The 144,179-nt window shown below is 38.6% G+C and overlaps 2 protein-coding genes and 2 long non-coding RNA genes across 17 annotated transcripts in view; 2 read left to right on the top strand and 2 right to left on the bottom strand.

Annotated features, from left to right (window-relative positions):
• Positions 1 to 27,093, bottom strand: part of LOC147755940 (uncharacterized) — a 175,264-nt gene extending 148,171 nt beyond the window's left edge. Inside the window, exons 1-6 of one of the 9 annotated variants that reach the window (XR_015325769.1) lie at positions 26,839 to 27,093; positions 25,654 to 25,989; positions 25,287 to 25,466; positions 24,203 to 24,326; positions 22,851 to 23,070; positions 17,596 to 18,637 (exon numbers count right to left, since the gene is read on the bottom strand). This is a non-coding gene — a long non-coding RNA (uncharacterized LOC147755940). Of the gene's footprint in view, positions 1 to 8,676; positions 12,988 to 17,591; positions 18,638 to 22,850; positions 23,071 to 24,202; positions 24,327 to 25,060; positions 25,619 to 25,653; positions 25,990 to 26,838 lie in introns of those variants that run through there. The other 8 variants (XR_015325768.1, XR_015325764.1, XR_015325765.1 and 5 more) reach the window with 8 other exon arrangements.
• Positions 27,094 to 43,056: 15,963 nt separating this feature from the next.
• On the top strand, positions 43,057 to 87,726 carry LOC111249560 (transmembrane ascorbate-dependent reductase CYB561-like). 5 transcript variants are annotated; one of them, XM_022803566.2, is made up of 7 exons: positions 43,057 to 43,358; positions 43,645 to 44,038; positions 79,332 to 79,437; positions 80,260 to 80,403; positions 84,957 to 85,163; positions 85,559 to 85,728; positions 85,860 to 87,726. In XM_022803566.2, the coding sequence occupies exons 2-7, from the start codon at positions 43,929 to 43,931 to the stop codon at positions 86,038 to 86,040; spliced, it is 918 nt and encodes a 305-aa protein (XP_022659301.1). In that variant the 5' UTR covers positions 43,057 to 43,358; positions 43,645 to 43,928; the 3' UTR covers positions 86,041 to 87,726. The 5 variants fall into 5 exon arrangements, with proteins under 5 accessions (XP_022659301.1, XP_022659302.1, XP_086842574.1 ...); XM_022803567.2 differs by having other exon boundaries at positions 43,628 to 44,038; XM_086986448.1 differs by lacking the exons at positions 43,057 to 43,358; positions 43,645 to 44,038 and adding an exon at positions 44,755 to 44,813.
• A 2,193-nt stretch (positions 87,727 to 89,919) lies between these two features.
• LOC111250090 (uncharacterized) lies at positions 89,920 to 104,679 on the top strand. Of its 2 annotated transcripts, none has more exons than XM_022804770.2 (21): positions 89,920 to 90,919; positions 91,854 to 92,075; positions 92,529 to 92,686; positions 93,128 to 93,291; positions 93,733 to 93,930; positions 94,279 to 94,444; positions 95,077 to 95,356; positions 95,860 to 96,221; positions 96,372 to 96,842; positions 97,005 to 97,939; positions 98,184 to 98,450; positions 98,643 to 98,814; positions 99,230 to 99,391; positions 99,506 to 99,895; positions 100,081 to 100,581; positions 100,986 to 101,135; positions 101,258 to 101,433; positions 101,911 to 101,980; positions 103,629 to 103,658; positions 104,132 to 104,233; positions 104,335 to 104,679. In XM_022804770.2, the coding sequence occupies exons 1-21, from the start codon at positions 90,690 to 90,692 to the stop codon at positions 104,394 to 104,396; spliced, it is 5,268 nt and encodes a 1,755-aa protein (XP_022660505.1). In that variant the 5' UTR covers positions 89,920 to 90,689; the 3' UTR covers positions 104,397 to 104,679. The 2 variants fall into 2 exon arrangements, with proteins under 2 accessions (XP_022660505.1, XP_086842573.1); XM_086986447.1 differs by having other exon boundaries at positions 89,924 to 90,919; positions 104,469 to 104,679.
• Positions 104,680 to 111,806: 7,127 nt separating this feature from the next.
• Positions 111,807 to 113,496, bottom strand: LOC147755939 (uncharacterized). Its single transcript, XR_015326583.1, has 2 exons — positions 113,175 to 113,496; positions 111,807 to 112,223 (listed from the first exon to the last, which is right to left on the bottom strand). It is a non-coding gene; the product is annotated as an uncharacterized LOC147755939 (long non-coding RNA).
• Between the last annotated feature and the right edge of the window lie 30,683 nt (positions 113,497 to 144,179).

Genomic DNA, 144,179 nt, shown 5'->3' with positions numbered 1-144,179 from the left:
TACTTCTTCCTGTTGAGGACTACCATTGCCACTATCCTCAAAGTGTGTCGAATCTCCTAATGCTCACGTTCCTCCATGTGACCGCTCCTTCGTAAGCTAGCTACATCCGCCCGGTCTCATTGCCGCTGCTACTGCTACTGCCACAGTCGCTCATGCGCTGATCTTTGATCCTAAACTCCTAAAGGTGCGGTCCATTCCCGTCTACCTCTGATCCTGAAGGTCCATCTGGAATCATCCATCATGTGGCTAGTAGGATGTCTGTCCTTCGAGAAATGAAACGGCAGCCGCCAACGCAATGAGCCCAACTTGCCATGAGAGTCGCAATGGAAAAGTGCCAAACGAACCGAAGATTTCCGCCATTTTTTCGGCTGCCTTTTGCTACTTCGTTTTCTTCAGCTTCTCTTTTATTTTCATCAAATATGGCTCTCGGCTGTTTAGCGCTACCGCTGCTGAGCTTCCACCATCACCAAGCACAGCTTCACGAACCTACAAGCAATAATGCTTTCTGCACGTAAATATGCACGTAAGCCGTTATGTAACTTGCAAGTTGCATGTTCTTGCAAGCTTTTACAAATATAACGTAGCTTACTCATATAGAAAATGATTACACAGAAAGTAGATCTGCTCGATGAAGATGTATTTTTCTGCATCTAGGCTTGGCAATTTTTTCAGATAATATTTGATAATAGGCATATATATATATATATATAGATAATCAAACAGAAATATGAAAAGCCCTTTCTGTCCATACGAAGCCTATGAATTCGCCTAGAGAGCACGATGAGGTTGCTGAGCTGGGTTCAATTCATGACAGAAAACACTTTTTATTTTGACTCAAACTGTCGTACAGTTTATGTTCAGAAAGCAAGATATTACTCTAGCAATTATTCGTTTACTAATGAATAATATAGTCCATTAATATATATATCCTTTTTGATTCAGAGGGACATTCTATTCTTAAATAACTGTTGACAATAAAATTACCAATCGATGTCTGTTCCTCTTAGACAGCATTCCAGTAGGTAGCTACATTTCCAGGCGAGGATAAAATTAATCGTTTATTTACAGTTTGTCATTGTGTTTCTTGGTTATTCATATTGGTGCAAGCGACAAGCTAAAAATATTAATGTTTTAAAAAAGAATGAATAAAGTTGTTGCATTTGAAATGTTTAATTTCTGCTCAATGCTAAATGATAGAAGAAGGATTATTTTCTATAGTCTGAGTTTGCTTTCGTGACAAGATAAATACCATAAATAAATATACCAATTATCTGCGCAAAAGACGAGGCTCTTAAGTAGGGCACCTCCTTGGACCGAAGCGATGAGCGTGATAGGTATTGAGCTGTGCGTGCCCCGGCAGAATAAATGACACGAGCAGCTCTTTTCTGATTATGTTCACTTTCGTTCAAGATGTACCGTGCAGATCAGCACACAAACTAGCTGCACCCCCTTTGGCAGATGGAGGTGTTAAGCTTCCTACAGCTATTGATAAGTATACCGATGACTCACGACTTTTGTTTGGCTGGAGCTTTTCATCTGAATCCTGCTTGTTTCCTGACTTTCCATGATGCCTCTTTCATCTCCTTCGGTTTTTACTCTCTGCATCTTGTGCACACTGACTGTACTGGCTAAACCCAATCAGACTTGTCAAGTATGGGTCTGGGCCACAAGAGCTTATTGATCCACAGCTGGACGAAGCTTTTCTATTCTCTCACTTATGAACATCGGCTTCCCGCTTCACAACCCAGCATTTCTTTTTCTCTTAGCACCTATGCGATCCACGTTCCACATTCTGGGCTTGTTTTGGAAGCACTACGCTGTTCCGTTAGTACGAGACCAAATGCTAAGGGACTACATGCTTGCCCTGAAAAATTGCGGAAGGAAACTTCAAATTTCATATCTGACCACCACTACGACGGCTGACGTCTCAGAGTTTTACCAGAGTTCGACTCCTTCGTCCTTCGTTCCCTTTTTCTTCTATTGTCCGTTCCCTCTTTCCCCGTTCCTGTTCGGATTCTATTGTTTGTCGTCTTCTATGAATGTTTCACTCTCAACTTTTCTTCACTGGGTCCCAGAGTTCCCCATATCGTAGTCCATCATCTTGTTGGGCTGGAGCCACCGCACTACTCTTTTTTAAACTTCCCATTCTTTCTGCTGGTCAGCAACGACAACACGAACAACAAACTTCAAGTCCTCGCTGCTTTCAGTACGATAAACATTCGCAATTCGCTCCGTCAAAATGTCTTTCGACGTGTGTAACTTCATATCAGAGCCCTCGAAGGACAACGAGTTGAATATCAAACAAGAGTGATAATTTAATTTTATTCGAACTTTATAAATTATTTAAAAAGCGTTTTAAAAAGGTTTGTTTTGTTTATAGCGTGTACTAAGCAAGCTGTTTGAAAGTTTAGTGAGACACACGTGCGGAAATAAGATAGCAGGACGTTCGATAGTTTTATGGTGATTTTGGTAGGACTCATGCATAACTGTCTCCGCAGTTCGTTCTTCACGTCAAAGCCTCTGGCAAGTAATGTGGCTTTAGGCCTAAATAACTTAGTGAACTTTATAATGAAAAAAATACCGCCAGTTGAGCGTCGATTGACTGCCTCACTGTGATGATCGACAAGGACGATTACACTTTTCAACATCGTCAAAGAAGAGATTAGCATGCTTACTAAATACGTATATTTAAAGTTTGAAGACTTAAAATATAAAAGCGAAAGCGAGCAAAACATCAATCGACCGCTCCCAGTGTATCTCAATATTTATTTAACTAACATCTGTGATGAACGACTCACAAGGTCCCAATAAGACGGTTTTAAAAGGGACAATAGCAAAGCCCTACTAAGGTGATTTCAACGAACGGTCAGGTCAAAGTAGAACACCTATACCTCACGCATTAGTCGTGATTGTGCAGGATGATTTGAGGAAGTTCAACATCAATCAGTAACTGTTAATGAAACGTGAGTGTATCACAGGAGTCTTGAAAGCAATCGACGCTAAACGAGTGAACCTGGTGAGATAAACCTACGAGGCAACGGTGACTTTCGTCAAGACCATCTTAGCCAGCCGAAATGACCTGATATAGGTTGGCCAACCAGAGGGATTTTCTGTCTGAAAAATCGAAATAAGTAAACTCGAAAGTGCTTGACCAACTACTATATTTAGTAGGCATACTTTTTGCCTGTAAACCTGTAACTATTTCCAGATTTTGGAGAAACGATTTGCAAGACAAGGAAATATCGGTGTCAATAATATGCTCGAAAATGGCAAAATTTGACTGACATTTTAGACTAAAACGAGGACAACAGCTAAGCTATCTAATAGTTTTAGATAGTCGTAAGCGAATCTAAATAAATTTCCAATTTTACGGTTTGTACTACTGTGAAGTTGGGTCTAGTATTATTTAACTATCGATGGAAGCAATGGAAGAATTGTTTGCGTTACAAGTTACGTCGGTCCCGTAAAGCCTGAGTCTAGCACTAGTTTTCGAAGATTTTTAGGTATTTTCGATGTTTTAAAATGCTGCAACCTGTTTCCGTAACGATGTACTCGTTCACTACGCTTAAGGGAATATTAAATGGTCTAGCTTCCTAAAAACGGCGTTCCGTGCTGAGAATTAGCTGCCTGAAGCAATGTTCAACGGCAATACCAGACGTAAAACTCAAAACATTTATTAGGTTTTGCGACCTCGTTAGATGCTTCTGATCAATAGTGTCGTACATCCCTAAGGTATATTAAGCAGATTGTTTCGTTTAATTCACATACTTAATTTAGAGTCTAGCTTGACTGACGCTTTGTGTAAAGTGATTGCTGAGAAGCTAAGGATTTAATTGCCACGTTAATCGGTCGTTGTTTTGACATGCGTTCTGCTAATCAATGTTGAAACTTATGACACCAATTTTCCATGAACAATTTTTTTCGATTTTTTCTTTTTACTACTTATTTAACAGATCAATATAAAAAATACTATTTCTATGAATTGAATCACTCGGGAACAGTAAGCAAAAAGTGAATTATTATATTGCAAAACAGCAAAAAAATGAATCTTTTACGTCATCGTCTAATGTGGCGGTCAGACGTAGTTATCACATACTCATTGTATATCTCTTATATCTTAAGTCTCTTACCGCATGTATCATCCCTCCCCTCGCCTATAGCTTATGCATAGCGTTCTATATGGGATTCATATGTACACGTCAAAGAATTGGATAGATCCTCTTGTCAGCACTAAATTATGATGAAAATGATAATAACCGGGTATATTCCGACACGATCAACATTGAGCCAACGGATTCAGTAGCATTCAAGTACCAAGGAGCCATTGTGTACCGTGGAGAAAAGCAAGAGCAACTGCAGCTGTCGAAGTCGTACTTGTGCCTGGTTTACATATGAAAAAAGTGCTCAGCCGGAACAGCGCAGCGAAGGCTGGCTCCTAGAATAATTATAATATTGCTTTTAATCGCTCTGTGAAAGCCACCGATGCTCTTGGCATTCATTAAAGAACGGAAGATCCAAATATTCAAAAAAAGGCTTGCCAAGCTTTGCTGAGCTTTGAGGGTTCAATATCTGCAATCTGCAACGCCTATCTAAATGTAGGTGAGCGGCCAGGATCGAACTTGTAATTTTGTACTACATTACGAAACTCAAATATCAATTTTTGAGGTACAACTAGCTTGGTTGCTAATCAGAATGCTATACCGTGTCATCGTTTGCTAACTTACGGAATAACAAGTTACTTTGGTTTTGTGTAACACTATGATAGCTACGTCGTATTTCTGTACGAACTAGCGAAGTTCGTTATACTATACCGCTGTCGATTTTATTAGCTGCAAACAATTAAATTGTACCGTAGGCCACTAAGTTTCGGCCAAAATTTTTGACAAAGGACAAGTGGAATACGCTTGTCTCTCAAATAATAGACTGATATCTCGTTATACGCGTATTTTCTATATCTGTAGCTTGTCTATATCATCTTAAACTCTCTAGTTAATTAGTTAATTTCTCGATTGCCCTAATAGAACTGCACAACCTATACAATTTACATCATCTCCCAGAATCCTTTAAAGATGGGTCAATTCAGTTATGACGAAGACCGATTTTACTGATTTCTGCATGCGTAATCCCTAATAATTGTATTGTACCCGCGTTGGACTAATTTTATATAATGACGAAAGCAATTAAAGTTATTTCAGCTGAATATTTGCTGGCTGTATATCGTTCTCTACGTTTAGCAGAAGAAACACATGCTTGCTAATAAATAACTTCAATGGATTATACGAAACGCAGGAAGGCTGCCTTACATGCCACTCTAATGTAAAGCAAAAAACTTTACATGAGCGACACATTATACAGTATATTTATATATTATAGAAAAAAATTCGTAACTGCAAATTTTGTATAACTGTGATAATATACATAAAAAAAAACGGCAAATGTTGTCAAAACGTGAATAAAATGAATGAGAGGAACGTTTATATGGAAGGGTCGCCCGTCGTCGCATCAAAACTAAGTACACAAGACGAATAGATTAGCATATATAGCGAAAGATTTTTTGAAAACCAGCCTTTAAAATGAACCCCGTTCTGTTGTCCTGTACTTAGGCCAAGATGGAGAAAATAGATGTGGCTGTCCAAAGAGCTAAGAGCTGGCAGGATCTAAAGAAAAACGAAAAGGATGACATGCAATAGAAGTGAGACTGAGTGGCTGCTGTCAGAAACGCGAGTTCAAAGACGTGAAACTCACAGCTGTCGGAGCAGTAGACGACGATAGGTCGACACCCCTACTTTCTATCCCTTCAAACGTGAAAAAGGACAGAGGCTGCGGGGTGGGCAGAGGAGTTAGGAAAAAATGTGCATTTCTCTCAACAAGGTAAATCAGCTGGAAAAGGAAAAGTCGTAAACAATAAGGAACGTGCATGTGGAGGCCTCCCCGAAGCTAGCATGATTAGCATTTTAATAAGGGGAAATATTAAGCCACTCGTCTACGGATATCTCGAACATGAACGCATAAACGTCGGGGTTGGGAAGTCGGGAACGACAGATGGATTCATGCGAGAAGTGAAAGGAAAAAATTCAGCTACTAAAAGAACGGAAATTTTTGTATACAATTGAAGTAGACCATTTAACACTAGGACACTAGTTGGGACCAAAGCACATCCTTGCCCTTGGGACAAGCGAATTTCTTTATGTTAGCTAGGTTAGGATGGATAACGTGTCGGTTCATGCACCGAACAAAAGTCCACTAAATATGCTATCTGTATATGAAAAAAAATTAATATAAAATTTCCAAAAAAAATTATTATGTTTTGGAGTTTAGCATATCTTTTTAATTTTTGAACGAATTCACACCCGGTGATCTGGGGCGATAAGCCATAGAGAGGTGCTGCAATATTCATGCTAAACAACTGAAGTCAGTGAGCTTAAAACAATATTTATACTTTGTTTTTTCTGCGACATCAAATGATTTTGGACTTTCTACGAGCACCATATAAACCGCAAAAATTATGTCTCACCTTAAAAAGTGTCAATAGGATTTTTGCATATGCACACCTTTACATATAACCTACTTGGTTGACTGAACCTATGACTGATTAGCGTCTTTTCTATTCACTAGAACCCCTAATTAACTTTTAAGAACAACAACATTTACCATCAGTAACAGCCATTACGGTTTATTCGCGTTGGTGGCAAGATCCAGCGACTACGATCTATCTATGACTCGCATTTAAAGTTAGAACAGAACAATCTTGTTTACGTTATCAACATTTTGACAGAATGCTTTTGACGGCATTGCAACCAGCTTCCAGATATGGTTATGTTGCGACAAAGCAATGAACATAGAATTCATGAGGCTGTTCCGAAACGGTATTTAAAATGTCTCTTGGATCTAGCATTAGGTCTCTTTTTTACTGTATAGCAGCACTTGTGCAATAAAAGTTCAAAAAAAGCGTAGAAGTTACGTAAAAATATAATAACAGTAAAGATAGGGTTAAGTCAAAGGAAAACAGCACTCATATGCTTCATGGTCACATTTTCATGACTCAATAAACTATCCTTATATAGGCTACGCACAACTTTTGTAGAAGCTGATTCTAGACATGTTGTGAGGCTCTCGAAGAAGTCGAAGCGCCCACTGGAATAATTGAGAAAATAATGTTATAAAGATACGATGAGATTCGTTTAAAGGGTCAAATTTATAGAAAAGATTATATACGAATGTGTGTTATGGAAAGGGGCCCTTTGCTTGACCTTATGTTCGAGTTATGTTCAAAGCCAGGCAAAGTCAACTGAATGCTCAATACGTCAGGGCAAATATTGTATGCTTCTTTGATGAGTTATGGAATCGGCAACAGAGTTATCCTAGGTAATGTCAATTTATTCTGTTCATTATTGAATAAAACAAAGATTGATGGTTCAAGCTCCTTTATAGACATCTAAAAGCTTATAACCCACCGCTACATTTTAGCGCCCACTGCCTATATGTAGATCCAAGTCATGAAACCTTACTACAAAGGCTCTCCAGGAGGAAGGTCACGGCAAAACTAGGCCCGCTTCAGTCTCCCATCGGCCTCCGCGAAGAGATGCCCTAGATTGCGGAGTGTCAGTCTTGACGTGAAGTACTATTATTTATGCTATGGTTGGACACCCAGGCCGTTGCATCAGTGGGGTATAGGCCCACAATGCTCCTCATAGACGAAAAGATACGCAGAATGTGTTGTTTTGGTGCAATGGTCACAGTTGCCTGTAGCACCATGCAGGTGAGAGTAGATACCCTTTGCACACGGTTTCGCTTGCCGCTGTTTTTTTTTGGAGAATTTTTTTATACAGAAAATTCTGTTGGCTTTCATCGTCGATTGAACTCACGCCCGCATTAAGCTGATAAAGCGCGCTGCTCACTAAGCTATTCCGCTAAGCAATCTTGCATAGCATGATATCAACATATGCCACATAAGGTCTGTGATCGTAAAAACTAAGTTTAAATGAACTCCTTTTCAATTTGAAGTGATCCTGGTGAAAACTAATCCTTGGAAGATTACTGATAACTTCTCTAAAGACCTTTACAAGTCTAGCATTACGGTGTTACAGTTTTCAAGCATTACAGCTATGTGGAACAGTCCCAAGAAATTTGAATGGTCTGAAGATGTGCTGGCGAAACCAGCCTTTAATAGGTTTTTATGGCTCGAGCTTTTTAATACAACTTATAAAATAAGACGTCATAGTTAGACACCTTAACTTTTCCAGCAAAATGTGCGACATAAGTCTACGTCCAGATCAGTGATCAAATTTTCATAATGCTACTACCTCAACAATCCGTAACTTTTTCAGGTACCCAAATTTATGCTTCTCCCCCTCTCACCCTTTAATAATAAGACTTGTTTTTTTCTTCGTACTCAGTTATGATCGTCGTGCTGCTGATATATGCATTTAAGATAAAAAGTATTCTCACTTTCCAGCCTGATTTAAGTAAGTTCAAGTTTTTCGATTGCAACCTCATCAAGCATTAGGTCTTTAACTGGTCTTTAACGAAGTAAATCGGTCCTCGGATAAATTCGAATATAGACTGCTCGTTACAATGGGTTGTTATTTTGTAGTATTTACCTGAGCGCACCATTTATGAAACCAATCACCATACGGATTCTATGTTGCTAATGGATAATATATGAACATAGGGCAGTCATATAGGTACACCATAAAGAAAGTAACGATGACACAAAGAAGCAATATACCGTGGGCAATAAGCCATAAAGGATAATCGCAACATCAAAAAAATTCTCAAACGCTTGAACAGATTACGCCCTAAACAACAACAACCTATTAAAGCAGAATTCCACCTGAACATCTCTGATACGGTGATGCTCATTGCATGTTTTTCACCAGTCTTAACATTGTTACTGGAATTCAAAAACTAACAAACACGAACTATGTCAGTGCTCGCTCGACTAACTTGTGAACTAAAATTTATAGCTAACTACGGTCGATTAGAATTGATCGCTGACAATCAGTACCTTACCGCCTTCAACATTCGTCCCCTTCATCCGTATGAGAATCTGGTTGTTTGGTTAAAACTAGAGTTGGTTATAATGCTCGGCAAACTGGTGGTGGTCGCTTATTGCTTTCAAAAAGACACGAATGCCACAGAAATATCACACTCCAAAGGTAGAAGGCGAGCCAAGAAGACACGGTCAAAGAATTTGGAGAATACACGAGTGAGCAAGCATATAAACATTTCGAGAAAGACATGCTCAGGAGAGAACTAATTCTTGGACCGCGTTTGCAAATGACCTAAGAGGCACTCCTCTATGAATAAGGTCATAAGAAATTGGCGATAATCTAGCTCACACGAGGTAGTCTGGGATCGAATCCAGGCGTAGACTCACTTAGTTTCATGCCGAAAGCCCGACGTCTGATGGCGGCACCACTCGCCTGGTAATATACATGCTAAAAATAGTTGAAGACAATAAGCATATACTATTGGTAATTGAACGCAAAAGTACGAAGAACAAGCCGTGCCAAGGGACAAGCGGACGATACCGTTGTGATACGCAAGAAAAGAAGGGCAATATCGTACAAAAAGCTGAAAGGTAAGGATTAGACCGCAAGGAAAGAAGTTTTGATTCTGGTTCATGGAATTCATTTCCTTTACACCGTTTGCAAAGATGCCTAGTTCTGGCACCTACGTGCATGCCAAAGCAGAAGTACAACGTATCAGAATACGACGGGTTTAAGTCGCCGAAAGGTGTTGTCGTTAGCCGGATAGACGATTAAATTGCCTCATTACCTGTCCCTTGTAACCACGTTCAGCTTATCCGATTTGGAAGTAGCTCCTATCGCGACGTTGGAATACACTTAATCTGAGTTAATCTTGTAGCGAAAAAACTTTAAGCAATTAAATGGCGTTAAAGCCTCCTTCCTCAAAAGAGCACAGGGATTTCACACGGTAACCCAGAATTGCCTCGCGTATGTATTAGCCGACCCATCACTGCTGGTTTTGGACCTATGTTATCGCTTTAAATTCTTGGTAACGAAACTTTTTAGGACCAATTTTAGGAACTGCAAATCTTTCTTCTTTCTTTAGGGGCTTTCTTTAGTTCAGGTGCGATGAGAAACAACAAGCGGAAAAAAACGAGCCGGGTAAACAGACATGTCGTCACGCGCTTTGCCGTGCGAAGTAGTTCACCACGAACTCTGTAAAAAAATCGGGTCTTCAGGAGCCCGACGATACATATAAGTGCCCTAGACGAGCGAGAGATTCTGATAGATATAATGTTTCTCGTAATATTCAGTTCATCTATCAGATGTTTTGATTCTGTAAGCTCCACAAAACTAGTATAAATCAAATGACGCTAAGTGTTGCCAATGGTGACTATGATATTGAAGTTTTTGATCACTCCCAACAAACGTGAATAAATGAGATTTTATTTACATACAAAAACCCATATCTGTACACTTCACACAGATGCAAGCGACTACAATTTTGGCGTTGTACTAATAGAGAACGAAAAGCCGATAGCTTATGTGTCTCACTTGTTCAGTGCAGCCGAACAGAACTAGGTGATCATTACAAAAAAGTATCCGTTATCTGCAAGAAGTTCGATAGATAATAATAAGTAATATAAGAGCCGTAATCACTCCAAGTGTCCGCCTCAGCGCACTCCCTGCCCAGTGATGTGCGTCACAGGGTCTTCTCTTAATCATCAACAGATCGATCGACTATTGTTTCATCGATACTAACATCGTCTTAAATGCTCTAGGAAGACACGTCGCAATCGCGGGCTCCCAAAGTTCAAATAACGTCGAGGTGGAAGTTGTGAACTGATAGGTAAATCAGCTAAAAATCTGTACTCTAACGGCAGTTACTTCTAGTTTTTTTTTTGGAAAGCGTTTCGTATCGTATCTTGTTTACGGTTCTGGACTCGAACAGGATACAAGAAAATAGTCTGTGCATGTGCCTCAACCAGTGCTAAATGCGTGTCAGATGTGGGGACCGTATACGTTCCCTGCGTTTAAAATATTCCAAAAACGTCAATCTATGTCAAGCATGCCCCGTAATACGATTGGCAGAAGTATTGAGATGATCCAAATGAATAAAATGATCCAACAGCATTAGCACATACCGTTGAGGTTGATATCTGTTTCCAATGGAACAAGGGTTGATAGTAAGAAAATGGCCAAGAGTGGACAACATAAGCTTGACCCGAAGTGATACACCAATGATGTAAATATTTTCGGAGACCTAGTGTCATTAGCAACAATCCGAAGACCCATGGAGCTATGTAACGTTTTACGCCGAGATTCGGGCATCAATATTAAAATAAGCGCTCTACCTATAATAAGGGAACCGTCCATAGGTCGTTCGTTGTTATATATTATCGAAATGATCGGCTTTGCAAGCAAACGCAGCGAGCCGGCCGCCTACTGAGTGCTCCACGCCCTCTACAACGTTAAGCGGAACAAGCGGAGAAAGATTAAAATAAAGGATTGCAAAACTACGATGAAAATTACAGCAGGTAACAAGAACGTTTCTATCCATCAATTGTTTAGGTATTAACTTGCCTATTCCCTATGTACAGCTTTTACATAATTAAAATATTGGTGAACCATTCATATCATTAGGTCAATGTAACCTGCAGCCTCCCCAAGCTCTGTTCGTTAGAACGCTGACAGTTTTCAGCCGCATCTCAATGATCGTAAAACTCTTCTACTTACGACTAATATAGTGCATCTGATTTGATGAGCAGCATTTTATATATTTTTCTACAGTCAGGCAAAAACTAATGACTACTTATACTTAGACTGGTGCCCATTGTTCAGTATTCGTCTTGTTAATTTTATTGGTTTGTCATTAAAGGCAGCAAAACTGTCGAGCGGAAGCGATGAACGCTACCGTGATCAGCAGTATGCGAAAACGTCGACTAAATTTCCTGAATACTACACGGCTCGAGGGAAATTTTCTGGATAATGCAAACTATGTTGAGGAACAAGATGGAGGCCATGAAAAGGTCTCCTAAATGCAACTGATATCCGTGCCTACTAGTGCGATCGCTTAATAGATTTCAATTTAGCTAACTCACAAGCATTTTAGGCGTTTGATATATATATATAGTAACGTATGTCTATATAAGCAAATGATAACTACGTGCCTTTTAATTGCATTTGCTTCTTGTCCGCCACATACAATTCTATATAAACCAACTAATAGCACAGTGATATCCATTGCCAATGATCAGATACCGGCTATCGCCAAACGTCTTGCGTCAACCTGTACTCGATCGATAATGACTCCCGTGGCAATATTTACTAATAGTCCGTATATTGAGCAACATGTATTCCCGGAGACCTTGAATGAGTCCAGAATTGTAGCCATTTTTAAAGAAGAGTCTGAACGATCTTGCGAAAATTGGAGACTTATTGACATATATGGTCCTCCTTTGAGTGCAAGTAATCTCAGTTGAAGGCAAAAAACTTCTTATGTATATTTAAATCTTAACCAGTACGAAGTAGTACAGCTTTTGCTATATCCTAGCTTTTTCATTCTGCATGCTAAACTACAGACATTTGCTTGCCGTCCTACCTGACTTCACGAAGCCTTACCATATTATAACAAAAGCTGCTATTTAAAATGATGATTGATAATACAGCGCAATATAAACTAGAACGACACGCATCTTTGTCGAAGCGTTTTTGCGTAAGTATGTCGTATCGTGCATAATGTCTTTATAGCGTTAGCTCTTTATATCTACAGGAGAGTACAAAGCTTCTTTCATGAAATTTGCCGGAGGAGTGAAAGCTTTTTTTACACAGGGAAATTCAACGCAACGCAATGGGCCTAATGGAGTTCAGTTCTGAGGACGCGAAACTGAAAGTTTGCGGGTAGGTTGTGATTAGCGTACGTCGATGGTTTTGCTCCACCCTGCCGCAGCTGTTCAGCAACTTTGACGCCACTCTGTGCAAGTTTTACTTAACTTCAATTCACTCTGAAAAGCAGCTACAACATATAGGTGCGATCCTGTTATTTTCGAATATAAGTACACGCCTTTTACTACTACTACGACTACTATTATTATGATTATTCACAGCTAGAAGTGTTATCTAAGTTTGTATCTATCTTCATGAACGGTATCAGAGGTCACGAACAAAAATCAATTCAAACTTCCACTGTTTTGGGGGCCTTTTGACTATGCTATTGTCCATCACCCGTTCGAAAAGGTCGTTCTCATCATCAGTAAGAGTACTGCGAAGAGCCATCACGGCTGTGGGGAGACGTGTATGGAAGACGCCTTTCTCGTGTTATTAAGATGTTGGGACAACGCGTGGCGTCTGCCAGAGATCGAGTGCATAATAAATAGATACCCATAATGGACTGCGGCCAATGCTATAATGTGCTACAAAAAAAAGCTAAGTAGCTTGAAAGGAAATGTTAGCTTAAATGGATACTGAAGTAATTCGTATAGCATGACATATACCTTCGTTTGGACCTCAACGACCGTCCTTATAGCTGATATGTAGGATAATAAATCTCTAGAAATTGACACATTTCCCATCTGTGCAAATGGTTCAAAAGTTAGTGATCAAAAGCCCAGCCAACTAAAATCCACTCTCCATCAGCCGTTTATGTAATATACCCAAACATCAATAATCAACTTAACTCCCCGTGCCACAAAATTGCAGAAAAAATCGATGACACATAGCGAAACTTGTGACATTTGCGAACACTACGACGACAGCTATTGGCTATCGCCTTCGTCGTCAACTTCCAATTTCACCGTGTCGGTTCGGTGTCACCAACGCCGCGTTCAAAGTGCAACGTTTCTGACTAATGAAAGGCCTACCGGTCCGTATCGACAATAAGTAAACACAACTGCATTAACCGAACGATAGACCAATGGCTACGTTAGTGTGGTTCGACTTTTATTGATGATATATCATATCGCCACCATTATCTGATCGTGATCAGATAATGGTGGCGATATGATCATAATCATGATTTAATTACATACATTTCAAGCCCAGTCAGATCTTCAGATCAGAAATAATCAGACGCGGTATTTTCACGTCTATCCGCTGTGCTAAACGTACGACCACCAACCTATCAGTTAAGCTCTGTGACTTTTGTTCGCATCACGCGTCTTCAGCACAGAAGTGTGAGGCACTCTGTTTGTTTTCAATAGAACTCGTGACAAGTAAACAGACTTGTGTTCGTTGACTTTTTAAGGCCAACTTTTTCCCAACCTTAGTAATGTAAACTACATCTATCTAGCTGCAGTCTGCTCATATTTCCTATATGCACCATTCGCAACACAAAATATAGGATATTTCTGAATCGAGTGGAGAATGAATTATTTTTTTTATTGAGCTATCTTCACTGGACATGACGATGGAAAGAAATCGGAACCCAGACCAGGCTAGGTATGTCAATTATAGAACACAATGCAAATACCTTCAGTTAAGGCCAACTACGCTAGCTGCAGTTTACCGTCTCAGCTTTCGAGAGCTCTCTTTTATAGTATATCGAGGTTTTCTTAGCGATCAGGGTGAAAACTGAAATCGATTTCACCGAAAAGCGGTAATAGTAACACAGACATATACTTAGTATGTATGTAACGATGTTTAGCTTCCGGAAGGCTTTATCGAACAACTTTAACAAGTCTCGTTTACTGTCATTGTGACTACAGGACGTCTCGAACAGGTAAATCTGCACATGATAAATGGTTTTTAATATTCCATTTATGGATTACAAATCAAGCTCATTTCTGCTTAACCTTACCCATAGCTCTTCTCGGTAGTGTTAACTTTTAGCCCTTTGGTTATCTTGTGTTTCGTATCAATACGGACTTAACTTGCAAGGAAAGGAAGACGTTGTGTGTGCTAGTTCTGTCGTGCAATATCATGATTTCGCCAGAATGAAGCTTTTAGTAGAAGATTCATCATAATGCTTCAGGATCCTAAGGTGATTGAATGCATGAAAGGCCCTCAACGGTTTTGTAAGCTTTTTCTGTTTTAGCATTAACATGCTACAAGCTTGACTGAGAATTGCGCCTTCGTCGCAACCGGCGGTAAGACTGCTCTTAAGTTTATTGAAAAAATGTTCTACTTCGTGAAATCATCATTGTTCATTATACTGTGACTTTGATTTTCATGTGCCACGCGTAATAGAGCCTGTCTAGTTATATCCATATTATGCTTTTGTTTACAGCGATGTCCCAGTAATACTAGAACACACGAAATAGATAGAATCGACACGAAAGTATGAAACAAATGATACTGTGAAGTACAGTAGACAGCTGATTCATTGTAATCGATAGATAGAGTAAGATTCCCTAGTGACGTTGACTTGCAAATGCGTATCCATTTTGTGCACGGCACAGCGTTTCGGTGCAAACGAAGGGGGTTGAGGTTGCAAAGCGGGATTGAGAGTGAGAGCGCTAGATGGCTGACGGCGAAGGGACTCGTTTCAGTAGATATCCATTCAATGAGGAGAAAGATGGCCTACTGGACGGATATGAGCCCGAATGGGCAAACCGAGGATCTCTCACTAACATGCGATGCTGCAAGCATGGTTTCCTTTTGCAAGCAGCACCGAAATATGCGTTGCAAGCCGGCGATTGCTTGGATGTCTGGGTGCGCGTATTCACACCACACGTGCTTGTCGTGTATGAGTTTCTGTGAGAAATCGAGGTATGCTAGCGACGGCGGCGAGAAGTTAGCGGGGTGCAGTATCACGCTCGCTCCCCGCAGTAGCCTACTAAAAGAGATGGAGTTAGAGAGAGATCCACGTTTGCTCTCTTTGTAAGGGGGCAGAACTGTGTGCAAAGAGGGACGTCGTGGCCGCCTGAATCGCCTGGTCTGTTGCCCAAAGAAGGAGGCGCAGGGAGATAGTTTTGCTGGCAATATTCGAAAGAATGTTGGGAATGCTACGCGTGTTCCTTCGTACCTCGTGCCGGCGAGGAAAGCAGCCGACGACACAGGCACCAACGGACTTATATATGGTGGCGGTGGCACACGGGTTTTCATCGCACCCTATCTTCCCTATTCTATGTTCCCTCTTTTTCCATGTCTATGTCTACTCTATCTTTAGCGCTGCGGCTGCAGAAAGAAAATGAGCGGGCGGTGTAAGTAGCGCCGCCAGCACTAGCAGAAATGCCGCGAACGCCTACGATGCGACGGCCGGCATTTAGCTGCTGCTGCTGCTGCTGCTGCTTCAGGCCAACCACCCGCAACTGCAGGCAGTGGAAAGAAGGCTTCTTTTTCGCATTCATCGCCCGCTGTGTGACTCCCAGACAGAAGGGCATTTCTCAGCATGTCGCTCTTCTACGTGCTCAGCGCCGTGCAACGTTCCACTAGATAGGCGTGCTCGTCTGTAGGCATGACATGCGGCAACTTAGGACCTCTTCAAGTATGTTTATACTTGGCGGATAGGGAGTAGAGGCAGACATAGAAGAAAATGGCGGGCGCTTTGCTTTCCTCTAGCCACTTCCCAATAAACCATGCTTCGCCTAAAGGAAAGCAGGGGCAAATAACGCGGGGGACAAGATGGGCAATTTTAAACAACTTTTCCTCTTCTTCATAAGGAGGTTATGTGCAAGATCTAGTGTGGAAACTCTGTCGAGGGTGTCAAGTTTAGGTCGCTTAGTGGACGTACGCCCAATTCACTTAGTGTTAATTTTGAGAATATTTGCTTAGGACCTTAGGGGTTGATCACATACTAAAACTGGTGAAATTTTAGGATGCGTTGATAAAACACAGTCAGTCCTTAGTTATGGCTTAGCACCCTAATACTGTATTAAGTCAATATCTACGGGTAACCATATTTAAGCTGTTCTACATGTTCGTCCCACATCCATGCAGATTGGGCGACCGATTGCAACTACTATAAATATTCTATTCTAAATAGGGAAAAAAGACAGGTAGGGTTGAGAGGCGATTGTGTTGAAGCTTTACATTCGTTTTACTCGCCTGCGAAATCATATTCTATGCTTGCGTACTGATAACCTATTGAGAAAATTCGCGAAAGATAGTCGCTTCTGACTAGCCTATTATTCAGCACTGATCTGCAACAGTGAATGATACTCTTGACACTCACGTCATACATAAGCGGCGTATGATTTTATGAATGATATTGTGCACAGACGCCACATACATTCAACCTTAACGTTTAACTTAATCTGGGCTTTCTACAGAAGCTACAAAATTGCATTGAGACACGGATGAGCCATGCGAACATCACAACTAGCTTAATTGTCTATAGCTATAGCATGACGCTGAATTGATATCGAGAACAGGTGGGGTTTACGATCAATTCAACTGGATACAAATGCATTGACATTTAGCTTAACAATCGCATCCTTTACTTTCGACATAATTTTTTTCTTCAACCAAAACTGTACCCATAGAAACTTTCCTACAATATACTTCAACAACAATAGTCAACGACGATCGGAAAAAGAATGACTACATACTGCTGTTAGATGATTGAACAATAAAAGTTTGGGCTACTTAAATAAAACTAACGCTCAGTTATTATTTAAGTTCTATTTACTCGAACTGCCGTTTTCTGCCGTATGGGAGTGTATTGCTCGCAAAATGTATCGCCTTGCTCGCTGATATCATTCACACCTTTTACATTCTGCACTTTTATAGTCTTTCTCCACGTCGGTAATATCGATATGGGCACATAAAACATGCAAAGCTCCCCTGTGAGAATATATTATCGTTTAATGGTAATGTTGTATAAATCCTTTTCGGAATAGGCCCTGGATAGGGAGTTTTATCCGGGATCTGTGTTCGCTATGCAAACTCGGAGAGGCGGTAAGTTAATCTTATCTGCCTGGTAACGTACACTTGAATCAATGCTTCTTAAAATGAACTTTATTTTGGTAACAGCAAGCCCAAAAATTTCAATCCAGGAACATACGTTATATATGCTTAAAAATTATGTCTCACCAGAGTTCGAATTAAGTACGCAAGCTTTTATTGAACATATCTTCAACACACCACCTTACTAGGCATTCATCTTTGGCTAATTTGCCAGCCGTTTCGTTGTCAAGTAAGCAATTTTTCGCTTCTCATCGTCAGCTGAGTCTGGTATTATGCAGAGATGTTAGAAAAGAATGGAATATCTCAAAGCGGCGATTTCTAAAACATTTTAATAAATCGTTCGCACATCTTCGCAGCATGGCTAACGTTGACCCGTTTGGAAAGCCCTCCTTGCCGGCTTTGCCTTGGGCGGCTAAAAAGAGGAAGTTTCATTTCAGCTATCAAAAGACAGAAATTTGCATAACAAAATGAAGAATCACTCGGAGCATGAGTCGATTGGCACGTCTACAAACCTCCTGGTACGAATAAATGACTTGCTTTGCACTCGGACCAGCCAATTTTCATAGGAATGGATTCTCGGGCTTTGCCTCGCGTCAATTTTGCCGTTGGTTTAATTAACTTGGTTTTTCAATATGACACCCATCCTAACGTAAACTATAAGTTATCAGTTAGCTCGTTAAAAGTACCCTGCCCCAGCTAACTCGCCAGAGTGCTCAGCCAGCTGTAGATTCCAGGACAACCAGCTGTAGTTGTAAGTCTCTCGTAATATGCTGACTTTTGGTACATTTGTGCAACACGGTTACGGGCCTTTTTAGTGCTGACTGAAATGAAATGGGTCAAACAGACGTACGTTAATCGAGCGAATTCTCGGGCCGATTTTTAATAGACGTTCAGATTGATAGAATTAGATGGTCTGTTAGTTCTCGTCCTAGAACGTTATCGGAATCTAGCGTTTTTTAAATCTTTTTTTTTATGAGAAATATTCACATATTCTATTTGAGGCTGAGAGTGACAATGTTTTTACGATGTCACAAAGGCTTAAACGTTATTTAATTAACTTTTCTTATTTATAGAAGGTAGCACTCTAAATGAAGATATGATAAATATTTACGAGGATTTTTTGTGTTTTGGTTGATGTGTTAACTCTGTTCCTTGGACGTCGCCAAAGCTTAATTTTTTTTTACCTTTTTTAATTTTTGGGAGTTTTTTTTTTAAATTATTTGGCGAATTTTCTGACGCAGAAATCTATATATATAAGCGAAATAGATTAGCTTCAATTTACTTCCAGTCTTCCACTTTAATCTTCCAACTACCACCTGTTAGTAATTTTCTTAAAAATCGTTCCAAAGCAGCTTAAAAAGCATTGTCACTTTACTGATACGAGCAAAGGGTTTTCACTACTTTCATTCAAAAATACGAGTTTAAGTATAAGGATATGTATTTTATTTCCATTCATTCCCTATATATTAGCGTTAAAAAAACGTATCGCATAAAACATCACGTTAAATTTTTTCAAACGACATTTTCGACCGAAAAATGAAGTTTAGGTATATGCATATATACTGCCCATTGAACATTTAGCCCATTGAGAGCTTTTGATTGATACCGAGAACGCTTTTCTTTACATAGAAGTTGTTCAACACAGTATCACATCCGCGGAAAAACTACCACATACTGGTTTGCAGAATTTTCCGCGCATTAATTTTAGCTATAGGAAGCATAGCTATAGCATCGCATTTCTGTTCAACTTGTCGAAATCTATCTATTGGTGGTATTAAATAATGGAAAAAATGTTTGATATTTATTTCTTCTTCCATAAAATCTTTTAGAGAATATTTTGGAAAAAAGTTATCTTACCAAAATATTCGCCATAGCAGCCGTTTTAATTTTCCTATCAACATGTATTAGAAATTTGCCAAAAAAAATTCAAAATTTTCAAGTAACAGAGTTTCTGATTGGCGAAGTAGATGGTGAAACAGGTGCCAAATTTGAGCTTTCATCATCTCCATGCCAAAATGCTTATTTTAACTATATAAATGTGTATTGCATTTTCGCCTAGTTCGTCGATTTATCTACTGATAGCAAAAAATTCCCGCTGCACAGAGTATCAAGTTAGGGTTTTGCCATTTAAACGGTATTTTTGGCTTGAAAACTGAAATTTGGGTGTAGGAACATATATATCATCCTGATTCAGTTTTCGGCAAAAGACTTTCATCAATAGACAAAAATCTCCCCTTGATAAACCTGCACGTAAGTATTTGACAGAAGATTTCTTTTTATATCTCGCCAAAATGTAACTTATATCAGCCTTTTCAATTATGGTTTAATTGCAGACTTACATTTTTATCGTTCTCCTGTTGTAATTAATTGAAGATTTTGGAGTACCAATCTAGCTATTTTGCTACATCTATTCTTTTACAGTAATTCTATTTTTTTGGCTCAGTCAATCCAATAGGCGATATTGATCCCGTTACAGCTGTCTTACTATGCATATTCCGTTCTCCTGTTAGAATGTTGTAAAAGTCCAGTTCCCACGCTACAATTACCTCATCAGCCAATTCTAATATTGAATGTTACACCATTAAGCTTCTTGTGTCTGCCCTATTTTATTATCCTACTAACCAAAAAAAGAAATTTTATACAATTGGAGAATATGGGATACACAGGCCGAGGTGGCTCAGATTTTATCAAGCATTTCACAAATCAACCACCGCTTTATGGAAGAAAAAAACTGCTGGTCGAAAAATTATTTGCATGAACGAAAAAAAATAAACTGATATCGTTATTATCATTCGAGAAAAGTCATTAATTTACCACTTAATAGTAAAATCTAAAAAGATGTCCTTTTTTCCATCTCCAATATTGTGTCCACTTTATAAAACTCACAAGACCGAATAATTATTTAATATAAATTTTTCAAGAATTTTGTAAAAAATAATGCAGAAAATAAGGAAGAAAATTACGAGTAACCAAATTAACGCGGCAGTTTATGGGAAAAATGCATACGTTGTATTTTAAGGGCAAGACTACTTGCCTAAATTAGTTCTATCTTCCTCGCAAACGTTTCCAGGACGGAATTCTAGTAAGCCACCATAAATCAGCCCAGTCGGTGCTCTCTGAGGAGTCGTCTTGTGTCGAATAAAGCCGCAGATTTTTATTTTCACTAGTGTAGATAAATGAACATTACTACCAACCCCAATTTATGTATAGTATATTGGTTTATGAATTTCTGCAAAACAGCGAACTCAGTTTATAGTATAGGAGAGATTAATCTAAAAGGTCAGACTTGCAAATTTTACACAGAAACAGAGAATATATTTATAAAAAAACATGAAATACAGCCCCAAAAAATACTCCATTGAAGCTTTTAATTATTGTCGAAATGGATATAGTTCGAACATACTATCTCGTCACTGAGATCCCTAAATTCCGCTCATAGATTGTATGGTTTTATATAAAAACTATATAGGAGTGATATTAGCTCCTTTAGCGCTCGAACCATCGCACTTAAAAAGTACTTGGAATTCAAGCTCTTCGAGAATTGTAATAAAATGAACAGATAGCTTCTTAATGGCTGCCAGACAAAAAATTATTTTTCCAGTCATTCTCCAACCCAGCTTGAAGCAGTTGATTGCTGATAAAATCAGCCTTCATGATCCATATAGATAAATATTATGACAACTAGCGCTGGTTTATGGATTGTAGGCAATTCCATTGATCAGCATACCGCTCTACAGGGGTTAGGAAACCGTTAATTTAAATTTCAGCCCAAAAGTGTTCTGAACACTTTACAAAAGTTCCAAAGCTACGAATTCCCTGCTGTAAGCAAAACGAAAACTGCGAATCTAGTAATAACGCCGAAAGTAAAGTATCAGCACGAGACGTCTGGTAGAAAACATAGAAAAAAAAAAACTCCTGTAAAAGTGAAACCCTTCGCGCTCGTCATGGAATTATCGATGATGAGAGTGAGCGATGTGCAGCGAGATCCAGACTAAGCCACTGTCTACGGACAGCACACCAACAACGGGCAAGACCTATCGGAGCATATGATCAAGCTGAACCGACTGCATTACGTCTCAATCTACCTGGCGCATTTGAAAGGTGCCAGAAACAAATCGAAGCTCGTAAACCTCATGCGGTCGTTTTGTTACCTCTTTATAGAGTCCGAGATCTTACAGTTTGAAGATGATATTTTCCTAGAACTGGATAGCTAGAACTGGAGAGTACCTGTATTCAAGTTCGAAGGTGGAATTCGGAAATTTTGTTTAACATTTCTCAACGGAAATTTAGAAAATCGAACACGTTTCCTGTACATTTTCTGTATGCGTTTATCCACATAGTGTAGCATAGCGCATAATAAAACGCGCAACCGATCTTCAAGCAAGTGCTTATAGCAAAAAAAAACAAAGAAAGACGTCGATTTTCGTCAGGTTACAAGATGCTAAAGGTTGCCAAGTAGTCCATTCATTAACATCCCTTGGTTAGTGATTGCATTTAGGAAGATTTAGGTTCCTTTTCCCTATATATTACCATTTTTCATGGAGATAATTTATGTGTATTCTTCTTCGAATGATTAACTTAGGCTAGCTAATGCTGCAGACATCGTGCAATTATACTAAACTAAGTGGCCCGATATTTGGGTTGCGTATTCCAAACAGGTCCGGGCCAGTTCTATAGCTATGTGCCTGAATGGAACCCGTTTGAGCGTGCGTTAGAATTTATTTTTTTAACGTGCAATGCTGTTTAAAAACTTCGGTGTTCAATGTGAATAAAAGCTTCCTAGCGATAGATGGGAGGTTGTATCAACATTGTAAATTCAACTGAATCTCTCAGTATCGTACAGACTACGCGTTACTCTCTTCAATCCAAAGCAGAGCTGATGATTTTTGTTCTAGATACTACAATGTTATCCTATCCTATTAATTTTTTTATGGGCTTCGTACTGCTTTTCCTTTTCCCGATCGTTGCCGAACCATGCGATTACAACCCTAATTCATTACACTGGTTGTTCCGATGAGTGCGCTTTTGGCTTACCAGAATTTGCCCCTGTCATTCCACAATCCGTTCGCTCTATATCCCAATCCCCATCTCCTGGTCTGGCAGAGTGGTAGTCTCCCTTCTGTTTTTTTTTCGTGCACCAAGGGAACAATTAACGCTGTGCACAGTAGCTTCCAGTCTCCAGTGCCATCATTAAGCACGAGCGAGTGAGCACAAATGTTTGTGCCCCTGACGCTCAAATGATTGTCAGCAGGAACTACGGCCAGAGTACACACATATATGAAAGAAAGGGAGACGACGGCACCCTGTAAGCTCTAAAGATTTTTGGGACAAGCTTCCAACTATAAATCTCTAATTAAACCACATCTGGCTGCTGACTATTGATAAGGGTCGCCATTTAACCAATACAACAAAACCCAAAATTAAATATTAATTACTAGAGAAGTTAACTTGACAATCTATACAAAATATTATCACAACAGTATACTTATATATTAGTGGTGAAAAAAATTAACAACAGGGGTTGCATAGCTGTTACGTAAATACTTTTATAATTTTTGAGATCTACTGGGGAATCGTCACTACATTTACAACGCACGCGTCTCTACGTAATTCGAGTCCACAATTTATTGGCACGCATTAAAAAATATTTTTTTTTTTTTTACTGAACTAATACGTAAATGGAAAATTATAAAAATGCCATATTTTCGAACACAGTTATAACGACCCTGTTCGAGAATTTATTTAATCATAAAGGTTTGGATGATCGAAAATAAATATTGCATGTTTCGTGGTCTAATAGTAGCTAAATATTAAAGATAAACAGGCAGGACAAAACAAATTTAAGAAAAAATTACTAAACAGCATATCAGATATCTTTTTAGTTATTTTTTACAAAGTGACGACATGTGAACGGATATATGTAGCAATAAACAAACTTTTATACGCTTAAAATAATTGTTTGTAATAACGAGGTTGTTGAAATAGATGGTAATCATATCTTAACGCAAACAGCTAAACACTGAAATGCTCGGCTGCGTACCTTTGTATTGGACTGAATCTGCTGTAATTGTGTTTCGAAGAGAGAAAATTACTTGAATAATATATTTTAAAATTCATTAATCTGGAAGAGTAAAAGGACGGCAAATGCACAAACGGACCACTAAATATTACTATATGTGTATATATATATATATATATATATATATATATATAGAGTTAATTTTGACTAGAATGGTGAAATCACAGGTCTGCTACTGTTACCGCCCTATTCGATTAGACAACTCATCTGGGCCTGTCAGGTAAAGCTTGCTACGGGTCATCATTATTGGCATATTCCTCTTGATCACCTTCAGTACTAAATTTTTACCTATAACCAATACACATACCTGAGAATTCAAGTGCACCGATTGAGATTCTATCCATAGTACAAAAACGTTTATTGTCTTCTTTGTCACACGGCTGAACACATTGTTGCCCCAGTTACCTGTGTAGGAACGCCGTTGTCATGATCTGTGAAGAAAATAAAGGAGATGACTCGATAATGATAACCCTGGCAGCTACTAAGAATGCTCTCATTGATGTAATACACATAACGTTATGGCACACTGGTATGAAGCTCCGCTTTTTGCGATAACAAAAAGCCAGTAAGTAAGAACGAAAAGTGTCGTTAAGCGCGTGCATAAGCAACCCAAAGGTTACCTAGATAATTACTCGACACATAAATAAATAGGCTGCCCACATATTTCCCACAGAGAACAATATGAATTAGCTAAATTTAATTAGGTATGCTTACTTTTGCTTTTTATCAGGATGTGTTGCTTAAACGTACGTATGAAATTGCTACATCGGTATTGCCCATATACACCAAACCTTTCACGGTTAGAATTATTCTTGGTTTCCTTGTTGTTGTTCTTTAAAATCTGTGTATAATTAAGCTGTTTTCGTATTAGTAATAGTAATAGTTTGTTTGGTATTCAGTAACTGAAACAAATTTTGCGAAGAATTAAATTCTACAATGCGACAAAACATGTCACTGCTGAGTTGGATTTTGTGTTACGTATTTGCTAGCTGGTCAGAGTTCACTTTTACCCTTTATGGCGCATGAAATATAGTGCACCAACAGCAGCATTTGAACCAGCGACCGCAAGCTTTTTTGGGTAAAGCCTCAGACCGATCACGATTTGCCATATATACATGTATAGTCTGTCGAAATCGCTGGTATCTATTTATACCATTGTACATACCTCTATCGTTCTTGGGCTGTAGCATTTGCGTTATTATTATTCTATCTGTGTATTTCATTATAATTGCATACACGCATGCTAATGATACTTAGAATTCTTGATTCACAACATCGCAGTGATGGCTTGCTTTTACAAACGATGTCTACACAGAAGGCACTGGAAGGCTATTTGCGTAGCCTGATTGTAGCTTTTATGCAAGAACTCCGTCATCTACATGATCACACACCAACACCTTTCACCAACTGCTGCTTTAAACCGCTGTAGCTCAGCCTACTTAAGCCCTCCAGGGCTGTCCACAACAGACCGTGTCCCCGATACAGAGCAGCTCTTCGGGAAGTTCGTCGTTAACTTCTAAATTTAGTGCCCCTACGTTGCCTGTTAGCGATGCACGCGTAGTTAACTCCACCTGTTGATAAAAACCTCGTTACGACATATCAACTATAACATCGCCTTAAACAGGGTTACTTTGATGTCAGCTCACAAATACTCGGCTAGCCAACGACGTATGTCGACCTGTAACAAAGTGCACTGCCGTAACACATCTCTCGTAATACTTAGATTACAAGGTTCTTATCAAGTTCTACAGCCAATACCTGAGTAGGAGAGGGGTCGCTAACCAACTCAATATAAAGCGATTTTCCAGGCTCAAAATGAAGCTCCATCGAATCCATGGCCTAGAGTATCCTATTTATAGTGGGAGCACCAATGCCGTTCATGGGAACAGAGCTGGTGGAAATCCTTAGTAGACGAGGACTGCATAAGCAAACTTTAATTCACGCCTGAGAGCGCCGCTTCGACTAGGCGCCTCTTGTAAAGGGACTTCACATTGCCAGACCTGGAGCCTAGAGGTAGACATTTACCGCATGCGCACTGTTCCTTTGTAAAAGGACGTGAGCACTGATGGTAGGATACTTCAGCACGTATGGCACCTGTAGGCAAAAGGTGCCGTTAGTGACATGTATTATTGCCATTATTATCCAAGTTTAGCATTGTTAAGCTATGATACGATCTCTGAAAGGGGTACTACAACTTGCACCAAATGATCTAGAAAACAGCTTTTACTGATGACGACGTATGTGCTTACTAATATTGGAGATCTGTGAGACCGTGGAAGCGCTTCTTATGCTGCTAACGCCTGGAGGCAGTCGCGGACACAAAGCTCGAGTCATTCATTTACCATACATACAAGATATAAGAAATGAGCTGCGAGTAAATATTGTTGGTGTAGTATGTCTGCATATAAAGTGTAGATTGTTTGTTGCTTTCTTTCTTGCGCCTTGAACGCGTTACGCAACACTGTCGTTCAATGAATCATGCTACATCCTGATGCACTGTTTAAAGGTTTTTTTTTTATGAACTTAATAAGATTATTTAATCGCTGCTCTTTCCTAAACGTTTCAAACCCATACATCGTTGGAGCGTTTTCTTAGGCTTTGTTATGAAATAAACTAACCGTTTCTCACTAGGTGGCGGTCCATTAGCAAAAGATTGTCGCATTCTCTCATAATCAATTCCATATATGTAATGATATTAGTCAAGTCACACAATCACACACTAGCGCAAATCGTAGTATAAGCAAAGGCGTGGTCTGTATTCGTACGAATGTACATGCAGGTATCGCTGCCTTAATTTCAGCATTTATAAATAGTCACTACCACAGATAGGTCTAGCACACGGACTTTGAGGATTTGTTCACAAGGTAGAATAGCCAAGGGCATTAAGAAAACGTTATAAAGAAAAAAAACAGCACATACGTTTCATTAAATGCACTCACTTACCGCAATGAGGACCATAGAAGTAGCTCCTTTCTCGTTTTTCGAATGTATAAACGACCTTCGATGTTATACCCTTTCGTTGTTGAAAAATATCAGTGGATGATGGTCGTGATAAGTACCGAGACCGTGCAGTATTGTTGCAAGATGGCAACATATTTATTGCTTTTGTCAATTGAAAATTGTCACCAATGAAAATAGCATTTGTGAAAGGATCAGATCTACTTTCTCTATTGCGTGCGCAAAGAATGAATACGTGGCAAGAATTAAAGGCGCCATTGCCAAGGGAGATCAGTCGCCGCTACAGCCACGCCGGCTTTTGCTGTTCAATATGTTGTTGTCAAAAGATATCATGACAATATGTTCCAGCTTCACCTCGCACCGAGCTGTCTAAACGCGCGGTAAATTATTTGCACACTTGGCCCAATACTCTCCCTGGTAGTGGGCAACGTTATGATGGCGGCAGTAGAAACAGTCGCCGTACCAGGGCTGAAGTGATAACTTAAGTGGTAGGACGTCCTGGCCTGGTTGGCTGCTGGGTGGAATTTTCAAGTTAGGTATGCTAATTGTAAATTCAACTACTTGATCGTTGACATCGTCATCGTTGTTCGTGATGCGGCCGGCCTTATCGCTGACCTTCCAACGGGTCGAAGATCAAATAGTCTACATAATGTTCATTGAACGCATGTAAAATAAGCAGTTGCATAGAGAGCTCTAACCATTTACACGACCTGTCGATATTAGGCGAGATAGACATTGAGAAAAGTAGCTCCTCGGCTTAGGGTTTGAACGCATCGTTTCCAGTGTCACAAAAGCTAATAAAACACCAATAACTACCGCTTAATGTAATTTATATATATGGAATATCGTATCGACATATAGTAGTGTTCCTGAAACGGCTATTCTTTTTAGGTAGATGGAATTTTACTGGTACAACATATGTACTTTGCTGTTCCCGAAATCACTACAAGGTGACTTTATGGTGAAAATGCATCATGCCTTCGTATAGTCGCTCTCGTTTCTTGTCAAGTAATTTATTATATTAACGAATACCTGCATCTATACAATTGGACAGAACCCGTAGTGCCACACTCGGTCGCCCCCCGCTTGCTGTTTTGTTCTTTCTTCGGTCTATTTTTTGCAAACCGATGAGCGCTATAAATTCATTCCGTTATCCGCATTATTAGTTGCTGTATAATTGTCTACCTCTGTGTGTCTTTTACACGACGCAAATATAAAATACAATAAAATTTTTTTATGCTGCATGTTATTCAGGACATCTCTAGAACATCCGACTTTTAGAGGGATGTTTAGTCGTGGGGCGTGGGCGTACGCGGGGGTGCGGCTGTTGTATTTCGAGGCCGGCTTGATCTGTCCGATCCTGAATGGCCGCTCCCCGAAGCACGCTTGGCGGCTCCGCCAACCAGGGACCTTACAGGCTAGCAGGTGCTCACAGCGACCTAAAGAGGCCCGCCCCTGCGCATAATCACCGCACAGGACGGTGACGAACAACTATTTGCTGGAATCTCCCTTTCGGTGTTCGTATAAAATAACCCCTAACCGTAACGAGGTATTAAAATCAGATTACCTGTTTTTTTTTTACAGAAATACACATAGTCTTCCGTCAAATGAGATTACTAATCTTCAAAGTTCATGCCGTTGGCAAAACCTGTCTTCAATATCTATTGCTTTGCAAGTTACACTTATCATTTTTATACCGAATATTTTCATTTGTATTGGGCCAATGAATGCACCAGTTATATTCGCAAATGTTTGCGTAACATTATTGAAAAAAATGGGTAATATACAGGTTTAAACTCATAGGGGGCTTTACTTGCCACCACAGCTCTAAACAAGTCAAAAATTAGTCTGATTTTTGCGTGAACTTTCCATTTCTAGACAGACAATGTTCTAATATTGAGATGTTTAAGAAATAAGCCAGAACCATGAAAAGGATTTTTAAGTGTCGAAAGACCAGAAAATATTTGGGCTGCAGGTGAATGGAGATGGTGTTTGGTATCGGGAAAAAATTCAGCAGACTTTTTACCGAGAGGTACTTCCTTAGATAATTGCCATCCAGTGAGAATATCCCTGGGGGTCCAAGTTGGTTAAAAGAGCATGGGAAATCTGAGCTAATCCATGTTACTGAAACTCAAACCTAGTCAACAGCAATCTTACAATAGATCTCTGATGGTAACCAGAACGTATTTTGACAATATACATACATTTAAGAGAGCTTTTAAAGAATTTCTATGAGTTCATCATCACTTCAAAGGAGAACAAGCCCAGATTATGTCCGTAGAAAATAAAGTTAAAGCCTATAGGGGTTTGTAAGCACGTCCGGTACAAACTGTTAAAAGACATCAGAAAGAGTTTATGGCCTAATATTCGGTCATTGAAAGGACCTACGCCAGTACTTGTAGGTGTCGAGGTATTGATCAATAAGCGGCCGCTAACATACGTAACGTTAGCTGACGGGCGATTGTCTCTCGATTTTGTATCCAGCTGGCCCGACGCATGGCTATTCGGTCAAGCTGCTATAGCCAGAAACAGACGGTATGTCCAAAACTGCTTGAAATATTATTTTTTCTTTACGCTGCAAGTATTAGCAATCGTAATTATTTGCCAACAAATTGAAGAGTAAAATCAATATATGTTAGCAGTTCAGTGGAACAACGGCCATTAAGAGTAAATGATGCAGGACTGATAGAGGATCCAGGTTCGAATGGAACGCCTTGGACCATATATTATATGATTTCTGTCTGGTGCGGAAAGGACGGATCTTAGGCGATGATTCTGTGCCATAAAAATACAAATTTTCGGACGACCTATTCACATAATTTACCCAATCAAAATATAAGTACTCCATATTAATTCCATTGTATTGCACAGATTATATGTATATGTGTGTCATATGTCAAAATTGTAAATAGGGCGTATTTGGTTTCAAAGAAATTAGATTGTTTTGTCATGAGCGGGCCATTTTGAACCGCCGCCTTTGCTGACTGTAAAATATGCTGGAAACAACAAGGCTCTAATTAAGAGTATTTGGCGGTCGTGATTCGTGTTCAGCAGTTTCTCTACTCTGATGCAGAACTATGTATTAGTTAAACCTAATTCTCAAATGTATTTCGTGTGTTCATTCAGTCGCTGAGCATCTGTTGGAACATCACAACATGCCACGAATCATATATGCACGTGATTAACGCGTGCACACATGCACACCCAATACGATTTCGTACATATATCTGATGACCTAATCAAATGCCTTACTTAAAATTCGTGGATCCATTTGACTACACTTCACTTTGATCTAGGAAGTTAACAAAAAATGCTTGTCGGAGTAGCGCATAACTACTCCACCGCAAGATTTTAAGGTGTTGCCCTAGCTGAAGAATAAATTCTGCCAGCATAGTATCAGGGGTTATTACATATGACCTACGTTGTTTTCAATAAAAATAGTAGTCGTTAAGCTATTAACTAGTGTTACTCAGTGCACTATAATGTCGTCATAAAAAGACAATGTGTGACTGGTCGACTTTTTACTGCTTCATTGGGCATAATGAGGTCTCCAAACGCTTTTGTTGGACAAACTTTAGAGGAAATGAGCCAGGATTCTCCCGCGCATATTATTGAATCAATGCTAAAACAGCATTAGCTTCTACAAAATAACAGCTTCGGGTCACCTACAAAATAAATATCAGTGCACCTCACAATTCATCTTTCACAGCTGCCACGCTGGTGATCGATTTGCGGATTGCCAGCACCGACACAATCTATGATTCGAGTCCAGCAACAAAATAGGCCCCGGGGAAGCCATGCCATGTTAAGTAGGGGTTCTTAGAGACGGCAAACAAGTAGGTCAGGCTGGGTAGTCCTTCGTAGCTGTGCGTAGCCAAACCAGTAAGGCCTTGAGATCCGAAATGTTTTCTTGGAGTCGGGCTATCTGCTTGTTTAAGCTTACAATACGCAGCCTGTGAACCAGTTGTTAACCTATCGCGCAAGAATTACGTTATTTTAATTCCGTAAGTTGTTTGTCACTATGCGACCATCATGTAGTTTCTGTTCAATTTGATTTCTTTTTTAGGTTTAGTCATGCTAGTTTCTACCGATTTTTGATGGAAATTCGATGGAGTCAAAAAGGCGCGAGAAACCGGCGTATCGGTTACCACAATTAAGAAATGTTTTTCTGGCTTAAGAAAAACAGTATCGAACGCGAGAAAGGTTGAGTTTTTTTATTGCTGTTTATCGCTCGAGGAAGCGGCAAGTAGCGCTACCATAAAATTGTAGAACGAACAGTTGAAATTCGCTAGAACTAACGCAGTAATGAATACCATGAAACTGACTTACCAAACTTACTTATCTGTCCTTTTTCTTCGTAAAAGCCTTATTACCTGCGTCTGCGAATATATACAGCCTAACTTACCTTGATCTACCAGATTTTAACGGTATTTTGCAATGGACTTAGCGCAACAATTTCAAATATCGAGAACCGCTTTCAGGTTAACTGCTGATGTTGCGCATTGGCCAACCAAATTTACACTTCAAGATAAAACACTTTAAGATAAAAACCGAAACTGCAATTTGTTCTTGTTACTATACTTTTCGTTAGCGTTTCCACTTCGGTAGAAAGTTCGATTGAAACTTTTTGCATCGAAGTTAACATGCTGCTTTCTCACAATTTTGCTTGAATATATCTGAATCAATATGTTTTCCTTTAGCGAATAATATGACTGTGTAATAATGCAGAATTTGCAATACGCGTAAGTATTTCAGTTAAGATTCATATTTAAGTTAAATATGAGTATTATTTGCTGCGATTCAACATAAATTATAAATTGGGAAAATGGTTAAAAAAATCGGTCCCTCAATTGGCGGCGCTTCTAAATTTGATTCAACAAAGAAATATCTTTTGACATTGGCCGAGATAACTGCACGTAAGTTATCTGGATATAAATAATTATACAGATATATGCTATATGATCTAAAAAAATTTTTGGTAATACCTAAGTTCGACTCCGATCTGCCAATTCTGATAGCTACAGCTACTCCGTGCCAACTCCAAAGTACATTAAAAAGCAAAAACATATTGATTGAATCATAGCTCGATACTTCGGCCTTACACAATTTCTGTTATACCCATTTTCTAATACAGAACGATTTAAGGCTTCGTAAGGCCGCAATGTCAGTGTACCACCAATGAGGGAAGGGTTTCATAAAAGGTGCATAAATTTCTTCGTAGAAATACAAGCCGCCGAAGAAAAATCTTTGAGAACTTGTTCGTTCCAAAGGTAATCTGGAAATTGCCTTTTACAGTATGCTTGTCTTTATTTTTCTTGGAGATACGTATCTATACTAGATATAATAGCGATAGAAATAGAAAAGGAAAATTTTCCTAAGGAAAGGCAAGCTGAGCGCAAATGCTCTCGGTGCTTCAATATTTTAGCGAATTCCCAACGTTCTTTCGGACACGGAGTTGTCATTTATTAACACATATTGCTATTTAGAGATTTAAGTACGAAGAAATGTCATCGTTCTAATTTTGGTTGGGCCCTGCATGTAGTTACCTATATAGGCTTGACATACTCGCGCGATACCCAGTAAATATGTCGTTTGGCTTTTCAACATCCTTCCTGCCTTTGAAGTTTTTGCGAGAATATTTTAGCACTTAATGAAGTACTGCAATGCATGAAATCTTAAACATATTCTGACATAATAAAGTTAGAAATTAATCAACGTGACCTGCAACATAATAATCTAATGAATTTACCTCGGTCATAACTCTGATGTTAATTTCGCAAATGCTTGTCCTGTCTCCGCCTGAAAGCTGTCTGATCTGCTAACCATTGTAAATGATGATTGTTAAAAAAATTTATTGTTATAGACGTATATAGTTCAAGTGCCTGCATGCTGTCTGACAAAAGTAAATTAATGTGTTTTATTAACAAACGATCCACTGAAAGTGAGTCCTCGTCGTAAATATAAATGGTTTCATTAATTCTTATGCATAATAACAATATCTATATAGTATACCAGTTGTATAATGTAACAAAAACCCTATTCTGGGTTCGAGCGACAATATGGGCATCTTTGACGCCAGTTTATCTTTGATTTTTATCGACAAAGATTGATTCATGTTGAGGGTGCGTGGGACTCTGCTTTACTAACTAATATACATCTGCTATCAGCTGTGCCATGAGCTCATTAATTGACGAAGCTAAGAGTGTCTGCATTTAGCAAAAACGTTTGTATTGTAGGAACAATTGCGTGTGAAAGCTTGTGATTTTGCGCTTATAATTATGGACAGTACAATGGCGGCTTTGAGATACACCTCTCGTGCAGCGCGTTTTTTCAAAATTGTGGGTGCTTGTCTGCAAATAAGGTGGAGACAAATTCAATATATAATAGCAAATAAATTCAAGAGCCTAACGATGTCTGCGTCGAGTTCTTCTAGCAACATTCAAAGTCCTTGGCAAAAGCATTTCTTTGAACCTTTACTTGAAGCTGATATAGAAAAAAGCAAGCAAAAGTTGCTTAAACGCATTGCCATTAACACGTCAGTGGGCAGGACAGCCCCCCGCGGCTGATTAACAATGCTGAAACGATTGATGCGACATCAGCTCAAAGTGGTCCCGTAATTTTTAAATGTGGACATATGCTTTCATCGATACGAAAGACTAGCACTGCACAGCCTAATTAAGTTTCATTTCGGGCACTGAAGTTTCCACAAGCACAATACATCATTCCGAGTAGATATTCTACGCCTCTCAAACAAATTAAAGAAGATCTTATGCAGGATAGTTCGAGTCGAGACGTAATGCAGAATTCGAAGGAAAGAGCTTTTGCTAACAGCCATTCGACTGTTTCCGCAGACAGAGGAGCTCCACCCCTGCGAACGGAAGACGGGAAGTCATGGGAGGAAAAGACAAAATTGGCTCAGGAAAAAGAAGAAAATCCTCACGAGGGTTAGGGACAAGTGGGTGAAAATATTAGCAGGAAGACCGTACTTTTCCGTAAAATTCCGAATTGTTCTACGCAACCAATTATCGGCGTTGTTTTGAAGGCAACTACCGATTCAAAGACTAAAAAGCAAAGGCAGCAGCAACCTTGTGAAGCGCCCTGGGAAGCGACAGGTGACCACAAGTCGACTAGCAACCGGAAATAATGAAACAGACCATACACATAGTGGAAGTCAAGGATATCGATGAATCACAGTTGCTCGTACGGAGCGGTATAGAACAAGCAGTGGCCGCAACGACGAAACCGATACAATAGACGAAAATGATGAAAACTAAGTCAGATCCCTCACGAACAAATAATACTGGGCCCTATACGATGCATCGGCAACGACAATTAGCTAAAAAACTGCAGACCCGGTGTAGGTAGGGCGTCGTAAGAAACCGGATCCGAGAAAGTTCGAAAAGACTGGTGTCTTCCGGATGATGACCACCATAAAGGAAATGCAGAAGCTGCAGACATCCACAAACTTGCTCATACTGCATCTACCTGCCTGAGATAACTCGTGAATTCACGGGAGAAGCAGGACGACTGGTGCGCTAGAAGCGTTCCAACTAGTCACTGAGCATTTTTTAATATCAATGTTCACTAATGGGCAATGATTTGAACTCCACGCTAAGCGTCATGCCGAAAGGTTCTAGGCGTATGAGAGACGCGTATCTACGAATCGATGATGGGATTCATCGAAAATGAAGTCTTTGTAATTGTTTCTAGTTCCTTTTCATTTATAAGACCTGGTATTTAAGTATGTATTATAGTGTTATGAAGCACATAAAGAAACGATATCAATATAGAACGGTTTTGTTTTTAATCGATTGCTTTTGGACTAGCTTCCATACCGGTAAGAATTTTTTAAGGAAAAGACAAACTGATTTAGAATTACAAACTTCGTACTACAAAATTTCGTACCTGTTAATACCTACCCTTCATGGTTTATAACAGCAAAAGGTAAACTTGGAGTCGGCGATTTTAGTTTTCCAAATGGTAACGGTTTGCAGGATAAAACCGCAATTTAATTCAATCATAAAGCAATCAATTCAACAAATATAACACTTGTCTTGAAAAATGGAATTTCCGACAATTTAATTATGCCATGAGATCTAGTATCCAGTTTAGAACTAAAACTCCTAATGTCCACTTTATAACAGTAAAAAAAAACAAGTTTCTACAACAGTACCTGTAAAAAATAATCCGAAATATTTCTGAAAAACACATCCTATGAAGCAAAACATACTGAAATTTTTCTATTTTAATAAATTTAATGCTTTCATCACGTAGAGAAAACTGCGTATCAAAAAAGATAATTTCTTAGTAATCCTTCAACTTTTCATGATATTTGGTGACATTATAGCCCAATATGCAACATATCAAGTGGTTATATACTAGACATATTTAAAATGGGTCACTGTTGAACGAAGCTTACCGGATTTGTGTTCAGTGCGAAGAGGGTAATTCAAAGAAACTAAAAACTGTGCGTGTATCCTACTTATAAAATAATTTTCGAGAAAAATCAGGGCTTATAGATGCTTAACATAGTATTTCTGATTATTAATGGCTAAACTACTGAGCGTCAACAGTTTCGTCTTCGATTCGTAATTTCAGCGTGAAGTATTTATTGAAATGGTCGCAAGATACGTTTATTGTATAGGAAGGCCACAGTGTGATGATCGATCCTTTTTTTCGTTGCGTATTATTCGTTACATGTCAGTAGTTGTAGACGTATCTACGATGTTTAGGGAAACCCCAGGTAGATATGATAAAGCCCTTCGGCTGGACGTTCTAGCTTCGTGCTATACTTATCTGAATCCTTGATTCTATACAAAAGAGATGATTACGAAGACATGCTCATGCAATAAGAGTAATTAAAGGCGTTAAGAAATTCATCTATATAGGTTAAACCCAACTGTTGTTCGTGACACCGAGGCTATAACATCACTGCTTCGTGAAGTACAAGATACATTCACCTATTAAATTATTATTATTATTATTGTGCAGTACGCCTCATTCTGCGTTATTTTGACTTCTGAATTGACATTTTATGGTACCAAGGAACTAGAAAGCTGGTATACCAGAGTTCACTATACAAGATACCATAGTAACTTTTTCTTAAGAAACTTAGCGTCCACGACTAAGGAAACCAGCAACCGTTAATTGAAATTTCATTGTACAGCCTATATATAAACACAAATTGTGCAACATAGAAACTCTATATATTTTTATCAGATAACATATCTCACCCCCTTGTCAGTGTTTGTTCAAACATGCGTTATTAGTGAGATATTATTTAGATTTATGTAGATAGAAGCCTGCAATTTTACTAATTTAGACTAAATAAGTTCAGAGCAACACATTACTTGTACAGAAACTGTTGTCACTTTATTGAGCTCTGTTTTAAATAGCTTTGAGATGCAGCGGATGAGATAATATGTTACAAGGTTATGCTAGTTATCTAACACCTTTCCATGATGATGCAGTGATGATGTATTTGCTTATTAAATTAAATGCACATGAAGTAATCTATACCCAAAACCAAACGTAGACATATTTCGATATGCACTAAGGGTCAGACGATTGAAGGAGTATTTAATGGCAGTACCGAACACGAAACCAGAAACATTTGGTCACATAGCTCTCCAAAAAAAGAAGGCCATATAGCTCAACTCGCGCAGGGTCTCTAGGGTTTACTTTAGCGGCTCTGTGAGGTAGTGGGTATGAACTCCGACGTTCATTTTCGTACTAGATGCAAATCAGTTCTCTTAGAATCAGAAAACCATTATGGCGAGCTTAAAAGTTCGTGTTCGCAACATCAACTGCTGTTTATAGTCTGCACGCCGGATGATCCCCCAACGAAATGATATTCCTTCTGTTCGTGCTAAACTAACGATTTAAGTTAATACCAGTCTGCTTGAAACTTTCAAAAAAAGTCGTCAAAGATATCGATAAGACGAATTAGAAAATTTACAGCGAATTGAGAGAAATCGATAAGATAAAGTAAAAAAGTCATTGATGATGATGACCATTTTAGAGATGTGCCAAAAATCTGATATACGAATTAGTCGCTGGGTCTTTTGAATAAGCCCCAATTGATTAATATTATTAGGCTGTTTGCGTCTTGTGGCACCATTTAGTGCTTCTGGCCATTTTGCATTTTTGGGAATTAACTTCTAACTTCTCTGGGTCCTCGGACTTTTGGCCAACTAAGAAAAGAAAATTTTAGTTGTAATGCTAGCTGGCCTACCAATACCCCTAGGCATCGATCCCCGATAAGTGTATTATGTTTCCTAATCAACTTCACAAGGTGATGCAAATAAGGGCGCCGCTCATGTAAGCCTAGAGACACGAAAAAATAAAATTACAACCATCTGTTATTATGTCTGTGACTAGAGCTTAGCTATCCGATAAAGTACCACAAGAAGGAACTGGAGCTATGCTCACGGCTCACTGATGACAGCGGCCTCTGTACGAGCTTTAGAAGGTTATCAAATTAAAGGTTAGGAATGGGAATTCGACTTAATTCCGTTATGCTTTCTTCGAAACTGAGTCGCGCCTTCCAGTCATTCATAATTTCCTTAATCACTAACTATGAGTTCTTGTGAGTGGTTTGAGAGGCTCAAAAGGCTCTATTTGTAGATGGATATAATCAAAATAGCATTTTTACAATATTTATATCGTATAACTTCGTGGACCTGAAAAACCCTCGGGGATGACGCAAACATTTATACTATCACATCAAGAATTTTATTATATCCTGCCTGAGTTTTTTTTACACTGCCTTCAAGTGTTACCGTTTTCTTTCTGCGATTTCGAATCTGCATCAAGTTCTGTCCTTAATGATTGTGTTTTATGCCAAGACATATACGAATCAAGCTGAATACATATAGTAGACCTAAGTACTGGAAGTTCAGAAATTCACTAAACGCATTAGCAAAATTACCAAATAAGTTGCATGGCACATTGCAATTAACTTCTTCCAATGTAGATAATTTCAACAGATTTAAGAAGCCAGTATCAATTTGGGCCTCAAAATAATACACGGTGTCTTAAAGATATTTACATTGTTTAATGGGTCATAACCTTTCGGTTCTTTTTCCCCAGTGTATAGTTCATTGAAAATAATCGCTTATTCTCATTCCTTTATTTCGTACGGTTTGTGTAAATATACATGTATAAATGTAAATTAGGTATTAAATATATTTTGTACAATATGACCGTGAACATGCAGGAACACATATAATTGGTTAGGTCTGAAAGTTGGCTAATTGATCTAATTAAGCTATGCTGATAGATCTGGAACACAAGATACAGCTCCCTTTGGGCTTTTGCTATTTTTACGTTTTGCAAGCGAAGTAGGACATCCGTGAGCTGCAAGCCTTGTTATGGTATGGCAGTTAACTTTATTTGGCTGCTTTTACATTGCATTGGTTTATGCCAGATTTGACCAAAATTAATTATCGATTTTTGACTTTTGTACTTGTGTAAATTATTTATATTTCGGTGTCTAATGGACTGAACGCTTTCGCGTACCTTCAATGAACCGAAGCATCCATCGACAAGTATATTAGGCGACTGCCAGTTTTCACTTAAAAGACTGTATTAATTTCAAAGTCGGTTTTATATCTTATACATACATAAGTTATTTCTGCCAACACCCTTTTATTTATGTCTACCTCTTCATTACAACACACTTCAGCGCCCAGGAGCCACTAAAAAAGCATCTTGAACTTTGCAGAGTCTCAGGTTTAGAACATTATTTCTTAAAAACTTGGCCAATATTGCGTCCAAGTAACGTTGGCCGAAACACGAATGTTCTTGTATAAATCCAAAAAAAATTACAATGTCATTTGACAGGGTAGAAAGGTCTATTGTGGTAAGGCCTCATTGTTTAATCATCTATCTGAAGCTAGAGTACCACATACACTGTATATTTTTTTCTAGAAATCATTAGTACTATTCTTAGGATAGAGCCTCGAGTAGGATAATCTTCTCGCTACCATCTTCTGAACTGAATTCTGAACTTTTATTTTCGCATCACTAAGAGTAGTGCAATAGCGGAAAAGTCTTCAGAGCATTTTACCTTCAGCGCATGAAAAAATTATTCATGTTACAGCTGCCTAAGCCAACACGAGTCCAGTAGAGTTCTACGGTTGTTCTAAATACGAGATAGTAAATTCGCAAATTGGTCTTCTTACATTACTCCTATCCTTCTCCTATTTTAGATAGGCTCTCGAATATTTCAATCTTTGCCTTCATACATACTTTACGACATAAACTATCTTTATTTCGAGATCACCTTAGTTTAAAGCGCTTATATGCATTTTTTTTTGTAGGTTGTATGAAACAGAGTCCTTTAGAAAATTATAGAAGCAATTCGACATAGAATACTAAAAATAATACTCAGGTCACGAATAATTTTATTTACGCTTTCTATACTTATGAAATCGGCTTTGTTAGGAAGGCTCGCATTTACCGGGTGTTTGGAAGATTAGATAAGATGCGCAAGAGATTTCCATCGAAATCAAATCGCACAGGTCATTTAAAATATTAAACAAAGTATGAAATTTTCTAAGATATATACTCTTAAATTCTGCATTCTACAAGATGAGCCTCTTTATCACATGTATTTGCAGGATAATGAAGAAAAGTAACTGCATGAAAGGTGACCTTGAAAGCCATTTTCAAATACATATCTAGTGGGTATCATGGCACAGCTCCTCTATAGAATTAAGTGACGTTGCTATAACAACTAGGTCCCACTTTCACATCTAATCTACTGTACTTGGCAATCGTGCAGAGATTTATGTAAAGGAAATTTATAGGAAATTTATTTAATTAAGTTCAAAAGATGGCTAGATCGTAAAATAATGAGAAAGAAGTTTATCCAGAAGTGTATATATATATTATAAAAGAGAAAACTGATAAATGAGATTTTGTATATTCGGACCGATAAGATTTGAGGGAATCAGGGAAAAGCTCTCTATTATACAAAGGAAAAAATCTGGGCCTTGACATAGCAATTGCTAATGCATGTCGAGGTAAGGGCAAAGCATACTGTAGTAAATGATGCGTTGAAAGGTTTGGATAGATTGATTGGTAAGCTAAGGAACAAAGGCGAAGTTTATGATGCTAAAAGGCATCGAGAAGAAGAGCATGAACTGAACGGTAGAAAGACACAGAAGAGGCATGAGAAATTTTGAACATAGCTGCACATGCTTTGCTAACACAGCATGAATAAAAGTACGTAAACGTTCCAAGACCCCGTATTACCAAGTATCGACCTAAAGGACAAGTGCTAAAGCGCTGATCTCAGTGAAACAAGTAAGTAAGTACTTTTTGCCCCAGACAATTTTTGGTCAACAAAAGGTCCAATTTAAAGTAGTTTACTAATTTTCACTCTTATTATTTCCATTTATACAACATTCAGTGGGCATGTAAGGACACAAGTAAAGGGTACAAAAACATTGTGACTTAACGATATATTTAGACATTGTAGAGGCATTTCAATCAAAAAAACAAATCAAATACAGCAATAGAAAAAACAAATAAAGCAACACAAAAGTAATTATAATAATTTTGTGTATATTCAGACTTCTGTCATGGATTCAGAGAATTGTGCATCTCAAGGCACCTTTTTTGTCAACGCTTGTTGCATAAAGTTATACTCATTTGCTCTGAGTGAACGGGCTGTGTGTTGTTATCTAAGTACACGCAACAAGTTAATGCACAAGATCTTCACAGTGTGCAATTTGTTACTGCTTTGCCCAATCAAATGATCTTGGTAAGGGATTCTATCGGGAACCCTATCCGCTACCTGACAGTGATTACGACTGCCTTGCTTCCGTACGATATACGCGCGTCTTTTTTCAGTTAGGAAGGATTCAAGGGCGTACTGCCTAGTGAGATGGAGTTAATCATTTCAGAATGTCTGAAGTAATGCTTAATGGTGGTACCGACCGTTAGACTTAATAGATGATTTTAAATTTGCAAGTGAACGTTTGAAAATATAAGTAGCTTTATTAAAGTTACTGTCTTTCCACATTGTTGAACGGCACGCAAAGAAAAATGTTGATGACTGAAGTAGAGAGTGCGAACGATTGAACTACAGTTGCAGCCTTCGGAACGGTAACTCCCTAACGCTTACTTCACAATTTACCTACACTTTATTCCTTCCGCCGGTCCAAATTCTGCTTTACCTTGAAAATATCCTTATGCTTAGCATGATCTTCCATCACACTTATTATAGAAATGTTGCATTATTGTTTTCGTTTTTAACATGCATTAAACGTCCTTACGTTTACACGTAGCTTTACAATGCTCAGTTCTGCGGAACTTCCCCATAATGTGCGATCAACGCCTATGATGGGTCGAACGACGCCTGTTCCAACATTCTCATCATTCTCGTTCGTAGTCTTCTTATTTGTATTGAAGTTTCTCGAAAGCCCTTCTGCTAAACCACCTCGGAGTTCTCTGCGAATTGTCCGAATCGTTTACTTTTCTCTTTCAATAACCATAGAGCGTTATAGTTTTACTCAAAGCCATTTATCATCATCCTATCATAACTAGGAGCGAAGAGGCAACTGCTTAAGGATATTATAAAGCTTAAGTACTTGTTTATAAACAGGTTTTCAACCTTACAACTGAGGCGTACGAACGCGTCCAGCCTGCTAAAAAACTAACATTTTAGGTTATAAGGAAAAAGCTATGCTCCAATTATTTTCGGAAAAAAACTGCTATCGTTTCCATTGTAAAATCCACATTGTCTTTCTGGGAGCAGGACGCTGAAGTAAGTAGTTTCGGGGCCTTGCCCAACCAAAGGCATCTCGCAATTTGCCTCCAATATGCATCAACAAAATTAGCTGCTTCAAAGAGATCACTGAACTCAAACCTAGCGATAGATCTTGATCGAGGTTAAATATACACTCCATATACATATATACCTGCAATACAACGCACTGTCTTCAACGAACGATCCAATTTTTATATAAAAAGGGCCTTACGTGCTTGCTAAAGCATTAAGATTGCATAATCTGCTTGCCGTTTGTTATGTTGCTGTTCATACACACTTAATCTGAGTAAACGAGACGCCTGATTAATCCGTCGTTAGCTTCATGAAGCGTTTGTAGTGAAGTAGAAATAATCTGTAGTTATCAGATTCCGTTACTGAGCGCATAAACAAAAATTGACAAAACGAAGACTTTAATTATAAACGATGACCTCCTGAACGATTGTCGGTCTATTTAATTGCAAATAAAATGCTGTTCATTTTAATCTATATCCTAGCACGAAATATTTGTAATTTTCAAATATGTCTAGAACAGATGGTGGGCTTCTTTGAGCGTTAAAAACGATTAAGGAAAGAATTTGCGAGCTGGTTGAAAGTTCTCCTGAGACATTTTTTCTAATGTCAAATGAAAATTTGATCTGATCATTCAAGAGAAACTTGACATATATTGTCTAAGCGCCGGCTATTCGGTACTACGTTTTCTTCTATTTAATTGGCAACGGGAATCAGACATTGTATTTTAAACTTTACCCCGAGCCGAGGAAAGCATACCGAAACTATTAGAAGCAGAATAGATAACGCTTAAGGGCTTATCAGTATAATCGATATCATTATATTGTCAGTTAAAGAAACAACTTCTTGAATCTTCTCATACAAAGCTCCTAAAACTCTTACAATTAACCCATATTCTAATGCCTTAGCTGAAATTGAACTGGCGGTTAGATTTAGGTCATTGGGCTAGTTTTACGGAAACGTGTCTTTGCAGTCTGAGTAGAAGTTACTAGTCCTATATGTTCAAAACGGGGACCTATTTTATCACTGGCATGGGATAACGGCAGCAGTGTATTCCTTTGCCATATTTCCGACCCCTGTAGCACTATCATAGCAGGAGGGAATGGGCTGCACAGAGCAGGATCCTAGCTACACTCTGTGCTGATGAGGAGACATATTGGTTAGGGCTAAATGACGTACGAACGTGAGCGGCAGTGAAAAGTTCAACGTCAGTGTTGTATCAACTAAAGGCGCCATTGTATTTTGAACAATCCTTCTCCTGCCAATGTAGCTGGTGATGCCGTTGCGGTCGCGGTTATCGTCGTCGTCGTCGTTGCCGGCGCTGCTTCACTGAAGGAAGTCGACGAACCTTTTAGCTCCTCGCCTTCGTTATCCCTTGCCGCCGCCAGAGTCGCAGCAATAGCTCGGACGACGGAGGCAGCAGGTCACACGGTGGCTAGCCGATTCGTCTGAAGTCTTGACGAAACGCTCTCTCTATTACCCACTTGGTTTTGGTAGAATCGCGCACAGTAGCGCCAAGGGGCAAGTGAACGCGCAGTAAATCCCACAAACGACAAATCTAGAATCGCATATTAGCGTGGCCATATTATTGGTATATCAGTACAGTGGCGTAGTATTTTAAAGGAAACGTGATAGTGCTCGTTGCTGGCGGTATAATGAGCCTTGGTTCGTCTCTTACAGACTACCTCTACACAAGGAACCCCTGCTGAGTATCAACGTATGTCGTACCATGTTTTACTGGTCACTTGGCGTTCGGAACCCATCAATTCATAAAGCATTACCACAACTGTACTGCCGAGTTTTATTTTTAGTGCGCCTTTGGCACAGTGTTATTTGTTCGGGATATTTGTTATATGCCGCGTTTAGCCTATTCACCGTTATATTTAGTTACCGATTTAGATTTATTATTCGATTGTAGCTAGCAGGTGTAGTGTCCAATAATTAATAAAAATACAGTAATACTACAAATAAGAGATAAAATTCTAGTTTGACGGTAATTCCAGTTAACAGCTCGTGTGCGTCCAGTATTGCATTGACTACTCCTGGAAGTGCTGAGAAAACTCTTTTACATCAATAGGGTGTGACCAAACAACAAAGTGTTTTTTCGTCAAAGTGGATACCAATATATCAGAATAAGGTCGGACGGGCTAACCCATATACCGGAGGTGAAGATTCGCTATTTTGTGCGTGCCATTAAATTGCTACAATTGCCGATAAGGCAGTTAAGTCAACATTTATTAGGAGACAACTACTCTGTTAAAGAAATCGTTGGAAGTTCTGTCATCTGATGGAGAACGGAATAAGCTCATCAGGGAACGGAGCTGCGTCTTCAAGTGCTCATGGCGACATGAAGAAGCACAAAAGCTCTTCCAAGTCCAAAAGACATATAGAAAACAAGTAAGTAGCTATTGGTAACAGGTCTGCTTTCATAGCCTTTATTTATTTTCTGCAATAGACAACACCCTGATTTTCGTCCGGGTTGAAAGCTTGCATCTTCTTGTGTATCGATAGGGCGAATGACAATTCGTGGCTATGATAAAACAACAACACTGATTTGTTGATGAATGAATTTTTCAACATAGTAAGAATATAGAGCTCTGGACATTATTCTAGAAATCGAGTGGTGTTGAAATATGCGGTATTAGGTACCGCAACCAGTAGCAGTAAAATGATAGTTCGCATTTGCTTTGTGCCACAATCTCTTTAGGTTAATTAAGATCGTAAGGATAACCAGATGTATAAGTAAACAGGGTCGTTAATTTATTTTATGACCACCTACCTTCGCCTATTTCAGATTCAATCTTGTTGTCAAATATTTTTATAAGCATAATTTTATGCGCAAAAGCTTAGCTAGACCTGTGCGCAGACATGTCTACCCATGGATAGTAAGGCCAAATCCCCATTCGAGTCTAAAGCTGGTACATCCAGGTTTGTTAGTATTAATCATTTATTCCTATAATTGAAAATACTCCTACGCGTAATTCTGTTGATGTTAATATAGAAGATGAGCGTAGCCTAAACGTCAGACGACGAAGATTGGCTGACAACAATTGCCATTTATGTAACCAGCAGTAGCAGTGGGGACGACAGCGACAAAAGAACGGCTTAAAGCCCCGTCCGTTGAACGAATGTTTTTAGACTACCAGTGGCGACAAAGAACGACTACTCCGCTGTGAGTAACTTTTTCATTTCTAGCATAACTTTTTTCGATGCATGAATTTATTATTTGTCCGACGCGACCATCGGACCGCGCAAGGACAGAGACGAGTTCAGGGAGAGACGCCCATAGGTAGCCATGAGAACTAACTAATTAGTTATAATGGTATCGTACTATGACCGCTTCAGCTGGTCTCTATTCTTGCCGCTGCTGCTATAGATTTTATTTGATTAGACTGATTATAAAAGTGTTAGGGGCAATGGAAAAATTTATCTATTGGCAGAAATAGTGGTCAAACTCGATAGTGTTAAAGATTTTATTGGTTAGCTGATTCGCCTAGTTGACTTCGAGAAGGACCTCCTCCGAAGTAGGCCCCTCCTCCGAAACAATCAGGCTTGACTAATAATAATAAGTAGAGGACAAATAAAAGGAAAGCGTAATCGCTTGTTGGCAAAGGATTTTTTGTAATAATGTATTAGACTGTATGTGCTACTGTAAGCGAAAGATACTGTCGTTTTTCTATAGAAGTAAAAAACATATTCACAAGACCAATGTTAATCAAAGCTACGGTCTTATGTCTCAGTGTCCTTTTCACTCACATGTGAGTGTTAATTTTATTAAATATTTTGTCTATGTTTTTTTTATCAATTAAGTCTTTGTTGTCCTGGCTTCTTATGTTATATGTTATATCGATTGCGGATTACTGCAGACCGGTTTTAGAAAGCTAAAATATGACCAACACATCTCCGTCTGCTAGCTTTGTGACCGGATGTGGTAACGGACTAGGGCATACAATATCGTTCGATAGACGGACATATCATAATTAGCACGACTGATACATATGTGTAACTTTATTGTATAATTAATAATAATAATAAACGGGTGCAGAAACCGTTGTATCGGGCAGCATCTACGAGCGAGCATCTTTCAGTGTAGTCAGAAAGCAATTGCGTAGTATTGCCTCTATAGTTAGTTATCAATCCAAGTATATTGGTAAGTTAATCATAATTACAAATGTATTGGTAGATAGCTACATTGTTCGGGCAGACCCATTTTAGAACTTCACTCCTTTCGAATGCAACATAAAAATAATTATGTCATCGAGAACGTTGGTTATCGATAGTGTATCCCGGTAAATATACAAGCTCTTTCGCGCTCATATTAATGAGATCAATGTTAGGTTCTAGGTTCCATTTATCTAATTTCCTATCGGTGGGCAACGTTTTGAAATTTCCTGACTAATCTTCATATAGCAGAGGTTTATACCTTTCTCTGGATCATGTGGTTAATTAATCGAGTGATTGATTCTTTAGTGAATGCAACTGAGCGATAAAAGTGATTTTCTGGCACCGCATACACTTCTCCATTGCCCTTGGCTAGCTTACTTAGCCGGTTTGACCACTACATAAGTGTCCTTCTTCAATTCGAGCGACTAATCTTATTATATAGATGTGATATGTTAACAATGATGACGTAATCGTTTGTCACCTATTGCCGCTCATGATTATCACTCGCGCAATTATATGGAACTAGATGCCCCTAGTTGAGCCTTCATGTGTAGAGAAATTTTTCGCACAAGATCTTCTCAGCATCATAAGGATGCTTTGAATAGATTCGTTTGAAGATGTTATTTTATATGTATCTGAGTTTTCATTTTGCCTACAAAATTAGATCATATCCTCGCGATTTAGCTTCAGAACCACTATCGGAAATATTAACTAAGCGATAACTACTAATTACAGTTACATACGTCGGTTACTGCAAGTTTCTCTCAACAAAGCATGAACGAATCGACATACATTCATCTCTTGATAATTTAGTGTACTAACTAAAGGCTTTCCGTTTTTAACAGAATAATAGCAAAAATGAAAACACGACAATATGTCGCTATTACCGCAAATTATATATATAAACATTTGAAAGTTCCTTAGAAAGAAATACGCAGAGCAGTTAACGTACACCTTGTTTAATAATTAGTAGATTATACAGCATCGTGGGAACTATATGAATTTTAGGTTCTAATTTTTAAAATAAGCACGCTTATTTTTCCCTGAAGGTTGGCCTTCCATTTCCGATGTGAATTATTTATTGGATTACATAATATTATTTTAATTTTTCCACTTTCTTTTGCTTGTCGGATACATTTTCAATCTATATTTACAAAAGTATATATCGTATTGCCTTCTACAGAAGTTTTCCTATGGTAATGTCACAGCATTCGTTACGCCAGACAGAACTATTTCTGGGATACATTAATATCATTTTTTTAATAAGGAGAGAAACAAGTACATCTAATTTGGCACGGTCCGTTTTTACAAATATTCACGTGTTGATAAAATATTTAATCCATAGGTAGAGCAAAACAATATTTGCCACACTACCTTCAAACTATCCAACGAAACTATCATAGATAATTCTGAGCGATCAATTCGATTGACCAAACTTTATGGATGGTCTTTTTATATATTTTATGGACAGAATTATTCAATGTAAACGATTTCTACTTAAAGTAAATAGGTAACGTAAATGGTGCTATATTAACAGGGTAATCTTCTACGTTCATAAACATATTGTATATGATTAAACTACAAGTACAAAAGAAAAATGATAAACGCGACTGCAGATGTTATTAGAATGAATATCCTAACCTATAGAAAGTAACGGGCACTGTGTCTAAACACGAATAAATTCAAATCACGGAAGAAACTTTGAAAACAAAGTAGACCGCAATAGTATACAGATACACTACTTTGCCCTGTTATAGATATGTTTGTTTTTCTTGAACGCATCTTCTCTAAGGCGTGACAGATTCAGGAATTAGCAGTTATCGAGTACTCGAAAGCCACCCATAAAGCAAAAAAAGAAATGTCTACTTAGGACTTGATGAAATATTTTCTTTAATTTTTGGTCATTCTCAATCTTTATTGCATATTAGTTTTAGCTGCTAAGACTTTCTGGATATCACCATTGAAGGTGTGAGATGGCCTTTGTCTCAAAACAGCACAACCTCTTCGTGCGTTCCTTTTATTATACGTTGTTGGCGCGTTGTTAGTATTATGTTATGCATATTTAGCCAAGAAATCAAGTGGGCATCAAGGGGTCGAGAAAAAATTAGCTGGCGGGGCGTAGAAATCGGTCGGCGAGGAAAGTTGACACGAGTCAAAAGCGAACGATACGCAGACCTGAAGGGTTGGTTCGGTAGCAGAGTAACTCAAGAGATAGAGTTGGCCAGCCTTATGGTGCCGCTTGCCCAATCTGCATCTGCATCTGCATCTGCATCATGCTTGTGGACGTTTCATTGACCATCTAATTTGTACGTCTGATATTAAATTTCTCATAATACCCATTTCAGAGTACTCTGTGTCGTAGGCAGTAAAATAATTAGCAAAAATCATAATTCTAGTAATTTTCCTTTTGTAGGTGCATAATACGTGGGTAACTGGCAATATTTTCTGTTGTGCAGTGTATTGGCCCTTGCTCTGAAGGAAAATATTTTAGGGTTTGAGAGCAAATAAAACGTATTGACGCTGTGTGCTCTCTTGTTAAATAAAATAAGCCTAAAAGATTATTACCAGTTGGCGTACTAGAAAATAGACGTTCAAAAAATGTCCATCTGTTATCAAGTATACTACTCAAAGCGGTGCACGTTGAATACAGTTTCCCTAAGGAGCACCTTTATAAGCTCTATAGAGCAACGGCTAGAACATCCACCAGACTAATGGCCATTAATTTGGCTGCGCTTAAGGCCTGCCCAGCGTTTTGCCGAACCATCGGCCGGATTACTATTATGCTGTAGATAGAATATACGTGAGTGATTCTTTCAAATTAGTGAACTCGAATATCAAAACGCTTTTTGATTTCGACAGCTATACCCTTAACGGATCTCCATTAAAACAGTACAATAGATTCCTCGATTATCTCCAATTTGACCGTGTTATCCATGTGGACACTCGTTGCAAGAAGGTTTCGTACATAGCGACATACCGTCCTGTACGTAGCGCGATAAAAATAAGTGTATTAATAGTGTACATACGCCTTATATAGGATAATGTAGCTGATGCCTGCGAAAGGAGAGGGTAGTTACACGTATAAACTAGTAATGGCGGCGCTACTGGCACTGCAGGCTGTGATAATATGCTCGTTGATCAGAAGTTGATATTAAACAGCGCTTTGAGTATTGGTTCTTTAGGACCAGCGTCGAACGACGGTGAGGTGCAGCATGTTTGAGCCTGGTTAACGTCAGAGCAGCCTAGACCACGTCCGCAGTGACCTCTTAACATAGGTCGACTTTGTAGTCAAAAAGCGTGTCATAGTTTGTTTGAACATCCAACGGCAACCGGAACACAATCTTTTTGTGTTCAAATAGCCATCCAGATTTGTTATAGACGTTGGATTAAACCTGTGCGATGCACTTTTAGTGAAAGTCGAGGATAGTTGAAAAAAAATTCCAAGAGTAACTGAAAATCGCTCGACGAACTATTGTGGTACATTTTGAAACAAGTACCGCCTGGCGGTATGCAGGTTGAGAGCACCGTATAGCGAAGTCGCAGAACAATTACACAGACAACAATGGAACGCATTCGTAGCATCTTTTGTTCTGACGGAAAGTAAGTATCTCGAATTATATATTATGATAGGATAGTAAGTTAAGTTGGATAGTTGCACTATGTGTGCCTATTTCCTCCGCACAAACCTTACCTATATTACTTTATACAGATAAAGCTGTTCGACTACCTGTAAATTAGCATTTTTATTATTACTGTAAAAAGTAGAATATATTTCTAAAATGATTTTCCAAGTGATTACTTTTCCTGGCTGGTCACGGTTGGGTGAATCTAAAGACCTAGTCCAATGCAGCAGTTTTCATTCGCACCGGAACTTCAAATGTTCAGACGGATTGATGTCAGTACCTGCGTTACCTCAAACATTCTATCATTATGATGCGCGACTCAATATCAAATTCAGAGTAGACTGTCAACCACTTAGAAGGTCTCGTTAAGTTTCATAGACATTTTTGTCAATAAACGTCAGTTTTTCCGTTGAAACACTTAAGACGCCAACAGCATTTTTTTAGAACAGGTTTCCTTGAATTATGACAACTCGCTGAATTTGATTAAGTCAGACTGTTGCCCAGCCTATTGACATTGGGGGCATCAACCTTTTTGTCAACAAATGCACAGAAATTTTCACCACTTTTTTCTCAAAAATTCCTGTTAAACAGTTTCCGCTAACCGTTACGTACTCGCCAAGTTACACAAAATAAAAACCCAATTATCCGATATCTACAGCAGGGTCTTGTTTTTGCAGCCAATTCTAGCGTTAATAATAATCACACAACATTTCGATACAGTGATATACTGTACTGGTATGGCGTACGACGTATACCCATTTTTATACACACCCAACCGTGCCTACAGCGTACTACATTAGTATGGTGTTAGGAAAAGTACCAATCTGAATTGCGGCAGCGGCAGTAAAACTAATCATCGCTATACCGGTGCGTGAAGTGTAACGCTAGTGGCCTTGACGAGAATGCAACCGCCGTCTCACATGGGAGCCCCCAAAACGGCCAGAAATTGGGCGTTGGTCCAAAACAATCGCTGTCGGGCCTGTAGCTGGCTTGCAACGACCGTCAACTGTTGGTGGAAGAATGATGGCTTATTGTGGGGTGACGCTGTTGCTGAAATGGGATCATTTTGTGCAAAATGACAGCACCCGTATTCTATTGAACGAAACCCAGTACCGCCGCTACAGGTACATAGATATACTTAACCAAAAATTTGCCGCATCTTAGATTAATTCCACGACGGCCGAACCTTCTCTAGTACTATCCGGCTACAAAAGGAAGCAGTTCAGAAGAGAATCGGATTTAGTGCAGTCAGCCAGCTTTCCATGCTGGACAGGATTTGTGCATATTGGTACATTAATAGACTAGCTAAAGGTACGTGTACATATTCGTGACATGATAGCAACGGGCACATTGGCTCATCCGGAAAGGTGCTAAGAGCGAAAACAAAACAAAGTCGTCGAAACATCGCGGGTCCCCGAATCTCACCAACCATGAAGATCCCGGTTCTATATCTAAAATACTTTACGATACAGGAAAGCACTCGTCATTATAGGAACGAAAAAAGAAGCTTCCATTTCTTCATTCAATGGAAAGGGATATATCGTATGGGATTTGGGCTAAGTCGTCCCGGAGCTAATCCTAGAGCAGAAACTGCCCAAACATATCTGCTTGAAAGCGTAAAACTATGTTACTATATTTTGTGACACGTGGCCTAGTGAGTGTCTAGAGGGGAATTTTCTCATGCATCGTACCTCAATAAAGCTGGCCAGCACCAGAATACTACAAGTTAACTATTTTCTAGCAATTGTATTGAAAAACATGTATCGTTACATGCTTCCTTTAATCCGGGGACATATGGTACGTATAATGAAAATTATATATATACGTAATGGCTGGTAACATTGTAGGTTTACATGTTCCTGTATTTATTGCTTTATATCTTTCGCCGTCTGCCACACAGTGTGGTTGATCTGACGATTGCGAAGTGATAAAACACTATCTCATCATGATACAACGAAATGGAGCGTCATAGCTTCTCTGGCACCGATGCATATTAAAGCTGCTCTTCAATATATTCACTGAAGGAGAATTGTTACTACCGCTGTTGTCGCCGATTCCATTAAACTTTTGGACGAAATTTTGGTTGAGGTTAGAGTTGTGTAGCAATTATCCATGCTGCCTGAAAATTATACAATAAAGGTGTCTATGTAACTGTGCAGACCAAACTATTGTTCCATGTATCGACTAAGAGACCATTTTTGCAGAAGCCCGTGCAGGGCCGGTGGTGAAGAAAGCTGCAAAAACGGATATTTGCCTTTTTATAGGAGACCCGCCCATTCTTGGCTTAGCCGGCAGCCGGTGCAATTACTGCTGCCGGATGTGCATTGATTATGCCACATCAAGCTAGCTGTGCTTGTTCACCACAGACGATTGTGCAAGTGGAAACGCTAGCCGAAAACAAGATGGCTACGCTTCAAGTTTGCGACTAGCAACACAAAGGGATGATACGGCAGTAGCTGAAGCCGCCAAGGAAGTCTTTTCGCATGAGTTCATCTCTCATAGATGTCGAGCAATTTTCCGTCTGTGCAAATTTGAAGCTATTCTGAAGTTTGCCCAGTCAGAGTGAGTCTTGCGCCAATAGACGCACGATGCCATACACATACACGCGAGTTTGCACACTGAAAGTTACGTGCAGCCGCACGGTACCGATACAACACAGATAGGCAGACGGCCAATCCGGTAGCGAAGCTCTCACTACTGATTTTTCGTCAGCACACATAAAGCGAAAGTATGATAATGTCCCAAATAGATCATTTACGGTTCCGGCCTGTAGGTAAAAGCTAGCGCTTCTTAAATGATGCGTGTTGCCTTCTACCCGCTCATGTTTAGAACAGGCAGTGTAGTTATTTTGGTGATGGTAATAGCTGCTGATAAGGTACTACCGATTACAGAAAGAAAGAAAGCCATCGTAGGCGATTGTGGAAGTAAATTGAGATCCGGAATTTCTCTATCACCTCAGATCATATAGCGCATATGTTTAGCTGACTGTTGTACTAGAATGAATTACATTGGTGAACAAAACGCGGGACCAATCGTCTTTGAATGATCACTAAAGCTGAGGCTTTCATAGAGACATGAAGTTGTCATTTATACAGTCTTGACAATCAAGAATACAGAGAAGCGTGTTCCATAAGTTGTTATTTTACTTCGAGGGAAATCTTACTAAATTAGTAGAAATTAGTAGTGCACCTCTTATACATTATGCATTATGTTAATGCATAATGTATAAGAGGTGCACTCAAATAATAAACTCATATTGGCTTTATTTTAGCTACTAATGTAATGGTACCAACAAAATTATCGCGAAGTCATAAACTGGATAAAGCTTTCTTGGATTGAGCCATGAATTTGAAAGGTATACTCCCTTGCAAGTGAGCAGAGCTGTGGAACTACTAAATTTGATCACCTTGCGCCTCCAGTAAAGCAAGGTAACTTAGTCGTAGGATACAAATGGTTTTCTATTTAAGCACAATTATTTCATTGCACGTTCCATCTTTTACAAGCAGAATGAAGCCACATCCTCTGATACATTTAGTCAGGGCTCTGGAAGCTCTGACAGTTCTGAACTGTCCTGAGATGGTGATTAAAGACCTACTTTTATTATATGAAATGAGCCTTCTTTTATCAGAATGCGGAACCAAACGGTCGACTAGTTTGCAGTAGCCAAGACACTAACCACTAAAAGCCAGGAAAGAATATATGTTCATGGAAAATTGCCCACATCTAATCCAAATACAAAGATCATGCACAATGCGATCTCACGATTCAATAAAGTCCTATTTACAGACACGGTAAACGTATCGAAATATTCGTCGCTTGACATTAACGATGGCGTTATTTTCACTCAGAGGGTTTAGATAGAATAGAATCTAACAAGAGTTACTGTTGTTCTACGTCCGCTGCTGTGAACGCATCACAAATTCAGGGCTGTACGCCGTCGCCGTCACTCCTTTAGCAAAAGCTTATTTTGCCTTTCGTCTTAAACCCTATGTGAGTTTAACAACCGGATTTATTATCCCGCTCGTTCGCTCATCTGCACTGTATAATACGATCACTGTAGTTTTACGGTAGAAATTCGTTCTCATGCAGTAGCAGCATAGCATATATTGTTCGTTGTAACCGAGTACCCGTAGGGATATAGGGACTGTACGATATATTTTTCTGGAGAAAAAGATACGGCTAATGTTCAGCAAATGGTAGGATCCGACGAGCACAAGAGTCATCCATTGAATTACAATCACAAGTGAAAACGTCGTTTTACAAATGCACAAAAAAGTTGTCTTCGAGGTTAGTGTGTTTCTATGGAACATTGCTGTCCGTTGTGAATGAGCGAACCGCCTTGAAATTTCAATATGGTCAAAGTCTCGTTGGGAGCTGCTGATAATTGTTTTTCCGAGTAGCAATGGATGATTTACAAATAGGGACTGTTACTGATTGTTAGAAAGAAATATCTAACGTCATTCTTTGAAACCGAAGCGTTGTGGGGAGTAAATTTACTCAACTTTTTTTGTTATCGCAAATAAAGTTAACCGCAAGGGTATGAATAAGTACACAATATATATATATATATATATGTGCTGACTGCAGGAATAATCAAGGCAAGTAGAATCGGTAAGAAAAATGTGTCTATTTAGCGTAAATTCACAGTTAAACAAACTATGCTGAATATCTGCACGAGTAACTTTCTTTATTCGTACAAGTTACTTAACAAAAAAAACCTAGCAATATTCCTTCTGTGAACACCGCACAGGGAACACGCAGTTCGTTCATTTAAAAAAAATGGCTATCAGTCACTTGTTACTTCAAAAAGTTTCAGTGCTGAAGGTTAAAAGTATTGTCCTTTTATTAAGGCCAACACTCGGAGACGACGCCTATACAGAACCACGATATTCTAGGTGTATATAATGCATCATCAAATTAGTTTTAGGCAAACAAAGAAAGAAGACCAACCACTAAAATATGCAGTTCCCGTATATTCTTTAAAAAAATATGTGTGTGTGTGTATATATATAATAAGTTGCGGATTATCCCAGTTCCATTCAAGTACTGCCAATACAAGTAGTAAAAATGTTGTTTTTATTGTAACAATGTTTTATCCTAACACTAGATTTGGAATATTTTTCTTTAGTAAAAGATAATTGCGGAAAAAGCAAAATGGTTACTTAATTTATTTTTAAATTTTATTACCTGCCTTTCCAATGCAGACTATTAGAAACATCTGCACAAATGGAAGATTCTTGTGTTGTATTGCCAAACAAGGCCTCTCCTGATTCTTTGTGACAGGAAATTGCACTAGAAAAATACTGGTATAAGTAATAATACGGAGCCGCACGAAGTAAATGGCCTGGCTTGCAAAATTGTCTGCACTTGTAATTAAGAAAACGTAGGTAGGCGCCTGACGGCTACGACAGTCTATGCTTTTTTCGCGATTCTCTACTTTGAGGCTCTGCTTATTTTCCTATTATAAATCTAAGTGCGTGACCCAGCCATCACCAAGTACGGTCCTTTTTGAACCCAGAAAAGGAATTAATTTCGTAGAGTTAAGGAGGTATTCCAAAAAGTGTTTAACGTAACAACATTATATAATTCTGCGAAAATATTTGTGCATTGTCAAAGGAACAACGTTATTTAAATTCAATGAGGACATTTAGATCACTTTACGTTCCAGGTTAATCTACCCTATTGTCCTACTTTCACAGCTGTATCAAATCTTGGACGCTTTTTCTGTGAATTTGGAAATGTCCTATTTTCAGAGATGTATCAAATATTGGACGCTTTCTTTGTGAATTTGGAAGTGTAAAGGCACCGGGTCTTGAACATTCTCTTTTTTTTGAACTGCAACTAAAGTGCAACCTACAATGGCATCCAATGCTTGGTTCAAAGTCGTCTTTGTAAGCGGGGTTTGACAGGCACCTTTGGCTGTGAAATAACTACAGGTTTTCCTTTTGACAGGATTTCCTTTCGACACATCCCGTATAAAAGAGTAGAATTAATTGATCTTATGCAAAAAAAACCCGGGCTATAACAATGTGTGCTTGAAAATAATTTTTTTATTTCTAATTTATGTGCGTACACCCTTGTATATCATACGATGCGGGCTTGTTTTGGTTCACCCCTTTATGCAACGATAACCAGGAAGTATTTTTTTTATTGAAAAATTTCAAGCTTTATTGCTTGCTCTTTAAGCAGGCATGTAAAATTTTGCAAATACTCGATAAGTAAACGCTAGATTGGTAAATTGGTACCGTGGGCAATTAAATACACTTGAAGAGTGCTAAAATATTGTGCGCCCAAAAAGCTTCCTAGTGACACACGTGTAATCGATCGAAAACCGTAAGTGTATAGCAGAGGCTACGTAGAGTAACGATGTCTCAGATTATTCACAAGGGGCTTAGGCGAAGAAAACGAACGTTTCTCTCTCACTTTCCCAAATAAAGCTAGCTGTGCTCCGCTTCCGTTATTTCCGTAAATGTTAGTGTAATTTAGTTAAAAAGAACAACACTACCGTTTATTCAGGTCACTATGTGCGTTATTTTCCCGCAAGTTGGTCGACCGCACATACGGTTTGGGGCATTCTACTGATGGAGCGCAATAGTAGAGTTATGCACACGTGCTGTAACAATGAACAATGAAGTTTAGCAAACCTAGGCTCTTAATAGTCTAAAAACAGACAGAAAAGTTAACGTGACCAAACGTCAATGAGCTATGTATATCCAGCTTATGTGATTTTACCGACTAATCCATCCTATACTGTATTGCTGAGAAAATATAAAAATAGGTATCTGGTTATTTATTGTACAAACAAAAAAGTGTGAAATATCGAGTTTCGCTAAATTTCTTTAGAATTAGCCAGTGATCAGTTAACTGAAGTCACCGTATGCGTAGCACTTTAGTAAAGTGACTAATAATACAAAAAGTGACAAATGCGTTTCTGCTTAGTTTATTTGCCCCGAAGGTCTGAAGTTCCAAAGAACAGCTCTAAAAACAGTTGTCGGTTCAGCACAGTAAACTATAATATCACACACGTAGATTTTGAAATCTGGATCACGAGGGTTTGTAGTGAAAACGGAATATTGATATTATTATCGCCCACCATCTCAGAAGACCTATACACGGACAGACAAACACGCACAAACAAACCTGATAGTGGCTATCCTCTACGTCATTACGTTCCTGGCGTCGTAGGCAACAACGGAGGCCATCGCTGTTAGATATCAAACCCTGTCAGCACTCGCATATTGTAATAGGTAACGTTGGCCTGTGTCCAATATAATAGCGCTTGTTGGGGTGCTAGCAATAACGGTAATGCAACGGAGTCGAAAAGCCGTCAACAGAAACGCTTGACCATTCAACAACGAAAAAGTTTTTTCTGTCTGGCCTTTTGACTTGCTCAAGTAGACAAGTAGAAACGGCATCAGCAGTATTGATGCTTATCGCATCTAGAAAGTCCTTCGCACCCTCATTTTCCCATTGGATCAGTAAATAGTACTAATAGCAATATTCAGCCAATAACACTACAACTATCATTATACGGGACAGTGTTAAAGCAACGGTAGGTGGAATCCCCTACATACCTTCGCCACCAACGTGTTGTCCCGCTTCTGCTACGGCCGATGCAGTCACCATTTGGCCAGTCGTTGTTGTTCTCAGACCGGCCGTCGTCATCGGTCAGTTGCTATAACCGCTATTTTTATCTATCTATTATAGATTCGTCTTTGTATATAGAACAGACAGTATACAAAACCGCGTCCGAAAACACAACTGTGACATATAGTAGCGTCAAACAGAGCCGCATCAAGTTACGGCCCAGGCAGGCTTGTCCGTAAATCCAAAATTCTCTCAAGGAAAAACTTTGCATTGCGCGTGAATCGCTAAGTTTGTTCTCCTGCCAGAAATACTTGCACCAAACCTTTTGCCTGTTTGTGGTTAAGCCATGAAAGGCCGTAGAGTCTAGAAAAGCTTTCCGCTTATTGTCACTACCGAGCTTTATACTTACTCATATCTATACATATGTGACTTACTGAACACATTATACATACATACATATATATATAAACACACAGATAATATCGCCGTTCCCTTACTTTTTGAAAAACAAAATATCTCACTTACCAGATAATTGATGCATTAAGGCCTTTACATACATACCAATTTACGCTTTTTACCTCTACATGTACCTCATATGTGCATATACATACTATATTGAAAAAATAGCAAATTTACCCCTGAAATTATTAACTGATCGCTAATTCACTATGCCTATTGGTAACAGTGAAAGATTCATGCCCTATACATATTTGCAGTTACAGCATAGAGGCGCATGGTAATTCTTATTTGACCCTTTATAGATAAACTAGCATATCATGGCTAAGACCCACGTGTGAATTTTGTTTCGAGCTCCGTTGGCGAAAACGGACAAAGTAGTTTGTATTTTCATGTCCTGACGAGTGTAAAAGAAAAATAGCTATTGCCACATATCTATACCATATGAGCAATATAATTATGTTGATTACTAGTAAAACATAATTGCATTAATATCTGAACAAAAAATGAGCCGAAATTCACTTCACGCCATGGTGCCCAACCGCACTTTTAGACCCGGATAAACTCTACCCTATGTATTGCCATCCGTTAAACCATTATGCCACTCAATAGCTGTTGATATTGATGGCTATTGTATTATAAACGCTGAACGTAATATGCGACCACCATTGCATCGAACTGTAAGATCAATCTAGCTCAATTCCTGCTTATCTTTCAGTGCTGCTGAAGCTCACTAGAATCCATATTTGCATAACCCTTCTGTGAAGAAGTTTTTCAAAAGCAAGTTTAACTTATAAATAAACAAAAAAAAAAAAAACGTTTAGCAAATTTCAGTGTTTAATACCACGTGTAATATACGATTCGTAGTGGTGTAGATGTATTACGCTAGAATACTTAAATACGGAACTTTTACGTTACTGGCTAAAACGGCATATAAAATAAAAATCTTGTTGTATTTATTTTAATTCTTTTTCTTTTAAGTGTACCACTCGTACAACAAAGATTTGATCTGACATGTAACTCGTGTCAGAGTTGGCAACCCAGATAATCTCGATACGCTTCATGGTGCTGTAATATGTTTGTGCATAGTATTCAAAAGTTAGAAAAATAACCCGGTTCGCGTAAGAACGTGCCCATCACTCTCAGCAGTTGAAACGAGGATGTTACCGTCATTGTAAACATAAATAACATAATACAAATGTATAGAGATCCATAATTATTCGTCCGAATGTATCTTCTATAATCATTGATAATGATTGCAGCCAATTAAGGTAGGGAAGGGGACGGTCAACCTCAAGAGTAATAGTAAAACCTTTCAGAGCGTGTTAACTTTTTTTAAACAAGCTTGGGAAGAAAGTGTTCAATTTAAGGTTTACGTGCGAATAGCTAATTAAAATTACAATACCTCCTAGGTGTTTTGATTCTGGTGCAACATTTGTTTGCGGACTGAATCCTGTTACAAGCTGTATCGGACGGCGTAATAAAAAAAAAAAAAAAAAGCAAGGATTTCACGCAGACGGTTTATACGAACCGTTGTAGCAAGCGGAATAGCAAAGTTCAATATAATACGTTTAGTGTATTGATTACGCTTTATTTCGAAATGAGTGCAGTGCGTGATGCTACGGCGTACCATTAAACCAGCTAAGTTCGTTCGAGAAATAGATCAGATTTGTGAGATCAAACAATTAGTGAATGAATGAACATCGATGGGTTCAAACCCGGCCTCAGGCGCAGTGTTTTTTTGTGTGCTGGTGGCCAGCTGTGTGGCTGAATGATCAACGGGGGTGCCGGAAGTAACAGTCAAAAACATGTAGTTCGCTGGGAACAAACGCATATGAAAATGGCAAGTAATTGAAATGCATATCGAGGGTGGCGATAGGAGTGCCTACATTTATTTCTCTTAGAAATCCAGATATATTCAATGGGATAAAAGGAACATTATTTATCATGCCCATTTACTCGTGAAAGATGTTACCCATTTTACGCTATAGTCAACTATTTAGGTATGTCACCAATTGCCAATGTACCATTACAAGACGCCTTACAGCGCAGTAAATATCATTATTGCGAGCTTTGAAAATTTTTGTGTAGCGATATATATGTGAGGAAATTGCATAGGCGTTTGTCTTATATATAGGTTCGAAAGTTTTACGCGGGCGCGGCAGGTCTCCAGATCAAAGAACGCACTTAAATATTATTCAGAAATAAACTAACTACTCTACATATTTAGGAATACACCGAAAGTGATTATATAAATCGCTTTATTGATAGGTTACTGATTGCTAGGCGTACAAAAATAAAGCTTAGAGTTAAGGCAGAATCTATTTAACGAATATTTGTTCTTCTCTAAAATGTAAGCGTTATGTTCATAAAAAATATCGATTTTCTAGCTTGACGAGATGTAAACATATGTGCGACTCTCTACATTTTTCTGTTATAAGGAAAAAATCGTAGTTGCAGCGAGTTATCTAAGAGCGCCCCTCAGATTCGAGCTAGAAAAAAACTAGTTACGGCATCTCATGATTACTGTTTGCTTTCCAACAGTCGCTGGAGTCGTATACAAAACTAATATATATTAGTTAGATAAATAAGATGAGTTCTACAGGCGGTCAACAAATCGCCGGGAGTCGGGAGCTAGCGAAATCGACCTGCAACGCTATATATTAACAAGAAAAATAAGCGAACTATAGAAAGTCGATTCCTGTCAGTTTAAGCAAAGATTGGAAAGTCGCTTTAACAGCTAAAGCAGGTTCAAAACAAGGGTTTTTCTTCCTTTATGTGCCACTTTACTCTTCGCTTTGGGGATGGAAACAAAAGACCTTGTTTACTGTCAAATTTAGGTCAATTCAAATCATTGGCCTAGTTAAAAATAAAGTTTATTCATTTCAATCCGATCCCATGACACAGCTTTCCGACATGTTTTTTTGAAGCATAAAATCCATCAGATTTAGCTCTCTTGTTATATACAACTAACTATCAGTGGGCACAGGTATCACTGTTTGAGCTCATCCACATTGGTATTTTTTTGTTTCTTTTTTTCCTGCATATTAGTCATATATATGCAAAGGTGCGCTCGAGCGCAGGATAAAGCAATACAAATGACGGTATCAGACGATTATAGTCGGCATTACTCTGTTCTTGGAGAACAGCAGCAGAAGCATCAGAACTCGTTCACATGACGATACGCAGAAGCAATAAACGGTTAGAAGGGCTTTAATTATGCCGTCATCAACAACTATTTTCTCTTTGCCCGCCGCTAAATGAAGAGTTATCGAATTTACCTTGAGAGTGACACTTGTATTATGGGTATCGTTCGCTTTCTCCCCTTTGGGTTCCTAATATCCAGAACTTTTGTGAAATAGAAGTATAAATGCTCGATCGCGCTCTCATTCAAAGCTCAGCATTAGAAGGGCTCAGACTTTTGAATTCATTCAAACATTTCTGATTATTTATAAACGTTTTAAATTAGTCGTCTTAATTCCTCTTCTATAGATTGCCCACCGAATAATTTGCTAATATTTGTGTGATTGATTAGTATGAATGCTGAATTACACGATTTGGCTATGAACTACAGGCCCAACCACGGCCAAGTCGCCCACCACGTTGAAACGCTGCGTTCGTTCCATTGCAGGTTCTTTATTTATTCATTTCAATTTAATTACATAAAAGTTAGTCTTTGCTTTATCGTGTGTATATATTGTTAATCTGTAAAGGGATCATTTTTATAAAGCTCATTGTTTGGATGTCTCTGTTCGGCGAGCGGCGAAGTCGAAGCCATAATTCCAATTATTACTGGTTAAAATAGCGGTCAGCTAGTAATGTTGTTCGTGTTTTGATCTGATACAGGCATTGTATCTACAGTCGTTTACGCATGAGTCAAATCGGAGGCGGAAAGCGCGCTATTAGCTTATGGTTGTAGTTAACGCTTGGAAGTGATACGTCTTAAAGATGGGGGTTCACTAAAAACGTTCTAAAAACCCCTGACAATCCCGATGATGCCAGCTCGAAGCATCAATCGTAAGACTGTAATTTAGCAGGACGTACTGTTTTGCATCGCCTAGTGCTCTGCTCAAATTATTCAAGTTCTTTAATGGCGGGTACTGTTTTTATTAGCAAAACAAATTGATTGCTACACGAAACACCTTTTAAAGATATACCGTGTCCGACGTCCTGTGCGGACTGTGCGAGATTAAACAGTTTGAACCCGAAAAAATAACAAAAATATTAGTACACATACCTTTCCTGCACCGTATGTGTAAAACTGCACGGGGACACTCAGGTTATAACAAAAAGAATTTTTGCTAGATTCCATACTTAATCAGTATTTATAAGAAGTGAATTTTAACTTTAAAGCTCGACAAGCATTATGACACTGTAGTGTTTCTCTGCCTGTTCGTCCGCCGTGACGATTTCTAAACACAAAATATTTTGCGTAAACGAATTAACGATGTATTTAACAAACTGATTCAATTTTCAAACTTGGTCAGTTTTTTGTTACGTGTCTTTGTTTTTACTGTTTCTACTACCTGACACCTAGTTACAATACTTTAAGATGGATTCGTCCGTGTCCAGTTTACGTGGCTCGTAGCTGATGGCTTGATGCCACATTGGAGCGGACATATGAACAATGATGCAATCCAATCAACCAATATTCGCCTGCAAGACCTGACCTCACAGCACGCACCCGAACGTTTACGGTAGTGAGAGTAATAATATCAATAGACCATTGCTTTATTTAACAAAAATGTCAGTGTATGCCATTAATTGGTGATCACAGGAGTTTGGTGTCGACGACTCTGCGGTCATCCTTGTGTTGACGCTTTTTCAATAGTGATTTATGGTGCGTTTTTTCGTAATAGTCCGAAAGCTCGGGCGGTGATAATCCCAATATTCGCAATGTTTACCGGAGTGGATGGAAATACACTCAGTCAACTTACACTGCCCAGGTCGCAATACATAAACAATCTTGGTGTGCTACCTTTGCACATCTCACAGAAAAAGCACTAGTAACTTTTTCAGATCAGACCTTACGCTTTCATTAATCTACATGTAAAAAAAAAACAAACTTCCTTTTAAGCCGTCGATCTTGTCATCTTTTAAAGCGGTCGGTTTCATGTCCAGTACGTTTTCCCAGGCATCTTGATATACGTAGATGAGGAGACCGGCAATTCACGGCGGGAACCGGACGGTTCAGCCGTTTCATTTAACCAAACTCGTAACCAAAATCAAAATGGCCGCGGTGGCTTTCTACGTAGTGTGCCTAAATTGTGTGGAAACACCTTTTGTCGGCGCAACTCGAAATGTTCGACTGCATTAAGCATTATGCCTCGTCCATCGTTGAACAGAGATGTGTGCCTTAAATTTCTCATTGCCCGTGCCTGTTTGGAGCTGACTACTACCTTGGAAAGGAAAAAGGCAGAGGTCCATTTTGTTGGATAACACAAAGGCGGTGATCAATAGAACCTCGAGAGGAGCGAACAAAGCTAACCGACTCGTAATTATAAGTCTGCAACACATAACCTTTCTCACGTTCGATAGGGTATACTGAATTTTTATTTGGCAGACATTAATGCCTCATGTTGCATAGTGCATTGCAGCACGTTTACTGATTGTATTTTTAATAAGAGCATTCACTGTATACACATATATGTGTGTGTGTGTGTGTGTGTCAGCTTGGTAAAAATTATTTGATTGATTTAATTGCGAAATCGCTACTAAAACAGGTAACTGGTTTAACTTACTGCGCTGCGAAATTTGAACTTATTGACATAATGGCCGAATCGGCAGATAAGAATATGTCGGCTAGCTCTGAAGATATTGGAGTCTTTGGAAAACACGGTACCATCCTGTTCATTCAGTGAAGTTGTTGTAACACATTACCTTATATATCTAATACATACTTGTGTATGTATATGCATAGAACAAGCCTCTTTCTGAAATGTCTGCTGAGCCACCTTTAGGATGAAGATGAGCTTTTCTTGGGGCCGAACTGGATCAACCAGTCGGAAGATGCTAAGCGCATTTAGAAATTTTATTCGCGAAACATTTACATATCACCTATCAACAAATTTAACGTGTTCAAAACGATATAGTATTCTTCTTACAAATAACCTAAGTTGACAAGGCCATTGTTCGATTGTGCTGTTTTCGGTAAGAATAAAAAAAATATTGCCTTCAGTGGCCGGCGATGTTTGCGATATGAAGCTTGCCCCCTACAATTTCTACAGAAGGTAATGGAACAAGGAGGCGGCAGCAGCAGTGGTAATAATAGAATCATTTACATATCTTCATAGTATGGCGGAGCTGGTAAAGATCGCAAAACGATCCTTTCAATCTATCGAATACGATATAAACAGACGACGACGACGACGACGACGACGACGACAACGACGACGACAACGACGACAAGAACAACAACAACAACAACAACAACAGAGTTTTGATTCGGAGCAATTGTTGTCCAGCCTTCTTTTTTGTTTTATGATTTTTCGTATCGCACCGGCGCTCAAGATGTGTCTTCGAGTGATAGCCTTCCATTTTGAATTGCTCGAACGGTACCGAGAGATTCGTGTGCAAAAAATTTTCTTTAGTAGCGCTAAATCTGAGATGATACCCTTAAGCCCGGTGCGAAGTACATGAATGAATGTGTGACCGCCGAGGCATGTAATATTCAGGCGTTTCTTGAACAAACCAGCTTATAACTAAGCGAACGCAACACACACAACACTTTAGCAATCGTTTTTTAACTTATCATTTCCATCGTGAAGCAAAACATGAATTTCTCCAGTTCGAGTATATGGAACATCTAAACTTGATCGTGATTGAAGCAACCAATATGCCAAATGCACGTCATTAAGGCAAAAAAATTTACCAATATAAAATGCATGATAAAATAAGCTTGTTTTTTTAGTATTTCAATCTCATCTAGGGATTATAGCAACAATTCGTAATACGATATAAAAGGCCGCGCTTAAGTGTAGTGAGGCTTCTACGTTGGGCAATTTACACGAGAGTTCTTCTTCTTCATACTCGTTTTTTGCCGACGATAAATATCAATTAATTCTATATAGAGGAATCAACCATTTATCGGTATTAGCACGTTTAACTTCATGCAGAGAGACCCCACCTGGCCTGGAAGTAGCATTAGCATTCCCGTACGGTGATATCACTGGCCAAGCAAATGTTCCAGTTTGAATCTACGACCGTACAAAACTGGTCTGCCAAATGTCATATATATTTTTTTTCAATAACAGTATAACATATACGAAAATGAACCGAATCATGTGTTATGATTTTACGTTATTTAATACTAATAATAGCATTTACTACGTATTGTTTATCACTCATTTATTGATTTGTAATTTTAGATAGATAAAGACAATGGAGAATGACCAGGGAGACCTGCAGGCCGTGCTCGCATCGTAAGCCATCTTTCCAAGACAAGCGGTTTCAGACTTCACATACTACTGCTATGCCATAGATCTGTAGTTCTACAACTCAACCGTTTCCTGAAAGTGTATTGTTAATATAATTTTAGTGGAATCACGTTCTGGCAAAAGCCAATTGCTAGCGGCAAGCAAAGTCCACATGACATGCCTGTTGTCCTTGATGTCTTCTATTGGCACGTCGATGGCCCTTCGCATAAAGGCGCATTTCCCTTTGAATGGTATAGATCCGGCTCTATTTAATCTTTGGTCATCAGCACGGGGATCCAGCCGGTGTGCCGCTGTGAACTTTCTCTGCGTGTGATATGACTCAGGGGTTTTTGTTTTTGATAAATGATAGATTTCTTAGCTTGATAGCCCTCATCGATTAGCCTCAGCGCCGACTGTATATCCACAACACGGCCGCTCATCCTGACCACCTGGGCTGATTGAACTAGTCTTGGTGTTTTGCAAATGCCGGCACAGAGTAATACTCACGTTAGGCGTATAAAAAGCACAAAAATGAGCCGCGGGAGTTTAAAACGAAACGAAGCGAAATTCTGACAGAAGTTATTTGTCTGCTGTAAAGTGCATTACTGAGAACTGCGCGATTTCTACAAGTATATTGATGTCTCGATATGGATTCAACGGTAATAGCTCTGAGTTGCTTCGAGAATGAATGCACGAACACGAAAAAGTAAGTCTTCTAAACAGAGTAGTATTTTAAACGGATCTTGTAGAAGCATTCCCTTATCTTAAAAACGTTGAAAGAAAGTACCGCGGGGGCTTACCGACCGATTAAACGCCGAATTTGAATTGGAACAATTAAAAGCTGACAGGTCTAAACAGCATAAGTAGATAAAGCCTAGAAGATGACCCTGTGTACGACAAATCCGGGGAGGCTACAAATTTTTCGACAAACTGGCATTCACCTGGCGAACTTCGTGCGAGCGCCGTGAGGGATTCAAAAGTCTGGCAACATAAATAACTCGGTTCGGAACGAGCTACACAAAAACATTCAGGTATCAAGCACGCGCAGGATATCTGTTCGCTTGAAGTAGGATATCTAACATGACGCGTATGGCGCTCTCTCGTAAACAGAGTGTAAGTACAGATCACTGTTCTCAGTGAGGATGCTATTGGGATACAATGCTATTGGTGTAAATGATGGTAACTTAAAGCAACGTTACAATATAATTAAATCAAAAGAAAACGTGCTAGCCTATTGATTTGGATGAATATTTTCTGTGCATTTGTGCCCACAGAGGCACTGCGGTATTGATAGACGAGTCGAATGGCTCACGGTGTTCATGACCACATGAACCCCACAGGCTATCACCAAAACCCGATAACGGTAATATTGCCTGGGAATGCAGTTAGTGTACCACTGAGGAAATGAATAGGGTCTTTAGAAAATCTATCTGATGTAATACATTCCCATCAATGTGGATTACCATACGTCATACTAATGGTGTGAGGTTTCTCGGCAGCGCACGAGACGTCCTTACAGTAGACGCGCATTAGTAAATCCACATCTAGCCAATACACTCGTAAAACTCTATCTTGTCATGGATGTGATCTGATCACTACAGATTTCGGCATTAAAAGCAAAAAAGGTACGCCTTTTGTCGTTCTTATGTTGATCAAAGAAACGTTTGTACAACTTATTAGTAACTGCGATGGTAAAATCTATTGGCTTTTAGCAGCTTGGGCGTTTAGTTAAACGATTCTGATTATGGCAGTCGCTAGCCATTTACGATGTAATAAAGACCAAAACGTCAATTGTCACTGCAAGCATTCTAAAAATAGTATATACCAATGCTTTTTAACATGTTTCACTGTGGGTCGTGTTTCGTAGATCTTTATGATAGGCTTATGTCTGTCCAAGTTTGATGCTGGCTCGCAGTTATATCGCTAATGAAAATAACACAACAAGATGCCTATAGTGTATCACTCACGAAGTCACGGCGTTTTCTTTCTTCGTAGTGTAGATAGGGATTTTGCCAAGTGTGATTTATTCGAATAGATCCGCGTCGTCCATCTTCATCTTTGCTTAGGAAGCAGCAATGGGCATTTCGGAGTGGTAAGTAAATTTCGTCTTAAGAGGTGGAAGTACGTTTTTTTTTTGTAAATTGTCCCTACGCCATACATTGCTTCAAGGACCTGTCACGGTGAGAGTTCAGTATGAAAAATATCAAAAGACCGAGCAGGAAGCAGGGGATTCTGACTCTATTCATCGCTTCTTCTACTACTGCGATTTTTACTAGAGAATAAAGGTGTACCTGTTTGCAAATTGAAAGCTAAGCCATTTTGGTGTCCCTACGGTTAACCGGCAGGAACATTACTATCATTGCAGGGGCAATTACAAGTAATCAGTACGTGGCCTTCGATGCCGTAATAAGGCCGGTCTCGTACCCATTTTGCTATAATAGCTATAATTATTCAACGGTGCATTACCAGAAGCAAAAAGGTAGAATGATTTTTTTTTTTACTTTTATAGTGTGTTCAAATCACACGAGAAGTACTGTTTCATCTTGTAGATGGCCTCGTTATGTCCTGTTTGATGAACAACATATCATTTATGTTTATTGTTGTTATTATTCAAAAGAAAAGCCTGAATCTTGTCTACTGGAGTAACCTAACCCTGAGGCTTTGGCTAGCGAACAACATCACCTGTCTGTAGCGGACGAAGGACGCGTACTGACTTTAAAAATATACTGAACGTATTCAGATGTTGACAAGATACAATGTCAAATGCTACATAATATGGAAGGCCTAGGCATTTTGATCTAAGGCAAGCGTACTATAGACAAACACAAGTTTATATTAGTTACAATGACTGTTCTTGAGTTTCTTCATTAACTAAGGTAGCTTTTGGCGTCAACAAAACATAGGAGCAGTTTCAAAATTTCGATTGGATATCACTGATGGTTCTCCGTTCACCTATTTAAATGGACAGATCTTTGCCTTTGGCCAGAGTACGTCAAACGTTTAATAATAAGACTTTAACTTAGTTCAATTAACGTGTTCGGCTGTCATTTGGCCAAGCTCCACGCGTAGGCGGCATCCTATGAACCATACCCGTAGGGTAGCAATGTAGTCATTGTATTGACGGCCGTCGTCACCGTTGAGGCTTCCCTAATCAGCGTGGTACCGACAGGCAGACATTATAAATCAGTCAGGTAATACACTTCTCATTGGCCTTAGCCGTCGGTGTCACACGACAATAACAATTATGAGGAACATCTTTCCTTTCGTTTAAATTAAAAAGGACGCCTTGTATACCTTAAAATTATTCTAACTCAACAGTATCTAGCTGTACCCTTAAAATTAGCCTTTCTAGTACAGACTTGCTCTTTTGGTATGCTTTTAAACTTTATGGAAAATGCAGCAAAAAGCGTCTTTATGAAGTTAGCATAAAGATAACATTTATAGATGTAGATAACTGTCTTTGATAGTATCGAAACAATATGTCTGTTTCATCGAAGCCCAAAAATATCTTACGAGTTAATCGACTGCGAAGCCATGAGATGATTCACAGCCTGTTTTACCGATCCCGCATTTTTATAACACCCATTTAAGCAAGGATAATCGGTTATTCTACCCTAACGGAGTCGTTTGTGAAAGCTGTTGCTCTGCAAACATCCAGAATAGCCGTGTTAAGCCTTTGCGTAGGTCACTTTGTCGATATATGAATCTAGGCGAGCAGTGATTCCTCAATTCGCTTCCTTCTTGTGACATTTTGGACCAGCTCCATCAAGCAATATTGCTCGCCTAAAACGGCCGCTCGCAGGTAGTAATAACGATCGCTAGATAGACTATTATCGTTGTTCGTTCAAGGGCTGTTGTTCCTGATCCAGCTAATAGACAACGGAGCTGTTATTGCGACCACAAAAACAGCTACGATCAGGATCAATGTGTATGCGCCGTGCTCATGTGTAAACAGCGTTTGCTTTCTGCTGCCGGAGTGTTACAGATACTGTCGCCGCTACTACTACTACTAGAAAAAGTTGGCACTTTTACACGTAACGTTAAATAGTCGTAGAGTGGAGAGTATCAAAACGCGGAATTAAGTAACTACGAAGGTGCCAGGTGGCAGTTTCGTTGATACCTTCCATTTAACGTCCTCGTACCATGGGCTTTTCGTATAAGGTATCGACCACTGACTGATTACAGGGTGATGCAAACCTAACAATCCGTTATGTTATTTTCGGGCAGACTAAACAGGAAAAAAGAAAGAGATCAATAATCACTTTCTCACGACAATTCCAATTGGCTAATCGCAGAAGTTAGGGTTTACTGTGTCCATATCGCTTTTTGATAAGGAATCAAACGCGACGCGTTGACGCATCAGAGGACGTGCTGTACATATTTACTTGTCTATAGATGGGTCTATGAAGCTAACATGGAGTACAGGAGCCGGACTCGCCTATAATAAGTCTGATGTCGCTGCTATATCTACGTTGAAATGTGATTCATTTGCAAAAAGCGTGAAATTAGTTTTAGGATAGTGATTGCGCAAGTTTAAACATAACGTTGGGCCAGCCGACCTTGGCCCCGGCCACCGTTAACCACATGGGACAGCGTCTATTAAGCAAATGCGGGTCAATTATTTGTAAACGGTCTTCAAGCTAATTTGCTACATCCAGGTTTCCCCACTGGAAAGAGAAATTCCTTTCTATCGACAAGTAAATAAATTGTGCACAGCCAAATGATACCGTACCGTTGTGTAATACAGAGAACTATTTGCAACTTTCTCACGTTTCCTATGCCTAGTAATTATTGAGACTATGCATGTTGTTTGCTAGAGCTGAACACTCCCCACACCGATATTCAAGGCCTGATCCACTGTGGCGCCATGGGCACTAACGCAGGTAGGTTAGGGAAACTAGGCGAGCCGGAATATGGACATTGTACCTACGGCCGCTCAGACGAGCGTATTGCCGAATGTAAAATAGGGGTGATCGATTCGGTGGAACCATATGTAAGCGTTACAAGAGAATGAAAGAAGCACTAAGGTTGACACGTACACGATTTTTACATGCGCGTCGGCGGACCTGAGCTGGAATTTTGGAAGTACTCGAGATGGAACGCATCGATTTACCCAGCAATAGTAGAATGTTCCTTTAATAACATCAATTCTTTGCGACTCTAATCTTGACGACAGATTCACATCTTCATTTAGCGATATGACTATGATACATTCGTGAATTTATAAAACAACAACATCGTATGCTAAACATTCATGGCGTTTCCTTAGCAGGGAGTTCGGAGATTTTTACATATTTGATGTTTATGTATAATTATGGCTTGATTTAAATAGACTTGCAGTGGAGTATAAATGTTTATGACACAGAAGAGTTCTGCATCTATTAGATAATTTTTCGTCATAAAGCTGCATTGTTTAAACGGCTTTTTCGCTCACTCGGCTTAATTGAGTTCTCGCTTTCAGGCTGGCTCTATGTTATAGGTCTCTCTGCATGTGCTGCAGCACATGATGGGTACCCTGAAAACTAACAATACAATACATGCATCTGTTGTAACTATTTACTAGGCCTGTATTGTGTCAATTGGTGACTCAATAATAATGACTTGACCGTGTCTAAGCCATTAGATTTAGTATAACCCCCAATTCGTTGTACCCCGACCCGTGGTCTAATTTATCTGCATACGAATGCACAAACCCAGTGGTTGTAAGTATTTACAAAATGTAATACCTAATAATTGCATATTCAGAAGCACTAAACAAATAGTGATCTGCTGTTTTTCGGTCGATGACTACTGCTATCAGTATTAGCGCAATTTTATGATTAGCGTCGGGTTACGTTCCCTCCAACCATACCCAACCCGTTACCTGGGTAGTCAATCGTGTTCTCCAGTACTACCATCATGTGCGCGTATTAGTAAGTGCAAAGCGAGTTAGTTAGCGATAAGTAGTCGCCAATAGGGAAGCAACTTTCAGTAACCCGGCAAGTCGCCCCAGCCGATACAACCCCTCTACCGTTCGTAAATGACTGCGGTTGCGTTCACGATGACGAAGACAACAAAGGTTCGTTTGTGCTTCTATTTGGACATTTAATACAACGAAAATAGGGAAGGATTCAATACGAGGAAAATAGGATGGAGGCAACAACCGCTGGCAATTGTCAGACTTGCGCCCGAATGTAATCCAGGATGTTGATGTTGCTGAACCAGGATCTGCATTTAACATCCATATAGAATATAAAGTCAATTTACACAAAGACATGGTACACATGAACATTTTATCGGATAAAGCCAACCTCATTCAATTCAGTGACGACATGCACGGCTCGTCCTGTCTGATTACTACTTCGGTGGTGTTATCAACGGCACAGGACAATTATTGCTACGACCGTTTTTTTCTTTGCCTGATATCGGTATAAATTTATAGACTACATCTTTAGTTTAAAATACGACTCATGTTCTTCATGTAAAATACGGTGCCGTTCCTTTAGATTCGAAATGAAGTTCGAAGCTTCTTTAAGTTTGCTTAAATGAAATATCGTGCCACAAAAAAGCTTGGATGATATTTGTTAAGAATATGCAGGCAATAATATTTTAGAGGACCGTATCGTTTCAATGAGAAGTCTGCAATTTAGATCAGTTTGCTGCTTTAAAATTCAGCTTAAAATAAAAAGTTTCAAGGTGTATTATTTGATGTTCTGTTGGCTACTGGTTGATAGTCCAGTATAGGGCTTCGTGGCTTCTGGTCTACTGCGCTTGTAAGAGTAAAAGTGAGGATTCTGTATCGCACTATAGGCTGACAAACATAACAAACAGTCAAGAGACGGTTTAGTTTAATCATTCATCATCGACACCAACTATCGTGGAAGTGGGGTAAAAATAAGGTGTGGTCTCCAAGTTTCTTCTATGTATGCCCGTTGTACTAATGATAATTTATAAAACTACAAGTATGCCCTTGTTGCGCTTTGTAAATGAAAGTGACGACTACAATCTACACATCTTACATACGTTTATATTGTGTACTAGGTATCTATTGTTAATAATTTTTTATCAAATGCTTATTAACTATGTCTACCTATTTATGATTACTCGTAACTAAATTTAATCACTTAATTCAAAAGGCTAAAACTGATGGCGTAACGAGACGCTCACATAGACCAACTCCAATATCGGACTCCTACGAGCTATTCGGTCAACCAAAACATATCTTCGATCTGCTTCTAGGGTGATCCCGTATCTAATCTTAGTTGTGAAGCGCTGTTTTAGCCCCCAACGACCCGTTCTGTCGTGTCCCTACGGCGTTTCGGCCCTCACCCATACACGCCTGGAGCAGCTCTGTTCGGTCGATAACTGAATGCAACATACAAATAAGATCTACTGATATGCTTTACTCAGTCGCTTGTGCTTTTCAAGGTGGCGAGGAACTCTGACTTGCTAAACGACAAGGAAAATAACTCACGTCGAACTAAAGAGGTGTTTGATACGCGATAAAATCTATGATAAAATAGACTATTGAAGTGGACAATGGTCGAGATCGCGGTATTTTTAGTTTCGTTTGCTGTGCAACACTGTCGTATTCCGGTACGATGTCGGTATAATTCATGATCGATGCCATGAATGCCTTAAAATCAAACGCTGTGGACACATTTAAAGATTTTCGATTGAGGCTTCGTGAGTGCCAACAATTTCCGAGCCGTTCAAATCAACCGCCACACAGAAAAGCAGGTGGTCAAGAACATTCATCGAACCCTACGTGCCACGATGCCATGAATGGTGACTGAACCTTGGTGGGTAATACTAGAAGTAGATTTGGTATGGCTTTGATTGCTTGGCAACGTATGTTAGTGTAACTTTCTTACAGCTGAGATACTTGAATAGCATGTTGATATTTCTGTCTAGAAAGCAGACGAATTAAAAATATTTTTTTAGTTCTGGACGCCTAACCAGAACCCCATACGACAAGCAAGCCCGTTTCCTGAGACAAATAGGCTTTCAATTTCTAAGTAATACGCTTGTACTATACAAAAGCTGATTAGCACAGACCACATTTTTAGATAGCTTGTTCAATTTATGGTGGCGAAATAAAAAATAATAAGCTAGAATAACTTCGAAATTAACTGGTTATTTAGCCTTCTTTTCAGTTCAAGTATTATATGAGAATTACAATTAACAAGCACATCTACTCCAGATCCAGTAACGTGAAACTCAGATAACGCTTCAGTTTTTCAATGGATTTATAAGCAGTTCGCGCGTTCTTGAGAATGTAGAACATCAGTCGACCTTTCCGGTCGAATCAGTTTAGTAATGTAACCCGACCACTGTACGCGACTCGCTTGTTTAGCTGGTTATGGTATTATAAAGCTTCCAGAGAAACTTTTCCTAATATATGCTGTTCTTCTGCTACGTAACCTATGCGGGTGATGTATCCTATCCTACGCAAATATATCCCAAATATGATATGAACAAAAATTATAGCAAGGCACCCCCGACATATTTCACAAACAGATTACAAAATTGTTCGGCAGCGTCGCAGGCCCGAATTGAATTGACATTTATCAAATGATGCCGTTCCAACTTATTGGCAATTGATATGACGCAATATTTGAAGCCAAGACACCGAGGCATACTACAACATCGTCGTCGACATGATAGGTACATATATCACAAGTACTGTATGATAATAGGCAATCTATCGGCTGGGTGTATATATTTCCTCTAGTCGTTGACGTCTACTGAAGTAGAATACCTCTGCGGTTGCAATATAGCCATTATTCAACTGCGTTAATTTTCTTTCGATATAATATATAGACATTATCACTGCACGATCTTGATCATATCTCAAGTAGACACACTGATTCGGATATGGGGCATGATGAGGTTTTCGACGACAGATGTGACAGAAACATTTGCCAAAGAACTTACGGAGCCTAAATTTGTCAATGTTTCCATACAAATGGTACATTATTATTATTCGATTTCTACTAAACTGAAAGTGACAACCACAGTGCTACGGCGGTGCCGCCATTTGACACAAACGGACTGTTCTTATATTTATTAATTGATTCTGCTCACGGAAATCGTTCAAGTCTATCTATGCATTGGGGCGCAATCTTGGTGTTTTTTTGGTGAATGGCAGTGAAATGCCCCTCAGGTAATACGGCAGTTTTTTTTTCCTTAGACATAGAATATTAATTTGGTATTATGCGTGTGCTTATAGCAAAGGTGAGAGTTCTTTCGGGTCTTTTTGGACATGGAAGGAATCCCAGGTGATTACGTTTAAGCTTCTCCAGTTATTACATAATGTTAATTAATTGTCGTTATTGACAGCTTCTGTGTTTGATACGGCATGCTCACTTAGTGTTTCTGTGCCGTCGGCCATATGACACGTCGTTCGATATTCGCCGCGTGTCTAATTAGGGTATAAATATCTGGGACTAAAGGAAACCGCTGAGGCTTTCCCTTTGCAAGAGCCAAGCCGGGCACTCTTAAGATTATGAGCTGTTACTATCATTTGGTGGCTTAACGTTGACCAGTGTTTTTGTTTTCACATAACCTCGAATTACTACATGAAGGGCAAATACGGTTACTTACAAAAGAGATGACCATTCTTTCCTTGAGGCGCGTCTTCTCTCAACTAACGACTCTTGTTAATACGAAACTGCATATTTTCTATGGAATAAAATTTTTCATCGTCTCAGACAAAAGTTAGATAACAGCGCTCTTTAGCATGAACCTAAACACCGCACTCTAAACGGAACTGTTTGAGGTCATTATGAAACTCGATTGTTCTAGTAAGAAATATAATTGTTTTGCGGATCTGCTCCTACCACAAAGAAGAATGGAACATATCAGCATGCTCGTATGCTTCAGTTTGGCCAACTAAGCACGACCGTAATAATGAATATGGTGCCTGTGGCGTGTGCTTCAATGTAAATCATCGGAAATCGTAGTCATAAGCATGCCACTTTCCTAAAGTGATATCAGACATCTGCTTCAAGCTATGAGTTCGTGTAGAATTAAGTGGGCGCAACCCTTTACAACAGCCTCACCGATCTGTAAAGTAGGACTTCATTTAATCGATTCATCGAACAACCTTTGACCACTATTATATATCCATAGGCTTATAAATTCATAGAGAGTTCCGCAAACTCTAACCTCTAGGGTCATCTTAATCTATTCCCTATCAAAATGAATATCATCCTATAGGTTAATAGCTATCATAGTCCATTTTAGCTTAAAGATCTTAATCAACTGGCAGGCCGAAATGAATATACTCTCAACAAACCTCTCGCGACTGAACTGAGTAAAAAAACGATCATCAAAGTGTCACCGGGGCTTCTAAATTCGATAAATATTATCCTAGACCTATAATAGGCAGTATAGTTTGCCAAGGATTTCATATAAGGTATAACAAGAGAAGAGTCTCGAAGAACAGCTTTTGTTCCTATGCCATATTCGTTGTTCCAAGTTTTCACAGTTTGCTTTCCTATAATAATAATAATAATAATCAATGACTACCTTAAGTGATGATTACTTTTAGACCGTCGTTGGCGGAAAATATGGTACTTAACATAGGTATTTAAGACATGCTATCAGGCTAATCACCGAGTGCCCCTTATTATATGGCTCTTAATTGTCCTCAACAATCGTTCTTTGGCTTGATAGTTATCTATAAGTGTATCCAACGTTTTTAATATGAGAGAACAGCTCACAAAAGATAATAAGTAAAGTCAAAATGGTAGTAGCGGTGGCGACGATCACTGCAATTCAATATGTGATAAAGCGCCAGCGCGTGTAAATCCATCGACCAGACCTATAATATCCGCTAAAAGAAATGGCCTGAACCTCACAGGGTAGTTTCCCGTGTACGATATTGAATACTGAGGGTCACAACATGAGTAAGCGGCCTAAGGAGAGAATAGAAAAACCAAGGGTTCGATGAAAGACAAAGCCAAGCCATATCTGTATATTAATCAAAACCATAGGCCAACGCCTGTACCCAGCACGGTACGTCTGTTGGAGTCCAGCGGAGTCGATCGAGTTTGGCAAAATTCAATTGTATTGTTCATGCGTACGTAAAACGAAAGAGCTGGAATCCAGTCACTGTATTGAATCCTTACTCGCATTGGTACGCAGTTTGTTCTTGTCTCGTCAGCTGTGACGCTAGGAAAACCCCCAGTAATGTATCTAGCGACCGCACTCCTGGTTTTATACTATAGCTGGATACTATGAAACTGTATTACCGAGTTGAACCTATTTGCTTATTGATAGACGCTGAGGACTGAGCCTTAGTAGCAGCCCAGCCTGTTGTGTAAAGGCTCCGGAGTGAGGTATTGTGGTTCGCCTGAATAGACGCTCACCTCACGTTACCAGCCGGAAGTGACGATGACCTAGCTCGACTGTATAACACGTCGTTTTTAGTGGAACCCTTTTTGGGTCATACACGTTGCAAAATACGTTTATATTTTTCGCTCTGATTCTGAGTGTAGGCAATCGACGATGTACAGTGCTGAGATAAATGATTAAAGCGATTGTCAGCTTGTGACGCCAGTTATGCACTGTCTTGTACGAAGATTACGTAAAATTTAACAGAATAACAATATTTTACCTTACGAAACAGCGCCCTAATACGCAGATAGACGAGTCAGATGTGTGAAAGTGCAGGCAGGTACCTCTTCGCGGACCCAACTGCTGTACGCGCTCATACGACAGATCTCGCACGCTCCAGGTATTTCTGTGAGACAAAAGTAGCATTTCTAAATGAAAATGCCGTGTAAAATTCTACTTGAATAATAACAAATGGTTAGATTTTGTAGTCACAAGCGAAGTGCTTGCCTGTCAATGGGATCTGTTCCAGTCAACGACACACAATGCAATAGTTTAAGGGTACTGACTTGCGCTCCTGCCACGTGCGTTTCGTAGTTACTAATTACACATAATGAATGAGCAATAATTAGATTTATTATAACAAATATAGTAAACAAAGCAGCGTATTGTATGCTGTTAGAATTTAGCAAACAAATGTTATCGGCTATACAGGACATGCATCTGGTGACGCCATTTCATTGTGTATATTTGTGTGGCGTACATTTTATGCTCCTCGTGCAAAATGTGATGACATTCATACGACCGCTAAAAGGTAACCGTATGGACAATCATCATCCTTGTCTGAAATGTTGAGATAAACAAATAACTGGTACAGTTGTTTAACGATGTGCCTTTTGCTGTGTGTGCGCGTGTATGTTTTTCTTTTTTAGTTATTCAACAGTAGATGCTACGCTATCGTATCTAAAATACAAGCGGACCAGTATCCATGTTTATATGCTATTGCAAAATGATCAACTTTTTCGAGAATAACTTTGGTTATTGATTACTTATTGAAGTTTCGTTTGTAGCTTCAGTAGTTCCTCTATTTATAGTACGTTATATGCATAACAAACCTCCTAGAGCAAATTTATAGAATAAAATAATAAATAACGATGCTGTGTGCTAGCACTGTATTCACGAATTTGCTCTGTTTATTCATCCACCCATTAACTTGAAGTTCGGGTACCTTGGAACTCAGAGCGGTGGCGTCCGCCGCTACAATCGTAAACTCAGGTGTCCGTGTGTTAGTTAATAGCCAGGATACGTCAGTGTCTACGAACAAAAGCTGTATCAGACGAAGAACTCATCTTCGAGGTAGACAGGGTGGTGATTTATGGCAATTGTTTATGTACGACAAACGTTACGTCAACCTATGACTGTGCAAAGACAGTCTATGAAAATGTATTGCATGGAATATACATATGAAGACATGAATGTAACACGTCTACTAGCTGGAAAGCGGCTGAGGCGTTCAAAAATGTCCTAGATGAACCCAAAGTGTGTCTTCATACCATAAACTGCTGGAGTCAGTCAGTCAGTCACTATGTCGATGTCAATAGACATCAAACCAACTGCTTCTCTATAGCGTATGCCTTCTATGAAGCGCACAAGTCCATGCAGAGACAGTTCTTTAACGTTCCGGCAGTACCAAACATATGATTGATTTACAAATATGTAATAAAGGCTGGAAAAAAAGATGGAGAAGACAAAATCGAAGTAGAAACGACACCGAATGTCGCTTAATACAGTCACAGACACAGACTTCAGTTCTCAACCTTCACCCATAGCTTAAGCTAGCAGAGCCTGCTGAAGTTGGTTAGGGTTTGGCCACGGGCTAAATTTAAGCCAGACCAATAAAACGGCCCGAATAGGCAATGTCACTGCTATAGATGAGCTGCAGCGGAAGCTGCCGAGTAGGCAACTAGGATCTTGTTGTTGTTGTTGTTGCTGTTGTTGTTGTTGTTGTTGTTGTTGTTGCTGCTGCTGCTGGTGGTGGCTTTCTGCGCCATTCAGTTGGAATGAGCCGCGATTTTCCGGCCATTTGTACTGCAAACCCGCGATATTAGTTCTCACTCGTGCTGACAAGAAGGGATCACAGTTCGGCTACTGAAGATACTAATACTTCAGTATTCAACATCATATACTTTATGTCGATATTTGTAGACCGTGTTTCGCTGCTATACGTCCTAATCGCCACTAGTGTAACTCATGTTGCGTTCAGAGTCCGATAGAATGACTGGATGAAACTGAAGTGGACCATACGGTCAAACCATTTTGACCGGCTTGAAGAGAAAATCTGAACGTTACGGAGTACAAATAACGTGCTTCTATTAAAACGGGGTATTGACGAATGGCAGTTAGAATTATTGGTATTACGATCGTTGTAAATAATGGAACGCGTTTTTAAGCTCTGGCAGTATGATTTGTTTCGTCAAGCAGATTACCTTATTATGCGCGTAGACTTTGTTTCCTGTTGTATTTAGTAATGTTTACTTAAGATAGGATCACTATTTTTGACCACATAGCCCAAAGTTCAAATTTACTGTGTGAGTTCTTACTAAGCACCTTTGATTAAACCAAACCCCTGAATCTGTAGCTGTAGAGAAAAGCATTATCACGCCTTCCTTTTTTTGAACGAGGAAACATATACTTCAAGCATAATTGTCTTAAGTGAGAAACGTATAGTGGCTGGTAAATCTGGTTCGCTTATTCGTTATTTTCTTATTGTGAAATATATGAACTGAGTTTGATTAGATTCCGACAGTGGTCGGAAAAGCTGCTTGTTTCGAATGCGAAACACTCATCCTACGCACAGCAGTTGATGATAATTACATCTGAAAAGCGCAGCTTCCCATTACTGCTGACTTGAAATTTTCTAATTTTTGTCCCGTTATGTTCCGATCCCGGTTTAATGATAATGTAACAAAATGTTATATACCACTCACTAAATGATTCCGTGGCGATTCATTTCCGTGGAGCTGTTTGCCTATGAAGTGCATTACTTGGTATTTGTTCTTGTTTGCGTTTACATTTTTACGGGACCTTACTACCACAACTGCTAATAATAATGATCTTACTTTTCAGGAAGTCATCGACGGTGGTTGAGAGCGAGGGCCGCATGGTAATGCTGGATAAGCCGATGGGCGCTTGCGCAAGAGCTTTCCTCAACTTGTTTGTTCTTCTCACCGAGGTAACATGCCTTATTAATAGCTTTCTTGTGTGAACTTTTTTTGTAGATAACAAAGTTAAGTTGCAAATCAGTAGGTTACACAGAGATTTTCGTTCGAAAATATTCCGAATCTGTGGAGTACTTGTTAGTATAAACGTCAAAATTGAGACAACAAAAGCCAAAGCAACCGGAAAGGCTAATCTTAGCGTATTATTGCTTGAACTTGAAATGGGAACGTTTTGGAAGGACGTACAAAGTCAACGATGAAAACAAGTCGAACTTTTAATGGAGAGCTTGAAGCGCCCTTTACACGACGACAGTCGTGTCAGAATCATATCCTTAAACCACCTACTCATAAACGCCCTACTAAGGCTCTCCCGCAATGACGGACTCACAACACGAGATGGGGAGAAATCGACGGCTATTTAGTTCAAACGAGTGCCAAATGACACAATCGATTTCTGCTCGAGGTCAATATGATTTTACTTTCTTTAGCGTTCAAAAACTACTCGAATAGGTCATCGAAAGCATCTGAGAGTCGTTTCATTGTTCAAAAAGCAAACGAGGACTTTATATTCTATAATGACGGACGGTGGTTTCTCTGACAGTGTGCAAGATACCGTATAGTGAACCTTTTTAGGCTTCAAATAATACAATGAACGTTTGTACCTATATATAATACTCGTTCTTTATTTCTCAAGCTTTGAATGAAGACAGAAATGGTTCCCGATATTTTTATTGTTTGTCTCCAAGATCAATATTATCTTGGATTGGGTACACTAATAACCAAATAGAGAATAACGTTTGTCTGTTGTCACTAATAAAAGTTACGACATTTTACAGATCGTGCTGTTAGGGGTTTTGACGGTCACACTGTTCTGGGTGTTCCATTATGAAGGTGGAGTGGCATGGACCAACGACATTAAACGGCAGTTTAATCTTCACTTTATTCTTATGATTGTTGGTTTGATTTTTCTCAATGGACAGGTAAGAAAACCTATTTGTACTTATATCCTATGAGTTCGCATAGACCTAATTTGTTTTTAGCCATTTTTACCGTATTAACAATAGGCATGCGACAATGACTGGCACAGCAGTCATCGATCATTTGGGCTTTGCCTTCTATACATTAACATGTAAACGCAAAGTAATAAAAAAAAGGATCGTTGGTCACTTGGAACAGTTACAAAGTAGAGTAGTTCTTTTCGTGCGAGGGCAGCTACGGGCCCACCTATCTGCAGATCGACGCAAGCATACGTTGGTCCGACACAGAAAAGCCGTAAGCCATTAGCTAAGATCCTGACTGCTAGCTGATCTCGAAACTTTACCTATTATAAGTGAGCCTAAACCGAACTCATCTCACAAAGGCGTGCGGTAAATTCGATTTTTTCTTATAAGTGGTTTTCTGTGGATAGTAATTTTATCCTTTAACAGATTTCACGTATCGGTTACATACAAAGATCATTCTAATTTTAAATATTATTGAAGGACATCAAGTGCACATTAAGTTGAGTTCACCCGCTAATACAACTGTCGAGGGTTGTCGTGAAGACCACACGACACAGTTCGACGGAAAAGTAAGTCACTGTTCTAACGAGAGAGCAAACAGGAGCAAGCATTTCTACGTCTCGGTTTTTCATCCTCGTTCAGATCATGCGGTACCCATTTTTTCATACCTTTTTTTTGTACTTTGTTAACTTGATCAAGATACTACACTTGTTCAAGTGCTAACATTCTGCACCCTGAGGTGGGTTAGCTTGCATTACAGCTCTCAACTCGTCGGTATTTTTTTTCAAAACGGGCTTATTCACGAAACTCATTTTAAAGCTCAAAATATTCTTTTTGGATTTTGTTGACCCGACAGCTAACGGTATTTATAGCAGTAGAACTCTGACTGAGTCTAAGGTTTTATAACGCGACCTGTCCTTTTTGAAATGAAACTTATACTTGTAGACCAATCGATCTTTCTGATTTTCGTTACCTCGTTACAATTTACCAGCTAAAAGTCCGAGTAGCAATGTCCAAGTAAATGGTCTCCGATTTCAAAAAGTACAAGCTTTTCTTGAGTACAAAAAAGTATAGCAAAATGTGGTACCATTGTAAAATGCCGTAATCTTTAAATCTAGTTGTCACGTTTCATACGAAGCGGGCTATAACTAACTAGACGGGCAGGATCGTACCGCCGCTAAGGGCTACTGGAGAAATGTCCAGTAGCTTCACATCATGCGGATATTATAAATTTCCTAAAGTACTGAAATGCAAACGTTCGAGGTTGATGTGCTATGAATAGCGCGAACTGTCTTTTAGGTTTTTTTTCTTTATAACTCAGTATCTTTTTATCAGTTTGTATTTTGTAATTGCTAATGAGTTGGTCGATAATTTGAATTCGTTCTGAGTTGGGAACTATAGTCTTTCTAATTAGCAGAAAAAGCATTCGGAGATGACTGTTAAACGGAGTAAGCACGCATGCGTAATATGTTATTACATCGGTGAAGGATGCTCGCGCATTTCCTCCAAACAACAAGCTGTTCTACTCAAGTAACGTGGAAAACAGCGGGACGAGTATATATACCCCATTACGACATCGATAACTATCGGTAGTCTGCCATGGATACGATGTTCAAAGTGTTCAGTAATACGGGCTGACCTTTGCGTTCCCACTTATTGTTCCATTCGCCTGGCAGTTAAGTACATTAAAACGACTTCTAGTTACCTCATAATAAAGCCTACCGAACGTTAAATGTGAATCATAACTTTGACTGTAGCATAAATTCTTTGCCTGTGTTCGTTCTTATTAGATTGAGAATTTCTGCGTTTTTCGTTAAGTATATATCAATCAAACTGTCGTCAAAATTCCCATCAAACTAATTTCGCCGTACGTTTGGATTTTAGAACAAAAGCAAGTTCATACACTTGGGCAGTGCTACATTTAGCCGTTACACATTAGCAACATGACTAGATGTCGCTCGAAGTGCGTTCGACTTGTAAGCTAACTTGATGTAAATGTCTGACCATATGCAAGAGAGAAGCAACATTATTTGTATACTCAGACAAGACGTTGTTACGCAAATAGGTCTACACAGGCAGCTGTTTCTTTCGAATGGGACTCGTTTCCTATTCGTTATGAGTGATTTTTGTATCCGCGTATAGCTCATTTTTTTCGCTTATTGCGTAAGGTCTGTTGTAGTATGAGAGGGCTTTTTTGGTTTCAACAGTTCTGTCCAGTCCAACTCTCTGCCTTGTGTCAACATAGGCGTGCTAGTATTGCACTTGGTCGTTGATAAAAAATCACGATCGTATAGTACGGCTTCCCCTGGTAACTGCATTTAGTTTGCTACTAAAGTTTTTCTTTCTCCATCAAATTGAATTGACATTGAAAACAGGGATCGTGTAGAGGAGAATATCAAAAAATAAATACACCGCAGTTAGCAAGTAGCATAACAAAGTGAGCAACTCTGCTTTCGAGCACTGTATCCCTTATAATATTACAAAAACAGAAAATTCTTTTGAAATGTATCATGTTCACTATGTAGGTTGCACTGAGGCTACTCTGAAAACGAAGATATAGCTTGAAGTCCCTTTGAATAAACATCCTCACCATAATATTAGGTAATCATATTACTAAATAAACATGACATCTAATTAGGGCCCATTACCGCGGTGAATGAACGGTTCCAAAACAAGGCATTCGAAACGTATGCTACGTATTTATTTATTTTTTTTTTTGGACGACAAGTAGCAGTCAGACAGAGTGCATCGAAGTCACGAAAAAAAACATGAACTCTACATAATAAGTTTAACTTTTATCATTAAAGTGTACTGACATGTGAAGTCGACTTGTAAAACAACAAATATTTTCATTTGCAAATAGGAGAGCGCGTGGCTTGAATGATCAGCCTGATAATCTAGTTAATGAAAATTCAAGCAGAGGGAATAAAAAGCTGAAATATAATATATTACAGGTTAAGTAAACTTTAATGATTTGACGTAGCTGCCGACATTACTGGAATGTTTTCTCAGTACTCCTTTTTTTTTTTTTTTTTTTTAAATACAAATATGCATCTCTGCGAGACATTTGTCGACCAGATGATAAATTCGCACGCCATTAGCCATTAACAAAAACACGTACATTAAGAATCCTGGGAATATTAGAAAATGTTAACACGCCACCCAGTTGCTATAGAAAGAGAGATAATACGTGACAACAGCGTGACTAAGACTAGAGAGGCCATGCATCAGGTGAACGAGTTGTTCCTCTTTTTCTGACGCGATTCTCAGCTGGCTACCGATTCATATACATTTCTTATTATTATTATTACATATATTTGGAATTTAATGTCTGAAATTTAATTTTCAGATCAAAAAAGTACTATTCATTCTTTAAATGGACAATCATAATGGCCCGTATATACAGAAAATAAGTTTGTCCAGAGCGGATAAAGGAAATTGTTGTAGGAGGCTTATTGTTAGCATGCTTCCATTCTCGCATCAGGTAAAAGGCCAGCTAACATGTATCAAATCCGCTAGACCAGAGAGAGTTTGAAATTCAAAAAATGTCTCCTTATATAATGCGACGCTTCTAAAACGTTAGTTTTATGCAGTGACGGCTAAAAGCATTCCGTTAATTTCTTCAAAAACACTGGATGTCTTATTTTTTAATCGAAAAGAAGATTTTGCCTTTTATTTTTAATCAAAAGTAAATTTTTAAGAGCTGCAGGTAACATATTCTTGGTTAACAAAAACCAAAAAGTGGTTAAAAAATTGTCTTGCCATTGTTTTCATTAGAACCGTTTTTTGAAAAAGTAAAGTAAAGGTAATCGACAACTTGAGTCGACGATCACACAATGGCCAATGTACATGTATTTCACTTTGTACTTTTTGTCTTACTGCGGATATTATCAAAAGAGCGGCATGACATGACTCGAAAATCATTCCAACGCAAAATTCGTTTCGGCGAAAAAGATTCAAATATTATAGACCGCAATGGATGAAGAAAAATATATGCTCTTCTGTTTCTCAACTGACCAGCTGTAACTCTATAGGAATCGATGGAAGCGCACATTCTAATATTGTTTTAAGTATTAGTAGAAGACGCGTCTAGCTTATGACATAAATTATCTGTTCGACGATTTAACTCCATCTAATAAGTTGGACGGTAACTTCAATGAAAAAAATATCGGTTAGAAATTGTTGCTTTATAAGTTACAGATAGAACACATGTAGAAATCGTGTAACGTAGTCCGGCAATTTATGGTTTTTACTACCAAAGCATGCAAGAATTTCGGAATTATCCTTGTTAGACTACTAAGAGACCAGAATTTGATAAGTTAACAATGAACATTTTTGGGGCTAGCACAACCAGTTTGACCGTGTTATTTAGAGCGGCATCTTTTCACTAGGTCCGAGTAGAATAAAGGTAATCATACTGCTAACATTAGTCATATTTATGTTCGTACATAGCACCCACAATTATTTTCCTTTTCAAGGATGCCGTAGATGGAACTTCAATCTGTAACAAATTAATGTTGTCTTTTTTACAGGCAATCTTGACTTACCGACTGTTTGGTTGTTGTCGCCGAATCTACGCGAAGTTGACTCATGCGTTCTTGTTTCTTAGCGCTGCTAGTTGCGTCGCCATCGGATTTTATGTAGCGTTTGAGGCCAACGAGAGGGTTCACAAGGGTGCTCACTTCTATTCACTTCATTCGTGGCTCGCCATTGTCACTTGCGGACTTTTCATTATGCAGGTAGCTGGAATAGTTACACATCGATTTACAATGCCAACAGGTCTTTTTATGCTTTAGGCTTCCTCGTAGCTGCGCGGATACGAGTATGCCGCTAAGGGGCTGGCCGGTTCTTTCTCGCCATGACTGAAAAACGGCATAATGTCTGCGAAACGAATAGAGCCTTGCCAAATAACTGTATAGAAATCTAAATATGACATACTTATTCCTTACCCCTATGTTTTTACATTATCTAAATCAGTTTCTGTAAGAATATATGTATAAAATGAAATGCATGCTAAGAAGTTTCTTACTGCATAGTGGCCTCCTTTCAAACGTTCCCCTTCATTTATTATGAGTCGATCGATATATTGGCCCCAGGGTTGAAACCTGTTTAATGATGAATGACATCATTTTAGCTCTTGGTTGGACTGGTTTCGTTCCTGATTCTCCTCTGCTGCGACGGAGCTACTGCTTCTTTCCGAGCCGCTCTTGTTCCCGTGCACGCGACTTTTGGGCTCATTATTTTCGTACTTGGATCAGCTACCACTCTTACCGGTTTTATGCAGGCCGCCCGAGCCAGGCTCAAGTATTCGTCCTTTTAAACTTTTACAATCATTTGACCATAGCGCAAGCTGAGATGCATTATAACCCGAGTTTATAGTATTGAAATTTAAAAATTCGTTTCTAATACTCCATATAATGTCTGAATTATTTCAGTGGACAGAACCAGAATGCAGATTATAGGGATTATCCTGAACAGGGTTGGATCCTTAACGCACTCTCTGGCGGGGTTGCGCTTCTAATTATTCTTCTTCCGCTGGTCGCCCGGAATAATATTCGCGGGGGAAGGGCTGTATTCACTACATCTGGCTCCGTTGCCGCTGTGGATATGAGCTAAATGCCGATACGGAACACCAGAAGCTAACGAAAACGACCTCACTGGAGTTCAAATCCAAAGTTACAAGGGGGTAACCACGGAAATTACGGAAAATCTAGCAGCATTTATTGCACTCATTTTATCAGAAAAGACAAAAAATTCAACTGTTAAATCAGATAGTATCACCGATGCTGTCCAGAAATGCTTGGCACACCGCCAGGATGGATTTGCGATGATTGCACAGCCAAGTTTGTAGAATTTTAGTTCTAGGATCACCTATGTACCGCATTCGTAGGTCCTGTAAATGATATGTGTAAATAGCATTTATACGTCAGTTCGTACGATGACCTCAGCAGACAATATAAACGTTATTAGACAATTGCTTGAAGAAGGAAAGTTGTTGCCTGTGAATTAACCTACAGGGCCTTTGTACTGTGCGTAAAAACAATTTTATATAGAACTTTAAAAACCCTGTCTTGTACAACTGGTGCAAAAACGACAAGGAGCCTTAGAACGATAAGCAGGCAGGACCTTCTTGACTGCTTTCGAACATGAATTGAGCGGAGAACAAAAAGGCTACTTGACTATACAATCTTCTCGCCAAAAGTGACAGTTCCACTGGTTAGTAATGGTTGTCTTGTAGCTAAAGTAAATAGGGTCGTGTGCCAGAATTTTAGTTTTCATGATAAACTCTGGTTGAGTTATCGAACAGGAGAATTTTTGCATCTCTCGCGTATTTATGACTCCCCTAAATCGCTGCAAATACCTCGTCTCAAAAATATAAACATATTTCTAATTGACATGACAATCTTTGTCTACAAGCACAGGCTGATATAAAAATGCATCATTTTAAGGACTACTGTCTACTAACGAGTCGTATTAGATAATTAAATAAATACCGTAACCTGAAAAAATTAAGTGTTTGAAAGGCAAGCTCATTCGAATCAATTATGTCAACGCAGTACACGAAATATTCCATAGGACCTTGTAATAACTAGCGATTAGTCTCTTGAAATTGGTACTTTAAATACTTTCGAAAAAAGAGTGCTGATGAAATGCTGTGTTTGTTATTTTACATATTGAAGTGGTAATGTGGATACCAAATTCAGAACAGAATATTTAAATTACTTGCGGAAAAGGACTGTGTTTAACGACAATAGTTTTTGACGGCTGGAACTACCATTACCAGAAGGTGGATGAACATTTCTAAAAACATCATAGTAGACTGAATTTATCTGTTCGGCCGTGCCTCGTTAAACATTTCGCTAAACATTTTCTCTCTATTTTTATGGTAATACTAAAACTGAACGCGCCAGATTGTAACCACAGGATAGTTGTAAATATTTCCTGTATATATATAGATTGCTTAAAACTATTACAAAAGTTAGTGCTCTTTAAATTTTTGAGAACATTTAATATTTTATACTCTAACATCATATTATCTAATTATATTATCGACATCAGATAGTTATGTTAGCTGTTTTTGTTCGATATTTTTTGATTTGTTATGTAGTACTCGAACTATTTGGTATTATTAAACATACATTCGTTTGTAGTTTTATACATGCCTTGCTGAATGCATGATTATCCAATAAACAGACTCGACAGACAAATTCGAGTACCTTTCACATAAAATTGTATCGTCTCTTTATGTCGCGTTTAGGTCGCACCAAAATAAATACTCCCTGGAGTTCAGTAATTTCCAAAGGTACATTATTTAATACTATATTTAATCAAAACTACTATTAAATAATGCATGTCTTTTCAATATGGCAGAAAAAGATCTGTGCTGCCCTTGGATTGGAAAAATATTCTAGAGGTAATAAACTTCAGATTATTATATTTTTTTTTTTAATTTAATTTAATTTAATAGATCGGTAAATACAGTTAACTGAGAAGAAGACTTATTCTGCTCAGAAAAAGCATCGGTGTAAACTATGACGCCATATAAATCAATTTCCTCAACAACTTCCTGTGCTCGGGGTATTGCACAACTACGTTATAAGTACGTAGTTTTTTTTTAACCCTCTATTCACAACAAGCAAATAGACAGAGTGCACGGATAAGAAGAAATCCTTAGTAAAAATGTGTGTAGCACTGATGCGTATGATGCTTTATTGTTCTTTATTTGAAAAGTATTTGATTGTTGCTAGTATCATGAACGATATATAGTAGGTTTCTGTTTTTTCTATCATAATGCTTAAGATAATCTTCTTTTAATTTTGTTTGTTAAGTAACGAAAAATGATAAAACAACTAAAATAAGAGTTTGACTATGATTTTTGGCAAGTATAGATGATTCAATAAAGAATGAACTGTCTAGGTTCGCGTCCTAATTGCTACTATATATTGAACAAAAGATTTAAACCTAGCAACATTTGGCTTAAAACTTTAGGATTAACAATTTGTCTAAAAGAAGCATCAACATAATTTTAGATACTATTCATATTACAGGACGCTGCACATAGATCCCACATATAAATAAAACTGTTGTAAGCATTGTGACTTAGGTTGTTAAAAAAATTTGCTTCATTTAACTACGTTCTGGCAAAATACTATAGTTGTTGACGAATAATTGGCTCGTTCGAAGCGTGTAACATATACTTCCGAACACATGTGCACTAGGAAATGTAATAAATCACGATTTATTATTATTTGTATATATTGGCTCAGTACCGGCTTTATAACGAACGTGACCCAGATTGGGCGGTAAGTGATCCCCAATTATCCTAGTTCCCTTGAAAGTGTTTTTTGTTGTCTTAGACTAATTACAGAGACACTAAAACGCTCGAGCTCTGCACGAAGACTATAATAGCTTTATCACTAAAGAAAATATACACGGTTTACTTTATCATATAAATTACCAATTCTGTGATTGGAATTCAATGCACCACTGATTAGAACAGACGCATGCCTACATACAGAAAAGAATCCGAAAGTATCGGTGACTACATGACACGTGTCCTGAAGAGATGAGCGACGGATAAGCGCAGATTGAAACACTAAACAATTCCGAATCTATTCAAAGTTAGATGTACTCATGCGAAGCAACTAGACAGCAGTAGTAATAGCCGATGTTAATGATCACCCGAAGAATAAAACCGAATTATATGGCCATCAGTCAACTCAAGATCTACAACTAGCGTATGACGAATGAGTTTGCAATGCGAGCCATAAAATATAAAGATGTTCCCCTGCCTGAACCAAAAATTGGCTACCGCAAGCGTATCTCTCCGATAAAGCTTTTTTCTTCTTTGACAAGTGGCTTATGATTTAGGCTTCGCTGTTACCCCATGCATTACAACTATGCGCTTCTGTTGTTTCGACGCTAACGGAACTCCGGAACGCTCACTGCATTGCACTGCAGCTTCTACTGGGATAAAGTATTCATCGAAGCAGGCGGTCGAGCGAATGGCCGCACATAGTTGACTGAGAGCCAGGGCTTGTTCCTTTATAAATCGAGAAGACGGTAGTCGGTAGCGGTACAGAATTTGGTTACAGAAATCAAACAATCCATATAGAATATGACTACACACGTCTGCCTGACTGACGGTTAGCCGTTAGGATTCGGTTAGAACACTGGTCGTAGATCTTTATTCATTCGTTCCTTTGCGGTCCTAGTTATTCATCAGATAGAAATAAATCCCGAAGAGATATTCTGAAGAAGACCTCTGTCTCTGATTAACAGATAAATGAACAAAGCGCTGAGGTTTTGAAGGCAAGCTTACCAGTTGTCCTTAGTTAAGGGTGAAGCGATCTTCGCCTCCCATTTAAAAAAGTTTAAATACTTTTTATTTAGTAAATATTAAATAAATAGATAGAAACAAGTGTCCATGCGGGAACACCCACGCAGTATTGTTGACGCTTTTGAAACTGTTGCATTTTACTGGTCTGTTTCCATCAGAATGGTTAGACGGTGAACAGTTTCCCCATCGCCTTCTACTAATTGCCACTGATTGTTGCCACGTCGATACACATCTTTTCAAGCCGTCATAATAGCTAACAAAGCAGTACAGTGTAGTTTCGTGTCATCTGGAAGCGCTTCATATCTCCCTATTCTGAGTTGCTGCAGACTCTTCACGGCCAAAACTCCTGGATATAGACGTCATTGGCTATAGGAACCGGGCTCCTTTTTAATAGTAGTGGTCCGACTATTCGTAGCAGCGATAACCGCCGAAGTGACCGTGATCCTCCTTGGGACACGATAACCCAGTCCCGGACCACCCTCCCCACCTTTTTGTTGTGCTTGAATTGGGCTAGAACCCGGTAACTTCCTACAGTTGAGGTGCAGCACCTAGCACGAGCGTACACGTCTCTAGGAGCATATAGTTTGTATAAGCAGTGATTTATATGAAGATTAGTATTTTTTTGCGAACGATTTGCTTAATATTACTAGAGTAATTAGGGAAAAAGTTTCGTGCCATGTGATTTTAAAAGAACACCAGTGATAAGCTTGAGTGCGTAGAGATGGAATACTATGCGAATTTTGTCACGAAATTTTGACTGCAGTATATATGAGGCCAATAGAACATTGCCGAGACCTTATAAGAGCTTTGTGTGTTGCTTGTGTATGGAAGTGTAGATTGTGTTGATAGAACCAAAAAACATCAACTATAGTCCAGGATCATTTCAAACATAAGAAGAAAATACTAGCAACCTAGAACCCTTAATATGTTGCTTCATTTGGCGCTTATCCTTTTCAATGTATCGTGGTCACAAGCCCTCTTGACATCCAAGGACTTCCATAGACTTGTCGCTCCGGAGTGTTTCCGCGTCGGTCAGATAGAGGAGTTAGAAGATCTACCTCGAACGGTGAAGAGTTTCGTAGAGTTGGTTAGTAAAGTCGAGAAAGCCCACCGTCTGGAGGACGCTGCGGAAACCGCTTCGCTTCTGCTCCGAAGGTGCCTTTTTATTTATTTACCTTTCTTCTTTATTTATACCTATGACTTTGGGCTGTGCTTTACCGAAAACACGAATTGTCATTCGTACGTCAGAACGTACCGTCTGCGAACAAGCGACTAGTTCAATACCACGTATTTCTATTTATTTAATATAATACACGTAGTATATGTACGTGCAGTACATGAAGTATAACATATGACGAGTATGAGCATACCTATGCAAGTAACTGAACTGCATTTAAAGACCATTCATATGCATGAAATTAAAATGAACAGTGTACATGCACATGTCTCTAAACTACTTAGATGAACTTTGCTCAACTGTTTACGATATTCGAGAAGTCTCTCGTGATAATATACCCTAATCATAAAGCTTTATTCTCGTTAAAAGCATTGAGCTGAATCGAGAAATTGCTTAAGAAAGTTAATTGCTATTCTCGCTAAATATGGCTCGTAGTGACAACCCTTCGTTATTTAACGCTGAGTCGTTGTTTAATTAAGCTTCATTATAGTACATTCCTGATTGCTGAGCAATCAAACGCAAGTTTGTCATTTTTTCGCTTTCTACAAAAAGCCTACCAAGGCTAAAGCATTTGTGCACACAATTTATTCAGCTGCAATATAATTTAAGTTTACAGAGGCCAGTAAACTTTATTCATGTTTAATTGTACGCAATACTGCAAAAAATTAGTAGGCAAATCGGTTTTTCGACTGACTTACTCGTGCGTCATAATTCGTTGCTTCAACGTATGTCATATCTCTCACTCTCTCTCTCTCTCTCTCTCTCTCTCTCTCTCTCTATATATATATATATATATATATATATATATATATATATATATATATATATATATATATAACCCTAACTAGAAAAATACTGGCAGCATCTTGGAAAATACCTTGACTATTTCGGATTGATCTGTTGTTTTTGTAGGTTCTCAATATCATACATGCGACGCAAGAGAACTGAAAATGGTCATATGTTCCTTGTCGATAAGACGGAAGAAGCCCGTGCGTCAGTAACCGAAGTGCTTCTACGAAGCGCCCCACATCGTCTATTTCGTGAAGACTCCTTGATATTGGTTGAGAAATGTGCGCTCTTCTTTATGTTGTCTCATTCGATTGAGCAACGGAATAATGGAGCTAATGTACTTGCGTAAGTGTAGTCGATTCGGCTTTTAAGCCTATAAATTAGTTAAAGAAATCGGTTTTTTCTTCAGAAATAACGTTTGCGCTAGTAAAATGCGTTTGCAAAATATACATTAGTTTGGAACTGACTGAAATTTGTATAGAAGATTTCTTTAGAATCTACTAAAAATTATAATCTGCCTGGCTTTGATTTGCGCACATGAACACGCATCGATAGTACTTTTCATAAAATGAACAAAGTAGACTTTAGCTGGGCGTTTAGCAATTCGTCTTCCACTATTAATTTCACCAGCTGAACCGTTTGATTTTTGCTTCAGATAGCTATTGTTAATTCCACACAAATGGCTCTTCAAGGCAATAAAGTCAAACTATTTAATATAATTAAACGAGTCCTAATAATAGTGATGCTTTTCAAAAGCGTACATATTGCATATTTCTGGTATTGGTATGTGAACTTCAGATATATTGAGCATGGGGTGGTGTCACCAGTCGTCCATCCAGAAGGAAACCATGGTTTGGCATTATCCCCAGTACTTTTCGGGATTGCTGCATCTAAATACGCTTCCAGGGAGTCGACAGAGAGTTTACTTAGATTACTTCGTCCATACAGTAATGTCGGTGAGTCTGACAGCGACCTCTTGTTCTCCTTGTTTATTAGATGGGTAAAATTCATAATTTGAACACTTTCAAATGGTACCGCAACGTTTTGTTTTGGCTCTGTTATCCGACGTCGGTGATCTTGAGTAACTTTGAAGCTATTCAACTTTGTAGATTAATTCGACAGGTCTAAGTTTCCGAAGAACGTTGTCAAGTCTATTTCGTTTGGCTTGCCACATAAGATGTCCAATTCTGCTAATACCACCGAAAGTAAAATGTGAATATTGCTTTGTGCCCTTACAAGGCACAAATTGTCCCTGAGAAGGCAGACTACACTAACTTGTAGGGTAAAAATATGTATCTGAAAAGTTAAACTGAGAGAAGAAAACTTAATTGCCTTGTAATATAAGATTTTTTGGCCTAACATTGTTTTCGTAAGGCTAACGCTTTTTTTGGTTACAGTGTCAGAAGGGCACAGCGTTATCGACCATCTTTATGGGCCTACGCTCGCATCTCTTTTGGGCACCTCAGTTAAATGGAAGAACACAACAGCTTCACCTATAATTGGTAGAAACGGAGTTTGGACAACACCGCTCTGTCCGAAAGAATTCAAGCTGTCGCCAAAGGTAGCAATTTGTTCATCAAATGCAGTCGCCTAAGTTACGGATTTACTGACAATAAATACAAATGAAGGCAATGATTAGTTTTCATATAAAAAAAAATACTATACTACTTTTAGCAGAGCGAACGTAATGCCCTTGCTAAAATGTCCAGCTAAAAATGACTGCTTAATAAGATGATACAAGAGATATTGTAAAAATTAAAGGGTTGTCGAAAGCGAACATTCTAACTCTTCAGACTCAAGAAAGAGCACAACTTAGCTTTTACATAATAGCTCAACATTACTTTGTTCGTAGCAAAAGCTCTTGCGCAATCACCAGTTAAGGGAATAGGTATCATACCGCATCGGAATCGTATTGCTGCTCATACAACTAGGATTGCTTTTCGGATTACAAAAAACATAACGCTTATTTATGCTGGGATTTCCTGAGCGTATTTTTCATCAGGTGTCCGATATAACAGACGCTCAGCTGTCCGGAGCTATTGACGGTTTTCTTTTCAATGTTCTAACTTCCCGAATAACTAAACAACGGAAGCGACCATTCACTCTTAGTCAACTACTCTCAACGTATTATTCTGCTAGGGGTATTCGGGAGCTGATACCCGAGTTTCCCGGCGGCGCTTCGTTTTGCACAAGGGGAAAGGTTTGAACTAATATTTATATGATTGGATTCATTGTATTAATATAATACATGTGCAATTTCAGTATTTGTTTATCTTTGGTGACGTGTAGAAGAAAGTATCCAAAGGCGTATGCTTTGGTCGCTTGACCAGTTTAGTACCCAAAGAACCCTAAATAGCGCTCAGTGTTTATCGCTCTGACTCTTCACTCGTGTATAAGATGCGCATGGTAACTGTGAACGCGTCGAAAGCGAACTTCTAGTCGTACAGAAAATAATTACTTTTCATAGCAAGACACGCATGTACACCATTTCTAAATATTTAGGGTAAGTTTGTGCTTGCATGTTCTAACGGGACTACGCTGTCATCAGATCTTTCAAAAGTTGTTCTCGGTAGAGCGGTTAACCGAACAGACTTTGGCTATAGCACGTCTGTTTAACGCTGTCGAGGCTCTTCCGTTAAAAGAGGTAATTGAAAACTACGCCATCGTTCCAGCTGTCAAGAAATTCAGCCAAGAACTCGAACATATCATTACCCGTACGTATTTCCAGCATCCTTATGGAATGAGAATAACTTGTCATGTTTATACATACCTAGTGTATCTGCCGCTGAAAGATCTTTCCCTCGCATAATTTAATAAAAATACGGATTGGATTGATATAGATTGTAGTGTACGGTCTGAGGGGCAGAAGAGCTATTGATCACAGCGAAAGCGATAGGTAACGAAAGCTTTAATGATCAATAAGAAAGACGTAAATATAGTGAAAGCCTGTTACCTAAACGACATATTGCATTACTCTGGAAACAAATATGATAAATGCTCATTTTATTTGATTCACTTTAATTAATTTTAATCAAAATATTGAACTTCATAGGTAGAAAAAACTGATACACAGTATTTGTTATCCTTGTACAATACGGTCTAAAAACTTTGACTTATGTGTCGTATTAGTAAGCAGTCCTTTAAGATGAAGTGGGTTGTGGCAGGCCATAATTTATTACACGATCTTATATTGCCATAGTGCAATCTGGAATGGTACTTTACAAAATACATGCATTGCGCCATGCCTCTCAAGTTTTTACCCCCTATCGAATATGTATAGCAGTTCTGTTTCAGTCAAACGTTAGAGCTTTAACGAATGTTTTTGTTTTTTGTTGCATTTCAATAGATCCTCCATCGACATGTCAGGAAGCACAGCGCCAGCTGCACAAAGGAAGTTGTCAAACATTATCCAATGTGCTCCTTTTGCTCGATCCTATATCTGGACATCCCCAATTTGATGTGTATCAACGCAAACTCTCGGCATACCTGTCTGAAGAGATTCTCGAAAATAACTCAAACTCTCGCGTTTCTATATCAAGCTCTTCGTTAGCTGATAATCCGCATGTCCTTAATTTGTTCTTCAGCTCTAGTAGGAAACAAAAGAACCCATCGTGTCGCGTTAGTCGGTACGTTAATGGCGTTTGGCGCAGCTAGTAAATACTAAGTTCAGGGGACTCATTCTGTACTCATATACAGAATTATCCACTATCGTACCATCTGGATGTGACGCGGTAGCAGCTTATCTACGATAAGATTATATAGCGTAACCTGCACTCATGGTATTTCATTATCAATTTTTCATCTAGCAGCATTTAGCTTTTATCGTAAGCGGTTTTTGAAGTATGCGGATTCGCCCAGGCCAGTCTCCAAACCCATACGTTTTATAAACGTAGAATTTATTTTGTAACTATAGAAGAAAGTCGTTTAGCGCATCTTGTTCTAGTATATTTTCATTGGTCCTAATTGCGTTGTTACTTTAAATCATAAACATATTAATACGATGCCCGTAATTTACATTAGCTTTGTCCTAGCAGCACTTACAGTATACACAGGCATACTGCTTGATTTAACTTGCGCCTATTTAGCCATCAATGCTAATACTCGCAACCAACGGAAGACTTTTGTACAGGAGAGCTGATAAAGGCTGTGCTGAGTGCCACGAAGCTGATATATGGCGTGCTGTGAACGGAACCTGGAACAGCCTTCTTGAAGATGACGTTGAAATGGCAGCTGGTACCGTTACACCGTCAAAGGTTGTTGTGTATTTTAAATTCAACGATTTTAAAAGTAAGGAAGAAGACCTTCAGGATGTAATCAGAGGACTACGGAGATCCCACAAGGACCTGTATATATTTGTAGTTGGCCCCAAACCTGAGATCGTTGAGAAATTTCGAGCCGACGTCAAGGACGCTGTAGTAATCATTCCGCAGGCGGCCGATGACAAAGTTATACAGAGAATTTCTACAGAATTAGCGCATGAGATATGCCAAAGTGAGTCAATATATTCATACGTCATAATAATATATTGGTGTGATATTGATGCACTACACGTTATGTGGAAAAATACAGAGCAATTACCGTTTTGCCGACTTTCACTTATTTATAAGTTATTACTCTTTTTGTTTTTACTCTTTACACAAGCTCCAGCAATTGTACACTGTACAAATTGTTTGACGGATCATCTCCAAGTGTCGAGTATTCACCAAGTGTTCTTATCACCACAAGCTTCGTATTCGTGGGCAGTTTACCCTGATGAGTTGAACCGCTATCCCATATTAGTCAACATCACAATCACTTCGGAAAATCTTCCCCTGAGAGTCTGTTACGAAAGGCAAAATGCCACACATCAGCGGGTCCCGATAGAAGAGGATCAGTGTGAGGATGCCCAGGCCAACGTTCCCCTTGTAAAGAGCTTTGTTGACTTATGCCAATCACAGGAAGCGACAGAAAGTGCCCATATTAGTGTGCCAGGCCATGTCCAATCTGCCAGATGCGAAATGGTCCATTTTAAGATCACAGCACTTCCACGGCGGCCGGGCGTTCCTTTCAAGGAATGCAACCATCCGGATTGTAGATTTCCTGACGAAACGCGGGTGGAAATCGCATACTTTGGTACGTATCCGTCATTACCTGCATAGCTATTAAATGAATCATTTTTTTCAACAAACCATTAGAACCTATCTAGTTCTAAAGATACTAAAATGTTAAATAATATCAATCTTACTGTTAGTATTTCCTATTCCTTCACTAACAAACCCATTTTCTCTCTTTTAGCGGAATTTGAAGATGACCTGTTACAAACATCAAATCAGTTAAACATGTTTCGATATCCGCCCATTGACGACAGAAGAGGTCAGAAATCACCACGGCTATCTAGTGTTTTGGGTCGACCGAATTCAATCGAGCGAGATTCTCAGGAGACTTCTGAAAATCGTGAACTTTCTAAACCTTCTGAGGATATCAGAACAGAGACTGAAGGGCCCAATCCGAGACCAGTCAGACCGCATGACGAGCCCTCGAGGAATCCAGTTGTCGATCATTCACGGGGTAATCCAAAAGAGGTCCCGGAAAGAAAACTGCAATTACATTCTTTAGGCCAACAAATTATAGATCCACCTAATGATCAACCCGATGACACAAGAGATTTCTTGAATAGGCCTCAGAAAATACATAATCTGCTTCAACTTAACAAACAACTTCAATTAAAGCCAGACTCATCGTACGGACGGCTTGACCCTACTTCAAAGAGACCCGATGGACTACGCGAGGTGAATACACCTGGACATTCTCTGCGAATTTCTAGAAATCAATTTAAACAGTCAGAACGTCCTGTCAGACAACCTGAAAGTCCGTTTCGATACTCTGAAAGGCTGCCGGATTTACACGAAACCGCTGAGACAGACTTGGTCAATGGAAAGCAGCAAATCGATAACGATGATACTAATAGAACGAAATTTTCGGCGAGGGAAAGACCAACAGACTACCCCAGTGATCGGTCACAACGTCCATTGCCGCCCATTAATAAGTCAATCGAGCGGCCGTTGAATTTTTTTGAACTGTATCAGTTTGTGGACAAGCCATTGCGGCCCCATGAGATGGCACAGGTCTGTTCGTCATCAAAACAGGAAAGCTTCCTTTTCACAATCGATCAATTTTTACTGATTCTAAAAAAACTTGAGGAAGGCAATCCATCCGTAACCATTAAAGAGGCAAGTATACTGGAAGGTCACTAGACTGCACGATGACAAAAAACAAACGGATAACACATCATATTTAATCCTACTCAAAATATCTAATTAAAAATATGTGCCACAGAGAAATATGAGATAATTCCAAACATAAATAACGTGAAATGTGTTCAAGCTTGAATCCATTTTTCTAAACGTAAGAATTTTTTCTGATGCCAATATTATTAACAAATACATCTAGACGGCCTTATGTTTTCCTGCGTAGATGTGCCAGTTCTTGTTGGACAAATATTCGTTGGATAGTCCGTTGAGAGCGAACTCGTCGCTGGTGGAAAATGATGTTTTGCGTTCCGTGCAACGTGCTCTGCTTGGGTCCAGCACATCGTCAAAGCAGACCGATGGAAATGACGGGACAACAGACGTGGACGACAGTGTCCTTTTAGCTAGTGAACGGTGCCATCTTTACCATCTTCTCTCTTACTCGAAAGAAGCAGAGCTTGAACGCGGTGTTGTTGCGCTAGACTTTGATGAGGTGTGTATGTGTAACGTCCGAAAAGTGGGAATATCGATGCTCAAAGAGCTTTTTATATAAGTAACGGCCCAAATATATCTTCAATTATTTTTTTCTTAGCCAGCTATTACAGGTATTTCCATTTATTATTTATATAGTACCTTTCTGATTATCTCTTCTTTGTTCTTCTGTATGATGGATGGTAAATTTCAGGACATAGCGATAGCGTTGAAGCCAGTGCTACTAGGTATACTGGGTTCTCCTTCGCTGGTGGGTGAATCTTCCCGGAGTATCAACCAGATAACTCGAAGTCTCAATCATGCCATTGAAGTGCAACACGACGCGCAGTCGAGAATAACTATACTTAGTGCACTAACTTTTGGAGGTAACCTCAAGATATTCATGGAATACCGCTATTAATTTGCGAGTCGTTATTGCACAATACCGTGGAATAATATAACAATAGTACTCAGTTTATACTATCCAACTAACAAAACATACCGGTCTCATGTATATATATACAAAATTTTATGCGACGAATGGATAAGAGCTGCGTCTATAGATTTCATAAAACAAGGATCTATAGGTATTGTTCCAGGCAGTGCGACACAATGAATCAATCAGCTAGCAGGGTAGAAGCCATATTATTATTACGTATATAGCATTCTGTATATTTACATGAACTACAGTTAAGTAGATGCTATTATGTCAACGATGTCATGCCGCTGTCATAATTTTTCATCTTATTATAATATGGGTAAAGACGACTTCCAGTTTGTATGCACTGTTTTTGACCATAGGCATATTACTTCCCGAGATTATACGTGACGCGCGCTCTGATTTGGTAGATTCAGACAGCTATTGGCATGAACAATTCTGCCAAAATAACTTTGTAAGGCGGCCTGAAAGGGATGATGTTGACTCTTGGATTACGTACACCAGGATTCGTGGTGCCATTGATGGTGGGTTCTCCGTACAACTCAAGCAGCTTATGAAGTACGCAGCTTTCAATGCGACCTGTTATCACTGGTTTTTGACTATTATCAATCATGCTGATCCCTCTTGTTTTCTTCTAGGCTATATCCTCGGCCTGCATGGCAATTTGACGTCGGCAGTTAGCCTTTGTTCTCTCCTTGATGGATACTACAGCAACCGAGGTGTCGATCGCTCGATGCGCACTAAACCCGACCTCACATACGATAATGGAAACTCGGTCCAATTGGGAGTGTGTCGAAGATACGATCTATTTCCGGCAGACGTCATAACTGGTAATTTGGAGAGGGAATTTCTCAATTTTTATCGTGCGTTTGCCTACGCTTATCCAGGCCTCGTTAACAGGGTTAGTGAAGCGATTGTCATGGACGCAGCAACAAGGGTCATTAAGAAGATCACAAGAGCTACCCAGTATAAACTTCTTAGCATGCCCAGCTTCTGTGATGATGGTCCTGCACTTTCCATAGCTAATCGTAAGTAACCGAATATCTAAGTGAATAAAAAGTATACGCATTTTATACATTAAGTTGGGTAATGTTAGCCAGAGTTCGCTGTCGGTAAACTAGACTGATGACCCCTATTTATATGCTCTTTTTCACCACTTTCTTGACTTCGTATGGTAATTGCTAAATTATCTTTGTTTTTTTCTTGAACATAGCTACAATTGAGACTGCCACAGAAATTTATGTGGTCCTAAAGACGGACGATGAGCGGTTCATGCCTGTGGAAGAGATGCAGCTGCATTGGGCCCACCAGAAAGCGTTCGTGAGCTTCCTCGCCCGCCATATGAACCTTGGAACTCGTCGACGTTTGCATCTATTTATGAACCAACAAAGTATCGTGCATGGGCAGCTACTAGGCGTGCCAACAAAACACGCAGGCGCTGCAGCATCGAGCATCGCCTGTAAAGCTCAGGAGATTCTGGGTAATAGCGACCGTATGAAGAGTTATTCGCCTCAAGATGAAGCGACTGTACTGGATGCTCTTCAGCTGCACCTCTCTAACGAAACTGAAATTGGAGCACTATTGGAAACACGCGAAGGCCATGGCAACCTACGGCCTGCCAGAATTGTTGTGTGGCTGGCTCATGGAAGCGAACAAAGAAGTCCAAAGGGCGTAATCAAGACAGCTGTCGAGCGTCTAAAACAAAACTTCAAGGGTAACGAAGCTATTCTACATGTATTCTTGTTCGTTATATATTATGTAATATTTCACTATCTACACAAGAATAATCACACTTGAAAGCCTGCATTGGAGTAAAGAAACGATTTGTTAGAGTTCCATAATATTATTAAAAAATCAATATCGTTCTCCACCCAGATCATGGTTTACTTGCATTCGGTGTACCATCCGATCTAGTATTTTTGCGATGAAACCCTACGAAAGCGTCCGGCAGTTTTTCAATTTTCTCACTAAAATTGAAAATTGCTGTTCATTATTAAAAACAAAACTATTTTGCTGGTTTTTCTAAACGCAAGTCTATTTCTCAAAATGTGTAGTTCATTCTAACAAAGATGTCCAATGTTCTAAAAGTACAGTGACAAAATGAGATAACCATTTCAGAGACAGTGTCATTCTTCGCCGTGACGACGTCCCTAAGTTCTTATTTTGGCGAGGAACTCTTTTCTGTGAAGTTTTGGAACAATGCTACAAATAAAGGGCAACTAGCGATAAGAAATCGCGCTAGAGACCTAGCAAGAGAAAGTTTCCTCGGTGAGTTCTAAATTAAGTTGCACTATAAAATGTGGGTTTTCGGACGGACGGTATTAAAGTAAGTGGTGGCATAAAGTAGATAACATTGACAGGCGTTCATCTTATCTCGATGTCTCTCTTAGCGCCATTGATTGCGTTATGTGGACCTGCTTGCTTGGAATCGACCATACCGGTTCACCTTCGTTTCGACGAAGTCATATCCGAGAACGCTGTCAAAGTTGTTCGTTTCGGCACTGAAGAGTTTCCTAGCATGGTGAGAGCCCAGCTTACCGTAACTCCAACTAATGGAATTATCAAGGTGGGTGCATAGTACGCCGTAGCGGGAGTTATACAAAGCTTTTTTTGATTGCACTAAAGTGCGTTTCTGTACTTCTGCTGATAATTGCTGCCGAATAAAAAGTAAAAAAAGCGTGCGTTAATTATGAAGTTCTTCTGAACTCCTACATTACCCTATTATACAGCAGCGAAGCAAGTCAATTTCGATCTTGTCTCTTCGATCCTAACTTACCTTCGATCTTAGTTAACATATCTTTACATGAATTGAATAAGGCTCTACCGTAATAACAAAGAACTGTACATTTGATGGAAGTAATTTTATTATTAAAAGTATTTTGCCTATTATTTTACAATTATGCTTCATATATTAATCACGTCGCAAACTTGTTGAAGATGAAATTCAATATGTTTTTATCGAGCATTATTAACAAATACAAAACTAGGTCTGAGTCGTAGATACCTTGGTAATTAATAACTGTGGTGCGACTGCCATCCGCAGGTCTGCTATGACAAGAACGATGTTCCATCGATTGACGGATGGAGACGCTGTACGCAACTAGCGGACAACGGTACGCTCATTGTACTCTAGCTAATTTGTAGTGATTCGATCTATACTAGATAAATAGGTTCGTCATTAAAATGCTCAACAAAGAAGAATCAAGGTGGTCCCATGTATTGCGGATCTAGTTGTAGAGGGCGCGCATACAAAATATACTATGTTTATTTTTTTAATTATATTGATTTTCTATTTTCTAAGCGTTAATGGTTTCCTATAAGCGTAACGTTTGCATTTTAAAAATTACGTTTAAAAGGATCACCAAATTTAAAATACTGATTGTTGATACCGGGGCTACAGCCCGCGGGGATCGCTGCAGTTAGGTGCCAAGAGAAAATGGTATTAATTTTATCTGAATGCAATCTTGATTGAAGAATTAGAAATTTTATAGAATAACAAAAAAAATTACCGATTTTTTTTTATTATATCTGAGTTAATTAATATTTGTCATTTTTCATGCCATACCACTTTTCCGTAATTTTAATGTACAAGGGCATCACTAATGTTGTAAGTTGTTTTGGAGAGTTTACAATGTGTACAGAAAAATGCATTTGTATACAGAAAAATAAATGTGGCACAGAACACTAATATGTATACTAGTGTTATATGTATAATAACTGCACATTTAATTTGAATTTGTCTATGCTAATAAGGCGCACAACAGAAATTATACGAAACCATTGCAGAGGGCAGTTGAGCACGAACTGACATGTCGTTACCGACCTCAAATGATACGCAACCCTTACGGCGTTTACGTCATTTTGCTGTTTATATTGTATACCAGAAACTGCGGGATCTACTGCTAGAGTCCGCCTAATGCCACCATTCGTTATATGCCCAAATTTATTAAAATCTGGAACTATGGTCGTCCCATGGCAAGGATATTAGAGCACCTGTAAAAGTGTGACGACAGTTTTTAAGTTAGGTATCATCGAAGTGCGATGTACTCCGCGTAAGGATTATTCTTAAGCTCATACAAAAACAAATTAAAACGTTGTCCTACTTTTTCTATATTCATGCAACTAATTTGATAACCGGCATCAGTGAAAAAAAATCACCTCAGGCGTGCAGTTAAGAGTCTAATTTGAATAATAGTCGTGCAGTATCTTGAAGAAAAGCTTAGGCCAAGGCTACTTCAATTGGTTCCCTTTACTTTTGCTGAGAAAATACGTTATGCATACCGGGCTAAACCTTGACGGCGCCAAGGTTTTTTTTTACTTCGATGAATAGTAGTGTAACCCGCTGGAACTTTTTCGATAAACCTTCCTCTGGAGAAAGGGCAGCATGTAAGAGTTCGAAAGCGTTACTTAATTTTACTTCGCATTTTCTGAAACGCGCCTTCAACCTACATCAGCTATAATTAACTATCAATAGGCGTAAAAGCTCTAAACAGAACAACTCTACTCTGTTTGTGACTTTGACTCTGCTTGATTTTAAATCAACTGTAGATTAATGTTACAGTCTAAAATATATTTTGACCTGTAATTACCTGTTTATAAGTATGTATTTAAATCATTTAGATTTCTTAGTTACTTGTTTTAACATGTCTATTTTTTTTTTATCAATATTTGATTGTTTGGTCAAATGTACTGTTTGTAAATATAATAATATTGACCACAATTGTCGATTATACGTTTTGAATCTCGTATTGCCATTTTCAGTTCTCTCATTTCGACCAGACTGCCAAAAAGGTTCGTACAACGGTTAAGTAGTAGGTTAAACTGAAACTAGAAATATTAGCTATACACTTTGACCCACGCATGTCTGTTAGACCTTTGGCCTACAGAATGCGGGTCCGTTATTGGTTTGCGTACATGTAGGAGAGGAAGGGTCACATGAATCATTATTTACTAACACTGCCGTTAAAAAAACTGCTGTCTTAGGTATATCACTGTATTCGCCAGGGGCCTTATGTGGTACACAAATAAATTACTAGTGTGCAAGAAATTAGGTCGGTGATAATGCGGAGCAAACAACAGTTGTTGAGTGAAACCTCTTTCGCTTTGTGGATGTACCAAAAAGAAGTACAATGGAGATTTAAAATTATGTTTTTCGTACAAAATAGCCTTGTTTTAAATCTGCGAATCACCCCATACTCACGTATTTTTCGTTATGCATAGAACGGCCGAAGATTTATAAATAACTTAGCTGCAAACTATTTCAGATGGACAATGCGAAAGTATCCTTCTGGCCATTATGGGTGTCCGTGAAAACTGCGAGGCGAGTTCTTGCACCGGGAAAATTAATTTTGTCCTCGATTACGATGGTAAGGAATAATAATGTATGTTGCTGTTAACAACGACCCATGTGACGCTGACTTTATATAATTCATAAAATTATAGCATAATTATAGTTGGTTTATTTTAGGATCGCTTTTAAGTAGAAGCGTGCTATTGGATAACCAGCTGTTGGATAAAGAAGCTGGATAAACGGTACGATGGACCTTACAAAAGAAAACATGCTATACTTATTTTGATATGATATTGCATCGTCTATTCTAGAACGGCCTCGCAAGCGACGTCAATCACCCAAGAACAGCCCCGTCTCTTCATAGAAGCAAGCAACAATGCGTACACCCCATTAACAAACAAATTAGCTCCATATTTACATATTATTCTAACACTGATTTGAACGCTAAATTTTGTTTATATAAATGTGTATACACTATTTATATAATATGTGCATTAAAGCTCCCGATTTCATCCACAAGTATATCGTCATGTTTTACTTAATCGTAGGTTTTTCGTACTTGACTTTTATTAAGATAGTGATGATTTGACCGTGTCCTTAGAGTGCTGTAATGAAAATTAAGTATTACTTGCGCATGAAATAATTACCATTTCTGACTTTTTGGGCTTTTTTGGACAGCTATTTGGGTTGTCTTCGACAGCCAATTTTGAAAAGGGTGTAAATATATTTTCTGTCATAGAAATGCGTGAAAAACGACTGTAGGAAAATGGAACTACGCAAATTTAAGTTAACCTTATTAATGGTATTATTTGGTATAATAGTTAAGCATTGCTAGCACGACTAGACAAGCCTAAAAACTAAACTCCTCCAAATAGAAGTGTTATGCCTGAATTCTGGCTCTTTGATTATGTATCTTGATTCCGATCGAGCGCAAAGTAGCCAAACAGTCACTGTTACTAATGTGTATACCTGTTTAGAAGTTTGGGCAATGCATTTTTTTAAACTCAGAAAGATTACTACAAAAGGCGAAGCTGTTCAGCCTAACGGTTTCGTAAACTAGATCAGTAAGCAAATTTTCTGTGTATGAAACAAGTGGTTTTCGTAGGCTGTGCGTGGTAGAAATTCATAGGCAAGCGAGGGCTCTTCAGCGACTACCTATATTCGTTCTCGTCTTGTTTTCACCAATTTCACAGCACAAATTCAATTTATTTGAGTTACACCTCCCTCTTCTATAGCAATAGAAGATGGAAATATCTAGGACCCTATTAAGTTCTACCACTGGTTCTACTGCGTTTCAACAAATACATATATATTTAACCTGATATAAGTGAATTGTGTGATTTTTTTTTGCCCATATAACCTTTCATCTCGGTATCGCTGAAACAGCACACAATACTCTGCTAAATATCCTACGTGCAACTATACTAATTTATCACACTTTTGAATCAATCACATTATTTTTATTCAGCACTTTTGTTATAATTCGTTTTGGGCGTTTTTTTTTTTTAATTATTTTATTAGTGATTAATCTGCTCAACGTCCTCTGTCCACCTTTTATTTTTCCATCGAGTCTGCTAGATTGCGGTTGAGCTTCGGTTGTGACTTTCGTTTTCCAATAAGTAGATTATTTTCTGTCAGCACTTTTAGGGATTTCTTTCAGACTCTTCCTGTGTCTTCCGTATGCTTTTGAGAGCATATGCATGTATTGGTCCCTAAATCATCCCAGCTCCATGTCAGCATAAGAATTTCACGTTAAAACACTTTCGCTACGGCTATTCAACACCGCTTTCTATATTTTCTCAGGGAGCAATAGTATCGTGAACTATTTATATATATGTATATATAAGAAAATCAGTGCTAGTATTACTGTTCTAAACACTATTAAATTAAACATAATTTTTTTCCAACTGTTCACAATAAGAGACTGATTAAATGGCATTCGAATAATGGCCTAAGAAAGATGGATTAATAATAAAAATAGAAATTAATGAACTATTGTGTAACAATATAGGCTACTATGACCTATTAATAGTATCAATATTAACGATTTTTCTTTCCGCATAAGTAACTTCAAACGAAAACAATAGATACGTATTGGTCAGGCATGGGAATAGCCATCGTGTAAAGCTCTAGCGCAAGCTGTACGGTGGGTACTTTTTGAGAAGATTGTGGCCCCAAAAAGGCCACTTTCAGGCGAAATGAGTGAGAGCATTTGACACTTGATGTTACGAGACCTGCCGGCTTAGCTGGACTTCAAACCATGTGCTAGTAAACATTTTGAATAGGGATTTCCATCTAAAACAGTGCTCTTTAAATGACATTCTATGATGCTGGCAGACTTGCCCTGAAACGGCCGCCATATAATTTTTCCACGCCACAGCTCTTTGTTTCGATTTTAACGTCCGGTATCTCCGTTATAGATTCCATCAGACCTACCTCCTCTCAAGATAAACTGAAATTTTCGAGTAAGCTAGTATCCAAATATATAAACATATGTATGTACGTGGCTGTTGCAAGCAAATTCGGCGCCTTTGAAACTGAATAGCTTCTAAATTACGCGTCGCTAGCGAAAAGAAATGTGGATGGTAGTAAATATTACATCCAGTTCACTAACGATGCCATCGCCATATCTTAAATAGCGCTGATTAGGAAAATATCTAACGTTTATTCCAACCCACTCATTCTCCAGACTCAAGTCCGTGTAATTACGGGACTTCCCATACTCTAGAAAAAGTAACTGATGGCAAACATATTTCACTGTCGATTTATTTCGAGAAGTTATCGGTAAGTATACGGCCGTACAGATGTTGCCGAAGCATTGGGACAAATAGGTAAAATATAAAAGATAATGCCAGGAAAGTAACTTTAACTCATTAAAAAAGCATTTTACAGCAGCCTGTTGTTAGGCTGCTGTAAAATGTCTTTCTTATCTTTTCAGGTTGAAAAGAAAGTTGTTACACTTTTTTACTAAATAGAAATGCCGCATTTTTTATTCCCTTTAATAAGTGCCCTGTAACAATGCGGTCATGCTTCGTATCTCTCGTCATTGTCGATGATTTTCTGGCATATTTCCAGCAAATGACACATGCCGTGTGGTCACAATATAGCGGGCTTCGTCTCAAAAAAGTTTCGAGTTAAAGAGCCACGTTTCGAGTTGACGTGTCCAAGACAAAGCCACGAAAGTGATTGTTTAGTAAAAATCCGTTGGCACAGGTTCTAGAGAACGTGGAGTGTCTAACGAAACCTTCCACTTGTAGTCCAGAAGATTGAAAGAGAACAGTTTTGACAATGCTTGACATTTGTAGCCTCATGTTATTTTGGAATGGGATGATCTGGTCTCGTTTGTCGGCTTTCTTTTCTTTTTTAGCCTGGCTAACTCGATGGAACTAGCCAGTTTAGGCGCGCCGAATTATTATCAATGAATCAGGCCCTCGCAGTCCCACTAAAGGAAAAGCATTATCTTTTTTAGATGAAGATCTGGTGGGGCTCGTGGCCTCACGTCTCTCCTAGAGCCGCCGATCTTGATCTTTGGTCTCTGTTAGCGTACAAACACTACTTTTTATCACCGCTGACAATTCATCACAATTACATCTTCAATTTGAAACCTAGTCATTTTCGAAACATTTCTTTAATCCACAAATTATTTGATAGTAGCTGTGTCTCCAGCGATGTCAGTAGGCATAAATTTATCAGAATATCTAACAAATACGCTACATACCAAAAACTACGGTCAGTAAGTACAAGGTGCAAAAAGATGCTGACTGTCATATTTTTTCTGAATGTTGCAATCGGCAGTTGCAGTTTTAGAGATAGCCGATAACTTCTATTTGAAAGATCCATTTACGTCGAAAATAGCTTTCTAGGCCAATTAGATTAATTTTCAAGCCCTTTAGATCTGAACTCTAATCGGTTTGCCTCCTGAAAATCTTTTTCGAATTTTCTAGAAGCTGCGTGTAAACCGGCAGCAACGTAGATCGTCAATTTCGACCAAAATTTAATAATATCATTCTGATAGAGGTTTGTCTTGCGTGAGGATAGTGAAAAATAGTTGACCTTCACTCAAAATCCGAAAATGTCGCACTGTTGTTTGCATTGATGTGTTTGCTGCTTCGTTCGGGAAAGAGCTTTTTTTGGTAATAAGGATAGTGAACCAATAGGTGCCTATTACGGCAAAGAGTCGGCTATAGTTTACTCGAATTTGAACGTTTACCTGGTAAATACTGTTATAAGCTAACGGTATTTACAGGGATATATATATATATATATATATATATATATATATATATATATATATATATATATATATATACCTCTCTCTATATTGCATAGATATGACAATTACTCGCTATTATTTTCTTGACTTTCTTTCTATTTTCACCGCGCCTCGAGAACGGATTTACTTTTATAGCCGTTTGGCGGTGCTACAGAGATAGTGCGCGTCAAGATATACTATGACTAACGCATTGCCAATTGAACCCTATGAATTATAGAATAAAGTAGAAAAGAAACTGAACTTGTTTCAACAAGCAGTGATTATTAGAATTAGGGCTGTCTTACTACTCCAATACGTTAATAGAATTTTTTGCTCACATAACGCTGTTTACTGTTTTAGCCATTCATAGAAATGTTTAGATGACGCCCAGATAACGCAGGTGTCTTTGTGACGCGTGCGCTAGGCTTCAAAAAAATGATTATGATTTTGGCAAAATTATTAAAACGGTGATGTTTGTGTAGCACTTTACTGAAGATTTGTTGAGCTGCTACGATTGAGTGACAACTAATTATCATGAAAATTTTAAGTGATTTGCGGCTGTATGGTAGCAGTACCGTCGGAGCGCAGTTATCAAAGCTTCTTCTAAATTTGCCCACTAAACAAATTCGACTTTAATAAAACGTCTTTCTTTCAAACCCATCTCGTAATAAGGGAGAGACAATTATTACTGTTGATGTCGCTAGCTAACCGTACCACAGGGTCAAATGTGTCGATAAATTATTGTACAAGATCTTAAATAAGATAAATACTTGTAGCCCCTTACAATCATCCTTAGCGTGGATTTACCTACCATTTTTTATGGCTAACACAACTGTTTGCACTCAATAGTGCTTGTTTCAATTAAATCGTTTCGTTAAAATTTATGATTTCGTTTTTAATTAGCTTTTGCGTTTATTTGAATACTTTGACTGTGAAAAATTAACTGATCACTCGAATTCAAATTGAATTCATCTATAAGATGGATCATCGTCAGCTAAATACTAATAAGGGATCCCTAACAAAAGCCTAATCAAGACAAAGCTGATTTTTTGTTTAATTAAAGCCGCACGAGGAAGGTGTCCCCTAGCACTACACTCTTCATTTTCGGTAATACGCTGATTAGAGGCCGCTTATGAAAAAAATAAATAAATGATAATTTCGGCACTAAAATCTTCATTGCCAAACTCTCAGCGTTATCCCATTAGATATTAACAGCGAAAATAATAAAAATGATTAAGCTATTATCTCACAAAAAGCTATTCCTTACTCAAATTTGCAGCAATAATGAGTTATATTTAAGTGAGCGAGCCGTGGGTATAACTGGTTGGAAGACTGTACCAGTTAAAGCTTTTCTACTCCAACCGCATTCGAACTAGCAGCTGTTTTTCTATATTATAATCGTTAGTAGCTATCGGAGCAGCCGCAATGCCTGAATGGTCTCGCATGCCCAATGCGTCGCAGCTGGCCATTTCCAGCGGCTGCGCGCCGTCACTACAGTCTTCCAACAGTTCTGGCGTCCTTGAACTTTCGCCCATCGTCGTAGTACGTACTCAGCAGCTTCCCGTTTAATTTACCTGGTCACTGCAACATTTCACTCGATGCTGATTCTTCGCGGCCGAGCTTTTCCTTGCATCCCTTGCTTCAATGCCAGCGATGACGTGGACTATAACCTGATGCTTTTACCGGTACGCTGCTTCGCAGGCCTGCCGCTTGCAACTTGGTAGTCTTGTGGCTTAGTATAAAAGCTTTCACGGCTAGCAACTGTTTATTGATCACATTCTCACCGTAGTATATATATATATATATATATATATATTTGAAAGGCTTTATTTTGAAACTAGGATTTCTGTAAACCTCCTACTTTTCGCGTTTAGGATTTTGTCACCTGCCCTTCAAGTCTAATCCTTTTAACAAATCTTTTTGCTAAAGTCTAAGAGATGGAAGTTTCGAAATGAAACGTGAAATATTAGTTCAACTCGGCAATAAAACCAGTCAGTGTAAGGGTTCCGCTACACAGTATTATCGACGATATTAGACCATAATGATGCTGTTCTTACTCACACTGTCTACTGGTGTTAGGGTACGTCACGCAGATCGTGCACGTTGCGCTGATGGTACAGCACCCTGCGTGAACTAGGCGCATTTAATGGCTAGGCCTACTGGAGTAACAGCATGTTAAAAACATTTAGCGATACAAAAGGAGAGACCGAAGGTTTTAAGAAAAAAAATGATGGTAGGCTGCTTCTTTTGCTATGAACCTTATGATTAGAAGCGCAAGCTGGTCGAAAAGAAAAAAAAATACACCTCATAAAAGGGAGAGCTCTCTTCATGTGTGGTAACGTTCTATTTTTTTCTCGTTTGTAACTTGTACAAGCCTTTTAATATAAAAACATTGATAATGAATTCTAAATACGAATAGCACAATGGAGAGCCTTCAGAGTTTTTTTTTATTTGTTTTGATGTAGTAGTAGTCTTAAATTTTCTTGCTGACAAAATCTTGAGAAGGACCTTTAACGCGTAAGATGGATCAGAACAGCAGGGGCGCGTGTTATTAAGCAGTATTATCCTATTCCATGTCTTATTATAAGCTAAGCCTTCTCAATTCTAGCACAATCCTTATATGTGTCTAGAGATAATTCCACAAAAATAATCTCAAACGAGATGCAACGTAGCGCATATGACCTCTAACTTGAACTGCTGGAATCCTGCTAATACGTCTACGCCAAGTTCATCAATTCTCGTTACGATTATAAATTTATCGCAATTCTATCAAGTACGGCAGCCTTACGATCGTACAACGGCCCTGCGGCATTGAATTTGCACTCTAGAAATTTAGGAAATCGTTATAATGGTATCTTTTCTACGGAAACCAGACTTGATACGCGTCCTGTAATATAGAGTCTTACTGTGAAAACAAGCAAGAGACTTCAATCAAATATTAGCAAATTTGACAAAAATAAATTATCTGCTTTCCTGCATATGAAACGTCCATTTTAATGATGTTTTGAGTAATGCTTTGTAAAAGGTAACTCTACTATATTAGTCGCAAAGAAGATGTTTTGAAGAAGTTACTTTTTTTTTTTTTATAAGAATATAGCTGTTTGAGTAAAGCGCGTAACCTTGTATGAAGGTATATATCTGATCAGTCTTTCGGCTAGCCTACCAGTTTAGTCATAACATAATTTGTTCCGTAAAATAATCTAACGATAATAAAGCTGACAATAAAATATTTATCAGAAATTTACTGTTTAGATAGATGCCACGTTTCTCATCCAGTGTAAATACTCTGGGTTATAAACCTGGAAATGTAAACCTTTCATTAAACAATCTAAATAGTCTTTGGCTAATTTATTTGATTATTCATTAACTAAAGCCAATCACTAAAAACATATAGCCGCACTGCAATATAATAATATGACACATTTATTAACATTTTTCTTAGGTAGATATCGAGTATGGTAATTTGGGCTAGTATCTGCAATATTGCACCAGTGTCTGTGTAAATCAGCTGTTCAATAGGCTTTATTCAGTAGAACATAAACTGAATTCACGGGTAAATAAATGGGAGATTTTTTCACTTTTCCTACAGTAGTAGTTATCTTCAATGACCAGTTTATTACAAACGCCAAAAGTGTAATAGGACGGGTTTGAGTGGCATCGATGTGGCAGTCCTTCACCTTGCCAGGCTGTGAAGTCGAAATATGCAGATGAATGTTTTAGCCTTAATAGTCTGTGGTAGTCGATCTTTTTGCGTCTTTCAGCTAATGATCGCCATCTTTTGTTTGTACTCTTATTGCTTGTAAAGAGGACACGCCTGCCAGTCAACCGCAAATAACATATGTAATAGATGTAGTATACCAAACCGTATACTTCGTGGTCGGCCTATTTTAAGTAGTATAGATTATTCTTTAACTGACGGAAGAGGTTAAATAATGACAAAACAAGGATTTGACTTTGATGCAACTTTCTACTACTTCATTCGCACAAATAGGCCAAATCCAACCTTGAAATACTCAAGCTAATAATGTTTTTTAGTGATTTTTAGAGGAAATAGTTGACGATAAACGGCGAGATTGTTAGGCGTCAGCGTCCTCCCCGGATTTTAAGCGAATGTTACACGCTCAAAGCCTAGGATTCCCACAAAAGTCTCACAGAAATGGCAACCGTTCTTAGTGTAGTACATTAGTTGATTTTCGAGACTTCTCGGTAAATTCGACCAGTGCTTTGGTTCTCGTAGCGTATCGTACGGTACATGTAGTCTACGTATGCAGCACTTAACCATCGACTTCAAATGCCGTAATTCATGCGCATTCAATGAATGATAGAGACGGTGATAAACTCAATCTTTTAGCCGATTTCCTTAATTTAGATTTCCTTAATCAGACAGCATTTACGCTAAGGCCCGAACGTCGCTTTATAACATTTACTGTAAACTGGTCATTTATAGTGATCAGCACCGCATTGCGTTCACGGCGTGAGTTAGGACCAGGCGTTCAGTTATTACCACTAGTGACCTTACCTTTTCTAACTCGTAACTTGATTGAATCTCGTATACCGCAGTATAACAATTGCTTAATCTCACGCTAACTAATAGTACAGTTGGAGATTATTACACTCATAACTGATCGAAATGTTTTGTATTTTCCACTGATCGGTCTTAATCAATGAAATATATTCACGTAGTGCATTCTGTTTGTAATTTAACAATTAAAAACGAAATAAGACCTTGAAAAATATAGTTTTCATTAGGTCATATTGTACGTACGTTGATAAATATGCGCCTAAAAGATCATCGAGGTTTGATTTCTTTGCGCAAAAGCCGACCTGTTAAGTGATGTTCAAGCTATAAACCCAACAGCTGTTGCACGCTTTCGAGCTGATGAGGTGACCGAAAAGCGAGCGGAATATGGGAACGTCGAGGCAGTGAAATCGAGATAGACGTCACCAATCATCTACCTTTTTGTTGCAGGCGAATTGTGGATTTCCTTTTCTATTCAGCCCAAGTACATTGACACGCTTATCGTTTAGGCTATCTGTCATAGCTTAAAAAATTTATCATCGGCTATAACTTTGTTTTCTTCTCGGTTTAAAATTAAATTGAGGTAAAAAAAAGTAGCACATGTTCCTCGTAGAGTTTCGTCGAGAAAACGTAAACATCGTCGTCGTCATCGTCACTTCTACTATGCTTATCACAGCGCCGACGCATTGAAAATTTCACTGGGGTCAACTTAGGTCTTTTCAGATATGGCAGACAATTAATTTCTTCAGAATAAATTCAAATATTCCAGTAAACCAGTTTTTTGCACAAACAATGACAAGTCCATCCAACCGCTATTGCCTGCAAGGGTGGAAGTTTTGTTCATATCTATATATCCATTTAGACATATATATATATGAATCTAGACACAAATTAATGATTGTTATCAACACTTCATTACATTAATAAGTAGCTAAAACTATAACTTTAGCATATGCTACTCTTAAACTATACTGGAAGCACATAAGGAAAAATTACCTACTTTGCAAAAAAGGAAACGGCAAAAATATTTCCTAAGGGATTTATAACATTTTTCTGATTCTGTGTATCCTAATATAATGAATCTTGTACTGCTTGGCTCCAGAAATTTACTCCTTACATAAATAATGTTTTGACGAACAAACAAGAAATTCAGTAAACTTACTATAGCTTTTTATTATATATATATAGGATTTATATATACATATATATAGGATCATAGGATAGGAGGAATATAGGAATGCTATGAAAATTTTACCCTTGCGTATTGCGTATTTAAGTCTTTGAGAGCGCATTTACATGTGTGGGTTATTTCGTTAGTATCTAGTAGATCGAGTATAGCTCCGTTAAAGATATACTGCGTATTCCGGTGGACAATATACAAACTTCAAGTGTCACGACATATTCGTTTGTTTTGTTCAGAATATATAATCCATTACCGTTCCCATTGATTTGAATGATTAGTGCCGTAAGCATCTTTGAAGGTGTATGACAGTAAACACTTGTGCTAAAGATGTATGTTATAGTCCCAAGCACTTCTTTAGAATGATAAAAATAGGCCTAATTTAAGAAATCATGTCAATCAGTGATATATATAATCGATCAAAGTGTTTGATCATGCGAAAGTGTCCGAAAATATAGTTACAGTGTAATTGTTTCAGGGCTTAACGTTTGTATCATATATTGTGGGCTGGCAGAGCCGTAGGCGGCTTATGCCTTCTTGCTACCCCTTTTTGTGGGATTGCCTTTACGAAATTGATGTAGCTATCGTTATAATGTATTGTTATGACGGTTATAACGTCTCACATTTCTTCCGTCACTTGATGAATGGGGAGGATATAACGTGCAGAACAGATGGCAAATACGAAAACGACTGATTGAAATCGTGTGAATCATCATAGATACAGACGATTTCTTTCCGCCTGCTGACCGAAGAAACGCAAAAGTAGTCTACTGAGCACTTCGTTCTTGTTTTGTGAAGCTTTGCTTAATTGAGGCAATGCTTAAAATATTACACGTTAGGGGGTTATTGGGAATTATTGCATCTGTTCTCTAATTTCACTTCAAAATGGCAGTTTACTGGCGTGGCTTTCGCTCTGTACAAATCTTCTAAATTTGGGAAACATAATTACTCTGCACTGAACAGTTTGAATTATACTAAGATATTAAACTTATTTCGACTGATAATATTTTTTTTTAATAAAATTTTCAATAATGCTATTTCGTGAACCTATATAAGTTATGATCTATTTATTTGCAGTGTATTTGTTATTGGCGAGATATTTAATACGCGTGTTATCTCAGGTCCAATAAATGTACAATACAATATTTTATTTATATCGTCCTTGCTGTGGGTTTTTAGAAAGTGTTTTTAAAGCTTAACATGTTTTTTGAGTCTATGGATTTCCATGATTTTTGCCGACTGTGCGTTATTATCAGGGGCTCTTTCACGTCCTTCACGATCCACAAAACAGCGTTTACTCAGTTTATACTGTCATTAGCCGAACATTTTTTTGTGCGAAGAACCTACGCAATAGGGCGATTTCCATAGGAAGAGCATGCGCTACTTGTAAGTCTATGTACCAATTGACATAAAAATGATTGTTATAAAGCTAGTTATAGAAAAATACGAAATTATAGGCTTAGTCTATCATTTATCTTAGTGGAATGCATGGAACAAAAAGTAAATTTAGTATTAATGGATTTTTAAGCGAAAGTTCCGAAATGCACATTTTCTCTACAAAAGAGTCAACGGTTGATTTAATGGACGGTGTTATCACAGATATTGCAATGACTAAATTCGGCGAACTTGGTCTAAAACGCTTTTCAGAGCCGTCAATAAGTCTAGCTTAGAGAGGACTTTTCAGCATGGATTTTTTCAGTTGTATGTAAAGTACTGTTTTATACCACCTTAACCTAAATAAGAGGAAATAAGTGGATTTTTCCTTGTGATAAGATAGAAAAGGTAGCCTTTTATTATATATATATATATATATATTATTGAGAACTCGTGAAGAATTTTAATAAAGAGTGAAAATTAGCAATTGAAGGCTAAACTTCACATCAAAATCGGTCTAAACGTTCAATATATTTTTCAAGAAAAAAACATATATTTAAAAGCCATTATGGTGAAAAGCCGCTTAAAAGGTACCCAAACGAGTCCAAGTCGTTGTAGTAGAGGCATCGAGAGTCGAAAGTTTAGTCATTCAGACATTCAAAAGGCTGCCAATAATATTGCAATACGTGTGTTACGTTTAAGACAGCGCAAGACAAACAGTAATTGGTTCAATTTTTAATGGTGGTCAAATGGACCTGCAATACGGATATTTTATTGCGATTTTTATCAATTTGTCATCGTCAACAGTCGTACTTTCTCCAAACATATATGAATATGGAAGGGTGAATTCAGTGTTCAAAAAGCTTACGAAAGTCTATTGAACAAATCTATAATCGTCGTTGAGAAAATAGGCAATACTACAACAAAAACTCGTGGCAACACCACATATACAATAACATTCGATTATATCCTGAAGTCAGATTGTGTTAAGAAGCGGAAACAAAATGGACATTACAACGACTTCCTTTTTTATCTACTAGAGACATGTCATCTTTGATGTTAGTCCTAGGATTACGCCTATTCGATTTCAGCTTCAGTTCAAAAAAGGCATTTATTACCTAGTTAGCACATGTCTTGTCAACGCTAAGCGCACTGAAAATGAAACGCACGGCGGAACTAAATTTTGGGATGACAGGAGGAGAGAAGTCCCAAAAATGCAAGGGTCTGAAATAGCCAAAAGTCTAGACGGTGCAAAAGGACCCGAAAAGTCAAAGAAAGACTAATCTGCTGGCTTAGCTGGACGATCAAATTAGTAATAAACACGCTCTTCTCTACATCACTCAATAGGTTCTTTATTAAAAATCCAAAATCATCGGAAATAAAGTGTTGTGACAATTTGGTGCATCCTTGAGCTCTTCCAGCCTTATAGCGCGTAGGGAGGCAACAATGACTGTTACATGCCGAGGACGAACTCACGACACGACAAGTTTGCGAAAAAAAATTGATTTCCTTTTAGTGGTCAAAAAATGTGATTGAACGTAGGCCTGCGATAACCAATAGGCCAACAATAGTCCGAATTAAGACGGACCGTACAGACTATTCACATAGCGTATACTACCTGGAATGAGAGTATGGCAAAGATCTCGAACGAAATCGTTTAGCATATAATGTTTGCTTACTCCATTAGACTTGAATACTCGGTGTGCTATAATTAAGGAGACTATCTATTCGGGTAGGCCGAGAACAATCTACCTTTATTTTTCGTGACTGTTATATATATATAAGATTGAGACTCTAGTGTAATAATAAAAACAGCATGTGTAAAATGGGCAAGGTGGCTATCGCGCTTAAAATAAGTAAAAAAAAAAAACTAGCTTTTTGATTAACTTCGTTGGACATTTATTTAAGTTCTGTAGATCATCCGACTTCCTTTGTGTCCTGACTAAACTCGGCATTGTGCGCCAAGAAATATCAAACTGTTTACGTAATTTGATTTTTTTTGTGATTCTTATAAGCGTGACAAGACTTCTTGCATTTTTCGTGACTAGATGATGTAAATACCGACCTTCACAATGAATATCCGAGTGTATCTGTATCCTCTTTGACTTCAATGCGCTTCTTCTCGGAGGTATCATCAATAATAAGCGCTGTTTATTTAAATTTTATCCAACTTTCTGGGATTTATTGACATTTTGCATGGTAGAGTAAATGTACATGGGGAGTGTAAATATGACGGTAATTTCTACTTCTCACATATATCCTATTGCAACTCGTATATTTCGAGTAGTTTACTGGCTATTCGAGACTGTCTACATATCTATTATGTCAATAGAGCGTAACGGTTCGCGTCACAGCCTCTTTTCCCAAGCAAACGGTAGCAAAAGACGTGATGAACTTGTTTTTGACAGACGTGGAAGGGGCGGCCACGAACTTCAGGTTTTCCCAATCATCTCCCGCAGTTGCTGTCTCCACTTATTTTTTAATTTGTAAAAATAAAGGCGGTGTCTGTTCTGTTTCAGTATATCAACATCGACTTCACTCAGAATTTAGCTTACTGAGATACAGTTTGTGGCCTTGCTTTTTTTTTTTACTTCGATCTGTAAAATAGTATTGAGCCCTTTAGTGTAATCGCTCAACTGAAGTAAATTATGGGCACTTATTTTATGTTCGTTTTACGCATTGAAGTGAGATGGGAAGTTCGAACAGATCTGCGATTAAGAAACGCGTTGTGGTGCAACAGTTTTTAAAAGCACTGAGGTCTTTGTTGTGAGAAACCTTTTCTTTCTACAGTCGTTCGTCCAATAAACTTCGGGAGCCATGAAGTCGTACAATTTTTTGCTTTATCTGGTACGTTCTGCTTAGGTTATGATACTATAGAATAACATAAATACATACGTTCCTATCGCCATATCTAGCTATGAATTTTTGCGTCTACTGCCCTATGTACAATTTTTGCGATGTAATACTACACGTATAATAATCATGTTCTTTGCAAATTACTAGGATCATATATGACTCGATAATAGAACCGGATTGACTATGTTTTTCTTAATAACAAAACTTTGTTTAGTGACAAAATTAACTGCAAAAAATAATAATTGTTTTCAATACGAATTTCAAACATTCTATATTATCGGATATTATATTTCCTGCCAAGGAACTTGATAGACATCAACGCTGATAAAGCAAACGCCTTTGCCGAGAGATTTTTCCTAATACATTTGACCTGACATTGATCAAACAGATGAATAATTACTATAGAAAATAATAGGCAAACTCTTCTGAGAGAGAATCATTTGGCATAACACATACATTAATACAAAAACGACACTTACGACTACTTTTTTTTGTCCTTTTCCGCTATAAGTTCGAGGCAGTTGGCAGGAGACAAATACGATGCCTTATCCAAAAAACATAAGACAATCGTTCGAAAGTGTTATTGCTTAGTTTTTTGGCTTCTCAAGCGATCTGACATTAAGAGGTAACGGTCCAATGGTACTATAATAAGGGTTTGATAGCAAAAGGCGTTCGGGATAGTTGACATAGGCGTTAGGGACAGCGGCTACGTTAGATCAATTAGGGCGCCATAGCGGAATATGTGAACCGATGTTACTCAATAATCGAAGTAAGGTAACCAATTTATTAAAATAGAACTTACAAGATGAATGAAAAAAAAAAGAGGTCATTATATAATGCAGCAAAGTAATAAAGTGATTCGCGCAACACAGTTGGTTTACTAAAGTAGGGTGGTGAACAAATTTCAATGAAAAAAAACTGTAACGGGGCAAAAAGGATAACTGCAACGAAGTGGTGAGTGTAGGGCATAGAGCAATACAACAACTGCAACGATATAAGGATCTCTTCATTATATCTATTGCAAGAAAGTATCCGTCTGAGGAAACACCGGAAACATCGAACTGAGGTCATCCATTTCTACCATCGTCTGTCCAAAGAACAGACAAGCTAACATTTATATACCAAAGCTGCTTTACGTTACAAATATAAAATCAATAGTTTTCTCGTCAAAAAAAGCAAGAACATTGTCGACAGATACCAGATGAGCTATGCAAGTTTTCATACCTACTTTCTTTCGTCAATTTCGTCGGCTTCGGACTGCGTCTTGCCTTTAAGCAAGTATCGAGAACAACGTTACTTTTCAATTTGAGCAGATACTTAGTAATTATACTTAATGACCTCTTTAATGCGACATAGCTTTAAGACTTAACGTCACTCTTGGTAAAGTCCCGAAAATTTAATAAGCATGCCAGTCAGATTAGTTTTATATTCTATCGATATCCAGGCACTGCCAGACAGTTTTTTGGAAGTTTATGCTGTAGGCTTATTTCCCTCGGGCGGCTGACGAATACAACCAACCAGCAAGCTGTCAGCCATACTCAGAAAATTTGGCTGATTCGGCGGCTGCTAGCTAAATCAATACTACCGTTTCTGAGCGTGACGATTTTCAATCCCAAAGAGCGGTGATATGGGTCGAAGCTCACAATTGCATGTGACATGTTAGTATATTGTGGCCAACGCTTGCAGTGGACTGGTGTACGAATACACAAAATAGGTACCAGTCTCGATTTCGTTGATAGGATACAGCCATTAGTCCCCTCTATATATATGTAACGCACACCTAAGGATCCAAGAGAAACCTTACCTCAGACTCGTAGAAAGAAAGAAAGAAATCGCAACCTTAATCACGACGATACTTTAATCTGAATTTACTGTCCAGTCTGACTACCCGGCAGTCATCATTGTCGTTACTAGTCTTAATTTTGTACAAGAATAGGGTTTCAACATCGCACAACGTTGTCGGCACAACACTTCACGCAAAAATTCTGCGATAGAGGTAGTATTCCGTATACTCCTTCGAGGTTAGTTACAATCACGTATCTTATTTAAGGTTACTCAACTTTAAACTTTAAAATGCATATCTATAGAACTAGTCGAATATTTCACAGAACGAATCAACTTTTGAACATATCGTATGCCGTTCGTACGACCACTGGGCATAAATGGGAAGGAAGGGTTCGCGAATGGTCCCCTACGCTTCAAAAGCCCGAAAGACAGTCTAGGAAGGCTGGAAATTAATATGGCCGTTACAATCCTAACAGCAATAAACGTACCAAAAGCAAGTAACTTATGTAGCTACCACGAGAATTTTTTTTTACTTGTGCAAGCCACTATGCCTGAAGCTTTTGATAAGTATAACCCTGGGGCGACAAGCCAACTGTGGAAAAACGTGCAAAAGTGACCTGTTGGACGGATAGTCAACGAATAATCCTTGCATGAAGCTTCCCATAGTTGTATCGGTAGTGTATAGCAAGAGAAAACTTGCAACAGGTTGTAACTGTGCTGTTGCAGTAGTAGTAAATAATATTCTTTAGCACAATATTACGCATCTGAGACAAGTGAGAAAAAAAAAAAACTCCTTTTATCTTAATGTCTCAATAAAAAGTACTTATTAAACGAGTTGTAAAAAAGTTGCTGTCGCCAAGCTCATACCCTCGTCGCGGAGTGCAATTCTCAACTGAAAACTTACCAAACGAGAGTACTCTTACTCTAAACATCGTTAAAGATTCGATTATGCCTTAATTATTATTGATTGGATAATTGGTATGTTGTGCCTTAGAAGCGCCACTACTACGACGGATTGCCGAACGAAAGAAGAAAGAATGAAAAGTTTTTCCATTTGCCCGAATTGTGTAGTTTTGTCGCCGGCGACGCGCTGGAGTCTCTACCGCATGAGCTTAGTCAGGCGTAATAGAGCTCGTGCTTTCAAAACACACATGTAAATTAGGTAGGAACATTTACAACAGACTTTGTTATTTATGTTCGGCCCTTCGATTCATTTTAGTTGACTACTTACAGGACCTTGCAGAGACCTTTTCCTTTTACCCTAAAGCCCTATTCTCCACTTTTGTACTAAGAGTAGAGAGACAGCAACTGACCGAAGTTTTTGCAAAATTAAGCCATTCCAAATATCAGATGCAACAAAAAAACTAGGAATTTTTTCCTACGTACGTATTCGGGCACTATAGTAGTGAACAACTAATAGCATGAACGGTTTCTGCGCGAACGAAAAAAGGCCCTCTGTATTGCACAGGCGATACGTATTGCGTAAAGAAATGACAGCGTTAGCCAATTCTCAACAAACAAAATTAACATTTGCTCTTAATTCGTTGTAAGTAGGGGGCGATACGCATAATCTGGCTATTACTAGTCATGTTCATGAGTACCATTTAGCAAACGTTAAATAACACAAATGATGAGATAATCTTCGTTCGACTTCATTTCAGCCAGTGGCATCGTTATGAAATACTCATTACTACATACCGCTAAACCCGCTCTCTAATTTGGTGCCTATTACTTAACATTACTTTTATTCTCAGCAGAAAGTTTAGTTTGACATTTTCGGATTAAATATTTCTTGTGGTGGACAGCTAGACTTCAGATGATGTTTCATTCAATCGAAGCTTGTTGTTGTGCTTTCATATCACTTATGTGTCATACGAATCTGAGTATTTTAGCGTCATTTCATGACTTCTGCTCCGATTTACAAAGTAAAACCTTCATTGGTAAAATACAACTACTAGTATTTATATCCTAATTGGCGTTTCAAATGCATTGCTACAATATGTGATAGCGCTCAGAGTGTTTTCTCACATACGAAGCTTGAAAAACTTTTTTTGACAAGGACAGGCCCCTTTTCCTTAGTTAAACACTGCGATGCACAGAAGAAAGAGACCTGGAATCCGCCAAGTGATTATAAGCCCGGCCCATAGTTTGTATTGTAAAGCTACGTCCATTTCAATGACCAAAACGTGAAGGAGTCATCTCCTTCCAAATTAAGACACACATTCGGTCGTTTTGCGATTAAGCGAATATGAGGAGTGCTATTTTATATATTAAAAGTTTACTAATAAAAAAAATCTACCCTTTCACTAAATTTGAACTAGAGCTTCATCCCGTTAGATCCACATGCATTGTAGCAGTGCAGTTGTAGGATCTACAAGCAATTCTAGTCCATCTTCCGTGCGCACGCCTCCGTGACAAAGGACAAATTCTGGTCCGATGGCGGACCGTGGACACGGACTATTTCGTAACTTGAATGATCCCAGAGCCCAGGTCAAACAATAACAGGAAAGCAAAGGAAGATGGTCGTTGTCGGTAATTATTTGAAAACCGTTATTTTCCAAGAGATTCTGTCTCAGCGTTCATAATACGTTCTGACTGTGCAGGAGGGGTTTGGTTGATATTCCTTTCGTTCTGGATATATCTTCTTAACTGATTGCTTAAAATCTGCTTCTTGCAAGGTAAAAATATAGAATGTGAACTTTTCCTTTAACGGGCGTTGAATTGACATTCTGTTATACCAACAAGAACCGTCCTCAAAATAGTCCGACTCTTGGCTCGTAGGACATTAATGGATACCTTCATTGCTAATAGCTAACGTTTAGCAAACGATAGGCTAACGCTTATCACAATGAGTTGCTCTGGCGCTGATGATCGATATTGACCAGGGCCGATGTCGATTCATCCATTTAGTCGTTGAATGACCAGGGTAATCAATCATAAGAACAGGATTGTAAAGTACATCGTTCCTTAGGCCCAATGTATCCCTAAAATTAGTACCAAAAGGATAAGCGGATACAGACAGCAAGCCAACAAAAAAAAAGTAAATTGCACATGGCACATACGCTGGCCTGTTGATGTTATGCCTTTGTTAGGACACAGCGTAGGAGAAAAACAAAACGCACAGCCGGCTCTTATATTTTTGAGAAATATTCATTTGAGCGAAAATTTAGGAAAATAGAAACTAATATCTATTTTCATTACAAGTAATTTTTATAGCTTGAAATGTCACCTCATTGCCATCTAGTAATAGAGGTATACTATATTTTAGGACTTGCAATTATTACAACGGACATGTTGCAGGAATGCATATAACAATTTTTTAGCTGTAGTTAGTCGTCCAAAAATTCAGTTATAGAAGTCAAATAAACTGCCGGGATGACGGAAGACTAAAAATTTGATAATGCGATCAAATTTACCTGTTTACTACGATATGTTTGCGACTAAGTTATGAGAGAACGCATGCGGTGCATGGAACTTCAGCCAAGTCACTAGACATCACTAGAAGTCACTAGAAGCAACTTGAGCTCGAACTTAATGATCGATAAATTTCTATCAGTCGACAGTTCTACTAAATGATTTGATATCCTTCGACTCAATTGTGCTGTAAAGTAGTATGATAAAATTATCTATTTTAACCTGTCGATATATATCTGCAGCGTTGTTTTTGTAGATAAATTTTATTAGCAAGTTACCTGGAAAGGAGAAATGCAATGGAGCAATAAATGCGTAATTCCACAAATATACACATGATAGTATGGATTATGGAAGAGCCATTAGCGTGATTTTTATATAATTTGTTATATCTCACGTTCATTATAATACAGAAATATATACTATAGAGAACAAGTTGGAGAAGTCCGAAAGTAGACCTATCTTAAGCGGTATATATCTATTTATATTTGTATTGAAAAGATCCTGCTTGTACATTCTAAGAGAAGTCTCTCTTTTTTCGTCGTTCAAATTTTTAAATCGTCTCATCGCAGAACGAACATCCGGACATTAGCCAGTCGGCAATATATTGATGAATTCATAAGAAGAAGAGTCAATTAAAAAACATTTAGGAATTAAATCAGTGTCCGCAAATATCAATAGGAAAATTCAATTATCAAGAAAATCTGTTATTATTATCGATTATTCAATTTTTCGATCAAAATCGGCACGGACCTGTGGGTTTACTTAACATGATTCTCTTGCTAAGGTTCCTTGCAGTTTTTCTTTCATTTAATTTTTACGCATGTCGCGGGCAAAAATCTAGATGGCTGTCGATCTGTTGCCCCTTTTACCTACTGGTTCCTTTTTTACTGTGACCGGATGTGGCATTTCGCCAGAATTTTCAAAGTATTCTTCTTGGAGCCCGATTCGGAATGCACTCTCACATGTTTGATAGGGCTTTTCTCTGAAAATCTAAATATACGGTGATGGACTCTGTAAGATCTTTACGAATTTCCCTCCACCATTAGCATGGAATGCTAATGGTGGAGGGCGCTAACAGAGCCCCTCTAACAAATGTTCCATCCGGCCTGTCAAAGAGATGCCTCCTGAACATCGTCCTTAGAATTTCGTTATGCAATATATTATTCGTTCATCTCGAGTTTCCACAATACAGAACTAGCCACGATTGCTTGTGTGCTGATGGCTCTGATGGAAGCCCGCGCGAGTGTGGATTGTACCCTTTGAGGTACGATCCTCATCCATCATTTATCACCAGCCGGCTATATGTATACAACAGCGGGAAGAGTTTAGTACGAGCAATATTATCAACACATCACCTATACGACAATATAAGGCAATTCTGTCGGCCACCACGAAGATATTAAAATGGATGCGCAAAGGTACCATCTCTATAGATTCTGTAGGTAGGGGTTCTGTAAAGATAACTACACAAGCTCGGTTGTGAAAGTTTTGGAGTGAACTTAATAACATTACGATTATTATTATAACTTTAAACGCATGTGGAAGATATTCAAATAACTGCGTAATCCTATAATAAAAAAAAAAGGAGTATCACAGCATCATGTGCAACGATGCCTAAATAAAGAATGTAGCCTAGATTATAGCCTCTGTTCTCTTCTAAGGATTCATTCCAAATGCTATTATGTTGTATTAACTTCTACGCACCTCGTCTATAAAGTTACGTGAATTTTTGTTCACCTTTTGGTTTTATTTGGTACGAGAAAGCCGGCAACTTAGTACATGATAGTGATAAAAAATGTCATAAATTAATAAAGGATAATCGAAATAATATGTGTGTTACCAGCAATCAGTTTACATAGCAGGAAACGACGCGATGGTAAAGCAGGGTACGACGATTTATAAACTTCGAAAGAAATAGCTTCGAAAGAAGTTTACAAGAATGACCGCCGCAAGGCAAACATAACCCGTTTGAAGCTTCAGATGGCATCAGCAATCTCACAACATTCAACGCCGTCATCAAGTACCGCCCGCTTAGATTCCAAGGCTAAAGATTTGGACACTAGAAAGAATAGCGGTTACAATGACTCACGTGAATCGTTAACTGATTTTAGCACGAATTAGCTAAATTTATCCTGTTTAAGGTATACGCCGCTCTAGCCTAATTTTTACCACAGTTTGTTATTTGCATAATGCAGAGTTTTCTTGCGGTGTTAGGCCTACCAACAGGCCGTCGTAGGGATCGTTAGGCCAACCCGTACATACATACAAACGATAGGAAAAGCCAAAAGCAGGTCAATCAAATTGAGAAAAAACCTTTGTAGTCAAAACTGGTTTTTAGCCGAAACAGTATGCTGAAAAAACGTCTGACTCAATTGTAAAGTTATTGTTTTTTTTTTGATATTATAGAAACCTAATTTTTAAACTTACCCATTCATTGGGTTACTTTCGCTTCTGTTCTTTATTCGTTCTAGGGTGTAGAAATAGGTTTAAGTACTGAGAAAGTACTTATAAAACTAAAACATTTAAATAAAAGCAATGATATTATAAAGCCATTATTATAATTTATGATTGTGCAATTGATGATCTAAAAGCATGATCCCTATCCTTTATTCTTAAGTTTCGATCCAGAGGTTCTGAACTTATTGAGCATTCACAAGCCTCTAGGAATACTTTTAAAGTACTTTCGTTCTGCGCTAATACTAATATATTTTGCGCTGTTTAGATTTCTGTTTTACATTCCTTCAGTGACTTTCCACCTGAAGTCCGTATTTAAACGCTTGGCCTTTAGTTAATTAAAGCTGTAATAAAAATATCATAGGGAAATCAAAATAAGTTCACCCTATAAAAGGACTTCATAGACGTTACACGTGTGTATCACATACGCCTGCAATATTTGGCGTAATATAGCTTCTCCTGGTGTAGTTTTAATACAGAAGCGCATGGCCGAGGTATATTTCTAACGAACTTTTGCGTCTTATTACAGAAGCAGTCGAATCTAATCAAGTTCGATCTAAGTCTCTATCCGAGTTGAAGTACGGGCCACGAGGCATTTTAGATGAACCGGTTCGTTATGAGTTTTGAAGGATCTTCTAAGGAAGGCAAAAAACAATGACACCTCGGCCCTATTCGAAACAGTCAGCGTATTCTCGAAGTTGCATGAACTGAACCACACGTAACTTGAGTTTGGGTCCGAAAATTCAAGTGTGATGTTTCCATCATTATCCTCGGGCGAAAAAAACAAAGTGAGAAAACTCAGACCAAAAAATTGCTGACTTGATTTTAATTACCAAGCAAGTTCAAGTTCCCGTGCTTCGGAAATCCGAGGTATTTAGGCTGGGGCGCAAAAAGAAGGCTTAGAGGGGCGTCCTTTAGAAACATTGACGGAACCCAGATCCCAAAAAAACGAGAGTCGATCAAAGCGATAAGCATAGCGCTGGTCCCCAGCCTCACTCGACTCCTTCCCTGCCGCCGTTATTTGGTACACGAATTACCCCATTCAAAGACGTAGACTCATCCTCAGCTTCTTACCCGCGCGCATAGCCCACATCAGCCTCCAGCTACTATTCAGCCCATTGGTCAGTCTCCAGCTGGACCGATAGGTTCACCGGGATCAAACGGCCTCTTGGACCCGAAATCGGGAAATCCAACTGTAAGATGGAATCTTATTTTTCCACGAGGACCCTTATTAGGTTTGTATAAACATCTACTTTCAAAGTTTTGAATCAATTATGAAATATAGCTGAACCAATAAAATCTAGATAAGGTCACGACGATAATCATTACGAATCTTATAGGAACAAAGAGCTTACCGTTTACTAATGTAAACAACCGGAACTCTGCGGGTAGCTTCACAGTGTTGACAAAGAGATTAATTTACTTTTTGTTTCCTAGGCATATACTTGCATAGTACAACATATAATGCGAACAAACTAACATATAAGTAACATATTTTTTTCTCTCTAACATTTTAATTAAGACTACCATTGTAGCATGCAGCGCTGTTTACTAAGCGCTGAAAAAAGTACCGTATTAATCGAGCATACATTAGCTCAAACAGTTTTGTTATAACACAGATTGTCATTTGTTTGTGCTGCAGTTAAATTATCGATTCTACTATCATTTCTCAAATTAAGACGAAGCTTGTTCATGCCTTATACAACAATAACCGTCATTTTTTTGAAAAAAAACACTGAAACACAATGTATACACCAAGATTACTTATTATTTAGTTTTAGTAGTTAGATTATTTAGTTTTCTCATTAAATGGTCGTTATACAATGGCGACACATTTCTAAGGCTATAAAAGAGAATTGACGCAAGCACTGCTCGCATCCACTAAAGATCATCAAAAAAGCGAAGTCTATAAAACGATAAATTTATTTTTGTTAGACCATCGATTATGTTACCTGGGGCTGGTCTAACTCAGGGTGGCTTCAAGCCGGTTCAGTTTTAGTCGGCGACTAGACGCGTAGGACAATTTAAAAGTAACAATCTTGGGTAACTCAACTCCGAACTGGCTTGACTTACCAACTTTCCTTATTTCAGCTGAATTAGTCGGAAAATTCTTTCGGGTTTTTAATAGCAAATGATCATAGCGCTTCCCACAAAATACTTCCTAAGTAAGTTAGCTGTATGACATGTTCGACTCGTAATACATTCAAATGGGTCTTTTGGTCAAATTGCCAGTGCTTCGAGTGAATCATTATATTTTTAATTCAATTTGTGGCAAATCGTCCGATTGCCACACAAGCAAAATAGTTTTTTAGATAATTTGTTTACTTTTAGGTCTTTTACACTCTCAGACCTCAGCCAAGAGCCTTCTTTTCTTTTTTGAGTCGCTTGCACCACACTTCGGATTTATGCCGCCTGCCTTCAATGGAGGCTTTGGTGGTGAATGAAATTTCAACGATAATCGGTTCAACGTCAAGCGTTGGTTAAGCGTGTTCTTTGTTTATGTTATAAGTTTGCTTTCCAATATATCGAAATAAAAACAACGTTCCAAAACGTGTACCGAGACAGAGACGTTGTAAGCGCGTATTTTAACTATTGGCTTATTTATGTTTCTCATAATGGGCTAAGCAGATCATAAACACTCTGCCTTCTAGTTTTGTTAACTTCAAATGTTGTTTTAGGGCTGTGATAGTTGTTGATTAGGTACGCCTCTACTCTAAAAAAGGACTTAAAAGAATGACCATCCCATAATGGCTTGCCAGGCTGGATATTTGCGTTTGTTTCGGCGGTAAACCTAATTACGTTGGTATAGATATATGATTGAACCTCATCGCTTTGGCTTTTAATTAGAGTGGGCCTGGTTGCCACACTGGTTTCGAGACTCACCAGGTATATGGGCTTAATATATAAGCCATGTAACTCTTTTGGTGGACTAATCCGTGTTAAGGAGAGTAGCAATCACATTACACCTTTAACAATCACTCTACATATTGGAGATATCTGCAGAGCGCTTAATTTCCCTGCCCAAGCCAGCCTCGATATCCAATGGGTCCCTCGATCGTTCTTTGTTGTCGAAATGTTGGCATTCCTGGGCAAAACTTCAATGGAAGCTTCGATGAACTATTTACTTTACTATTTTAGTCTAATCTAGGCGATTAAAGCACGAGATCGGCTTAATTCCTTTTTCCATGTTTTATTACAATATATTACAATAACCTACAATGGTATCGTACAGGATACGAACTTTGTCGAAGTTTTTAGATTGAACAATATTAAGGCTAAAATAATTTGTATTATTTTATGAACCGATGCAATGCTAACGCCCATCCAAACTTTCATCTATAGGTCATTTTAAGGCGGTTATGTACAGTTCCTACAATAAAGAAATGAAGAGTATTCTGTAGTCTCATGCATACGTATTTCAAGGGAAGGCTGATAACAATAACGATTAAAAACGCTGTGTTATGTGGCGGTTACGGCACAGGATCAGGTGATAGGGGATTTTTTTTCTAAGAAGCCTATTTTTCGTGAAGTCCCTATAAATTAGTAACGGTGTGAACAAGTGATCAGAGTGTCATTGACGCTATAAAAAAACACCTTAAGTCTGTAGTGTCAGATACAGAATATATTTGGTATGTGAACTTTACTATTTCGTGCAATTTCATCTTATCGAACCACATTAGATTTATCACAGTATTTAATAGGTTGCAATATTACTTAATTTCTAGCATAAGGTCCGTAATGACGCGACCTAACCCGGCTAATTTTTGAATACTCGAAAAAAAAAAAGGCAACCACTGACTGTGTAACATGATAATCTAAACATTAGCAATCGAATTTAAAAAATACGACTCCATCCTTTTTAAAGCAATTTTTTATTATTCTCCATAAACAAAGCAAAGTAATAACAAAAGATAATTTTATAATAATAATTTGCATTTGAGAATATATCGACTTTGACAGTCTGGTTGGAAATGCATATCTTACTGTGGTGAATCTTGCTCTCAGTTGCTTAATCATGGTGCGGGTATCAGCTTCAATCAGGAAATTCCCGTACGAGGCTTTCAACCCCAACGGAAGCTGCCAACGGATTTCACGGGTCATCCATGTTCTTCTTATAGGTGTCTTGTTTGCCCCTGCCGTTGCCGTTGCCCTGAATATCAAAGCAAATCGTACTTAATTTAATACACAGTATGCTGCTATAATTGAGCCCCGATATATGAGATAAAACAATAAGGATCCAGAGTAATGGCTGGACTCATAATATTAATACGATACTTGTCTTTACACAACTGATTCAGTTTCTATGGCACAACTTAATACACGTTTTTACATTTCTATTACGACTGATTCTACTGTTAGGGTAAATTACGGTTTCTGTAGTACAACTACACTTGTCCTAGTCTTCGTGGTTCCTTTGCGATTTCAGCAGCATTTTTTAGTTCGTTACACAAACGCTAACGACTAAGACTAAGCAAGGCACATTATAAGCTGGGTACACTTTTTTAATACATAGGAACACTTTTAAACGAAAATTATTCATGCAACAACTTTATATTTACATAACGCTTATATATACTTATATTGCGATAGCCATCGATAAGGTGACTTGAACGATTACGCCATAGCTAAGGGATGTTAGAAGAAGGATCGCAGTTTTAAGTCTCATCAACGACACGTACTACATAAGTGATGGTGCCAACAAAAAGTTTATCTATATATATATATATATATATATATATATATATATATATATATATATATATATTTCTCCAGATCGCATATAATTGATGGCTTGTTAGTATTCCTTTTAAATTTTCCTGAGTAGTGTTGTTCATATTTAACTTGCTTATATGACATTGCTAGAGTCAACTGCAAAACTAAAATAAAGCTCAAAATAGTTCTTATTTAGTGTTGAGTTTGTTTAGTGAGATAAAGGAGGAAAAGCGAATCCTCTCTAGCTAGAGACGGCCTTTCGCAAAACAAGATTCAGAAAGACACAGGAAAATTGTCGGATTACAAACGCTATCTAGCAAACGGACAGATAGCTTAAAAACACAGCCTGAACCTGTAACTAACAAAAATGAAAAGCCATCTATTTTTCCTTTTTTTTTTTTTTTCCGAGTGGTATAGCAATATAACGAAAACAAATAAGTAAGTAATATACTAAGATTATACAAATACAAAGAATTTATCGACGGTCGAAATTACCACTTGGAATTGCGGCTGAGTGGCGCTGGTGTATTACTGCTGCTGCTGCTGCTTTTAGAATAATTTAGAAATGGCTAAGAAGATCGCCTTTGACACTTTAGCTCCAAGGGCAGAAAAGGTTCGGTACATAAGAAATGATTCTTCATGGTATTCGAAACAATGACGACGGTTAACTCTTTTCGTAGTTTCCTCTAACTAAGAACAATACACTGCATTAATACCCGCTAATATTTCTCACCACTATCTCAGAGGATGTGCGCTTCTAGGCAATTAGCATTAGTGTTATAGTTGACTAATACGCAGATGAGCAAAAACCTGTTTCAGCCAGAATACGATATTACCCTTTTGTAATAAGAAAATTAGATCTCCTCATAATGCTGCTTAAATTATACGCGTGGGCTTAATATGAGGCGCCCGTTCTTGCCAAGCAACCCAGCTGCGCCACAAGTAGAGCAAAATGAAACTCTATGTTACACTCTTTGGGCACCTGAAGTTCGAGCCAAATTTTTTGTCTATCCATTCCCTTTTGTAAAAGATTCTCAGTTCCTTTTTATAGATGAGTTATTATATTTTTGTGGTTAAATACCTTCATAATGAGCTTTTTTTTTAATTTGTTAATTGTCTAGGTGGGAATTGTTAAAATATATAATTGGCGGATTTGGAAAGCTGTACAATTGATTCAGATGTACAGTTTAGCTACTATGTTTTATTCTTATAATATAATTAGACTATTTTTTTTTTGCTAGATCATTACCAAACGACTTATTATTATACAGTAGATTGAATCTATTTTTAAATTACCAAAATCACCACACTGTCGCGTTGTGTAATGTTTTCGATTAAACGATCTAGGATGCTTCTTCGTTTCCTTGATTGCTTGACGGTAATTTGTGGAGTAGCATCGTAAACCAACTTTTCGAGACACTATATTTCATGACCCAAACTAAATCCAGTCGTTCAGTAACATAGGGCGGCTCTTATATCGGTTATCCAACGACATTTACCTAAATTAATTTCAAGCTGAGAGGATCATGTGTGAGACAAGATCAAATACGATTACTTAAGGAGTCGAGGAGATCGTTCTTTTACCACTTCTGTACTGACCGTTTCATTAATGTTATCGCCAAAACGCAATGGGTATGCTCAGATCTCCAAACCCAACTATTCTAAGAAACCAGAGTGGAAAACTTGGGAAGCTTTTGATTTGAGTTAAATATATTAGAGGTAAATGGTACATTCAGCCGCACCGCTTTTCACTGACTGAAGAACCAGATACGGTAATTTCAACAATACGTGGTATCTAAAAGCCTATTATTATTATTTTATGTCTTTCACATATCAGGTTTTCATATATACGTCTTAGTAAGTGCTCTACCGTTTCTACCTAGTTCTTCGATGCAAACATTAGAGTACCTGTTGCTTTTCTAATGAACGATGTCTATATAGATAAACCACTTCTTTGATATAGGCGTATTATATATATATATCAGCTACATTGGTTTGGTTTGTTTTATTTTGTAACTCATTTCATAGGAAGCGCTTATGGTGGACTTGTAGTATTTTAGTTCGCTTTTATGTGCTCACGAACGCTTCAGGGCTTCACCTCTTTCATCCACAGGTTTCTCCGCCATTTCAACCAGTTGTTTATCCAGCGATATTCTTACTCACATTTAAATACTGCTTTGTCAGTTAAGATTTGTTGCAGTTTCGGGGCTGGACTGGCACCATAGTGCATTGCTTTTCACGTTAATCTACACGAGGGTTTTGAATTGCCTAATATGACATAATGCGTTTAGCGAAAAGTTTTATGTCTATTTATTGTGCTACTATTTATTATCTTTTTATGCTAAGATAATGTGCTCGCTAACACCCCCAAACAATGGATCATAACTCCGCACTGGAAATTCAGGAGAAAAAGAGTTACACCTATGGAAAGGTGTGCGCAGAGATAGGGTTATCAGTGATTTTCTTGTTCGTCGCAAGTCAGCACGACGTCGCCCAATACTTGCTTCCCCTTTTCTGTCAGCGATTTGCCCTTTTAGTCGGTTCTAGCTGGTTCTCCTTCTACCGCACGCATCGCATTAGCCCCTGGTCGTGTACTTACTTCAGTGACCTCAAAAAGTAGTCGCCCGTACCATATTATTTCCGAGGGAAATTTTCATGTGGAAGATGCAAAACTGTCCGGATAAGATCTTCACTTCGCGCTTCGATTGCATCAAGTAAAAGGTCCACAGACATGCTTTTATGAAAAACAGATGTAGCTCAAGATATGAATAGTACGCATAGGTGCATGAAGATAACGTGTCGGCCACTGATTGCCGCCATCATCATCCGCATCATGGTTCCACGAAGTGGTGCTGATTTTCGTGGAGTCCAGTAAATAATACGTCTGTGTCTAAATATGTTTCCTTTGAGATTCCACCGTGCACCAAATCTGGTCAAGGCCACATGACGACGTATTGTACTACCGCGGAAAGTTATCCTCAGTAAGCTAGCAATATAAATATTTGTCTAGAAATACGTTGTGTGCATAAAACAAATGTTGGTAGCAGCTGTGGCTGCAAAAGCACTGGAAAATGAAACCCTATTTTTTTTTTTATTTCTCTTAGAGTTATAAAAATTGTTTCGATCCGTTCGATATCAAATTTGATTTTTGCTGTTGTAGTACTTTGCAGTGCCTTTTTCGACCCACTGACCGCGCGGAGGCTAATGCCCTCGGTTGACATTGAGGCGGAAACAGCTTTTGCAGAATCGAATAAGATTGACACTATTTTTATGCATCATCTTTCTTCTTCTTCTTCAATGCGACTTCTTTCGAATAGATCGCAATAGAATTTACAAAGAGGAGCATGATAGCGAAGCATGCAATGTCCTGTGCTTTCAGATCCTCCTCAAATGTCCTGTGCTTAGTCAAGTTACCATTATTATTAGTTGATTCCTTTTTCTAATATTCACAATTTTTTACACGCATATAATGAAACTTCTGCTTGCAGTATCGACTTTTGTGGTTTTCCAGCTGTTTGCACATAGGTGTCATCAATATATACGCTAAAGATCATGCATGTACGACACAGTTAGACAATAGTGCATCAAACCTGTGATAGCGCGCGTTTTCCCGGCTCTACGTTCAATGATCCCGTGACTCAGCCATGTTTAGTTAACGGCACTGTTTCTTTGCCCCGCTTAGGTTCAAACGGTACAACCAATGAGAGAAAAAAACACACGCGGTGCTTGGAAAGTTATTGTTAACGTGGGGACCCCATTCAATCGAAGCTTGCACGTAAGTATTTTTTCAAAACAAACTTATTCATTTCACTGATTTTGGGAGTTTGGTGTTTTATATCTAAATATACTGTGGACGAACGAATGTGGACGGAAAAATTCTCTAGCCTTGAATAAATAGGCAGACCAAATGTTTGCATCGTCCTAGCCAATGGCAAACAGCAAATATTTCAAGATCATCTTTTCTGATGCTGTTCTCGAGTGAACTAGGACTCTACCAATTCGATAGAATAGTACCTACTTCGTTTGTGTCGAGCAGAAGTTCCAGCGCTGCGTGTGATCACATAGACATAAAACAGCGATCTCGGTGTGCGCAAAAAGAAACCTGAGGAGGGTTTACATGTTGATACCTTTCAATTGCCAGTCGCATGCGCTTGCCTCGTCGATTAGACAATGCATCATCATCGTGACGACCGTTGAACGAACCAGGCATAATTTTCGGTGCGATAGGAAAACTAAAGCATAGTATCACAATCATCAACATCCAAAATTCCCACTAAAAGATCCACATAATTACTGCTTAGATTCTAATTACAGATATTTAAATGGCTTTCCTATTGCTTTGCCATAGGGGTTGCATATATAATGTTATCGTAATGTGAAATTAACTAACAGAACTGTGAATTTCCTTCCTGGAGGAAACAGATCAGTGTTTTTTTTAGTAAACTCCGAAAGCAACTTACTTCTCTGTTAGCCGCATCAACTGGCCTGTTTACGCTTACTCGTAAAAATGGTTACGCAACTATCGAAGCTGATCGTGAAGTTTTTGTGAACAATTTTTTTTTAGTAGCAGATTGATTCATCTTATCTTGCAGAATTTATCATAAAAGTATGATAGAGGAACGTTCGTAGATTGCGCATACACACATACACGTTTTCATATGTTTTTTTTTTCTAATCCTCTTCGAGTCTGTTTCTTATTGTTCTTACTACTTAGGCAAACTCCGTTTAACTCCGCTTTAATTTGAAGTATGAATATAACACAAGGGAGATAAATTCATAACAGAATATTTAAATTCTTTGTAACATTTTGTTTTGCAAAAATGTATTAAATATCTTTTCATCAGAAAAACAGTTTATTGAGCTCAGTACGAGCGTGCAAACAATGACACAAAGGCGTGAGCTTCACTGGGCGCTCACTTCAAATTCTGCACTTGAATCTGTGGCCCATCCCTATAATGGCGAAAACTAGTACCAAAGGTCACCGCGAGTTTGTACCCCCTATACTTTCAATTACAATGTTAGCTAAAAAATATTGAAGCTAGCCACGTTGAAACGTCTTGCTCATTGCTAATGTTACAGGGAAGCACTAAACATGTATGTATATAAATAAGTCACATATGCACAAGCATTGATTTTACACACAAGTAAACTTAAAATTGATCTAAGGTATATTAATTGATGGATGTCCATTGTGCAGCAGCAGCAGACCCGCTAGGCAGGCCAATAACCTGTTTTAAACTAACATCTCATTTCGGCCAACATCTCAGCGGCGATCGTAGTCCAGTTGGTCGGTTCGACGGCATTCGAGCAGACGTTCAGCTAACGTCAGTGGAACACGTGTGAAGCGAAAACAGACTCCATTGTGAGACAGGCGTAATAGGTTCTATCAGCAATAATACACATAGTGAACACACAATAACTTCAAAGTAAGCGGAGAATGAGACAGCTGCAAGGACACTTACATGGCAAATGTGTGACAATGAGGTCAAGCGTCCTCTTGAAGCTTGCGTGGTAATGCCCAAAAAACACTTTAGAACCTAAAATTCTTAGGCATTCGAGGCAAAGGATAGGCTAAAAGAAAAAAGGTTCTATTTCGCAAGACACTGACCTCATTACTGTACGTTTTTTCTTTCATAAAAAAACTGGACGTGTCCTAAAATCCCCCTTTTTCATTGAGAGACGTTGTCTATTTATTAAGCTTCAACATTCCAAGAAGAGGATATCTTTTGTTTCTCACGAAAATATACATCTTGCCTTAGATAATGTTTATAATCTAGCATCATAGAGAAATATAGATTCATCTTTGTAACTTAAATTGTGGCTCTAAAATGGCCGTTCAGTTTATTCTGTCGTATACCGGGCTCAGAAGTAACACAAGCTTTGCTATTTGAACTATGTGGTGGCTGTCAACTGCCATAGGAGTGACAATTGTTGCTTGTGAGTGAACATTTCGTAAAATCACTGTACAACTTTTTTATTTTACTCGTTGGAAACATCTTTCAGAAATAGACGCAGCAAAAAAAATTTCAGGAGAAAGTTCCTCCTGTTTCCTAGCTAAGTTTGTCTATGTCTTAAGTTCATCAGTACCGTCTTTTCAAAGCAGAGTCATTTCTAGAAGGTGAAAGTTTAACGTAAATGCGTAAAAGAAATTAACGAAGTTTACACGTTGAACGTTGCCACCTTAGTGATTTACCGTTCTAGAAACTCTGAAAGGCTCATTTGACAGAAAGTAAAGCTTCGTTTCTCAATACAATAACTAAAATCAAAAAGATAAGTGACCAACTTCTGCTATCAGAAGAGCAATTTTAGTCTTAAGCTTTGTTATAAAATTATCAGTCAGATGTCTGTTAGCTAAGTTTGATGAGTCCGCAGATGTATGTACAAAACATATGCGCAGTTAAGAGCGGTTAAAGATCGTGTTATTTGGAATATGGTGCTCGCATTGTGTTACATGACACACAATGACAACCTGAGTGTACCTAATAAACAGAGCTAAAATTAGAGATCTTTGTTTATCGTCCTAATTGCAATAGCGTGAACCTTATTCCTTTGATTAGCTACTATCTAGAAATGTATATACAATTTACTCGTATCTTTGTCTAAGAAACAGTACACAGGTGGTCTGTTATATATCCTCTATGAGACTAGAAATATATTAAGAGAGGGCGTAAATTGGCAGTGTCGTATATAATATAAGGTGCAGGATTTCTTGCACCATCGGCAGCCGTCTCCTAGGGTATAACAGGCGTTGTTTTCCCACTGTCCCTTTTAGTGAGGTTGGTCTTTTTCCTGCTAGCCCAAATTTTGGATCAATGTCACTCATTTCTAATTTTTATTCACGGATGAACTGATTGTGTTGAACTTCTACAGCTCTTAACTCAAACTTTCCACTTCATCAACGATCAGTGGCGTGCCACAGAGCAATTAGACCAGCCTGTTTCTCGCCGAAACTTCGTTGAGACTAGCCAAGAAATCCTAAAAAAAATCCGGATGTACTTTGCCAAGTATGCGCTGGGGGTTTCAATAGCAGTAAGATCATTCCATACTAACGGTAATTTATACGACGCACAAGGTGTGGCTTTCAGATCGGAAAAGGCTAACCTTGCTTCAAGCAATAGCTTTCCCGGATCATCGTGCGTCATTGCTGCTATTACCAAGTCTGCATTCTCAGAGATGTGGTCGTTGAAAGCGCGTCCGCTCAGCGTTAGCGTAATTCTCAAATAGCCGAAGTAATTAAGGCACCAGAGACGGCCGGACTGGGCTCCACCGAACCGACCTTCTTGAGAGTTTCATCGCAACGGACCTTCGCAAGTTAACATGAATCAGTAATATAGCGTTTAAAAAAAGCTAAAGCCTGATCGAGAAGATGACATCAGTTAGCGGCCCACAAAACGAGATATGCAATCCTACGGGTAGATGTTGATTCGCATGTGCTTGTTTGAAAACGTTCGTTCGCTTAAGTCACCTCTGACATGCTTGTCGACAAAGAAGATCACATGTGGACCTTGACCCCTTTATTGAAATATATATTCCTTTCTCTAATGCAACAGGCCTACTATGTGTAGTTCAGGCTTTAATAAATAACTATTCTTAACTTGTTTAGAATGCGGTTTGGCTTGTCGCACGTTTGACATTTGACAGACACCCGAGAGACTGTAAGGCATCAAATAACCTTAATAGGATATGTGCGTTTAAGGTGACCTTAGCAGACGTCTCAGACCGGACAGCCAACAAGCAGTGTAAAAAAGACATGCCATGAACTAATCTAAGCCCTTTTATGGCTTTCAACGGAGAATCGAAGTATGCCGTAGGCCTTCGTTTAAATGGTGCCCTTGGTAGTATGTGACGATTTTAGATCCGGCGTACACAATATACTGAAAGTAGTAACTCAGAATCAGAGTCGGGTTAAAAAAAGACGCGTCCGAAGTTCAGTAAAGCAAACGATAGTGCATAGCCAGCTGCCTTTTCGTTGAATAAGAAATAATGATTACTTAATACTAACGAATGAAATATGAAATTGATATATTTTAAATCCTTATTTTAATCAAAAACAAGTAATTCACACCAAACTAAACTATGCTTATGAACCCAGTGGCAGAACCTAATAAGAAAATATGCCTAATAAGTTTCTATGTTTGTATTAAGACTCTTCGAAAATCTGAACAACGAAGTGGTGTTACAAAGCAATCTAGAGCTGCTGGAAAAAAGTTATCGAATATTGATCATTGTGAAAACAAAGGAATGGAAAGCTACAGCTAATTGTCGTATGTCCATACGTATAAAGACTGTAATTCCTATCGATCTGAACAAAATCAATGGCTTCAAAAGAAGAGAAGCTAGCCTTTCGGGACAAGTGCGAAGAACACCTTAAGGATGCGATTGCAATACGGAATGTTTTAAATGAACAACTTGAGACTGCAGAAAGGCTAAAGTACATTACTGCAGAAGCGGCGCTGGAGACATCGATATGGTATAAATATTGGCAGGACCAATACGACAGTTTGAGCGAACAAATTAGCCTGAACCCGGGCAACAAAAGCTTGACGGTGGCTCTAGATGAAGCTACGTCCCGCTTGGCTCAATGGGGAGTCGAAAATTCTGAAGCAGCTAACGAAGCTATGTTAGCGGCAAAAGAAGTCGATATCCTGCGAACTAAATCAGCTGGCTTGGAAAGGGTAATCGACCAACTAAACAAGGACACTGGGAGGACAGGAATTTTGTGGTCGATATTTAAAAAGAAGCAGGAGGTCCTGCCTACACCCTGGGATGTGCGTCCACGCGATTACCATCCTGAGAGTCGTAATGAAGCGGATATGCTCTCGATGTCATCCGAGGCTGTTCCGGCGAAGAGTGCGATGATGCCTGCTGTTATACATGGACTAGAGGGATTGCATCCACATTTCGGGTCGGCGTTTTCTTTAGCAACTAATGCTATGACAAAGACATTAGCGACATTCGTTTCTAACATGATTCAAGGAACACTGGCAGGAGCCCACAATCCGCACGTCTATCCGTTCTTTATGCGTAATTCTAATTACCATTGTCAGGATAGCAGGCTCTCGCATAGTCAACCGCCCGCTGACGGTCGCTACACACGTGGTCCATATCCACATATGTATGGTCAACGTCCCTCCTGCTATCAAGTGTGTAGCCATATTCAGTGTCAATGTGCTGCTAATCAGGGATCTGCACAGTATATGAATCACACATTGATGTAACTAGAAATTTAGCCGCTAGTGGCCGAGTACACACTTGGTCATCGTCCTTGATCATCAAATCCGCTAGCTTTATCGGCGTATGGAGGATCACGCCTGAGTATAATCAACCGCTGAAGGGGCCAGCACGTACTTCATATTCTCCAGGTACAATGCCGGATTACATGAGCAATGCATGTAAATGAGCCGTACGAGGAAATGAGTCCTCACAAAATGTATCTATCACAAGTAAAAGCGTGTAACTTGTCGTGCGACAACTTGGTAGCAAATATATAAAGAGGGCAAAGCACGCCAATTACTAAGATGTCTATGTACTACTTAGAATTGCGTATACATTGCGCAGATCGTTTCAATACTGTCGTCTCTATTTGAAAATTTCTATTCCGGGAATGTAGAACACAGTATTAGTTTAGCGGTTTCAGTATGACATACCGAAAGGCAGACAGGAAATGTCGAAACTAAGGAGCCATCAACTAATGAATTGTTTGTTATTCAACGTACGGCGCTAGTAGTAAAAAACTGATAGCTAAGTACTTTGAAGACATTAACACTAGTAATAGCTCAGCTCTAAAATTACGAAGTGCTTTGCCGGCGTATCTAATAGATGTTTGCGGTATGCTTATTTTTAAAACAATACTCGTATCTAATTATGTGCAGGTCTCCGATGGGTTGTATAAAAAAACTGCTACAAAATCGTTTTTTCTTCAGGAATCTTCTATAGTAGATAGCTAGATAGGCAGGAAATTATTGACATCCACTTTTGAGCTGCGCAGGTCAGTAATAATCGATCTAGGGTTTAGAAAGTGTTCAGTCAGCGCCTAGGCGCTTCTCGTTAACAGCTGGAATTGAACATGTCTGTTACTCCATATACGAATAAGACCCTCGAATCTTCGAGTATCCGTTCTTCACTTCCTATAAGGCGTGGCAAAACTATTATACGAATATATTAAATATAAACAAAGCGCTGTATTTTATCTAGCGGTAGTTCAACGGGCAAATGCGCAACCATTATGTATGTTTGTTGCACGTTTATCGCAAGCCGTTGTAGTCATAATTGTGCCGCTTCTTTGCGTCCTGTAGGTGTCACAAACCGCAGACAAACTTCCTCCCAAGACGTATTAGAGCAGCGCGCTATAATGTTCCAAATGCAAGAGAGGTAAATAAACGTTTGTGTCCGGATTGTTCTAAGCTTCGTTCAATTCACGGTTAGATGCAGGGATTAGAGCTTCAATCGTCGTGTCCTTCCGAACTATTTTCGGTACCATGGAAAAATACGACCATCGCCCTAACGCAAGCCCTACGGTGCTCTATGCAAAGAACACTCGCAGTGGCCGCACAAGTCACGGCTGGTGTAACGCACATGTTTTCTGTAGTCTGTCTGAGTTTCGGCAAACGCTTGTCGCGTGCTTAAACTGGCCATCGATGATTTCAGTTTTATCATCCGAGCGACACCGCACGCAGTGCTGGATTAACCGAATAGTACTTGTAACCCCAGGACAAAATGGTGTAAATGGGATAGCTTTTTTTGGTTTTATATTTGGAGGTTTCATTGGTTCAACGAGATTACTTGTCGCATGCACGTGTTTAGGTCCTTACCTAGGTTGTCCATGGCCTAAACAGACAGCGAACTGATTAACCAGAACTCGACAAAAGCGCTGCGGAATCGGAGCCCTGGAGACCGTTTCGGTCGTGTTTGATGGTTAAAGGGCGTACGGTTTTTTTTAACTTATTTTTATAGTAGCAGACGTAGCAGAAAATGCTTTGCACTATTAAACATGGACTAGAAAACAGCGAAAATATGCTATGTACATACGTGAGTAGAAAGAATAGGTTCTGCTTCCCGAAGACACAATGATTTGACGTACGCTATGCCACAACTAACTCGGAAGTAGTACGTATTACGCAGTGTCTTCGCGCCGGCCCTAACGTAAAAAAATAGATTCCTTAAAAGTCATTGTCAGCTAGAAGCGCGTAGCTACTCGAGGCCAATGCCAGTAAAGACACGGGCTGTTGTCGTGGCTTCTTAACTGTCGTTTATTACTTTTAATGATGAGGGAACTATGTACAATATGCTTATGTACAGTTTCACACGTACCTGCGTTAGATTTATTCGTAGATCTATTATCTCAGCCAATCGCAATTTGAGCAATTTTTGCTCAAATTTTATTATCTATGACAAATTAGAATATGTCATTTGTTTATTGCAGATACCATTATTTGCATACGGATAAAATGGCTACCTCTTTCTGAATATGCTATATGTACACATGCATCTGGCTTAAAAATAAATTAGCACAATTTCCATCTATTTACATATCTATCTTAACTGCAAAAAAATCTCAACGTTAGAGCAGGGTAGGACACCAATTTCTGATTATTGCAGGTACATTAAATACACTAACGTTAATATGACGATTACCTTATTTTTCCGACGTGCGTAAATGTTGTTCTTGTAAGCTACTTTACAGTCTTAATCCCATAACGGTATATTCGGCGAGATCAGTTGGTGATTTCTTCAACGCTTAGATTGGAGTCGTTTCTGAATTAGCTATGCCGTCCCAAGAGTAAAAATTATTGAAAATTGATAAATACTTGCAGTGTACGGTAGGTCCACTGGGAAAAGAACCTCAAATCACCAACAAACAGCGTCGAACACCAGTTGTTACATGAACCTATACGAGATACGAATATATACATATTTTTATCCTCGATTATAGCTGAAAATTCAATTCAGAAGGCCAATATTGTCGAGTAGTCCAAAACAACCAATCCGCTTTGTGGCAGTAATAAACGAGGATCAGATGCATTTTACGCTAACAATTAAGATCACGCGCTTTGTCGTGAAATAGTTTAGGCAAGCCAGCTAAATGAACACCTCAGTAGGTTAGAGTACTACAGTTCCATTTCTGAAAATAGCGGCACGTAATATCATCAGCGGGCACAACAAAACGTAAATTTTAAAAACACAGAAAACAAAGTATAATATCGGTGCACTAAAACGCCACGGAGTAAACAACAACGAATTACTATAGATTTTAACTACGGAGCAGCTGTAAATATGAAACGCCATTCTAAATGCACGATCGAACCAAAACTCCGTATCAACACTCTGGTGACAATGTTTAAAAGGTAAACAAATACGTTTAGGGTAACGTGTATAAAAGCAGGTCGTACATTTTTTAACTTTGGTAATAAAAATCTTCGCAGACTTTATCGATGCATATATGTATTTATGATCAGTTCACTGATGGAAAAATGGCAGCAGAGTCAAGCCCAACATATGGTTGATAAACGTAATTTAAATTTAAGGCCCTCAATGGGCTATTCAGTTTCAACGGAGTTATGTGAACAACATCTGTGCTGACAGACGGTAGTCTCTGCCACAGGAAAATAGTAGCCTACCTTAGTTCTTTTTGCTTTTACAGAGACACGGTGGCAGTTACCCCGTAAACGGCAAGAACTATGGCAAATAGGTCAGACAGTTAGGTGTATATATAGGTAGATAAAGCACATTTCTTCCAGATCTCTCTTCCTTTGACTGACATAGTGTAATGGCATAGAAGATGATCTAGTATTTATCTTGGTCACGAGTGCTGCGGCTCTGAGAACCACCGAACTTTCAAAGCCAACCTCACACCTCATGCGATCACCCCCAAAAATTATCTTTCAAAAATTCTATATATATCTAGATATATATCTATAGATATAGATCATCGGGCGTAGATATGTGAATGGTCTCGAATTTTAGCTTCTGCAATTTGCACAATGAGCGACTGAATACAAGTATCCACCTTCCAGCTAAACAAATACATACATCGCAGAGTCCAAGTGTGAAATTATAGTTTCTGACGCAGCGACTATTTAGAATTTAAAGTAAGTTGTGCTGATGGTTTTCTCTATTTGATACTTAATACACAGTTATATAAGAAATTTCCTTGTGTCCGTGTTTCAAATAATTCAAACAACACCCAAATAGAATAGCCAAAAAGGGTTCGATGCTCTCGTAAGTGTCCATAGACGCATACTTTGAACTGAAGTATTAGACCTACGTTTGTTTTTTGTACAGAGTGTGAGGGCCGATGTCTTCATAAATCAGAAGCCTCTCAATCATTAAGTAATTGTACAAAGAATAATGAAACCAAAATGTACTATGATGGAACATACTTATGAGATCAAAGAAGGGTCAGCAGTCGGCGTCAAGTCGTAGGATCACTTAGTGCATTATGTATGGGCAGATGTTCAACGTTAAGCGTTTAAGCC

The sequence above is a fragment of the Varroa destructor genome, unplaced genomic scaffold (genome assembly GCF_002443255.2).
Source record: "Varroa destructor unplaced genomic scaffold, Vdes_3.0 BEIS01000004.1, whole genome shotgun sequence".
Classification (NCBI taxonomy): domain Eukaryota; kingdom Metazoa; phylum Arthropoda; class Arachnida; order Mesostigmata; family Varroidae; genus Varroa; species Varroa destructor.
Note: the sequence above shows the minus strand (reverse complement) of the source record. Positions and strands in the feature narration are given on the sequence as shown.

Bases quoted from the DNA above. Each gene is read 5' to 3' on its own strand.
- LOC111250090 (XM_022804770.2), top strand. From the start codon at position 90,690: ATGTTGCTTCATTTGGCGCTTATCCTTTTCAATGTATCGTGGTCACAA. The intron at 92,076-92,528 runs GTAAGTGTAGTC...TGTGAACTTCAG, and splicing joins AATGGAGCTAATGTACTTGC to ATATATTGAGCATGGGGTGG. The intron at 94,445-95,076 runs GTACGTATTTCC...GCATTTCAATAG, and splicing joins ACTCGAACATATCATTACCC to ATCCTCCATCGACATGTCAG.
- LOC111249560 (XM_022803566.2), top strand. From the start codon at position 43,929: ATGGAGAACGGAATAAGCTCATCAGGGAACGGAGCTGCGTCTTCAAGT. The intron at 79,438-80,259 runs GTAACATGCCTT...GACATTTTACAG, and splicing joins TGTTTGTTCTTCTCACCGAG to ATCGTGCTGTTAGGGGTTTT. The intron at 80,404-84,956 runs GTAAGAAAACCT...TCTTTTTTACAG, and splicing joins TGATTTTTCTCAATGGACAG to GCAATCTTGACTTACCGACT.